The sequence below is a fragment of the Peromyscus eremicus genome, chromosome 16_21, assembly GCF_949786415.1.
Source record: "Peromyscus eremicus chromosome 16_21, PerEre_H2_v1, whole genome shotgun sequence".
Taxonomy (NCBI): domain Eukaryota; kingdom Metazoa; phylum Chordata; class Mammalia; order Rodentia; family Cricetidae; genus Peromyscus; species Peromyscus eremicus.
The window spans coordinates 29,380,239-29,524,417 of record NC_081432.1 but is presented as its reverse complement, the minus strand read 5'-3'; the positions used below and the strand labels follow the sequence as shown (position 1 = coordinate 29,524,417).

The 144,179-nt window shown below is 45.8% G+C and overlaps 2 protein-coding genes across 4 annotated transcripts; one reads left to right on the top strand and one right to left on the bottom strand.

The window, feature by feature from the left end:
- Positions 1-10,724: 10,724 nt before the first annotated feature.
- Ecrg4 (ECRG4 augurin precursor) lies at positions 10,725-24,335 on the top strand. Its single transcript, XM_059282281.1, has 4 exons — positions 10,725-11,148; positions 18,436-18,483; positions 19,795-19,952; positions 23,646-24,335. Exons 1-4 carry the CDS (start codon positions 11,070-11,072, stop codon positions 23,805-23,807), a joined length of 447 nt encoding a protein of 148 aa, XP_059138264.1. The 5' UTR covers positions 10,725-11,069; the 3' UTR covers positions 23,808-24,335.
- A 22,936-nt stretch (positions 24,336-47,271) lies between these two features.
- Positions 47,272-125,576, bottom strand: Uxs1 (UDP-glucuronate decarboxylase 1). 3 transcript variants are annotated; one of them, XM_059281573.1, is made up of 15 exons: positions 125,410-125,576; positions 103,473-103,500; positions 101,727-101,790; positions 101,399-101,442; positions 91,177-91,237; positions 85,060-85,240; positions 77,097-77,201; positions 75,173-75,232; positions 72,308-72,429; positions 64,629-64,748; positions 58,389-58,432; positions 54,971-55,031; positions 53,495-53,552; positions 51,726-51,829; positions 47,272-47,745 (listed from the first exon to the last, which is right to left on the bottom strand). In XM_059281573.1, the coding sequence occupies exons 1-15, from the start codon at positions 125,501-125,503 to the stop codon at positions 47,614-47,616; spliced, it is 1,278 nt and encodes a 425-aa protein (XP_059137556.1). In that variant the 5' UTR covers positions 125,504-125,576; the 3' UTR covers positions 47,272-47,613. The 3 variants fall into 3 exon arrangements, with proteins under 3 accessions (XP_059137556.1, XP_059137557.1, XP_059137558.1); XM_059281574.1 differs by having other exon boundaries at positions 101,727-101,775; XM_059281575.1 differs by lacking the exon at positions 125,410-125,576 and adding an exon at positions 125,024-125,122 and having other exon boundaries at positions 101,727-101,775.
- Between the last annotated feature and the right edge of the window lie 18,603 nt (positions 125,577-144,179).

Below are 144,179 nucleotides of genomic sequence, written 5' to 3'. Positions count from 1 at the left end.
AGTCATCAGAACCCACCCAGATCTCCAACACCACCATCTTCATCTCCACCGTGACATCATTCTTGCCATGCTGTAGCTGCTCTCTCAATGTGGTGCTGAGGCGGGGGGACTTTCCCTTCCTCCATTTTGGCCACATTGAGTCAGGCCAGAAAGAAAATCTAGCCACTATATGTGGAACATGGGATCTGTCTCCCTCTGCACTATTAGTATAATTCAAGTGGATCACAAGCTTCCTATGCTCTCTGATCTATTACCATTCACATATGGTCATCAGTTAATGGTTGCATTAATGGCTGTGTTAGTCAGCTTTCTGTCAGTGTGACTAAAGATCACAAATAAACAACTATAGAGAAGATTGTCCTGGTTGCTTGATCTCAGATGGTTTATGCATGGGACGAGGTGCAGCATCATGGGAGCACATGACAGAGGAAGCTGTTCTCCTCGTAAAGATCAAGGATCAAAGTGAGACAGAAGGGCTGTGTCCATTATCCCTTTCATGGGCATGTCTCTCATGACCTACTTTCCCCACAAAGCCCCATCTCTACCAGGTTTTGACTTCTTCCAGTAGGACCACGGGCTAGTGGCCAAGTGTCCTTGGTGGGGGGACACATCCAAATCACAGCAATTGTTGAAACATAGAAAACAGCAATCAGTATCCTAGCCCCCTGCGGTATTTACTCTTCTCACCACTGTGACAGAAAATGTAAGGGAGGAAGGATTTGTTTGGGCTCATCATTTGGGGGCGCATCAGCTCACCCTGGCACGGAAAGCATGGCTGGCATCTCTGGGCATGAGCTCAGCTTGTGACATGGCTTCTTACTTCTCAAAAAATCATAAATCAAAGGGAAGGGACCAAAACCAAGGCTCAGATATCACCTAAACACTTGCCTCTTAGCCTGCACCCACCAGTTATGCCTGACATCGCCAAACTTCCACAGCATCAAATCAACACCACCAGCTAAGATGTTCAGATTCAACTATCACCCTCCTATGCTTCCCCTACTCTGGAAAAAAAATAGAATTTTTATGGCTTTGTAGCATGTTTTCCTGTAGTCTCCCAAAGTAGAGACATGATAAAATGCATCTAAAATCTAGAATGCACATTTGCTCAGGGCAGGACAGATGACTCATTTATCTTAAGTTCCCTGGCAATGTCCTGAGCATCTACATACCCTATAAATTCTTACAGAATTAAATGGAAAAAAAATGCTCTCGGGCTATTGAGAACACGAAAGCAATGGTGACCCCTTACAGATGCAGCATTCGGGGTAGAAATGGGAACAGATGGTTAAACCCTAGGATAAGTATGTACTGCCACAGAAGGATATTGGTCTGGAGTCACTGTGCCAAGGGACCACAGTGCTCAGGCAGGCCAAAGCTCTGATATGGGGCCATCAGTACAAGACTTTCCAAGCAAATCTGGAGCTGGGAACATGGACCAAACATGAGCAGGAGTAGGGAATGTGTTTGTGGTTTGAATGCTCTGTGGTCCTTGGAATTTCATTGGATTTCTTTGGTTTGAAGTTCTCGTAACATTGCATTAAATTTCTCATTATCACAGAAATAAAACCATATCAAGAGTCTATGAAGACTAGATGATAACTAGGTGGAAGGCAAGTCTGACCCCCAAGGTTGTGTTCTGACCCCCTCACATGTACCCACAATCACACATACAAATGTGTACACACACACACAAATATAAATATACATGACAATTTACCATATCCAGGAAGCTAGAGTCCATTATCATGAGCTGTATAGCTTCACACAAGAAAACTACTGCTACCGTGAGATTCAGATGTAGACCAGTTGTTAAGAGTATGTGCCTGACATGCATAAAGCCCCTGCGTTCCATTCCCAGCACTGTATGAAACAAGAGTGATGGTACAACCTAGAATCCTGTAAGTCAGAAGATAGCAGCAAGAAGTTCAGATGTTTAAGGTCATCCTCAGGTACTTTGTGAGTTTGAAGCTGTGGATAAAGCCTCTGCTGCCAAGCCAGATGACCTAAGGATGACTCCCCAGAACCCAACAGTGGAAGTTAAGAACCAACTCCTGCAAGTTGTCCCCTGACCTTCACACATATCACGGACTGCACCCTCCCTGATCTCCCCAAACAATGAATGTGAAGAAAATTCTACCAACAATACTCATAGACCTCTTTGTTCTGCTACAAGTTGCCATAGAGGTTTGCCTGGATGGACACTTCTGCTTGGTCCATTCCTGCCACACGACTCAAGCAGGCTCAGGCCCTTCATTCCTTGAGCTTCCATCTTCTGATGTTGGTGGGACGTGGTGTGGAGTCTTTAAGATGTAAGACCTGGGGGTGGTCTTCACAGTGATTGGAGTGTGTCCTTGGAAGGATTGCAGTATCCTTGGCTCCCTGTTTGGCAATGTGACCACTCTCTCCTACACATGCTCACATCCATTGCTGTGTGTCAGGTGGTGACAGTTAACCTCAGCACAGCCTGTGCCTGTTTGGACTTTCAGACTCCAAAACTGTAAGCTAATAAATCTGTTTTCTTTACAAAGTTAGCCTGCTTCGGGTAATTTATGATAGTAACGAAAACCAGACTGCTATATTCCCTGTTGCTTTTTCTTCCTTCTGGTTAATTACCTCTCCCCACCCGCACTCATCCTGTGTGCCTTCTTCCTAGGACTCTCCCTCACAAATGTTCCACAGGTGTCCTGAGCCTAGGGCACAGCCTAGTCTCTGGTGGCACTCAGACCAGAAAAGGGTACAGTTCAGGTTACCTCTGGCTGCATAACAAACCACCCTGAAGAGGGGTGTAAACAATGACAGCTCATCATTTCCCACAACTTCCCTGCATTGAGCTGGAAGATTTTCTTGCTGGACTCAGCCCAGTAATGTCCTTAGCCGGGGCTTAGCTGGGGCAGAAGCACCCATGAGACCTCTTTTGCTGTGTGGCGCCCTCTGGAAGGCCCGTGGGACTTTTCACATGGTAGTTTCCTAAGGAGGGAGTAGGCCATTGGTGCTCAGGGCCTGGGCTGGGAGGTCTCAGTGTGTCATTTCTACCGCATCCTGTTCTCCGGGATGGCAGACTTTTTCTGTAATGGCCAGATAGTATTTTAGCTTTGAGAGCCATGTAGCCTCTGTCCTGATACTCGTCAGAACCGAACAGAACTGAAAACAGCCACAGGTGTACAGATGGCAATAATCAAATTCACGAGCCTGGACACTCCAATAAACCTACTTACAGAAACAGGCAATGGGCTGGGTTACTGTGCCGGTCCTACTCTGCGTCAAAGTTGCCCTGAGGGCAGCCGAGAGTTGAGAAGAGAAATGGAGCAAGTGTATCACAAGGATAGGACCTGATTGTGACTGTGTGCGACACAAGCCACAATCTGCCACTCAGGGCTAGAAAAAGGCAGAGGATCAGGCAGAGTCCACCCCAATGCCGGGCCCTCAGAGTCTTGTAGACACACTGTGTTCCTGGAGATGGGGCTGGAAATGAGGGAGAGCTGACTTTATGCACCTTTGGTGTCTTAGCTCCAATAAGGGTGAAGGAGAGGCACCATGTCCAAAAAGAAGCCTTGCCCGTCTCTGAGGCAGCTGTGTCCCCAGCTGCAAATGCCCTAACAACCCTGAGAGCATGTGCATGCTGTAGAGGGAGGGTGAGCCCTGCTCTGAGTGGGGGAGGGTGAGCCCTGCACTGAGGGGGGAGGGTGAGCCCTGCACTGAGGGGGGAGGGTGGGCCCTGCACTGAAGGGGGAGGGTGGGCCCTGCACTGAGGGGGGAGGGTGGGCCCTGCACTGAGTGGGGGAGGGTGGGCCCTGCACTGAGTGGGGGAGGGTGGGCCCTGCACTGAGTGGGGGAGGGTGGGCCCTGCACTGAGTGGGGGAGGGTGGGCCCTGCACTGAGTGGGGGAGGGTGGGCCCTGCACTGAGGGGGGAGGGTGGGCCCTGCACTGAGGGGGGAGGGTGGACCCTGCACTGAGGGGGGAGGGTGGGCCCTGCACTGAGGGGGAGGGTGGGCCCTGCACTGAGGGGGGAGGGTGGGCCCTGCACTGAGTGGGGGAGGGTGGGCCCTGCACTGAGGGGGGAGGGTGGGCCCTGCACTGAGGGGGGGAGGGTGGGCCCTGCACTGAGGGGCTGGACAGATGTGGTTTATGGGGGTTTCTGTACAGCTTCTTTCCTTCTGTGTGTGAACATTCTTGTTTGTGAAGTGCTAAGCCGCCAGGCTCGGGAAGTCAGGGATTCATTGGTTTGCCTGCCCCCTGTGGCTCTCCTGGTAACTATTACTACACATTTATGAATGGATTGATACCGCCCACAACTTCATTACCATTGAAGAGGTTTAAAATGTAGATAAACAAAAACTGCCATGTGATCCTGCTGCCACTGTCTTAGAGATTCACTGAAGAAATGTCTCCACCCAAAGACACGAATACACATATTCACAGCTGCTTTATTCATTAAAACCAAAATACAGGCATTAACTAGTGACTAGATAGACAAATCGTGCTTGTCCATATGGTGCTGTCACCAATAAAACTCATTTAAGAAGAAGGCATGACTGATATAGCATGGAAAAATTTAAGAACATTATATACAAAGATATTAAATTCAAAAGAGGACACAGTGTGGTTCTGTTTGATGGAGTTCCAGAAGACATAAATTATACTGGTATGAAGCAGAAGTGGGGGAAACTACAAAGGGAACCAGGGACCCTTTAGGGGTGATGGAAGCATCTGTCTGCAATTGTGGTGATTGCAGCTGCCAACATTCATTGTGTCACATCGTTTAAGAATGCACAGTTGGTCACACTGCAGTTACACCTCAGTAATGTAACTGGAAAACGTAGATGTGATTAGATAGCGCTTTCAAGCTTCTGACAGTGGAGAAAGTAAGTCTGCATGTAGGTATCTCTTACATGAACAGGGGGACTCTACAGACCCCCTCCAAGGACTTGTGGTTCCCAGACTGGGTTAGTGACCGGTGCTCAGGCTTCATCCTACAAGAAGGAAGAGAGACAGCTGTATGATTGCACAGGGCCATCATGTGGCTGTCATTCTTCCCTTGTTGCAGGGGCTCCTCTGCTCCTTCAAATAGAGATAAGATGATAGAAAGAACCTCCACAGCCACCCCTGTGACACAATCCTCAGCCTCTGGGGTTGGAGCATCCCCAGCAACTGGGGATACCCATCCCTTCCTTCCTCACCAGGCAACTCTCTGTGGATGAGAGAATTAGGAGAGAGCTAGGCAGTAAATAGTGACTTAAGTAATTCAGTGTGTGTATCCCTAGGAGGCAACTCCCATACATGTGACATGAAAAATGACTGCCTCCCTCAGCCCTCAGCATACACAGGGTACAGAAACAGAACAAGGACTAAATCTACTAAAGGCAGTTGCCAAGCCATTTAGAATGATTTAGAAGTCATATGCCATTCTGGACTGAATGGCATTGTAACCACCAACAGGAGAGAGCATTCCTGTGTTAATACCCTGGGTGAGATGCTTGGCAGCGTCTGAGATGGATAAACATGTTTCAGTCTCAGTCCAGACCACGTTACAAGTAATGAAGTCTCTCCAAGATACTTCATAAGCCATCTAAAGGTTTTATAAATCTTTGTCACTCTTGCTTAAAACAATACTAATCTTGCCTTTTGGAGTCCTTAGCATGCACATTCTTGGAAGGCTTTCAAGCAGCTTGCAAAATGTAATCACAAATTTTGTTTATGTATTGATTCCCAGTGGAAGGTCAGTCCCCTAAGGACAGAACTCGATCAGGCACTGGCATCATTGTGTCTGGGTCTGTGGTTCACACAAAAATACCGACTATATTGATAAAGGTTTTCCTAGAAGGTAAAAACACAGGGTGAAAGTCAGCATCTTCAGATGCTGGGAAAACTGAGGAGTGAGAGTCAAGCCTGGACCCTAGGAGTCCCTGTCTATAAAGGGGGCTCTATCTTCCCTGGGGTTTAAACTGGAAATTGTGTTGAACAAACTATTAGCTTTTAGATTTCAGGGACAGTCATGGCATCTTGTGGGTTCTTGAGCAAGTATGGATGCACTTGATGTAAGTGATGTTGCCATTGCCCACCCTCCATGAGTACTGGCGATTATACTAATGCATTAGGAAATTCATGGAAGTATCCTGGGGTTTATCACTCCCCTTTCCTCATTTCAGCCACTCACCATCAACTAAGACTCAAAAATATCACCTGAGAACTTCCAGAAATAAACAATGCATATTAATTGTACGTTGATCTGACGAACTCTTGAGCCATCCTATCCCATCCAGACCAGGATATGAGTCGTCTCTGTCTAGTATATCCAAATTGTATATGATACCCACACTTGTCAGCCATTTGGTAGCTGTCTGGGTGATACATTGACTATTGTGACATCTAAGAGCTTTTTTTAAAACCCTTACTTTACTTAATACAAGCCCTCAAAATACAAAAGTAGCAATGTTGGCAAATCAGAGAAGCTGAAGAAGCCCTGAAGCACGTCCTGTAAGTGATGGAGTTAGCCACAGGTATGCACAGAATATGCAGAGCCCCATGCTCTCTGTCTGATTGGGAGAACCACGTGAGTTTTCCACTGTGTTCCTCCACCTCTTGGAGGGAGGCATCCAGGGAAAACAGGATGGGGCTTCCTGGTGGGGAGAACTCTGCCTCCCATCTGAAAACCCATGTTGATCTGTTTTTGGAACTCTGGTTCAGACGTTGAACATTAAAGTGGAAAAGACTGGAAACTAGCTCCAGTCAGGCTTTCTTATTTCACCAAAGACTCTCGCACAGAAAAGAGCTACTTCTCTGGAGCTTCCTGGCTGTCTCCAGGTCTCCTGGCCCTGGATTCTCACTCACACTCACTAAGGGGCCTGGTCCACTAGTGAGATCTTGGGTACAGACACTAGCTGTACTGCTGGTAGATCCTAGACTCAAACACTAAGGGACCACATTGGTTAGTGAATTCTAGGTTTGAAGACCAAGAGATCATATCTGCCCTTGGATCCCAGGTACAGACACACCCAGGGAAGATGTCTGCCTGTGGGGTCCTGGATACAGACATTAAAAGGCCAGGCCTGCTTGTGGGGTCCTGGGCACCTCTTCATGAGTACCATTCACAGAACCCTTCTGTGTGCCTTCTACAATAAGGACTCTGTGTACTTCGATATTTTTTTAGACTAAAGTGAACTTTCTCTCTCCCCAACTTTGGCTTCAGTTAGCTATTTCAAATGGCAAAAGTTACTCAAAATTCCAGCATGGAAACTGGCTTAATCAACAGGAAAAGGGTTTTGAAGTCCCATCACTAAGCAGAAAGTTTAACACCAAGCTGGAGGATTGGCTTAGCCAGTTGCTAAGGCAGATTTGTGACAGGGCTCCTACCCCAGCTCTTACCCCTCCCCCTCCAGCCCTGGATACAGTGAGATATGATTGTATATCCCATATCCTTTTCTAGTATCAAATGGGTAAAACTGAAAGTGGAGTCATACCAAGTGATCTCATTTATCCAATACCTGAATATTCTTGAACTTATGCACTCTTAGATAACAGGCATTTACTCTTCAGCTAGTCATAGTGTGGCCCTGCACAGTGATTAAAGAGAGGCATTGGGGGGACTCAGGCTTCAAGGGACAAAAGAGAAATAAGACACATAGAGAAATCTACAGTAGAGCACAAAGGGATCAGGGGCCACAGAAGGCTTGCAGGACCAGAAAAGGAAGGATGCTCCAGCCTGAGGGGGAAGGAAGGGAGAGCCTCTTGAGGAGGCAGTACCTGAGTTGGGTCTGGAAGCTTGGTGGGTATCGCAGGTTAAAGGAGGTGTGGCCTCTTTGATACCCTGCTGTTGATAAAGGAGCTCCCTGACTCTTCACTGGACCATCAATCCTGTGGTTCTTAGACTGATAGAACACAATGGAATTGATTTGTGCCTCTTTTTAGGTTAAGATTTACAATCATGGCCGCTTACTTTTCTTGCCCTCTGAAGTACCTGCTCTTGCAATGCTCCTTCTGGGAGCCTAAAGCCACCAGGCTTGAGGTGCCACATGAGGGCACCTCAATGGTGTACAGCTCCATCATGTTACTGGACAGAAGAATGGAGCTGTCCACCTCAGTCCCTCTGCCAACCGAGCAATGTAAGAGACCCCCATCAGCACTTCATGGAACAGGAGAACCAGCTGGTTGAGCCCTACTCTGACTCCTGACCCACAGGACCATGAAGCATAAAGAGTATGATGGTTCTAGATCACCATGTCTGGGGCCATTGTTGAAGCAGTGACAGATGCCAATGGAGTAGGGTTCTGACTAGCAAAGAGGAGGAAAGAATGCCAGACCAAAGAGTGTTGTTGGTACAGGTAGACCTATGAAGCTGCGAAGACACAGAGAGTAGATTTGGTAATTGAGCTGGGGGTTGCATGCAGTTATATATTCCATGGCTATGGAGTAGCATTAAGGTCCTATATTTTAATGAATATTTGTAAATGCATCCCAGAGAAGACTGGTGTCTTGCTCTCTTAGGTCTGGTATAACAGCAGACTTTAAACTGGGTGCCTTACGAGCAATAGAAGTTGATAGCCCACAGTTCTCAATGCCGGCACATCTCAGGCCAAGGCAACAGGAGGCTGAATGTCTACAGAGAACTCAACTTCTAGTTTATAGGTGGCACCTTCTCAAGCTGTCCCATGGTGGTGTGATCTTACTGGAGGCTCTTCTATAAGGACATAACCACCTCATCTCCTATAGATCTACCTCTATCACCCCGGGGACTAGGATTTCAACATATGGCTTTTAGGGGCACACATACATGCAGACTTAGGTCCTAAATTCACATCACAACTGGGGGCTCATGGTGTGTATATTGTTTCTTCACAAAGGAATTATCAATTGTCATTATTTTTATTAAGTATGTTTAAAGATCTATTTTATGTGTATGTATATTTTTATGCACATGCATGCATGTGCACCACAAGTGTGTCTGGTGCCCAAATAGCCAAAAGAGGTCATTGGATCCCCTGGAACTGAACTCACAGGTGGTCATGAGCTGCTCTGCTAGAACTGAACTAGGGTTCCCTGCAAAGGAACAAGTACCCTTAACCTCAGAGCCATCTCTTTAGTCCTTTAAGGATTTTAGGGCAAACCTCATGCATTGTACCATTTTTGCCCACAAATCTGCCAGACTGTTGTTGTAAGGTCTAAGGGCTTTGGAAGGTCACCCCAATACCATTTCCTACAACTTACACAACTGCAAATCTGGAATGGAGCCTATTCCACCATCGCATCTCTCTTGCCATCTTTTGTGATGTGGTATCGGGTCACAGTTGTCCTGTGTCCTGTAGCGCTTCCTTGTGGAGTGCTGGGCTGATGGCACCCCACAGGATAAGGGCATTTCCCCTGCTCCTCTGTCAGCACATCATCTGTGAACCAAAAGTTAAGACAGAGGTCACTGCAGCGTTGTCCTGAAAGACACCTTGCTGGGCAACACTTGTAAAGCCCAGCTGACAATGGCTGTAGGGGTGGACTGGCATCATTCCAGAATGACAGCTCCTGAGAGTCTGGCCTGGGCTGGAAGGGGGTGCAGACCACAGGAGACAAGGCGCTGAGCACAGGACACATAGGCTAGGGAGAGTCTAGGAGATAAGGACGACGATGACCAACGCTTTTGACTGCTCACAGCATACGAGGCTCTCCACATTGAATTCTTACCTCAGTAGGGCAGATGCCATGTCCTCCACTTTACGGGTGCACATGGAGAAAAGCAAGTAAGTTATCTAATGTTTGTGCAGAATGCAGAAAAATGGTGGAATCTAAACCCTGCTCTTCACCGCTGTGCTCAAGTCTACAGAGGGAGAAAAGATTCTCCTCCCTGACCTCAAGGGAAGGCCAAGAAGACAGGTGAGCTTCAGAAGTGGGAGTTTCTCCCTGTGCCCTCTGAGGCACACTCTCAGCATCCCTGAAAGCCTTAACACATTCAGGTTGCTAGGCCTCACCCCAGCTAGATTGGATCACCAGCTGTGCACTAGCAAGCCCATAAGTCTCTTACACCTGCACCATGCCAATCAATGTTTACATAACTCCCGGTTCACCTTTCTCTTCTTTTCCTGTGCTGGCTAAACTTTGATTTTTTTCCCCCTCTGTCTGCTGGAGAAACCCTTCTTCTGCCTGACTAGGCAGCTCCCTAGGTGACCAGGGACTAAGTACCTCTCCTTAGTTTAAAACTGAGAGTCTCTGTGAAGGAACGGAACAGTCTGCCGAGCTCAGGCCAGTCTTACTGGGGAAAGCATCTAAAGGCAATTTTCCAATCATCAGTTAAAAGAGTTTGTCCTTGCTCCCCGAATCTGCTGCTAGGGTTAGAACCCAGGGCCCCTGCATGATGGTCAGGGCTGTACCACTAAGTTCATGGCCAGCTGGTCTTCGCTTTTGTGGAGCACACCGATGGTTTTGTGGCCTCTTTTGATGATCAAGCCTGCTACGGAGACAGTGAGTGTCTTCTGCCTCCTTTTCCAACCGCTCAAATACCCCAGGATGAGAGTGTGCACCATGGACACAGGATCTTTGCTAACAGCTTTGCAAAAAAACACTGGAGTCCTGAAGGCTTCTACACTGGAGCGGTTTAAGTTGAGATGTTTTCCTGGACTGCAGCTCAGAACCCAGATTTTTTTCAAAATATCATAAAACGAGGCTCTGCGGGAGCCAACTTGAACTACAGCTCAGGAATTAAGGACATTCCAAAGACTGCTTTATAAGGCAAGGCCTGAGTCTGGAGCCAAGGGCCTGGGATGTTAAGGGAGAGGAATCGCTCCGTGGGGCGGGGGAGCCAACATTCCTTGTGTGCAGCCTTGTTGGTTTGTGCGTGGCATCTGGCTTGCCCTCGTCCCTTTGGCCACGCGGCTCCCTGCTCTCAGCGTTTCTCCGCAGACCCATAGGACAGTGTGCCTCGGTGGCGCTGAACTGCAGATTGGCTGGCAGCCCACTGGCTTGTTGCCCACCTGGTGGGTCCCGCCCCCGGCACGGATACCCGAAGCTCTCGCCTCGGCGCCTGCTTCGCGGAGCCCGGGTCTCCCGCTCCAGTCGTCCCCCAGCCACTTTGCTGCGCCCTGGCGCCATGGCCACCTCATCTGCGCGGCCTTCGGTCCTGGCCCTGGTCGGGCTGGCGCTGCTCCTTCTGCTGTGCCTGGGTCCAGGTGAGTAGCAGATGCCTGGTGGAGAGTGCTGAGGGTGCTGGGGAAGAAGGTTGGAAATGGGGTGCTGCTTGCCTGTATTTGATCCCTCTCTTAGCCTGGACTGGACCAAGAAGACGTAGAGGAAACAGGTCTAAGATTTTGCACTCGCGTGAGCCGCAAGTGGTGCACTTGGGCAGGCAGTAAGGGTATCAAATCTGAAGGGAGCATTGCAGACTGAGGGGCAACCTTGGACAAAAGGAAGAGGGATTTGAAGGACCTACAAGAAGCGCTAACTCGCCGGGCGGTGGTGGCGCACGCCTTTAATCCCAGCACTTGGGAGGCAGAGCCAGGCGGATCTCTGTGAGTTCGAGGCCAGCCTGGACTACCAAGTGAGTTCCAGGAAAGGCGCAAAGCTACACAGAGAAACCCTGTCTTGAAAAACCAAAAAAAAAAAAAAAAAAAAAAAAAAAAAAAAAAAAAAAAGAAGCGCTAACTCAGGGGTGGTGGAGGCTTGAAGGGAGTGGTCCCCGCAGGCAGGACAAGCTACTCTCTTTCCCCTTCCAGGCAGCCTGGGGCAGCAGAGCTGGTGGTGTTCCAGGCGGCAAAGCAGGGCTGGGGTCTGATGTTTTAGACAGGGCAGGCGCCAGCCTTTAAAGCTGAGTCATGCTTAACTTCTTCTACTACATTTAGCTGAATTAGCTGAAATGTCTGAAAAATCCCCAGTTCTTTTTCCATTAAAAGCACATTCGCAGGGCACCCGAAAGGAACCGCTTTGATGGATGCTCAGGCTTCTCTACCCAGAACTCCACAGACTCTGAAACTGCAAAGGTGTCTTTTTGTGTGACCCTTTAGAGGTCGCAAGTGAGCCCTCCCCTCCCCCCGTCCCCCACCCCCCTTACATAGGAGCACCTTTGAGGTTTATAGTTCTGGGAGGCAGCAGCGTGACCCTAGATTTACTGCCAAGAGAACAGTAGCTGGAAGACTAAATTATTTGCCCAGCACCTTAGACTGGAAGTTTGTCCCAGTAAGAAGGGACATCGTTGGGCATTGCCAAATGCAAATGAAGACACTTGATTTCTCTGTTACTTCAGTTTTGCTTTCTCAGAGCAGGCACGGTAAACCCAACTCCAGGGTGAGTGGAGGTAGGGCACTGCAGGAGGGACCACGAGAATAAAGGGGAGCTTGTTCTAGTTGAAAGATTACTGTTGTGAGAATCTCAGCACGACGCTCTTGTGAGCTAGCCTTGTGAACACGGGCTACAGGCCATTCATTTTCAGCATTCATATTTTACTGAATTAATGCCGAGAAGTGAGTGATTAGAATCAGTTACAGCATCAGAATCGTTGAACTGAAATGTGAACTTTTTACAGTGAAAGATGAAAATACATTGAATCTCAAAGATGACACCCCCACTCCCACCCCCCCTTTATTTTATGTCTGTGCACCTCATGCCTGTAGTGTCTGCGGAGGCCAGAAGGAGGCGTTGTAACCCCTGGACCTGGAGAGACAGAAGGCTACAAGCTGCCCTGTAGATGTAGAAATCAAACCAGGGTCCCTGGGAAGAGCAGCCAGTGTTCTTAACAGAGGAGCCGTCTGTCACAACTCTATGACATCCAAGTACATTTCATGGAGAGACTGATCACAGCCCCCCCTTGATCTGCTTGTTAGGAGTCTTCACCTTTAGAGGGGACATCTTGAGACTCTGAAGGTGCCCAGTCCCCTGTGCATTCGAATTCCGGGTAGCCAGATTTGATACATGCATGGCTGCTTTTCATCACAGCCTGGAAATGACAGCTGGAGATGTAGGAACGGAGCCACGGCTTTTCTTTTGTCCTTTGCTCCTTTCCTCAAGCTGACTTAGTGTGGTGTCCAATTATGTGTATTAATATATAGCCGAGGGCACAGGGGTTGGCGTAACCACAGCATTCATAATTCATGGCATGGGACCTCTCCAAGCCTTTCAGTTTGCACAGCTGAGATTCACCCTGGTGGAGCTTTCGCTCCTGAAGCAGTAATGACTCACGCTTGCAAGAAATTGCAGGCTTGCACTCTCAGCCCAAACCTCATGTTTCTTCTCAGCATCAGCCCACAGTTCATTCATTAATTGTTAAGCACTACTACAGAAGGCACACAGATGGAGGGTGGTGCTTCATTCTGTGTGTGCTGCCCTGTGACTTGTTAAAGACCGATAAATGTTAAGATATTCATGAAGGCTAATGTTCGAGTCAAGAATGTACCTGTGTGCCTTGGCCAGTCCTTGCCTAGATTTCTTCACTGACTTTTCAGGTAGGGGAGGGAAGGACAGCATTCAGCATCAGTCCCACCTTATCTGTTTAGATCATCATCTTTCCAGCAGCCCAGCCAGTTCTCAGTTGTGTTGCTTGACGTTCAGATGCCTCAAGTGGTTCTCAATGGGGGAATCTTCTGCGGCCGCTTGCTCCATCTTCACATGGTGGCCCAGGCACTGGGAATATTATTTGCTATCTCAGTCGCTTTTCTATTGCTGTGATAAATGAGCAAGAGAACTTATAAAATAAAACATCTAGAGCTTACAGTTCCGGAGGGTTAGAGCCAATGGTGGTACATTGAAGGCATGGCTGCCTCAGGAAGAGCTGGGAATGGACATTTCAAACCACAAGCAGGAAGCAGAGGGTTTCCTTGCCCTGGGTTCCCAGTGACCTCCCCCAACTGCAGAGAAGTGGCCTGACCAGAACAGTGATGAAGCAGAGATGGGACAGTTATTTCTTGATAGATGCTGTCTATTAACGCTGCCCTGGACACGGCTGCTGCTTTGAAGCAGTCACGTCACCATAGGCAACCTGCACCCAGACCACAGAGGCCACTCTACTCTGATGCCTGCTACACTAACTCCTTAGCCCCCTGCCCAGTACACACCAGCTCCCTTGAGCAAGATGTTAGGACACTGTGTTATCCTGACATCTGTCCCTCATCCCTTAGAGTGGCCCCTACAGAGTTTTCTCAAGGTGTTTCCACACTATCATTCTCTAAACTTAGGATGGCCATACATTAGCCTCCAAGCTGGGGCACTTCTGAGAATGAAAAGAGGTGTTGTAAACTAAGACTGTCCTAGGACAGCCCAGAAAGTGTTGCCACTATACTCATAAGATCATTGGGGAGGCATTTGAGTAAGTTCTAGCATTTTCTCTACTCCATCCCAGAACATGGGCTAGGCCCTCTAGATAGCGGTTCTCAACCTGTGGGTCATGACCTCATTGGGAGTCTCATATCAGATATCCTGCATACCAGATATTTACATTACGATTCATAACAGAAGAAAAATTACAACTACAAAGTATCAACACAATAATTTTATGGTTGGAGGTCACAACAACATGAGGAACTGTATTAAAGGGTCACAGCATTAGGAAGGTTGAATTGTGCATAGTGTGAGTGAGGTGAATCCAGAAATGAGGTGAGCATTAAAAGCACTAACACATACACACACACAACCACACATACACACACAACCACACACACACACAACCACACACACATACAACCACACACACAACCACACACACAAAACTACACATACATAACCACACACACACACAACCACACACACATAACCACACACACACACACACACACACACACACACACACACACAAGAAATCACATACACGCACACACAATCATAGGTACACCCCAGTAGAATAACCAGGTGCTGACTCTTGGCTTTGAATATTGACTTTTTCCCTCTCCTCGATAACATAGTAAATCATTTATGCAAGAGTTCTTACTAAAAAAGTCTTTTTCCAGCCTTAGTAATGTGTTATTGACAAACACAGTACAGATTTTTAGTTGTTTTGCAGTGCTGAAGATTGATCCCAGACCTCATCACGCTGAATGAATGTTCACTGAGCTGCACTCAGTACCCAAAATAGGCATTCTTCATTTTCTTTTTCCTTTTTAGTATTGAAATTAAATAGAGTAATGGGTTTCATCATGCCCGTTTCTTACATACTTTGGTCCTCTTCTCCTGTTCTTTCCCTACCCCTACCCTATCCTTCCTCTCTGCAGTCAACCCCTCCCTACTTCCTTATCACAAGATACATCTTCTATTACTGTGCTAGTTTGAATGAGAATGACCACCATAGGCTCCTATGTTTGAACGCTTGGTCCCCAGTTGGGGGAACTCTTGGGGGAGGGAGACCAGCTCCCTCTTTTTTTTTTCCCCAGGATACTCTTGAGCAGGGAGAAATGAGGAATATGTAGATAGGAATATAGAGGAGAGAGACAGATAGAAACACAGGATAGCTCGGGAGTGCCTGGATCAAAACCCACCAGCCCCTTCTGTCTCTACTAAAGGTCTTTTAAAGAAATGCCAAGGGGTGGAGCAAAAGACCTCTCCCCAGCACAGCCAAGTGCAGACCATCGCAGACACCTGGTGACCATGCATGTGGTCAAGCCATCCCCTCATGCAGCCCGGCTGTGTAAAGGAAGCTCAGATCTCACTAGAAAACTTTTGTGGGCTCCCACATTTGGGAATGATTAGGAAGTGTGGCCTTGTTGGAGGAGGTGTGTCACTGAGGGTGGGCCTTGAGGTTTCAAAAGCCCAGACTATTCCCGCTAAGCTCTTTTTCTCTGCCTCTTGCTTGTGCATTAGATGTGAGCTCCCAACTGCTGCTCCAGTGCCATGCCTTCCTGCCTGCTGCCATGCTCCCTGCCATGATGGCCACAGACTCACTCTCTGAAACTGTCAGCTCCACCAAATGATTTCGTTTCTAAGTTGCCATGGTCATGGTATTTTGTCACAACAATAGAAAAGTAACTAAGACAAATACCCTTCCACCTTTTAAATTTTCTTCCTTCCCTCTCATGGTCCCCTCTCTAGTTTTATGACTTACATCCATATATATATATATATGTATATGTATAAAAACACACATATAAATTAAAAATCTGAGATGTACATGAGAAAGAGTGTGGTATTTGTCTTTTCAGTGTCCTGGTTAGCACTGTCATTGTGGCACAGCCTAGAATCACTGAAAAAAAAGAGTCTCAATCATCTTTATCAGCTTGCACTGTGATCATGTCTGTGATGTATTATCTTGATTATTAATGAACATAGGAGGGTCCAGTCCATCGTGAGCAGTGACATTTCCTGTGCAGGTGGCCCTGGGTGTATAACAAAGCTAGCTGAGCACAAGCCTGAGTGAGCCAGCCAGAGAGTGAGCCAGCAAACAGTGTTCCTCCATAGTTCCTGCCTTCAGGTTCTTTCCCTGACTGTCTGTGCTGATTTCCCTTAGTGATGAAATGTGAACTAGAAGTGTAAGCCAAATAAAGCCTTTCCTCCCTAAGTTTCTTTTGGACATAGTGTTTTATCATTGCAAAAGGAATCAAACCAGAATACTCAATCTGGCTTATCTTACTTAGCATTAATGATCTCCAGTCTTATCTGAAGATAAGACTTTTTTTTTCTGAAAATGAGGTGATTTAATTTTTCTTTATGGTTGCATAACATTCCATTGTGTTTCTGTACCAGTTTTTCTATCCATTTTCTTGAGATTGGGTATCTAGGCTGGTTCCCTTTCTCAGCTATTGTGAATCATGTAGCAATAAACATGAGTGTGCAAGTATCTTGGTGCATTTCAAAAGTATGTTCAACATCCTTATCCATGAGGGAACTACTAATGAACATGGAAGTAATCCCATCTCACCTCAGTGAGAATGGCTATCATTGAGAGAAGAAATGATAGCGCATGCAGGGCAGGATGTAAGGAAGCAGGAACCTTCATTCGCTGCTAGTGGGAGTGGAAATTGGTACAGCTGCTCTGGAAATCGGTGTGGAAGTTTCTCAGAAAACTAGAAATAGAATTATTACATGACCTAGTTACACCACTCGTGGGTGTATTCTATAAGCGTGTTCTTTCTTATTCTCGTTTGGACCACTTTTGCAGATGTAAGCACAAGTTCATCCTTTTCCCAGAAACCCTAGACTGAGAGGTTAAGAAACTTGCTGGGAAGATATCACTACTACCGTGATGTGCCTTTCTTATGTGCCATCATGAGTCCCCTTGGCAGTTCCAGACTCCTGTAGATGCTCTGTTTCCTACTTAGCACGCTGGGAGTATTTTCCCCTGAGGCTTTGGGTCCACCCTTCATAAGAGCAGGCCTGTGTGCAACTCTTAGGGACATGCTCAGTGAATGGAGGGTGTGTTCTTTCAGGCTAGACACTTCATTTCTTACCAACTTAGCAGGCCAATTAGTTTTACTCTTTTAAGAATGAGTATATTTAACAGTCAGTGTCTTGCCCCCCCCCCCCAATAAAACTTGAATGGAGGACAATCAGAGCAAGTTGCAAAACTGTGCAGCTATTTTCAAGACCCAAGAGTGGCATGTTTCCAAGCTTGCCATACAAGCCTCATCTCTGCCTGGCTCTGTCTCATGGGGCCTTCCAGCCTGTATGTATCGGCATCATGGAATGTAGAGTCTCTCCTGAGTCCAGTGTGAAACCATCTTAAGATTCTTAACAAATCACACTTGCAAAGACTGTCTTAGTTGGAGTTTCTATTGCTGTGAAGATGCACCATGACCACAGCAACTCTTATAAAAGAAAATATTTAATTGGGGTTGGCTTACAGTTCAGAGGTTTAGTCCATTATGATACCATGGTGGGAAAGCATGGCAGCATGCAGTCAGACATGGTGCTGGAGAAGGAGCTGAGATTTTTACATCTAAATTGGCAGACAGCAAGAAAAGAGTACCACACTGGGCCTGGCTTGAGCATCTGAGACCTCAAAGCCCGCCTCCACAGTGGCAAACTTCCTCCAACAAGGCCACACCCACTCCAACTAATGATAATACTCCGTATGGGCCTATGGGGGCCATTTTTATTCAGACCCCTACAAAGACCCTGCATATAAACAAGCTTACTTCCAAAATTCCCAAGGGGTTATTCCCAGGGGATTATGAACACAGGGGCACTATAGGACCTATTACATCATGAGGATAATGTTTGCTGGGCGATGCATGTGATAAGCAGCACCCCTCACAGTAAGGCATCAGGACTATAACTACAATACTGTCTTCAAAAGGAGCAGCTTGAGAAGCATTGCCCCTGTTATCCATGGTCACTGACATCAGTATTAGGCCCAGAGACCTTGCATTGTTTTTCTTGTGTGGCAACTGTTCAAAAATCAATTTAGATACTTTAATACAGATCTGTTAAATCAGTGCAGGAGTCCGCGGTTCTTATTTCCAGCTCTGATTTTTGCACTCAACAAAGTACAAAAATTCCAGGAGTGCTGGGCTCTGAAACCGCTTTCTGCTTTGGTTACATAGGTGGCATAAGTGGAAACAAGCTCAAACGGATGCTCCAGAAACGAGAAGGTGAGTCGGCCTCAGGTGGGTAAAGGGTGGTGTGCTCACGCCTAACTGCAAGGAATGGAACGGCAGTGGCAAATGGGTCCCCGGAGGTCTTGCGCTTGGAATATCAGGAAGTATCTGCTCTGTAAAAGACTTGCAGATCTGAAGGACTTATTCTGTGGGTATGTGGTGTGGCACTCTGCTAGATAAATACTATTGCTGGTAAATGTTTGGCAGTTGTTTTTCAGAAAGCATTCAGTGTGGACTCAGAAACAGTGGGACAGTGTTAATCAAATGCTGATTATTTTAGACTAGTGAAACACATCTGAGCTGCGGACACAAACGCTACCTGGTGGGGTAGTTACAGAGAGGCATTTGGATACTCTGCCTATCCAACCAGCTATTAGGAAAAGGCATTCCCAATGGGGAATCTTTTCTATTACTAACTTCTACTGAAAAAAAAAAAAAGCTCCCAACTTAAGTGATAGACAGCAACAAGGAGACATAGAAGTAGAACATTCTGGAAATCACAAAATGTGGGTGCTCAGTCCACTGTCATCAGTCAGGTCAAATGGATCCATTGTGCTGTTTAGTGAACAGCCTTTCTCCTCTCTTCATCTCCTTCTGTAAAACTGGGTGTCACAGAGATTAGAAAATGTGAGCCACGTTTCCCGTGTGATCATTACTCACATCTGCTTCTCCCTGGTAGCTTACAGTGGAATCTGAAGAGGTAGCAGAGTGGGGATGTTGGATAACGAGCAGGCACAGAGGAGTAAGTTCTACAACGTGCTGCATCACAGCAGGGTGGCTGCAGCTCAGAGCCATCCGCCGCACATTTTATGAACTAGAAACGAGTTGAAAGCTTCCCAGCATGAAGAAATGATAAACATTTAAGGCGGGGAGGGGAAATGCCAGTTAATCCTGTTTGATCCTAGCATGTGTATAACATAAATATGTACAATTACTATGTGTCAACTCAAAACACAGAAGTAGTTAAACCACATTAAAATTCTAATAATAGCTTGGGGCTGGAGAAACGCTCAATAGTTAAGAGCACTGGTTGCTGTTTTAGAGGGTCAGGGTTTGATTCCCACTACCCACGTGGTGGTTCACAACTGTCTACGACTCTAGTTCAGAGGGTCTGGTGCCCTCTTCTGGCCTTTGCTGGCACGGCCTGCACATGGTACACAGACACACATGCAGACAAAACACCCATACACATACAATTAAAAAAAAAATCTTTAAAAACTCAGGAAGAAAAAATTCCAACAGTAAAGAGAATATCACTTTCAAAACAGAAATCATTCTTTGTCTTTTGGACACTAATCTTTTCAGAACCTGCCCCAGCCAAGACTAACGTGGCTGTGTCTGAGCATACAGCAAAGGAGTTCCTGGGTGGCCTGAAGCGTGCCAAGCGGCAACTGTGGGACCGCACCAGGCCTGAGGTGCAGCAGTGGTACCAGCAGTTCCTGTACATGGGTTTTGATGAGGCGGTGGGTACACTTTCCTCCTGGGGGGAGGGGGCAGGCCTGGACGCTACAGGGCGGGCTATGGGGGACAGAGGCCTGGCCTGGGAAGAGGACCTGGGAAGTTAAGCTTTGATTCTTATTTTAGTCTGTTTTCTGTTGCTCTATCAAAACACCCGAGGTGGAGAACTTTTAAGAGTTCATTTTCAGCTTGTGGTTCTGAAGGTCTGAGAGTATGAAGTCACTGTATACTACTGGCTCTAGTGAGAATATCATGGCAAGCAGTGTCACAATAGCAAGAGTATGTGTTAAGAAACAGTCGTATATAAACCAAGAAGGAAGCCTGAATTTTCTTTATTCATTTGTCTGTATTCATTCATTCATTCATGCATGCATTCATTCATTCATTTATTGAGACAGGGTCTCATACAGCCTAGCCTGGCCCCAAACTCACTATGTAGCTAAGGCAGACCTTGAACTCCCAAATGCTGATGTTTATAGGTGTGCACCAGGAAACCCACTGACTTTGCTTTATGATTGCCAACTTTTGAGAAAACTCACCCACTCTGAGAGGCCACAGCCTTAGTCCTTTCAAAAGGTAAAGCCCTCGTGATCTGATTCCTTTGCACCAGGGCCTCATCTCTTAAAGGTCCCAGCTCTCCAGCACTGCCCAATGGGGGCCAAGCTTCTAGCAATGAGCCTTAGGAGCGCACAAACCACAGCCAAGTCACAGCGCTTTTTATTCCTAATGTCTGAGCCCACTCTGCACTGCAGGCTAGCCAGCCATGGGGGAGGAGGAATCCAGGCAATCTGTGAGCCAAAACGCTGCATCTCAGACTCCTGATGAAGCTCCTTTTCCTAGAAATGCCTCCAGCCCTCCTGTCCAGTTCCACCTGGGCATCCTCCAAACAACTCACGTAAACATGGTCATCATTGCCCAGAAATGGCTTAAGCAACAAGATGGGTATATGGACTCAGGAAGATCATGAGAAGAGACTCGACGTGACTTTTACAGAGAGATGGTTCTTGCAGATGTTTAGGGGAAATTTCAGCAGCTCGTGTGGGTGGGGCAGCACCAGTGGGCAACGTTGGTAAGTTAACAGAGGAGACTGTTCAGAGGCACATATTGTCATCTCGGCTACAGGTACAGGTAAGAGGGCAGCAGGACAGGCACTCTAGATTCTACTCTCTGGAGACTGTCTGCAGAGTGGCTGAGGAGTCCAGGGTAGACCACTTAGCCTGCCTCCCAGGGAACATCAGCCACCAGCTAGCTGAACATGTTTTCCCAAACAGACACATTCTGTGCTGGGTAGAAAAGCTTCCTTTCTAACATAGTATAGAACGAAGCACGTGGCTGCATCATTCTTTCCTTCCCATTCCCAGGTTTTGCACATACCTGTCAGTCCCTAAATATATCTTTGTTACTTAAAAATAAGTCTTCTTTGGCTGTGCAAGTAGCTACCTACTTAAGCCAAACTCTGTGTCAGGCATGACTCAAAGTACTTAAACAAATGACTCTATTTAACAATTTCCCCAACTCAAAGGACATTGCTATGTGTCAACTTTCTTAGGTCCATAATCTGCCTGGTGGAGTTACTAGGAAACAGATAAACTCACAGTGAAGGGTCCTTAGGATACTACAGTTACACATCCCCAGAAGTCCGGGGGGGGGGGGGCGTACCCATGTTCTAGAGTCTTTGGCAGCATCTTGTGTTTGGAACATTTGGAACATGCATATATTTTATTTATTTGGTAGATCAAAATATCATATAATCTTTTAGTAGTCTTATCTCTTTGATAACTACCATTAAATAGTTTAAAAAAATTTAACATGGGTAAATGACTAAAATATAATGTCTGGTAACACAACCAATAAAAGATGAGGATTGAGGAAGGCTGTAATGATTAAGCTTGCATAAAAGGACCACAGGAAACTATGTTCAAATGCCACAAAGTGGAGTGGTGGTCTTTGGTACTGGAATAGCATCATCCCTCGTTATCTTGGCCCTGGCTCGTACTCAAATTTGAATATTTAAACCTGAACCTGTCTTATTTTTATACTCATAAAAAGTTCTTAAAACAGATTTAAAATACATATTTGAAGCCAAAACCTCAAACCTTAATAAATAAGAAAACTGAGGCAGTAAGATTATTTTACTCTGACCCCAAAAATGTAGCATTGTGAAAAGTCTAGTCTAAAGATACAGGGAGGCAAAAATGCCTGCCACCTCCTCCTTGAGGCAGAGATTTTGGGGTGGCTCTGAAGATGAGGATCTTGGACAGCAAACAGATGAGGTATCAGTGGCCCAGGGTGAGGGGTACACAGGAGGGGGGCTATCACTAACCCAAAGTGGGTGGCCATTGGGCCCTAGAGCCCCAGTGTATGGTCCAGTCTAGGGTTTCCAGCCTCACAGGGTCCTCAGCCTATGGTAAGTTGGAATCACTACCAACTAAAATGTCTCCAGTAAAACTACCTCCCCACCCTCCTAGCTCAGACACATCGTCAGGGGCCACCTGGGAGCCCCAACTCACTGCAGCATCCCTGGAGGGGCTCATCCCACACAGCACTCGCTTGAGAAAAGATCCAAATCCAGAGTCCACAGTGGTTCCTACTGAATGCACCCTGCCTTCACATTATCCTGATACAAAGACAAAAAAATGCAAGTTGGAATTGGTCCATATTTAGTGTTCCCCAGCCATCCTACTAAAACGAAAATAGATTCCTGAGACCCAACCACTAGAAAAGTCAGCCCAGGAGGCTGGCATGGTGCCAGTGAATCTGCATTTTTTCCCCAGTCTCCGTGGTGCTCTGGTGCAGGGTCTCACAGCCACAGCCTGCAGCCCAGACTGCTCAGCATGCTCCTATTCCCAGTCTGTCTTTGCTATGTCCTCAATGTCACATCCTCACACTAGATCAACGTGTGCAAGTTGTCATCACAATCCATCTTGCACACTCACCATCCCTTCAGGAATATTCTTCTCCCCTGTGAAAAGGCAATCCACAGCAAAGAGTAGTTGCTGGAAGAGGTCCTACTAATCGTTGGTCCTTCTCTTTGTCTTTTTATTTTTATTAACAGTAGCTGTCTCCTTTCATAATTCTCTCCAATAGACTCCCGATTTCCTCTAAGCCCAGACTCCTTATCTTACTTCAGGCCTCCTCTGGTGCCTGCACAAGGCCTGACACCTATTGCCCATTTCACAATCTTACACAGTGAACACTTGTGCCCGTGCACACACAAACCAGGAACACAGCTACGCACACCACCTGGGGTGTCCCAGATGCTATGCCCCAGAGCTTAAGGTGCCAATAGTTGATTTGATTCATATGGTGGGCCAGGCATAGGAACAGGCCAAGAGGATAAGAAGGCATCTGCTGTAATAATGTGGATGATGCCTCAGGGTCAGCCAAGCTCTTACCACACTTGACAGACACATGTTTTATTTACCTTATAAAGAGAAAAAGGCTCAGGGGCATGGTGTATGAAGAATTGGAGTGGTAGCGATTATCACAAGTACAGGCATAGACTCCTTTGTGGGGGTAGCTCACCTGGTATCTAAGGCTGAATTGACCTGTGAACAAAATATTATAATAAGCAGCTGTCATAACACTGGTTGTCAATCACTGAAGAAAAGCCACTTAGGGAAAAGTCATGTTTTCCGTGTGTTTTTAGGGGAGTGTGTGTCTTTAAGTCCGTTCTTCACCATTCTCTTCTCTTCCAGAAATTTGAAGACGATGTCAACTATTGGCTAAACAGAAATCGAAATGGACATGACTACTACGGTGACTACTATCACCGACATTACGATGAAGACGCAGCCATTGGTCCCCGCAGCCCGGAAAGCTTTAGGCATGGAGCCAGTGTCAACTATGACGACTATTGACCTCCCTTGCTGAGGTGGCACAGAGCATGCACATTGCTTCAGTAGGCCTCCTCCACCCACACGGTGTGAACACCAAGGGCTAAAGGAAGGAATATAAGTGCCTTTCACATTTCACGCATGCGCTTAACAATGCCTCGGTTAAAAATAGAAATAAAAGCACTTTTGAAAAAGAGAAGTATCAGAATTCACTTGGGAGAAAATTGAGCCATGACAATTCTAATTGCCTCCGGGTTTGAAGTTGGCACACCATCTGAGGGCCTCTATATTTCCTTCTAGGAATCCTGTCAGCATCCAGGCAGGGCAGGAGTGAAAGCCAGGGGTCTCTGTTTGTCAAAATGCAGTCTGTGCTAAATGCAAAATATTGACTCAGTAGGAAAATCCAGTTGGCAATGGCTTTTAGTTTTGGACACAACTTGAAGAACTCTAATTACCGGACAGGCAGTGGGGGGTGGGGGCTTTCTCTGCTCTGGGCTGCAGGCCAGAGCAAGGCCTTTTCAGCATACCGTGCAGGAAAGAAAAGGACGTAAAATGACCTGAAGTTTAGCAGATCTCAGAATCATGCTCACCTAATTTTTCTAATTTGCTTTATTCAACAAAGAAGGATTTTTTTTTTAAATTACTTCCCCCTGAAACAACCTGAGTGAAGGAAAGAAGTGGTGTTGGGATGAGGAGAGGAGAAGGGGGAAAGAGAAAGATGGAGAAGGAGGCTGGTGACAGGAGCCAGGTGGTCCAGCCTGTGCTACACCCAAAGGCCAATAGGAGATGAGATGTACGGGCAAGGACAGCATGGGAAGAGGCCTCTCAGTTGTATTTTGGTGTATCGCAACACTCTCTGACATCCTAATGAAAATGGGTTACTCTTTTCCTAAAAATTATATGCCATTTTTGCATATCATCTCTGGAGGACTCTGATTCACAAGATCTAGGCAGTAAATTATCTCTACTTAGCAGAGAGTCTTGCCTTCAGGATGTAGTGTTTCTGAGAAGTAACTCATGAAGGCTCTTCTTGGGAAACATGACTTCTGCACATCAAAAGTGTGATAATATGCAGGCCATAAAATTTCCCATTTAAAGCTGAATGTGGTGGCTCATGTCTGTAATCCCAGCACTTGGGAAGCTGAGTAACAAAAATGGCCTGAGTCCAAACAGTGTGAGCAGCTGTCTCAAACAAACAAACAAGTTAACACTCAGCAATTTCTAGGTGTCCATTTCTGTGGGATGAAGTACATGTGCATTGCTGCGTAACCGCCGCCGCCGCCACCACCACCACCACCACCACCACCACCACCTCTAGAACATTTCCATCACCACAAACTCCATCCCAGTTAGACAGCAACTCCCCCATGCCACTTCCCCAGGTCCTGACAAACCCCATCTTTTCTCACTGTAATGGTTTTTAGCTATCATCCACAATGATGGGTTTCTTCACGACCTTTTCAAACCCATCACCTTTTTAACCTCTCCCCAACCTCTGACTCCTTCATCCCCCAAGTTGCCTTCCTCTATTGTCACGTCTCATATATTCCATTGCTAAAGTGAGATCCTGCAAGAAGGAAAACATGTAATGTCTGTCTTCCTTTTACCCCCAGTTCCCTCCCCCTCCCCTCACCCTCTACTCCACAATCTCCTCACAAACAATCCCCCTCCACTTTCATGTCACACATACTTTAAATCTAGATTCCACTCTGAGAAAATACACACAACATTTACCTTTCTGTGTCTGCCTGATTTTATTTGCCATCCAGTCCTATCCATTTTCCTGCAAAAGACATAATTCTGTTCTTTCATATACATGCATACACATGTGTATAGTATGTGTGTGTGCATATACACATGAGGATGTGGAGGCCAGTGATCAATGTTGGGTGTCTTACTTGGTCCATTTCCATCTTGTTTTTGTTGTTGCTGTTTTTTTTTTTAATAAAGTGTCTTAGTTACTTTTCTATTGCTACAATAATATACCACAATCAAGGCAACTTATAGAAGAGTTTATTTGGAGCTTACGGTTTCAGAGAGTTAGAGGCCATGGCCATCATGGCAACAGGCAGGCAGGCAGGCATGATGCTGAAACAGTAGCTAAGAACTTACATCTTGAGACACAAGAACAAGGCAGAGAGAGCTAACTGGGAAAAATAGGAGCTTTTGAAACCTCAAAGTTCATCCCCAGTGACACACCTTCTCTAACAAGGCCACACCTCCTAGACCTTTGCAAATAGTTCCACCAACTTTGGGCTAAGTATTCAAGCATATGAGCCTATGGGGACTATTTTCATTAAAACTACCACACAGGGTCTCCCACTGTAGCTCACCAAGTAGTTAGACTGAGCTTTTTGGGCCCCAGAGATCTGCCTGTCTTGCCTTCACCCCTGTCCCTTCAGCACAAGAGTTACAGACATGCACTGCCACACCAGGCTTTCACATAGGTGTTAGGGATCAGGAAGTCAGGCCCTTATATTTTGTGAAGCAGGCACTTCGTTTACTAAGTCATCCCCCCACACCCCTGATCCTCAATATATCCTACACAAATCTACATTCATAGCAAACTATAGAATAAAAAGAATCTTCTTTTTGGAATAGTCTGACCAAGAGTGAACCCAAATTTGGATTCCCCACTGCCCTCTCTTTGTCTTCTCTCCACATGTAGATTGTGGTCTATGACCTGCCTGTTGTCTTTCTCATGTGTCTGATATCTTTACCCGTTGTCTCTCCCTAACAAATGACTCTGCTCTGTATCCATTGAACAGCATAGGAAATATAGTATAGGAAACAGATGTGGCATTCTTTTCTACAGAAATCTTTAACAAAACTTTACAAGGGAAGAAGTTACTTGACTCACTCAGAACAGCTTAAAAAACCACACACAGATATGATCAGCCTATATCCACATGTTGCTTCCAACAGGTATGGTGGATGTTTGTTTTGTTTAAGGATTCTGTCAAGCTGCTGGCTGTTTTCAGCAAATGATTACCACAACACACACACACACATTGTTCTGGATCAGGGGTATAGAAGAGCACATGGTTTAAGATTAAAGCTATGTATTTGGCTTAGGTTGTAAAAGCCCTCACCCAGGCATGCAAGACTGGTTACACTGTTTTCTTAAAGGCAAGTTAAACTTAAAGCAGGCTGAGTACAATGTAGGGAAACAGATTGAGGATAGTTTCAAATGGTCTCCAGGCAGTGGGCAAGGTCTGCCAAAGTTCAGTTTCTGAAGGCAAGGGGTATTTTCAGAAAAAGACTCCACTGTGTATTTATATAGCATTTTCTTTATCAGTTCATCCACTGAGGGACATTTCAGCTGGTTGTATACCTTGGTCATTGTGTGTAGCATCGCAGTCAACATGAGTGTGTAAGTGTCTCTGTGACATGTTGATGTAAATCCAGAAGTGGTGCATCTGGGTCATGTGAAAGTTTTTTTTTTTTTGTTGTTGTTGTTGTTTGTTTTTTTTGAGGGATCTCCACTGGCTGCGCTAGTTTACATACCTACATGACACTTGTATAGAAGAGTTCAGTGTGTAAGAGACCCCTCACCTCACACCCTCGTCAGCACTTATGGGTGTGCACAGCTCTACTTTCTAAAGTCTTACAGTGTTATGGTTTGAATATAAAATGTTTCCACAGGCTTACGTCATGAATACTTGGTTTGTAGGTGGTGGTGGCATTTGGGAGTTTGTGGTAATTTTAGGAGGTGAGGGTCTACCTGTAGAAATAGGTCTTTAGTGGAGCATGCCCTTGAAGGTTTTATCTGGTTCCCAGTCCCTTCTCCAATGTTCGTGACTGCTATGATGGAACAGCTCTACTCCACCATGACCAGCCCATCACAATAGACTGAACCCTTTGAGACCGTGAGTCCAAATGAACCCTTTCTCCTTTAAGTGGCCTTTGTCAGATATTTGAACTCACAGCAACAGAAAACTGAGTAAGGCACACCAGTATTTGTCTCTCTGCATCCGGCTCAGATCATGTCATAGCATATACCAGTGCTTCCTTCTATGCCAAGGTGGAATAGCATCCCATGTAGTTGATACTGCACTGCTCATCCTTCACCTGCTAATGACACAGAGCCAGGTAACCACCCTTTGGCACTGGTGACTCATGTCACTGTGTTCCTGTTTCAGTTCCCTTGGGGCCTGGTGGAACACATGGTGATTCCCTATTTAATTTTCTTTGAAGACTTGCTATACTCTTTTCTGTAATATAACAGTATTTTACATTCTCACTTTTTCTTTCTCTTTCCTTGACTCATGCTGAACTGGCTCAAACGCCAGTGCAATGTTAAAGAGGAGGGAGGCTGGCTCATTGTGCCAGGAGACATCTTTTGCTTTGTTCCTGATCTCAAAGAGGGTGCTATGTTTCTTCATTAATTATATTTTCTGGTTTTGGCAGACGTCCATGTTAGTTGGGATTCTCTAGAGAGCAGAACCAATAGAATAAAGATATCTATGTAAAATATGAGTCTGTTTAGATTTGCTTACACATTCTCAGTATGTTGTGAGGATGCCTAGCTGCAAGTTGAGGAGCCGGGTAGGCAATGACACCACTGAGTCATGAAGGCTGAAATCTTACAACCAAGGAGGCTGGCCAGACAAACCCCAGTCCTAGACAGAAGGCCCACAGGCCCCTGAGGAGATGCTGGTACAAGCATTGAGTCCAAACAGCCAAAGAACCTGGGTTCTGTTGTCCACACACAGAGGGAAAGCCTGTGGGTAGTCAAGAGGCGTTTTCTCGTTTTGTCTGTCTGTCTTTGCTACCTGGGCTCTCACCCTACCAAACGGTGCTGCACGTGTTCAAGGCCCATCATACCCACTTACTCCACTGATCCACCTGCCAGTCTTTAGAGGAGACGCTGTGGGAAGAACACTCTACCAGTGCTGTCATTGTCCCTCAGGCCGTAAAGACCTCGTTGTGTGCTTTCTCCAGTCAAGAAAATTTCTTGCCGGGCAGTGGTGGCACAAACCTTAAATCCCAGCACTTGGGAGGCAGAGCCAGGCAGATCTTTGTGAGTTTGAGGCCAGCCTGGTCTACAGAGTGAGTTCCAGGAAAGGCTCAAAGCTACACAGAGAAACCCTGTCTCGAAAAATAAAAAAAAAGAAAATTTCTTATAAAATTATACTGAAAGACTTGAACGTTTTAAGTGAAACAATAAAACCTTCTCTTTAAAATAGGTTCATAGGGAGAATTTCATTAATAAGAATTCTAGTACTAATCAAGTAAATTAATCCATCAGTTTAATTTCTGGGATAAATCTAACTTGGCTATGATAAGAGTTTTTGCCCATTGGTGGATCTGTCTTGCGATATCTATTTGGAATCTCTGTGTCCTGTCTCGCTTCTGGTTCCGCTGAATTCAGTTCCAATGTCAAGGTTACAGTGAACTCAAAATCAATCGGGGTGTTTTTCCCGAGACTCTCTGTGTGTGAATAATATGAAGGAAGCTTCTTGATACAGAAAATGGAGACCATCACACAAAACCACAACTGGACACAACACAGAAATTGCTGGACTGTGGGGAGCCACGCCCCAATGGATGCATCTACATCATAGTTCCTGACCTATGTCTCAGGGAACATCACAGAAGGGTAACGCAAAGACTGTAAGAGCCAGAGGACCAGGAAGTCTGCTGTGAAACAGTCTCTCCTAGAAATGGCTGCATAAACAAGACTGGAACAATGACGAGTTGATAGACATTTTAACACAGAAGGGAGAAATTTCACAGGATCCCATCCCTAGACAAAGAACTACAAGCAACTATTTAGTGACTGCCAGGGGAGGGAGAATTAGCTTCTCCCAGGGATGATTCCCCCTTACTGGTTATCCAGTGCAGAGTGGCCAGCCTTGAAACTGTGTACACACCATTCACAAAATGGTTTCAATCATTTTATATATATATATATACACACACACATAATATATATACACATACATATACACATACACATTATATATGTATATATTTGTTCATACATATACATTGTGTATATATGTGTATATATTTGTTCATAATATACATATATCTGTATGTAACAGACATAATCAAATAAAATGAAGCTATCAACTTCAGAGTGATGGGGGATGGGAGAGGTTTGAAGGAGTAGCTGGAAAAGGCTGGAGAGTAGAAAGGGAGGGAGAAGTGACATCATTTTATTTCAATTAAAAAAGAGATGGATATGACAAACTGCAATGATACACATGTATAAAAATACCATAATGAAGCCCATTACTCTGTAATCTAATTAAAACCAAAGATTTTTAACAATTAAAAAAAATAATGGAGCAGCCTGTTCCCCCAGTGTTTGGTAGCATTCGGAATAAAGCTGTTTATGTGCAATAGTTTCTTCATGGGAAAACTCTGGCTGTTGTTTTTGACTACTGCTTTGACTCTGACTTTACAGTTGAAAGGACTGTTCTAATTTTGTTTTTCTTTGAGTCTGTTTGGCTAACTCCTGCCTTTCCAGGAATCTGTTCATGATCCCAGCATTCTGAAGTGTGTCACAACTTCTTAATATCACTTACGGGTTTTTCTCTGAATCTGTGGTTATGTTCTAGTTCATTGTATTTCATCCACACCTTTACAAATGAATCATGTCCTTTGAGATAGGAAGCTTCACTGTGTTGTTCTCTTCTTGTGTGGGTCTGTTTCATGACTATCTCTTCTTTTAATTTTTTTTTAAAGATTTGTTTTTTTATTATGTATACAGAAGAGGGCGCCAGATCTCATTACAGATGGTTGTGAGCCACCATGTGGTTGCTGGGAATTGAACTCAGGACCTCTGGAAGAGCAGTCGGTGCTCTTAACCTCTGAGCCATCTCTCCAGCCCCTAATTTTTTTTTTTTTATACCAGTGTAAACCTCTGGCTTGATTCAATGTCTGCTCCATTCTGAGATTTGTTGTGTACAGGCGAATACTCAATCACCAGGCATCGTTTCCCAACAGTTTGAATGAAAAATTAGATGGTGAAATCTTCTTGTTTCAATTATAATTTGTTTGGACCTAGGCTATGAGTATTGTTAAGTTTCCAAGTGAATAGATTTTTCTAATTGTCATCCTGGCTTTGCGTTTGGGCCTCCCTGCCCCATGGTAAGCAGCACCCTGGGGCAGATCCTTTGACATGCATGGCAGCCAATTGTGTGCTGGAAGGAAAGTTTCTTTCCCACATGTTAGACACAGGCATAATCATAATTCAAACTCCATGGATTTGCAGTTAAATGTATTTTCTTAGTGAGGTTTTTCGTTTATGTTTTTTGTTTATTTGTTTTGATTTTTTGTTTATTTGGTTGGCCAAATTGGGGGGGGGGGGTTGGCCAGTTTTATGTAGCAATCACTAAGAATTGTGTTAAAATGTACTGTTATTATGGCTTGAGTAATGTATCCTTTTAACCTGTTGGCTTGGCTTTGTATATATTATGTGGTAAGACATACATTCAGGTACTACAAACATGTTTAAATGCACACATTTCCCAGTGATTGGAATGATCTTTTTCTTATTTTTGAGTAATGTTTCTGCCAAAACTCTCCTTTGGTGTGAATATTTTAATCCTTGCCTTTAGTTTGTTACTATTTTACTGGGCTGTCATTTCTACTCTGACTTCTGATCTTTCCATGTGCTTTCGGAATGCCTGTTGGAATAAACCCATGACTGGATTTTGTTTCATTTCTAAATTATAACAAGTTCCTCAGATGGAGAATTTAATCAATTTATCCTTGCAGTCATTATTGATGGTTTGTTCTGAAATGAAACCCAGGACCCTGAATGTTGTGAGTGAATCCTACCCCGATCTGCAATTTCAGCCTCTATTCCCAACACCACACTTGGGACCTCTGTCCCATTGTATTTATTTCCCACTTTCTTACTTCATTTGGGCAGTTTTGTTTTCTTTCCTGATTGATTATTTTTAAATTCCTTTGAAGGTCCACATTGGGTCTAGTCTCCTAGCATTTGCTCTATCTAATACAGATAAACAGTTACAGTATGGCTGTACATCCAGGTAGGTGGATGGCTGTTGTCTCTTCCTGGACAGTGCGTGGTCTTACATCCTGCCTACTCCTTACCTAATGCTAGTGTGACTTGGTAGTTCAAGGGTTGCCTGCTTTAGTTTCCCCACAGATTGTCTGCCAGGTCATCTCCAGCACTTTGAATCACATCCCTCAGAAACTGTCTAGTGAGGGTCCCTTATGAGAAAGTCTCAAGGTTGGCACTTCTCTGTATGTTTAGCATAAAATTCTTATAGAATTATTCAGTTGGCACTTTTGAAATATTGCTATGGTGTCTACTGCCGATGCTAATTATAAATTTCACCCTTGCCTAATTATCATTAGACACTGATGCTGGCCTCCCCAACAGACTTCTATTGGCTCATCTTTCTCATTGTGCCAACGGGTTTGCCCGTATCTGCTAATATTGCCTGGTTGAGCTTCCTAATCTGAAGATCTATGTCTTCAAAGGTTTAGAAAATTCTCACCCATTATTTCTTGAAATGTCATTTATTTCTGGAGGATTGTCTTCAAGTGTGTTTCAGCATTTTCTTTCTTTTCCAAACGTGCTTGGCTATGTTTCCTGTTCCCTGGCTGGGTTTCCAAGCTCCTCTTTTATTTCTTTAAAAGCATATTATACTTTTATATTTTTGTCATTTTGTGGCTCTGAGTTCACATGTGTCATGTCACATCAACTTGATTTTACATCTTTATTAAAGTGTTGAGATTAAATTTTGTTTAGATTTATTTATTATTTCATACATATGGGTGTTTTGCTTCAGTGTGTGAATTTGCACTACATGTGTGTCTGGTACCTGTGGAGCTCAGAAGCACTGGAGCTATGCGTGGTGGCACAAGCCTTTAATTTCAGCACTTCAGAGGCAGGGGCAGAGACCGGGGATCTCTGTGAGTTCCAGGCCAGGCTGATTGGATCCCCTGGGAAATGGAGTTACAGATGACAGTGAGCCTCCTTGTGGGTGCTTGGAATTGAACCCAGGTCCTCTGCAAGGATAGCTATTTCTTAACTGCTGAGCCAACTCTCCAGCCCAGATTTTACGTAGCAATAGCCCCAATCCATTTACTTACTTTGAAGCCCGAGTTAATTCCTCCAGAAGGTACCTGAATTTCCTTTCACTGGCGGCTCAGGTGCCATAGGGTCCACCATACTGCAACCCCTTCAGATTCTGTACTTGTGAGTAGGAAGACAGTTCAGGGACCTTGTGCCCCTTCTACGCCCACCCTTCCTTGGACATGGCAAGTTTGAAAAGAAGCATCCACACTGCCCCCTGCTGGGAGATGCAGTGATTTCCCATTGGCTGCTGCATCCAAACACAGATTCTTAGCTTGGTTTTCTGATTTTCTCCACAACAGACAGTCTGACTGGCTCTGCCCGAAGCCCTGTGCAGACCTCAAAGAGCTGGGGCTCCGTAGGATTTGTTAGAGTCCGGGAGGCAAGGGTTGGTCGATTTGGTTTTGCAGATTCCTTATTTTTCTTCACCATTGGAGGGATGTACCCAAAAGATGTTAACAACATCTAAAACTTGTTGCTTGTCAGAGGAAATGTACTATGTAGCCAGGCTGACCTGAAACGGAAGACCCTCCAGCTTTGGTCCCTTGAGTGTTAGTGTACCTTGTTGCCTATATTTATAGTTGAGAGGACCACTAAGCTTGTGTTGTGGGAATCCCTTCCGTCCAGCCAATGGCGTTGAGGTACATAGCCCTAGGGCATGACCTTTGGCTGCGTATGTGACCACTTAAGAGCAGAAGGAGAGGTCGTGTGCTCTCTTGGGTGGCAAGGACCAGGTTCAAGCAGCGTGGAGCAGCTTGAAGTCGGTCCCCATCGCCTCTGAGGCAGAAGGACGGGAGAGTGGCAGCTGGACCAGCAGGACCAGCAGCGGTGTCTTCCTTCTTCTGTATTAGTGAGTCTGCATTTCCATTGCACCCCATAATAAATTATTAAATAGACTTTTGTGGGTTCACACTTCAAGCCTGAGTTAGGAATTTATAGAAATGTGTATGTTTGATCCCCATCCCCCCATTAATGAAATCCCTTCTTTGAAAGACCTCATGGTTTAATGTATCCTCGCAAGTTCCTGTGTTGCAAAGGCATTTGGAGGTGGCAGGTGATTCACTCCTGTTCTTATGAGTGTGTTGATGCCATCGGAAGAGTGGCTTTGCCCCCTTCTTTGTTCTCATAATCTCCTGCTCCTCTGTCTTCTGCCACAGGATGCGGAAGCAAGAAGGCCCTTGGGAGAAGCCAGCTCCTTGAGCTTGGACCTCCCAAATTCCCCAGAACTGTAACAAGCAGATCTGTTCTTTCTGATTTATCTATCTCTGGACTGAGACAAGGGACATCTGGTCTAATTCCTGGAATATATTTAGAGCGGGTACTTGTAGTCATTCTCAGGATAAAGATGCTGTGTGCTCTTGCTCGTCTCCAGCTCCCCCATTTTCTCCATTCTTTACTTTGTATTACAGCCATCTCAGCTGTTCAGTGTCTCAACATGCCATGCTAGTGTTAGCTTCTGGAAGGTTCCTATGCGCCTAGCCAGCTTCCAAACTTGTTTAGCACTCCCTGTTGTCAACGTGTCTCCCCGGTTCATCTTGCCTTGAGAAAGCCACGTGTCATTAATGTCACCAGCGTCTCTCACCATGCTATATGGAGACCTTCCCGACAGGGTTCACACCCAGCTGCTCACTGCTAAGTCCTCAGATTCCAGCTCTCTTTAGTATGTGCAGAATGGCTTGTGGCTACATACAGAGAGGAAGAATTGTTAGTCTCGTTGTTACACATGAAAATTTTGGCCAGAGAGAAAAAACAGCAGAAAGCTCCTGGGCTATCAAATGAGTTAGAAATAAAACAGCCGCTTTCCCCTACAATCTCATTTCCTCCCCTCCCATCAGGCCACGTGGGCCATGCCAGTCCATCTATTCCTCTCATTGCTGAGCTCCAATCCTCCTCCTAAAGCGTATTATTAATCCTCAGCTCTCAGCTTCCAGCTCCAGTCACCATTCCTACCTGTGGTCATACTTTTCCCAGCATGATGGTGATGGACTCATATCCCTCTGGAACCATCAGGCCGAGGAAACCCTCTTTCTCTTGCCAATGGCATGGGAGGAGAGCAGCGTATTGCTGCCCTGTTCTGAAGCTTCTAGCAGTTAGTGCAAAGAAGCAGACATGGCAGCTTTTAAGAAGACGTGGAAACTCCCCTGCTACAAAGGACATGCCCCTCCAGTGTGACTTGGAGCCCTGCTGCTGCTGCTGCTGCTCTTTCTGAATTGAGCTTGCCTGTCCTACCACTGTGATTTTCAGCTCCTTTCTTCTTGCTGAGAAACAAACTTTATAAAGTAGGAGACAGGATATTCTAAATACCACTTGTGGAAGGGGCCCCACTGCCTACTCAAGATGCTCCGGCAGGAGAGTGACCTGAGCCCATGGGTTTGAAGCCACTCTGGACAACCCAGTCATACCCATATGAACAACAACAAAGAAAAAAAAAAGATTACAAGGAAGAATACCAAGATGCTGAGAGGAATCCTGCTGAACTCAGCTGCACTACACTGGCAACAGATGAATTTTAGCTTAGGCCATCTGATAGAGAAGGTGGAAAAGAAATCTGATGAACTGTCAAATCATGAACGTCTGGTGGGCCAGCTGACTCGGGAGCAGTTCTGCTCTGGGAAGTAATGAAGAGACACACCATGGCCATCATTTCTCTCCACTGGCATCTTGTGAAGTGGGAAAGCTTGGTGTCAGTCACCTTTCGTCATTTTTAGTTTGGGTCTTTGTACTGGCTAGTTTTATGCCAACTTGACACAAGCTAAAGTCATCTGAGAGGAGGAAACATCAGTTAAGAAAGTGCCTCCATAAGATCGGGCTGTACACAAGCCTACAGGGCATTTTCTTAATTAGTGATTGATGGGGGAGGGCCCAGCACATTGTTGGTGGTGCCATCCCTGGGCTGGTGGTCCTGGGTTCTATAAGAAAGCAGGCTGAGCAAGCCATGGGAAGCAAGCCAGTAAGCAGCACCCCTCCATGGCCGCTGCATCAGCTTCTATCTCCAGGTTCCTGCCCTCACTGCTTTTGATGATGAACTGTTCATATGGAACTGTGAGCAACATAAGCCCATTCCTCCCCAATTGCTTTTGGTCATGCCGTTACATCACAGCAATAGTAACCTTCAATAAGACAATCTTCAATGTCTTACGTCATAACCTGGGGATGAGTTAGTTCTAGTGAGTATTCTTATTCCTACACTCTCAGTGCCTATTAAATTTCCCCCTTTGTTTAAAAACTATATTTCAAATTCGAGTTTCATCAGAAGGATGGCATATCACACACATCACAGGTAATACAGATGGAGTATTCGACATGATTGATTCTTCAGCATCTGCAAGGATCATGATGAGGCTTTTTTCTTTAGCCTGTTAAGATTGGATATTGCATTGTTAAAGGCTTTCAATACTGAATCAGTCCTACATCCCTAGAACAGACCCCACTTGGTGATATCATATAATTCTTTACTTTTATTTTGCACCTGCATCTGCCTTGATGTGTGTGTGCTCACACCATGGCCTGAGTGCAGAAGGCAGGGATAACTTGCAGGAATCAGTTCTCTCCTCCGATTTTGTGGGTTCCGTGGACCAGACTTGGTGGCTGCTTTTACCTGCTGAGCCATTTCACAGCCCATCCTGTAATTCTTTTTATATATTACTTTATTCCAGGGGTTCTCAAACTTCCTAATGCTGCCACCCTTTAACACAGTTTCTCATCCTATGGTGACCCCCCACCACCACCACAAAATTATTTTTGTTGTTCCTTCATAATTGCCATTTTGCTGGTATGAATAATATAATGTCTGTGTTTTCAGATGGTCTTAGGTAACACCACCCCCCCCCCCCCCGTGAAAGGGTCCTTTGACTCCCATGACCCACAGGTTGAGAACCACTGCTTAATTCAATTTGCTGTCTTAATCTCCTTTCCTGTTGCAGTGATAAAAATGTCCTGATGAGAGAACTTAAAGGAGAGTTAGTTTTGGCTCAGTTCAAGTCCATCATGGCAGAAAATCAATGACAGTGACCGGAAATGAAGCACTTGGTCACATGGCAACCACCGTCCCGGAGAGAGGAATGGATACCTGTGCCCGGCTTGCTTTCTCTGCTTTAGGAAGTCCCGGATCCCTGCCCTGGGAACAGTTCTACCCACAGTTAAAACAGATTTTCCCACATGAATGAACAAAATCAAGAAAAATCTCTAAATGAGATTCTCAGCAGTTGACCTAGATCTAGATAATCCCTCATGGATGGACCAGAGGCCTGTCTCCCAGGTGATTCTGGAGTCCTTCACGTCGGTAATTAACATTACTTATCACACCAGTACTTCACTAAAACTTTGGCATCTAAATTATTGGCTTGCAGTTCTTTTCTTTGTTTGTTTGTTCCTATATTGCCTTTGGCTTTAGGGTAACGCTGGGTTTATAACGCTGGAAGAATTGTATAGGATTGGTATAAATTCCTTTCACGTTGTGGGATATTTTGAATGTTACAGTTATCACACTGTAACACTTCAGACTGTCAATAAAGTTTACCTTGAATCAGGGACGTGGAGCCAACAACTAGCTGACCAGAATTAGCCATAGAGAAGCCAGCAATTTGGATAGAGAAGACACATGGGAAGGGAAGGGCAGGGGATAGAGTTTGAGCTTTCTTTTTGGTTCTGGGACAAGGGGAAGGATACATCTCTTGCGGTGTCTTGGGCCAAAACGCGAGGTCAGCTAGTTGCATCTGGGCTTCTCTGAGCTAGCAGGTTTTCACCCCCACATCCAACTCCTGAGTGAGTTTTTGTTGGTAAATAGAATGATAGAAACTTAATTTAAACCTACATATCAAGGCATCAGGGACCGGAAGCCCCGCCATGCTGTGGCTACAGTGGGCACTGTCAGTGGGGCTGTGGGGCCCTAGATGATAATGAAAGTATCATCAGTAGGATCAATCGCAGCTGCTAAGCTGACAGAAAACCATCATTTTTGTATCTAGTAAAATTCTTCAGTGAATCTTTCTGGGCCTGGAACTTTCTTTTCCACTGGGTTTTAAATGACAAACCCAGTTTCTAGTGACTATTCAAATTGTGAGTTCCATTTTGAGTGAATTGTATAGTTTGTACTTTTCCAAAAATCAGTGCAATTTGTCTAAGCTGTCAAGTTTATGTAAATAGAACTGTTAGGGGGATCATCATTTTTGTGTTGGAGAAGTGACATCCCTTGGTTTGCTTTCTGTTTTCTGTCGTCTGGGTCAGCCTCCACAGAAGTGTGTGAAACTGGCTGACATTTGAGAAGAGCCTGCTGGTCCTTGTTTTCTGTGGTGAGCTTCCCTCCACTTCCTGTTGGGCTCACACTTTGAGTTTCTGGTGCTGAGAGCTCCAGGTACTGATTTAATGTTGCTTGTTTTTTTCCCCCCTGACTTAAGCATTTCAGTTCTATAGCTTTTCCTTCTAACACATCTTTGACTATATCCCACAAAGGTTGATGCATTTTCACTTTCAGGGAACTTGGTATCTTTTAAAATGTTCATTCTTTTTTTTTTTTTTTAAACAACATATTTTTATTCATTATTTGGGAATTTCACACAATGCACCCTGATCATACTTGTTTACCATTCCTCCCAGGTCCACCTTCCCATCCTTATGCCCCCACTCTAAAATACACCAAGTACAATTTGTGTTGCCCATATACTCTTTAGAGCATGATGGTCAAATTCGCAGTGACCAGCCTCTTAAAGGTAACCATCCCCCATCCCCCAGCCAGAAGCCATCACCTGTGAACAGCTACACTTTAACATCTTTATTACAGCTTTTAAAGACTCCCTTCAATGCCTTCCTGTCTAGACTGTTCCTTTTTTCTTTTAGTTTTCTTTTTTTGGGGATGGGGGTGAGGGAGAGGTTGTTGCAGAAGCCTTGAATGTCTCTCATTCTCAATTATGAGTCTGGAGTCATTGATACCACTGCAATTGATGCTCCCTTGTCCATAACAGACATCAGCCGCTCAGATCATGGACTTCCACATGGTTTCTTGAGGCTGCACAGACCATGGACATCCACATGGCCTGTGGCTGCACCATGGAAGATGGACCTCAACATGGGCCCCTTAGCAGCACAAACGTTCGGACATCAACACTGCCCCCAGCCACAGCATGGATCACAGACATCAGCATGGGCTCCTGTGGCAGTCCTGATCACAGACATCAGCATGGTCTCTGGTTGGCAGCACAGACCACAGATATCCACATGGCCTCCAGTGGTAACACTGCAGACATTAAATGATAATTCTTGAGATGCCCTCTCTGGCCCATGGGGGAATAAACTGTGATATCTTCCTGTTATCATTCTCTTGAGGATTTCTAGCTTGTTCTCATTATAGTCCTATTTGTCACATTCATGTTCTGAGTTTTGTTTTACAACCCAGTGTATGTCTGCAGTATTCTAACGAGAGGAGTGTGCTATAGGTACCAACTGAGGACTGTCAATGGATGGTGTTTTGAGTTCATCTTTACCTCACTCATTTCCTATCTAGGTGTGCTATCATTGAGAAGGATGCTGCTTTTAACTACAGCTGTGGACCTATGCAGTTTTCTTCTCAGGTCTTTGTTCTCATTTTGTACAGTTTGAAGCCATGTTACTTGGCGCACATGCATTCAGGAATGCTGTGTCTTCTTGGTGGTCTGACTCTTCTATGCCAATGCACTCTCTCTGACTGGCAACTGCTTTTAACTCAGAAGTCTACCCAATTTGATGCGAATGCAGTCAATTTTTACAATCTTACTTTGCATAATTCTTCCATTCTTCTTCCCACCTTCATATATTGCCCTATTTAAGTGCATTTTTAAAGTTCCTTGTAGCATATAACTAACCCCTAAAAAACCTGTATCCACCTGTTTCTTAGTTTCCGTCATTAGACATTTACATTTTTTTTCTGCTTATGTTAAACTTCAATCTGCTACTTTGCTTTTTGTTATGCTCTTTCCTGTCTTCCTGTGGCTAAAAGCTTTTCGTTGCCGTTTCTGAATTCTATATATATTCATGAGACTGTTCACTCCTATAGCGCCCTCCCCACAACAGCCACAGGTGCATCCAAGGCCCCCAACAGATGCCAGATAACATGGATAGGGCAGATCCTTGTACACTCTGATTCTACAGCATGTCTTGATAAAGCTGAATTTAAAGACTTGGTAGAATAAGAGCTTACCAAGTAGGGAGGACACTTGTATACACTATGATAAATCATAACTGTAGTCTCTCCCAGGCCTCATTGCTCTATACTCCTTCTCATGATAGACACAATGCCTATTTGATGGGATGAAGAGAGGGAGGGCACGTGCCCTGTGATGCAGCAGGAGGCTTCTGGTGGATACTCAGAATCAAGCCAGGACACCAGTACATAGTAGGGAATGAATTTCAAATCAACACAGATCATGCACAGGGAATGCTTTGGGTGACCCCTTTAGGTCATAAACATACAGTTTATCAAAATCTAATGGCTCCACCTTTACAGTCTGAGTTAAGTACGGAGCCTTTACCTCCTTCAATCTGGAATTTATAATATACTCGTCTACATCCTCTTCACATCACATGAATAGTAACATTGTTATTTTATTTTATGACATCCAAGAGAATAAGAAGAACTGTTGCATTCATCAGTGTTGGGCTTCTGTCTTCCTATTGCTGTTTTCAGAGGACTAGTTTGAGTAAATTTTACTTTAGGAAGATTATTGATGAACACATCTTTATCTAGCAGTTTGGAGACAGGTGTGGTAGCTATTCTTTTTATCAACTTGACTACATCTGCTACATCTGAAATTAACTCAAACCCAAATGGCTGGGCACAACTATGATGGATTTTCTTCTTTTTTCTTAATTAAATCATTTGAATCCACTTTAATCCAGATCTTTTGAGGTGGCCAGATTCACCTTTAATCTGGGCCACATCTTCTGCTGGCTGTCTCTATAAAAGACATGAAAAAAGGAAGCTCTTCTCTTTGCTTGCTCTATCTATCTATCTATCTATCTATCTATCTATCTATCTATCTATCTAGATCTTTCTAGCAAGTCTATTACTTAACTGGCATTAGTCCTACTTCTTTGGGATTCTGGCATTATATTGAAGGCTAGCTGAGACATCTAGCCTCATACTGAACAACTACTGGATTGATTCTTGGACCTTCCATTGGTAGACAGCCATTGTTGGACTAGCTGGACCATAGCCTGCAAGCCATTCTAATAAATCACACACACACACACACACACACACACACACACACTAACACACACACACACATATGTATGTATACACACACACATATGTATGGAATACACACACCCATGTAGTGGTATTGTGTTCCCCAAAATATTGTGTATGCTAATAAACTTATCTGGGGTCACAGAATAGAGCAGCCACAATATTAAACATGAGGATAGGCAGTGGAGCACACTCTTTTAATCCTAGCATTCCAGAGGCAGAAATACATGTGTTCAAGGATACAGCCAAGCATGGTGACTCATGCCTTTAATCCCCGAAAGCAAACCTTTAATCCCAGGGAGTGGTAGTAGAAAGCAGAAAGGTATGTAAGGCGTGAGGACCAGAAAGGACTAGAAGCATTTGGCTGGTTAAGCTTTTAGGTTTTGAGCAGCACAAGTTCAGCTGAGATTCATTCTGGATGAGGACTCAGAGGCTTCCAGTCTGAGGAAACGGGATTAGCTGAGGAACTGGTGAGGTGAGGAAGCTGTGGCTTGTTCTGCTTCTCTGATCTTCCAGCATTCACCCCAATAACTGGCCCCAGGTTTGTTTTTATTAATAAGGCCTGTTAAGATTCATGCTACACACCCACACACATTTTGTGCTACAAGTTCTGTTCCTCTGCAGAATCCTGACATACACAGGGTCTCATTTTACCCTGGCTGGCCAGGGACTCTGTCAACTCAGCTGGCCCTAGACTCACAGAGATCCTGCAGGACATTTTTGAAGGCTACAGACAGAACTCTAGATTAATAGTTCTTTTTTGTTTCACACTAGAAACTACAGCCATTCTAATAGCTTTGCCTCTGGGGGTCATGTGCCATTCCTCTGGGCTGTTTAGGGTTTATCTCCATCCTCTACTTGGTTCTAGGCCTAGCTTGACAGTAAAGTGGTAGGTATGTATTTCTCGGTAGTGCTTTGCTTAGCATTTTTATTCCATTGGCTGCTTTGCCTCTCTAAATGTGGAAACTTGCCAGAACTTTTGAGTTGTCTTCAGCTCTGTCTTCTTTCTGGGGCTCTGAAAACATGGCATGTCTGTTCTGAGAGTTGCATGTTGAACCCACCAGCAATTTTTGATTTGGTTACGTTTTCAATTAAAAAATTTCCATTTTTTTTAAAGATGTGTTTTAACTTTTCCTTCTTTTAAGTATGCTTGTGTATCAGTTATTTTTTGCTACTGTGATAAAACCCCATGGCCAAGGCAACTTATAGGATGGCTTATTTTGTCTTACGGTTCCAGAGGGCTGAGTCCATCATGGTTGGGAGGCATGGCAGTAGGTAGGCAGGGTGCAGGAGAGGAAACCTGAGAGCTTACATCTTCAAATGCAAGCATGATGCAGAGGGAGCAAGCAGGAAGCAGGGCAAAGCTGTGAACTCCCTCACAGAGGCATCTACCTAACCCCTCACCCCCACCCCAACAGTATCACCAACTGGGAACCAAGTGTTCAAATGCCCAAGGCTATAGGGAACACGGCTCATTCAAACTACCACAGCTTGTAACTCTGGTGGCTTTTAGACTGTAGTCAGTTCTGGCAATGGAGGCCCTCTGTGCCACATGTGCTCTCTTGTCATTTAGTCTGGGATCTTCTTATGGCTTGGCAGTGACTTCTCATTGAAACCGATGTTGTAAGACCCTGGGTGTGGTCTGAACACTGGCTTCAGCAGCTTCCTCTGACGGCTCCAGGGTTGGGGTAGAAGTCCCGACTCCCCCAGGCCTCATTGGTGACATTCATTTGGGAGGGGTAGATGCCTCTTCACTGTTCCCCTGGCTTCCATGGGTTCCCTGTTGGGATGACAGCCCAAGCACCTATACAGCCACCTTGAGACACCGCTCTAATGGGAAGAGAAGGACCCCCCAATGAAAGTCTAGGGTCCCATGATCTCTCTGATAGCATGTAGTTATTACCAGCCAGCAGAGACACAGGTCCGATCTCATGTCTAACTAACCTTGCTTCAAGGCCCAATACAACATGGTGGAGAGTTGGAGGGGTTGAAGACCACACCCCAGATGAGCAAGGGTCACCAGGACTTGCTTGGTCCTGCCCCAGTATGGGAGGGGTGAATCGCATTTTAAGCACTATTTCATTCTAGCAGAACCACTGCAGTGAAAGCTCTGTTCTCCCAGGCTGCATCCTTCTGGCACAGTGGCCATAGAGAACAGGTTTTTGTTGCTGCCCTCCACCCACCCACCCCGCCTTTTAAACTGCCTTGTTACAATCCTGGCTTGTGGGTTTCTCCAGTTTCAAGTCTTGGATTCCCAAGACAAAAAAGAAAGCCCAGGGAACTTCCCGAGAATGCTACCTTGTTAGGGTGGCTATAGATATTGTAGGTGGCTTAAATAACAGTAATTTTCTTGCAAATCTGGAGGATGGAAACTCAAGATAGGCATAGGCAGGTACCAGGCATAGTAACGGCTGTAACCCGACATTCAAGAGGCTGAGGGAAGAGGGTCATGAGTATGAGTGAGATTCTGTCTTTAGAATAAAAAGAAAACTGCCAGCAGGCTATTTTCTTGACATTCCCTCCCCTTGCCCCACCCTTGCTTGGGTTTACCCATGGTGGCTTTGCTGTGTTTTCACAGGGCCTTTGTGTGTGCCGATGTGTGGTGTTTAACCTTCCCTTCGCAAGGTCACCAGTCAGACTGGATTAGGGCCCACCCTGAAGACTTCATCACAACTTAATCAACTTTATAGAATCTATTTCTAAATTCTGGGGTCCTGGAGTAGACGGGAAAGTTTAGGTCACAACGTGAACCTGGGACAACGAAATACAGCCCCTAACACCAGTATGTCTTTCACCAAGACATACTGAGGTCCCTGGGCAGGCTACCATTTCTATTCACATAGTCTGATACTTGTCTCATAGTCAATGTCCAAAATGGCTTACTGTACTTAGTTGGAAGCATATGTGGAGTATACTTACCTTGATCTCTTGCAAATGTTTCTTCCTCACATTTTAAACATTTTAAATGGTGAAGAGTCAGGTATTTGGATTTTTATCCTGGGTCTTTATATCACACTAGCTTAACTTCAAACAAATGTACATAAATCAAAAAACACAGAATCCAGCAAGTACCCAAACAAGACTTTTAAAAACACTGACGTTTGTATGAGTCTTTTGTTACTAAACCAAAACAAAAACCTGAAGCAGGTATACATTTTCTTTATTGATGTTTTATGCTGTTAAAATACTACAGGCTTGGGTACCTTTGAAAGAAAAGACGTTTATTTGGACCCATTCCAGTTGTCATAAGTGGCTACAGCTTCTCAAGTGCAGTGGTCCATGGCTTCAAATGGTGACAGGGAACATACGCGTCTTCTGCTGTCTCCTCTTGGTCCCTGGAACTCAGGCATGGGGCGGCGTTCTGATGACTGACCAAACCCTAATGAACCCTGGATGACACCACCTTGGGGTACCACCTTAGGCCTGTGCTCCTAGCCCTCTCAGTCCTCACGAAAGGGAGCTGAAGTTTTATCACACGAACCAGAGAGCTACATTCCAGCTCCACCCACAGCCCAGCTCAAGTTTCCTGATAAAAATCGGTATCTTCCTTCTTGCAACACAGCTGTGAACGAAAATGCAAACAGGACACAATCAAGAAAGCATGTGGGCTAACCTCGGAGATGAGAACGGCAAAGCCGTGCTGCCTCCGGATACTGTGGTATCCAATTCTCAGAATAACAGAATTCTCTAACACCCCCGTATCAAAGGTCCGGATCAACCACCAAAAAAAGGGTAGGTCAACTAAACCAGCTCTTTTGATAGCTACATGGAAAAGTTAACTCACAAGTTTTGTTTCAGAAGAATCATTTTGAAGAACCTCCAAATCCCCCACAACCTTACTAGACAGAACAGACAGCAACCACAGGAGTAATACTCCACTCACCCCAGCGGCTGTCGAGGTCACGTGACTGAGGACCACCATCCAGGACCAGGGTCATAATCAAAGACAATGCTCTGAGGTTCCCCCTGGCTGGTGGGCTGGGCTCAGTACTCAACTCCACAGCTGCAACCCAGTTCAGACTGTGTCTTCCTTGCTCAAGCTCTCTTGACTGTCACTAAATGAACAAGAGAACTGTAGCAATCTCTCCCCGAAGAGGCCACAGCAGGGACACCTCAACAGGGGACCACTTCCAAAAGGCAGGGTCAGGTTGCTCTAACAAAATGCTACAGATTCGGTAGTTAATAAAGAGTAGGAAATCATTGCTCCGAGTTCCCAGGGCTCCAAAGTCCAAGATCAAGGTGCTGAGAAACTTTGGTGTCTGGCGAGGGCCCCTTTCTAGTTCACAGACAAGTGCCTTCTCAGAGTAACAGTAAAAGCCAAGCAAAAGCCACTGGCACTCCTCCAGGAAAGGTCCCCTTCTGACCTCATCACTCTACACAGACACCTCATCTCTTAACACTACTGCACTGAAGAGTAGGTACCTAAACCTGTAGATCCAGAGGGGCCGAAACATGTGGACCTCAGCAGACATCACCTATCCATCCCTCAACTTCATTTCCCTCTTGGCTCAAGATACTATCATGCTTAATTCAAAGCTCATGTTTTCCTGGATGCATGACCTCTTTAAGGGAAATTGTACACATCTGTTTCTCTTCTACTACTTGGAAAATATTCTATGGATACCCAGAAGAGTCAGTCTTATGAAGGAATTTCAGATATTAGCTTATTAGTAAAAAGCTAAGAGAATTCTTGGTCCTCGGGCTACTGGATACTCCCAGATTATACTGGCTAGCTTAGCAACACAAATAGCTCCGAGCTATTTCTGTCCACATTCTTCTTTGGTCCAAATGCACCATCATTAATTTCCAAGCAAGCTTCCACTTGCCCACCCCACCTCTCTAAATGATGTATCACTTAGTTCAGTCCAAAATAATGGGAACTAAAAATAAGAGGCTGGGGGGTGTAGTCAGTGACCGATTAACCGCATGCGGGTATGTGTGTGTGTAGGTTATTTTTGATCTTACATCATGTTCAGTCTTAGCCCCAGTTCCAGAATCTTCTGGTAAATTTATCATGACAGAGTCACAGCACCTTTGGCTGGATTCCAGGGCCTTTCATTCAAAAAACATATCCTATTTTTAAAAAAAGCCCAACGTGGTTTTGAAGGACAGACATAGCTCAGCTATCACTGGTGTTCCTGATTGTAGATACTTCTACCACCGCTTGGGCATCTGTTCGGGTTTCTGCTGCTACCATGCAGGGCCAATCTGCTTGGAGATAGGCTGCTTTTGCGCACTGTGCTGTTCTTCCATTTATTTTAAAGGGCAAAATTAAATCCTAGCACAGACTTTGGGAGAGTTCTTAATGAAAACGTTAACTCCTGAAGTTTTCATTTCACTCAGCAAAACTTGCTTGAATTCTACACCAGAAAAATGAAGAAAGCTTTTGTTTCATCGGGTTTGTGCTGCTACAGGATGCAAAACCTATCCTAACCCAGGCTGAGCTTTGAGAACTTCACACCATAGTTAACAGAGCCTGAGTGCCCCTAAACTCCAAATCCCCAGTGCTGAAAGGACACTCGGATTTCAGACTTCAGAACAATTCAGGTTTGGGATTTATGATGCCCAAACTATACTCTAGGAAACTATTCCCAAGTTAAACAAAATAAATTATGAAATTTGGAACCCTTGATCCCAAGCATTTCAGATAAAGACACATGCAGTGTGTACCATATACACAGATTCAGCCCAAGTAGCACACAGATGATTCTAATGGCCACACATGGAGTTAAGTATGGTCTAAACCAGATGTTCTCAGAATTTCCTCAAACTAAGATCTCCAGTATTATTCTCAGCAACCCAATATCTGATGCAAAGCCAAAAGCCAACCTTTGTAGCTCAAAGTCCATGACCAGCGAGTTTCAATATTTTATTAAAATAGCATATTTAACCATGGTTAACCAAGAATACGTTAACGTTGTTCCCCGACCCCCCCCACCCCAATATGCAGCACAACACAGTAGTGATTTCAAATATCCTTGATCAAGAACCAACAGAGATGTTTCAAAGTCAAGTTTGCAACTAAAAACCAGATCTTCAGAAAATTCTAAATTAAAAAGGAAACAAACTTCCCAACAGTTTTCATTTATCCCCAAATAAACGCTGGTGTGCTGCCCCCCTGACAATACCACTAGGGTTTTTATTCCTTATGCATAGTGTAACGTCTCATTTATAAGTACCCACTTTTATAAATAAAATTGGCATTTTCCACCCCATTTAATGTTTCTTTTCAGCTTCACAAAGAAACCAGTAAATAAAACTGTCAACGACAGTTACAGCATACACTCTAACAGCAAGATAAAAAACCTGAAAATAGCAGAGATGCATCTAGGCTGTTGTACATAAAAAGACAGATTTCAAAAGTGCAAGGCAAAGTCTGCAGGTTTTGAGGGAGCTTTTAGGCACATCCATGTCTTTAAAGCAAGCTTCAGAATGAAATTCCAGTTTGTTCTTCATGACACCTGTTTAAGTCTTTAAAAAAAAAAAAATCCCACAAAAGTCCATTTCATTAAGTGTAAAACGGAGTCTCATGTCCTAAGGCTAACTCAGCTGTGGCGCGTCCGGCCCTTCTTCACTCTGGCGGGCTTAGGTTTGGGGATGTACTGGTTATTGGCCTGGTACTCTAGCTCCTTCCGGAAGTAGTGGATGGCTTTGTTCAACCCTTCCTCTAATGGGACCTGTTGGAGAGAGTGAGGAAAAGGGACAAGGTCCAATCAACAGAAAGGCGAACAGCAAAGTGCCCTGGAGATGAGAGCATGCAGTCAGCTGCCCACTTCATGAGGACAGTCAAGGCCTGTGACACTCCGGCCGGGAGTCTATCAAGGCCACTTTGGAGATGCCTGAAGTTCTTTAGAGCTACTTTTGCACACTCTGCAAGTTAGCAAGTGACACTGACTATCAGTGACCTCAAGTTCCCAAGGCTCCTGAGTCCCCTCTTGCAGGCATGCCTACTAAAGTCAGTTGCAGAGACCAGTTCTGAAATGCATGTGGGCCCACTCTTTTGAGGAAACCCTTCACGAACTGGAAGGAAGATGCTCTGAGGAGGTGGTCTCCATCTGCCTCACTGGGCCTCCCCCACGACACACTTGCACTCACACTGACAGAATAGGTAGGGAAGAACCCACGGACTGTGACGACTTTTAAAGCAATCTTAACCTGGAGCTGGAAACAGGAACCAGAAGTCAATTAGCTGCTGCGTCACACAGGCTAAAGAGAAAGCTGTGGAAGGAGGCATTGCCAAGAACTACAGTCAATTTGCTGGTATTTGTCTGTCCTGATGACGGTGATAGTGTAGGTGTCAGAATACAACAAAATACACCCTATTATATGTTTTAAGTATGAGCATTTCACTACATACGCATTACATGAGACCCCGAAAGCAGAGGAAACAATCAGACAAATTGAATAAACTAGAAAGCTTCTCTCAGTAAAATAAAAAGCAGGCAGAGAGAACCTACCGAATGGAAGAAAATACTTGTCAACTACATATCTGATAAGGAGTTAATAGTAAAAACATATAAGGACCACAATTTTAAAAAACAGATTTAAGTAGGCATTTTTTTCAAGGGAAGGCACAGAAACAGACAATAGATTTATGAAAATGCTTAGGATCACCAAATATTAGGGGAATGCACATAAAAACACCTCTTCACCAAGTTAAGATGCTTTCTCTACCTTAGTAAGTTGCCCGCACTCACATGCATACACAACAATTATGTTTGAGATGTCTAGGTGTCTTTGGACGAGACTCATATATTTCCTATCAATTAAGACTCCTATTACAAAAAATCCAATGGCAAATGTTCTGTATCTCCGTGTCTTTCTGATGATGTCTGATAAGATACAAGTTCTAAGCACATATCCTGGCTGTACATACACCTCTAAAACCAAGAGTGTGTATTTAGTAAATATACATTGAATATTTTCCTAAAACATTTTGTTTAAAACACATGCTTTGGGGACAAAAGGACAAATGACAAATTCTTGCCAAAAGTCAGAGAACCTGGAGCTGCAGAGACGGCTGAGCTGTTGAGGCCATTTGTTGCTCCTGCAGAGGACCTGAGTTCAGCTCCCAGCACCTACACTGTAGCTCACACCCATCTGTAACTCCAGTAGCAAAGGGGCTGATGCCCTCGGTGGGCCCTGCATGCACGTGGCACACATGTATACAGGCAGGCAAAACACTTACAAATATAAAATAAATGAATAAAAACAACAAAACTCAGAGACCCCGGACCCCTGCTTCCACAATTTGCTCTGTTCAGATGGGATTCCTAGATTTTTAAGTCTGAGCATATTCATTTTTATTTACTAATTTTCTGTCCTTTAGAGGATCTCTCAGACTCAAGGTTCTGTACAGCAGCACGGGAGTTGGACTAAAATCCTAACATTCCCTCAGAATTCATCACTTTAGAGTCTACTTCCTCACATTGACCATGCCATGCCTTTTCAACAGTTAAGCTGAGCTTGGGGGAGCACTCTGCCTCCTGGTGGGTCCTCTACTGCTCTCACAGTGAGGCAGCCCCACCTGCCCATGTTTACCTTCCACCCGATACGGTTTTGCTTCTGCAACAGCTGTTGGGATGGCTGCCATGCTATGAGGCCACATGCTCTACCCAGGGAAGGTCACTTCCAGAGGAGCGCAGCAAAGAGCGAACGGCCAGACACAGTAGATGCAAAGAGGCATCTCCCTCCTGCAGCCTGGTGGGCCAGGAGAATATTCTATAAGGAGGTGAGCCTGTAAAGCATAGACACTTGAGGGGCGACTGTGGTGATATTGTGTCCCCCCAATATACTGTGTACCCTAATAAACTTATCTGGGCTCAGCGAACAGAATAGCCACTAGATAGACATAGAGGGCAGAAAATGGTGGCACACACACCTTTAATCCTACCACTTGGGAGGCAGAGATTCATCCGGATCTCTGTGAGTTCAAGGCCACACTGGAAACCACCAGGCCTGGTGACACACACCTTTAATCTCAGGAAATAATGTCAGGAAGCAGAAAGGTATATTAGGTGTGAGGACCAGGAACTAGGCCCCATTAAGCTTTTATGCTTTTAACAGCAGTTCAGCTGAGATCCATTTGGATGAGGACACAGAGGCTTCCAGTTTGAAACAAGATCAGCTGAGGAATTGGTGAGATGAGGTTAGCTGTGGCTTGCTCTGTTTCTCTGATCTTTCAGCGTTCACCCCAATACCTGGCTCCAGGTTTGTTTTTATTAGTGGTATCTTTTAAGATTTGTGCTATAGGCTACATACAGCCCTGGGATACTGGTATTCATGGACAGGGGAGGAGCTTTCCACCAAAGGGACTAGGGGTTCAGAGTGTAAATACAGCCTAGCAGTGAGGAGAGGAGGCTGGATAGAGTTCAGTGTTTAGTTCAGTGGTTCTCAAACTTCTTAATGCCGCGATCCTTCAATAAAGTTCTTCATGTTATAACTGTGATGCAACTATCTGAGATGCAACCCCAAAGGGGTCATGACCCACAGGTTGAGAACCACTGGCCTAGTAGGTCAGCCTGTGGAGAGCCTGACAGTCTAGGGGCCCCAGGAAGGAAGTTCACCTTCCTCTGCATCTTTCCATCTTCACACTCTCTAGCTGGGGTTCGATCAGCACAGGGACCACTAGATCACCTCCGCTCACATGAAACCTTGCCCAGTCTAGCCCAGGACACCAGGGCCCTGCAGAGATGCTGCTGTCATCCTCTGATGCTCTGAACTTGAAATGTCACTCAGCTCACGGCACTATTTCAAGGGCGGTGGAGCCCTTGGGAGGTGTGACCTTGCCAGCATAGTAAGTGCTATGGCGGGCCTTTGGAGGGTACACCTACCTGTTCTTTACTTCCTGTCCCTGCATTGCAAGAAACCACTGCCATGGACTCTGCAGCTCTGGCTGCCACACCTTCCCTGCCACGAACTGAAACACCGCCCCCCCCCCCCCCATACTGGGAACCAAAATAAACCTTCCCTCCCTTCTCAGTTACTTTTGTAAGGTTTTTTGTTACAGCAATGAAAAAACAACTAACACTCCCCCACTTAATGCTGCCTTTAGAGACTGATGTAGGTCAGAGTTAACAGGAACCTTCAACCCGACAGACTAGAACTACCTAGTAAAGCATCTCAATGCAGTTACTGTCTTTACCAGGCTGATCTATGGACATGTCGGTGAGATACTGCCTTGGTTGTCTTAACTGCTATAGGACAGTCCAGCCCACTGAGGATGATGCCGTTTCCTAGGTAGGTTATTACGGGATGTATAGGAAAGCTAGCTAAGCATGAACCAGTGAGCGGCACTCTTCCATGGTACCTGAATCCAGGTCCCTGCCCTGACTTCCCTCACTGATAGACTATGACCTGGAAGTGTAAGCCAAATAACCCCCTTTTCCTCCTCACGGTGCTTTTGGTCAGTGTTTTATCAGAGCAACAGAATGAAATGAGAACATGTTAACGTACTCTCTTGAAAACAGCTCATAGGAGGCCTGAGTCATTTTTACTAACAGAGGATGAGATACCACTGATTGGAGAAAACCTTGGACCTGCCTGGACACTCAGGCTCATCCTACTTCCCTCCAAAGAAGGGCCAAAAGCTTGGGAGGAGAAGGACACGGGCGGTGGATGCCTTTCCCCTGAGGCCGGGGACCTCCCTCATACTCACCACAGGTTCCCACCCCAGCATCAGCTTTGCTTTTTTGATGTCTGGTTTTCTTTTCTGTGGGTCATCCTGGGCTTCAGAGAGAAACTGAATTTCACTTCCACTACCTGAGTTTTTGAAAAAGGAAAAAAAAAAAAAAAAAAAAAGGTAAGGCCATGTGAATCCCTTATCACTAGGGGGCACTGTTTTCCTATCTATGGCAGGATAAAAATCATACCTATGCTAGAACAGGAGCAAGGACCCTACACAAGCAGCTCTGACAAAGCCATAGCACAGTCCTCACAAACCTAGGCATGCGCCTGCATGGCCATTACTAAGCAGTGATGTGCAGGATGGTTTTGGTCCCACAAGATCCTCCCAGGAAAATAAAAGGACTTGTGCCAAGGACAAACCTACATGCCAGGTAACAAATGCAGATGTGCCTATGGGGCACAACCCCATAAACACAAATATACAAATGTGGGTGGAACCACCGTGAAGATGGATGCTCCCAGTGGGCCAGCTTGGGTATCCGGAACCTAGGAATGCCCTCCCCTGGAGATCAGGTAGTCTACACCCTTCTTAACCAACAGCATGCAATGGTAACTTAGAGCCTATGATGACCTGATGCTCTAGCGAGAGCAAGCCCAGAACCAACATGTAAGATGTCAGCTCTGCTGCTGGATGAGGCATGTGGAGGGCAGAAAAGCCTGGCCAAACACCCTGAGGTGGGGTGCTAGACTCTAGTGACCACCATGCAGACCTGGGTAAGTGTGGCACACAGTCACACGGTAGCAGGTGGGGATCCTGTGTCCTCTTCAGTTTGCAGGTCTGGGTTTCCTAGACTGTGAAGTGCACATGGATCACTGGTGCACCCTTATCTGGAAGCCAGAGCTCACATCTCCAGTGCCATTATACCAAAGCCTCCGGCCCATGGTTTCTATCTGCACAGCAAAGGCTTCAAAGGCAGGGTGACCGGAGGGGCATGGTGACTGCAGCAGACCCTGTCTCACCAGTGGGCATGCACGGCTGGGAAGCGAGTCTCAAGGGGACTGCTGGAACCACACAGCACTGGGCTTAGGTGGCAGAAAGACTTCTGTCTCCACTATCACACAGAACAGGATTCCAGCTGTCCACAGCTGCTCACCACAACCCTGATCCAGGAATGTCAACATGGAGGAGCCCATTCAGCCAAGGGGGCAGCAGGGTCAAATCAGAGCAGCCTGCAGCACACATATATCGTGGTCCAGGCCAGATCGGCATGTCCTGAACTCAAGTTTCTGGACTGGAGACCAGACTTCCTAGAGCTCCAGCAAGCCTGGGAATGAAGCCGGGGCTACCTCCTTGGCACTTGTAACCCAAGGGCTGGGCCAGACCCAGGAACATCTGCTGCTTGATGGGAATACTACTCCAATGTCACACAGCCAAATCCAGCCTGGAAAGAACTAATGCCACTCTTTCCTTGCTCCTGCAATTTGGTCTCAATGGGAGTAGTGCTCGGAATCAGTAATGGTCACCCCTGCAGGATACGCTAAACTAACCGTGTCATACCTGGAGGGCAAATCTCTGCCCCACACTCCACCCAGACCTGCAACAAGACCTGGGAGCCAAATGCATCTCACTCCATCCGCTCTCTGATCCCCAACTCAGAAGAGCTGGAAATGTTCCTCATAAACAATGCTACTCTGATTCAATCAGTCAGCTTGTACTAATTCCCTACTCTCTAGGGCAAGTACTACTACCAGACAGGGTAAATGCAGATTGCTTCAGTCAGAGTGATCTAGCATACTTACCAACAAGGTTTTTAATTAACTGAGCGAATTCCAGGATTGTGTGTTCTTCTGGGTTCCCCTAAGGAAGAAATGGATTCTCCCATAAGCATCATGGCAATGGCAGAACTCCCCTACGTGGGCCACACATACGACTTCAGAGACATTTGCTGCAGGAATCATCAACAGCCCTCAGACTAGCCTGCCTCCAAGTAACTTCACCCCAGCCTCTTGTGCCACTGGAGCATTCTGGGATGGTTTCCATCCTGGCCAGGTACAAACCTATACTGCCTTAGACCTTTATCTATTCCAAAGAATAGCCTTCAGGTAGGACAAGGTCATTTAAAGTGGGATCACCCACACTGTGTGAACTTCCAGGACAAGCAACTTTTTAATCTACTACCTTTTCTGTCCCTTTAGTGTTACTCTGCATGTTTGGCCTCATGTTACTGGCTCTCCTAGGACAACATAATTCCGCTATGAGAACTGTGCCAACCTCTCACAGTGCAGGACCGAAGATCCTATAGAGAAAGCTGCGGCAGCAATGGACCAGTGTTCTGGGAAAGCCACAGGGACAGTCTCCGTGGGCTTGATGACATCAGCTGACTGGGGTGGAGTTGCTAAGCAAACCCTTTCCTTCCATCACATTTTCTAACAGTCGCCGCCTTCATTTCTGCAGTGCCGGGGACGGCACTCAGGACCCTGCTCATGCTAGGAGGTCCCTCACCACTGCTCTAACCTATTACCCTTGCTCCACGAGTACCACAGCACAGACCACGGAAGAGCCTGGCAGCTGTGCATTCTAAATCCCTCCAGCTCCCTACTTCCGAGACTATCCTGGACCCAGAGAACAAAGTGTCCGGAAGGCTGGGGCTTAACTGTAGGCACACAGAAAGACCCCGAGCGGCGGAGCAGAGTGATGGGAGGAAGATGGGAGAAGGGGCTATGGAGGTCTTTGCAGACACTTCTCTGACTTGTGGGAAGACGTATTTCTAAACAGATACAGTTCCTAAACGCTCTTATGCAAAAGCTTCCTAAAAAGAGTAAAGGAATAAAAGAACTTTCGGGCATAAACAACAGAGCAAGGGCCTTTTATCACAAGCCTTTATCCATTCAGAGCTTCCATCCGCCTTTTTTTTTTTTTTTTTTCCCCCTGAGACGGGGTTTCTCTGTGCAGCTTTGCTCCTGTCCTGGAACTCACTCTGTAGCCCAGGCTGGCCTCGAACTCACAGAGATCCGCCTGGCTCTGCCTCCCGACTGCTGGGATTACCACCCGGCCTTCACCCACCTTCTAAGTGTGATCTTCACACAAAGCCCTACAGGCAGAGGGAGTTCACTACACTGCTCATGCATGCCTCGCAAGGGTTGTCGTTCAGTGTCTTCCTCTGTTTTGTTTCCCTTGAGTACTGAGCAGACCCCACAGAAGCCAGTCAGGAGCAAGCAGAGCCCTCCACGAAAGACCCTCCAGCTGCTGCAGAGGAGAGGCGGAATGGTACTCACCAAGTTGACAGGGCTGCTGACATTGCTGTTCATGAGTGCTACCAGGCCATTCACCAGATCACTGGAAAAGAGGGAGAGCTGGGTCAGGCAATGCCCACCATAGAGCGGGGATGCTGAGGGCACGCACCAAACCTCCCCAGACCAAAAAAAAAAAAAAAAAACCCAAATGGAAAACTGAATGTGGAAATAAAACCCTGTAAATTAAGATGGTGTTTGTAATGCTAGCATGTTCATGGATGAAATGAATCCTGTAACACTGAGATTTGCTTTTGGTGGGTGTGGTGGGGTGGTGAACAGGGTGGAGAGGATGGGCTAAATCTACCCTTTCTGCGCATTTCTGAAAACAATCAAGGACCACAAGTTAAAGTAGGTATACACCCCCAAAGCCCCATGTTTAACGTAATCCCCGTGAGTCGGCCAAAACAAAAGTTAACAATTGTTAATAAAATAAGCTCCACAGAAATGAATGGACTTCAGTATGCAAACTCCATACTGGCAAATCACAGCGAAAGCCAAACCAACTGAGCACTGCAATCAATGAGCGCTGCCGCCCCCTCCCCCAGCCTCCAGCCCACCCTCGGCACATCCTCTGACGCTGGCTGGCTGTCGGGGGCAGCTGGATGTTTCAGATGGAGTGTGATCGGCTGAGCCATGAAGGTGAAGAGAAGTAAGCAAACTTCCGCTTACCAAGGTTTGGTTCTTAGTTTCAGAAGCGTTAAAGTGTGGCTCTGTTAAAGAAAAGTTACTTCGTAAAAATGACACCTCACTGGGAATCTAAGCGCTTGCTCTACGCCCATGGTCAGCAGCTACAGTTCTGAATGAATCCACTTGGGAACCTCTCCCTCTGCCTCCAGCTTTCCCACAAGGCACAGGCCACTATGGGCCATGACTGGCTTCCGAAAGAAAACCCAAGAAAGATTTGTCCTTCTTTTAATTGGAAAAAAAAATTTTTTTTTTTTGTGTGTGTGTGTCATTTAATAAGGTTATTTCTGCTTTTCCGGTTCCAACAATGGGAATTTTATATGATAACATTATATGTTTAATGTTCTGTTCTTACAGATCAAGTGCAAATGCAAACCACTATTGACCTTGAATGATTTCTTTACTAAGAGAAACTGGCAAAAAAGTCACTTCATCACCACGGCAGTAGTCACTACATCCACCACGCATTCTTACGGCCCCCATCTGTGTGTGTAAGGAGACATTAAAAGCTGCCATCAGCAGTGTCCACAACGGCTCTTAACCATGACAGTAAGGGTGGGGTCATCTGGAGGTGGAAGATGGCTGGTTCTTAGGCAGTCATCCTCTTCGGGAGAGGACGGAGGGAGGGAGGGCCACGCACCTTGTACGTAACAGGCTGGCAAATTTTAAAGTCAAAATTGTGTTAAGTCATACTCATTCAGCCTGAAGCTCTTTAAAAGTGTCATTTTGACAAAGTGACTTTTAAGAACTACATCACATGCCTTTGTTATGTGAATGAGGACACAACCCAACCATGAGAGTATCAGACACGTCATGCCAGATGTCAATGCGGATGACCATGTAGGCCTTGGGTCCCCGCAGCGCTGCGGAGGCAACTGTGGCTCTGGGGACAGTTAACCAAGGACTGGAACTACAGATTCAAACACTGTACAAAGTAAGAGAGTTTCCGTTTCTTAAAGGGGTGGGGGTGGGGTGTATGTGTTAAAAATAGCAAGCCTCGGTCAGTTCTCTGCGGAGACTTGAATCAGCCCTGCTGGTCTGAGCACCACAGTGGCAGCATTATAGAAGGAGGCTCCACTGAAAGGGCCCACTCTTGTGAACAGGGAAATGACTTACACCCTCTTTCCAAGGTGTCAGGTGGTCTGGGAGGTAACCACGTGCAGGTCACAGCAACGAGATGTGTGAGCTGTGGCCATGACAGGCCTGGTGCCATGAGTGTGTTTTGTTCTAGCTGGGTTAGCACACACAGCACAGGCACTGCTGAATTCTTCAAGTATTTTAATCAACTACCTCTTTGCTCCCCACCAAATATATCTGAGGCTGATGCCACTGAGGCAGGGTGATAGAAAGGAGGCAGGTTTCTAACCGGTGCCCTTTGTATTACATCAAGTCTTATGATGGTGGACGATGAGAAAGTCTGGGGCCCTGATTATGTAGTTCAAGGATGAATTTGTGTACCTGAAGACATTAAGACCTCCTTGGAAGTCTGTGACTGGGGCGGTGAGGGGTGAAGGGGGATGGAATGAGAACGCATTGTTATTATTATGAAGAGATGGTTCAGTACATGGTGGTCTGTATAGCTAGTCCAATCCAGCTACAGAAATCTGCCCCAACACATTTCTCCAAGCACACAGACTGAGTTCCACACTCTAAAACAGAAACTGTCCTGGGATGGGGACGCCACTTGTCCTCTGGTGAAACTGTTTCTTGGAATAAGCTAACCTATTTGGACAACACATGGCCACCTTGTTTGACAAGCTATGCATGGGTAAGAAGAAACAAACACTGACTGTGGTACGTGTTTATTCACGGCTTCTTTTGGATCACATGTAAGAATGTATATACTTGCAGGTAAAAAATTATACTGGCTATTTTATCTTTTGGGAAAAAATTAAAGCAGCATTCCCATTTTTCTAAGTGACTTCCACTGAGCTTCTCAGCTACTGAGACATGGTTGCTCGGGCTGAGGCTAGGGGCGACTCAGACCTGCACCCCAAAGCTAACATCTTACCCTACATTACCACTGGATGGCTCTAAGATGCCTGGGACAGCATTTCCTGGTCAAGAGTCATTCGAAGTATTTGCATTTAAGAGCAAAAGTATATGGTGTCAAAATATAGACGTGGGTTTTACAATGATCGAGGGTGTTTGAAACTTCCATGGAATTTTTAATCACTACGAATAGGTAGAAGACACTTCAGTGTAGTAATTGTTTATTATTACCAACTGCGTTGACCAACCAAACTCTAGGTGGGTTTCCAAAGACAACAATACAAGTCACCAAGTGACACTATTCTCAAGGACATGAGTCTGCCTGAGCTTCAACACAAGGTCACCATTAAGAAACTCTTATCACATATTCTTACAGACTCTCTCCATGCTAGAAGGCCAAGATGTGAAAAAACCGGCTGGACAACTGAGTCTGCAGGTTTGATGGGTGGTTAACTGCCCTGCAGCACTGATTATCCACGCTACCTTCACAGTGCTAGATAACTTCATCTGTGCAATACTAGGTGGCGGTGGAAGATTAGCCAGGAGTCACAGAAACGGTGGATGAAAACCAACTTGAACAGAGGAAAGCAAGAGGTTCCTCATCAAACACTAAAATGAACTTACTCCACAGCTGAGCTGTGGAAATAACCAGCATGGACAATATATACTCAACTGTTACTGTATTTCCTCTACTCAGAAGCAAGGTTGAGGACCAGCGCCTTACCTGACATACTGGAAGGCCCTTGTCTGAGACCCCGATCCATATACCTGGAAGGAAACCAAGAGTTAGACCTGAGAAAAACTACCCTGACACTATTAGTGGGGCTCCTTGGAATTCTGCGGGTCTGACTTCAGAACCGATCCCTGGAGAGGCACTGACATGGGCTTACAGCATACTGAAGTTCATGAACCTGTTTGCCTGATCCACGTAACTGTCACCCACATCAAGGAAGTCTCTCTGCAGCAGACAGAGACCATCCCAGAAAACCACAACTGGTCAAAATACAGAGAACTAACTGATCATGGGATGCTCAGTTCAACCTACAATATAACTCCTGCACCGAGGTTCAGGGAACATTATGGAAAAGGGGGTGGAAAGACTTGGAGAGCCAAGGGAACAGAAAACCTGCTGTGAGATCAGATGGTGTCCCCTAGAAATGACAAGGAAGATACATCCACAATACTGCAATGATAGGGATGCTGAACAGGACTCAAACACTGTCAACACTTATAAACACATTAACAAGGCCCCAGCCCTAGAAAAAGAATTACAGGCAACTAAAAACTACTGAGAGAGGGAAAATCAGTCTTCCCCAAGGATGGGCCCCTGAACTGGTTATACAACACCAAGTGGTCAGCCATGAAATCATATACACGTAAGCAACACTGAACGGACTCAGCAGGTGTATTTATACATGTATGCGTCTGTGTTTAAGTGTGTAACAATAATAATCAAAGGAAAAGAGGTCATCAATTTGAAAGGGAGTAAAGAGGAAAATGAGAAATGTTGGAGGTAAAGGAACAGGAGGGTTGAGGGAAGAAGAGGGGAGAAAATGAGACAATTATATTTTAATTAAAATAAATTATTACGGAAAACAAAAACATCTTGAGCCACATCTCATACTCTGTACTTCAGCACTGACACTTAAGATGAGCATGTATGTACATATACATCAAGTTTTTCCTCGGAAGACAATGTCCAGTAACCGGCTTCTATCCATGTCTTAGAGTGTGTCTGGAGCCACGTAAGACTCTAGGACTGCATCCTGGAGGCTAGTCGTGTGGAAAGCACTAACGTGAAGACTATTCGGTCAGGGCTCCACACACACACACACACACACACACACACACACAAACACACAAATGAGAACAATATTCAGTGGGGGCTCTACACATATATACACACACATAGACACTAATGTGAACAATATTCGGGTGGAGGGGGGCTCTACACCCTGGATGCATTACAAATGATAGACTTCTGCCTAGACAGGCAGTAAACTATGGGGCAGGCTTGTTCATAGCTGTATAGCTGGCTCCTAGGGAATTCTAACATGTGGCTAAGGCCAAATTGAGACCCTCTAAAAGATTGAGAGGATTCAGAGGTACAGGTTTGGAACACCCTTAGTCCTCTGAGCCAAGAACTGAGTTAGAGGACCTGAGTGCTCATAAAAAGCCTACTGTGACAGAACTCAGCAGTTAAAATCAATTAACAGTGGGAACCAGGAGGTCCTGGCTGGTGGGATAAACTATTTCACCTGAGGCTGCCAACCCTTGTTATCCGACTAGGTCTGTACAGTTGTATTCCCACTCCCCTAAAAGTAATGCCCAAGTACCAGCCACAGCTGAAATTAGTTTCTGTGAGGGAGACCAAGCTTTATATATATTCCTCAAGCTCATGGAAGACTCTTAAGGTACAGCTCAGGTCAGAACCCCTTAGCACACATCCAGAGGGGTTCAGTCTTACTAAAACATGTTTCACTTCTGATCTGTAAGATCTTGGGGGCTGAGCCTCAGAATTCACCTTTCTGAGACTTCTGATGTGTGATGTTGATGTTTCTGGGTTCACGATCTGAGAACCTTTGCACTAAAGGACATGCATGCTTACAAAAACTCCATAATGACAGGAATGTGGCTGGCTACACTACCAATGTTTGTCTTGATTTTTACATACACAAGCAAATACAAGCAAATGCTGTCCCAGGCATCTTAGGGCCATCGAGGGCACTATAGGGTGAGGTGGTGGCTCTAAGGATATAGGCTATACAGATCTGGGCAGCCCTCAGCCTACCTCAGTTGGAACAACTATGGAGCTTTATTCTGATTTAGGTAAGGGGCCTGGTAGAAGTCCCTCAGAAAAACAAAAATGATATTTAAAAAATTCAAAAATTCTAACAACCACTATAGATTTTCTGGAAAGTAGGGAAAAGCATAGTTGATGTGCCTAGACTGTCATGCTAACATTTGCCACACATGTCGAGTTCAGGGATCGGTGCTTTCAGAGTCTGCTCAAGGATGGAGGGCCCGTGGGACAAAGGTGAACAATGCTGTATACGGAGTCGTCTGTCGACAGGATATAAGAACTACAGGAGCAAATCTCAGCAGAGCAACGAGGACAGAGGCTTGGGAAGCCCCATTGTCTTGCTGGTTCAGAGTGAACGTGTCCTCCCGGCTCATTGCCACACCCGCCTGGGGACTGGAGGCTCCTCCTTGTCCACAGGCCAGGCAGAGAGGGTACACAGCCACACTCATGAGTCTGTACAGCCCCACACTCTGGTATCCACGTGAGCCCTCTGGCTTCACGTCACAGGACAAGAGAGACTCAGGGAGATTCTGGGGACTCCAAACTGCTCTCAGGGGACTAAGTGCTGTCTGTGTTCAGGTCACAGCAGTACGGTGACTTGGGAGTCACCAAGATGATTAGGGGTGGTAAGAACAGCAAAGGGAGCTGTCACAGCACCATCCTCTGCCATGTGTACTAGGTACTTTAGCTCTGAGAATCTCCGCTGAGCTGAACAAGTTCCAGAGTCTCCAACTGTCTAGGCCAAGCTGGGCACTTCCCAGACTGTGTTAACAGAAGCCCTGCTTAGTGAATCCAGCCCTCATAATTGCCTGGGCTTCTCATCTCTCCCCAATCCCCCAAGCTGTGAAGCTGCCTGGCCTCCTTTAGCAAGAATCTGGGAGGTCAGTGTGGTCAGGACCCCTTTCCCCAAATGCTTCTTCCTCTTTCTTTTTCTCGCCACAGACTCACTGTGTTCCTTGGCTGTGAGCTCCCAGCATCTCTCCCCCACTCTACCCTGCTCACTTCTACACAGAACCACCTGACAAGGGGAAGAAATGGTATCCCAATCCAATAGAAAAGCATGGACAGTTAGTTCATCAGGTTCATGATGGGCACAGAATTCTGTGGAACAACAACAACAACAACAAAACCCCAGAACACTCAAATGCCTCCTCAGGCCTTCTGCCTGGGTGGCTAGGGAAGAAGGAAGTGTGGCAGGCTCTGGATTAATGGTATTCGGATGGCGCCAGTGATCTCTCCCCACATCTCTGGCACTGAGTCATGCGGGGCCTGAAGACAACCCATGAGATATGACCTCTGCCAACAATGTGTGCATTCTTAAGGCTGCCAGAGGACTTGATTTCCTCCTTAGCATGGGGCCCTTGAAGCCGCCAAGGAGGCAATAAACTGGAAAGCTGTTTCCCTGAAGGCTCCTAGCAGTTTCCTCTGCAAACGAAGCCGCTCCGACTGTGTGCAAGCCACTGTGTATGGTGGATGGAAAGGCATCGGGATGTCGTTGTCTTTCTCAATAGAGATCATCTGAACCCCAAATATAATTGTCCCCCAGCTTCCATGGAGATTGGTTCCAAAACACTCCATAGATATATATCAAAATCCAGGATGGCCAAGTCCCTTTTGTGAAATGGTTTAGAATTTGCATATAAACTATGTACATTCTCCATAAAGGAAAACAACATCTGTCCGTGTTATCACAGACATCATATTTTCTAACACTTTGACTTGCAGCTGGCTGAATCTGCAGCTGGGAAACCTTTGGAGAGAAGCCAGATGCTACAAGGGGGGATATGGAAGACAGGTTCACCTAGCAGTTACAGCTGCAAACTGCTGGTTTCTGTGGCTAACCACTGAGCGGCTTTCCACTCATTGCAATACAAAGCAGCCATCACACACCTGATCATTAACTCAATCGACATTTGTCTTATACTGCCTGTGTGCTAGGGCCAGGGACCCAACTGTAAATGGAAGGAACAAAGGTCCTGGTTCCCAGAGCTAACACTGTGCTAGGGGCCTGGAAATGTAGTGTTTCACACTTGGTAGCAGGTACAATGGAAACCAGACCATGACGACTAAAAGCCAAATGGTACATTCATGTAGTGGTCCAGTCGGCACTGTCTACAGAGAATGGGGGAGAATGCCCAGGAAACACTCCCAGAACAGTCAAGACAGGAGCTGAGCAAGTCAGTGTGAGGAGTGGGAAGTGGGGAGGGTAGGAGCCATGGGAAAGGTCTGTGGCATACGCTGTTCCTGAGATGAGGGATCTTTGGGTCTCTCCTCTTCAGAAGGCTGGCTCTAGGCTAGGCTGAGAGAACATGACCGGAGAACAAGGATGGGACACTGTGATGGCAGGGCGGATCCAGAGCCAGGCCACCGGGATGAGTGGCGGAGCCCATAAATGGTATGGAAAGAGAAGCCAGGTGTGACCACAGAACCTCCATCAAGGGGCAGCAAGGTGTCATTTAGGGAGAGGAGAAGAGTGAGCTTGGGCCATTAGAGCTGGAGCTGAGAGGTCTAGAATTACCTCTTTTCTGGGAGGTACTCATCAAAACCCACCAACATAGTGTGCCTGTCTTGAGGGACCACCCACTATGGACAGGGAGGCTCTGCCCTACACTGGTAGCAGAGCTACCACATATGAAGGACACAAAACAGACAACAGGGATTCAGAGGAGAGGCCCCAGACCCATGTCGTCACAGGCTACAGAAGCTCAGGCACTTTGATCTCTGTACTCCAGTCTCCTCACATGGAAAACCAGGGTCAGAGGCACCTGTAGCCCTGCTCTGAGTATTAATGAGTCAGCAGAAATGGAGACCACACAACAGAGAACAGTCCTCTAACTCTGTTGATCAGTCCACTAGTGGGGACACACATGGACACACAGTTCCTGAAACATCAACTTACAGTGGGCTCACCTGTGTGAAACCCCCGCATGAGTCAAGGCCCAAGTAGACCCAGAATGGTCTGACATAAAATTGTCTGACTTTTCAGTGGGTCTATCAGGAGGGAACCTGTGGAATGTGGATAAGTATGTGAATGGTCAAAAGAGCGTTTCCCCTGAGAGATAAGCAGTAAGTAAAGCTAGAGAGACGGCTTACAGGGTAGGGTGCTTACCATACAAATGTAAGGACCTGAACTCAGGTGCCCAGAGCTCACACTGAAATCCATGTGTGGCAGTGTGCACTTGTAATTCTAGCCCTAGGGAGGTGAAGACAGGAGGGTTCTAGGGGATTGTAGAGGATTCTGGCAGCCAGTCTAGCCAACTGCTTAGTTCCATGAGTTCAATGAGAGACAATGCATCAGAAAATAAGGTGGAGAGCAATGGTCAACATCTGGACTCCATATATATGCATATGCACACATGCGTGCAAGTACACACATCACACACACACACACACACACACACAAAATCATTTTCAAAAGGAGAAGAATTTTAAAAATCTGTAAACTATTATTCAGAACTTCAGAGAAAAAGGGATTTTTAACTTCTACAGAACAGCAGAGCAAAGATGTGAAAGCAGACCACCAAGGATAGAATTGGGAAGGCCAGAAGAGAAGAGAAGAGCAGAGATGGAGAGAGCCTGGGGACTCATCAAATAAGGGAGCTTAAAGCAAGTTGTGCGTAGGCCAGGGGTGCAGCTTCCCCGGGCAGGTGAGGGCTGTGGATGGGTGTGGGGTGCTTAGCCCTGCTGTCTAGATGATACCCTGGACTGACGGGTTAGGAGCAGCACGTGTTCAGACTACTAAGCTTGGACCACGGGAGCTGCACTGGGCTCTTAGGAATGACCTGAGCAGTTTTCATCCTTGCTTGTAAAAGAGTGAAGACCTTACAAAGACATGGCTCACCTTCCTTCCCACGCTGACCTGCACCTTCCTAGATCCACATCCATTCATATCCCTGGCCTTCACTAAGAGAACAGTGGAGGCAGTTTAAGCAGGCCAGTGGGCACAGGTGGAGTCCGGGAGTCCAGGGTGAATGCAGCAGGCACCCGGGCTCACTGGAAGGCATTCCTGGTCTGTGTTCCACCCACGTGTTTCTGTTCCTCTCATATGGGTAGCAGAGATACACAAGAACATGAAATCTCAACTCTGGAAACCTAAGTCCCGGAATCAAGTCACTCTTGCTTCACTCCATGCGTCCCCCGGGCCCAGAGGGCAGTACCCACCGTCAGCGGCTCCCCCTGGAGTGCTTGCAGGATGAAGTTGCTGACGACCCGCCCGTCATTCATGTGCATTCGTGGCCCGAAGGTGTTGAAGATCCTTGCCACCCGTACTTCCACACCTTCCTGGAACAGAGAGAAAGGCTGTGAGGCATGCCTCTCTGCAGTGCGCAGCACTCTTCTGCATCTTTACTGCCTCGCACTGATGGAGAACAGGCTGCTTTTCGCTTCCCAAAGACAAGATCTCTTCTGTCTTGTTTCTATAATGTGCTCATCATAAAGCCACTGGGCTTTGCAGAGCTATATCAAAGCCCAAGCTGCCTCAGATTTCACTGCGGAAAGGCCAGTAGTCTGGGCCCTCTGGTGGGGAAGCTATGAGACAGTTGTGTGAGGGTAAACTGTTTATAAAACCGTTCTCCAACAGGTGCTGATTTTCCCGGGGGGGGTCATGCCCTAAAAGTTATTAAGGATTCTTCTGTCTGTAAAACCGATGACAGAAAACAGACGTATGTTTGTTATGCACTTCAAGTTACAGCCATGGTGCATGCCAAATGTCTGGTTAGGATGGAAATGGCATTAAATTACACAGCGCAGACTAATGTGTGGTTATGGGAATCCACCACAGATCTTAGAGCCTATCCCCCGGGGATGGCAGGGATAATGTACTAAAGAGTGGAGGAGCGGAAGAAGCAGGGATGCTGCTCTCATCACAGGATAGCTCAAAAGTGTCCACTTGCATTTAACTGATGAGACTAGGGAAGAACCAGAAGAGGATGATCAGAACATGGCGTTATTCTCTGCAGAGACTGGAAAACCTCAGCGGTATTACAATACTCAAACAGGCATGCAGCGGAGGGGAGCTCAAATCAGATGCTCTTGCCCTCTACCTACTCTCCCTTTTCAGGAACAAGCATCCAAAGCATGGCCTTATGAACTGACCTCTGCAAACAGTTACTGCCCAACACATAAACAGCAGGCTTGCTGATTTTTCCATCTGGACCTGAAATCATTAGACAAGCTAACAGGAATCAGCTAAAGATTCTTAAGGGCTCACATGAAACACCAAATAGCTGTAGCCACTGTTGCTACCTCTCCCCACAGCAGCTTCATGGTTTTTCAAATGGACACTCTTAAGCCTGGAGTTCACACCTATATTAGCTACACTGAAGGAGATAAACCTGAAGCTCCTTTCAGTTGAGATCTGTTCTCTCCCGGACACCGGCATCTTCTGGAATTAGTATGCCCAGCTCTTTCTTCATAGTGTCAGCACACCTTTGCCTTGACACAAAGGTAACCCGTGCACAGTTCACCTGACACTCATCCTCTACCCTCTCAGTGGGATACTGACCTATACCTAATAGGTCAGCAGGTTGTTTAGGTAGCAGCTGTGCTGGTGCCCACAGAGCTTGGAGAGAAACAGGCTGAAAACTGGGGAAGGTTCACCAGGGCAGTATGTCATTGAAGGCAGAGTCAATCTCTGAAGGATCAATGGGCAAGCACATCCTTGTGTTCCAGATCATATGACATCAATCTGCAAAGCCAAGCCCTGCCACCTATTATACTTGTGAGTTTCCATCACGCTGTGGTGCAGGGACTCAGCCTGTACAAGGCCAACATTCACAGAACTAGCTACTAATTCATTCTTAGCCAGTGCTTCATGCCACTGTGTACTCTGTCCTTTATGGGGAGCCATGCGCCATGGACCCAAGACTCTGAACATTGAGGACAAGAACATCAGCAAGTATGAGTTAGATCAGCATAAAACCAATGGCAAGTTAAGACGAGACAGACTTGTGTAAAGCCCCACGCAGAGAGCACCAGCCTGAAGACATGGCCACCGAGCACAAGCACGTGGACATAGAGAGAACACTCCAGGTTTGCCCCGGCATTCTCCAGCTATATTTAATTTTCTAAGACTTATGATCCTGATGTTTGAAGTGGGAACAACAATGTCCATTCTGCTACGTCACAAGGATTACAAAACAGTGATGCTTCTTTAAAAACTGGCAATGTCACAGTTCTGAGCCCAAGACAGATGGATGTTTTTTGGTATCCAGTATCCTTCCCTCGGACAGAAAAACCTGATGATCTTCAAGCTCCGAATAGGATTTGCACAAAACCTTCACAATCACACAAGTCAGCTCTGGAAGACTTCAATATCTAGTGTGATGTGAGTGCCCTGCACAAAGCTGTATACTGTACCGCTCCAGGGAAGAGTGTATACAAATTCAGCACACGTACCATTTTCCCTATGCTTTCACTTCATGACTGATACAGATCCATAATTACTTATGAAGGAGAGATGCCTGCGTTTGTACCTGCCCTTTGTCTCCGTCTCCTGATCTTGTTTACTTACCTTGAACTGGTAACCACCAGCCCAGCTACAAAACCTGAGATCTACAGTGGTGACCTGCCAGCACAACATGTCAGTGCAACAGTAACACAAACTGTGTGGTAACAACCAATACTGGATTTACAGCCCCACACAGAGGTGAAACCCACACTGGATAATGCTTGGATAACCAAGAACCTGAGACTGGATAGGCTACGGGTCTAGGGTCCAACCAAACACTATTACTGATCTGCTAAGGAACACAGCAATAAAATGACTCCTCATGACATACTGCTGTGGCCACAGATCAGTGCCTTCCTCAGCCCACATCAGTGAAGCTGCTTCTTGCAGTAGATGTCATTAACACAGAGACCCACAAGTGGACCATGTGCAGAGACGGAGAGACCTTGGAACACTCAGTCCTAAATGGGATGTCTTCATCAAGCCCCTCCCCTCAGGGATTAAGGAGCTACATGGAAGTGGAGGTGGGAAGATTGTAAAAACCAGAGGGGCTAGACGACACCAAGGAATCAGTGTCCTTCAGACACAACAGGACTGACATATGTGTGAGCCCATAGACTGTGGCAGCATGCACAGAGTCTGCACAGGGTCAAGCCCAATGAGGCTCTGGCACTCAGAGGGCAAAGGGACACAAGCGCCCACCCCTAACCAAGAGGTTATCTCCAAGCGACATCTGCTTGCAAAGGAAAAATTAGTTCTCCATTGGAGTCTCACTAGGTATATTAACCACACTTAAGGGTAGGCCCCATGCCCAGCAGCAAACAGCCAACACAAAATGGACTTGGTATTTTTGTAGACTTTTGTCTCACATTGCTTTACTTAGGCGTTTTTTCTGTCTTACTGGCCTTCCGCTTGTGTGTTATAGTTTCCCATTGTGTGTGTGTGTGTGTGTGTGTGTGTGTGTGTGTGTGTGTCTTGTGCTTTCACGTTGTTACTTTTCCTTTTCAAAAATCTGGTTTGCTTTTTTTGTTTGTGTTTTCTAAAGAGAAAAAGAAGGTGAGTTGGGTGGGTGGGTAGGACCTGGGAAGAGTTGGGAGAGAGGGAACCATGATCAGAATGTATTGTTTAAAAAATTACTTTCAATGAAAAAGAAGTGATCATGTACAATGTTTCCCAGGTACCCCACCAGGATGACAGGACTACACTGTGGAATCCCACAGCACCCAGGGAGGATTAATCACAGGCTTGGGGAAGAGCAACTGGATGGGACCAGTGTGCCATCCCCCAATGGTAGGCTGGCATCAGCCATGGCACTGTTCATTTACAGTATGGAGGTATGGAGTCAAATGGCTCTCCCTCAAGTCTGCTCTTCAATGTAAGCCATGTCTTGAAGAGTGTTCTGTCAAGCTACGGATGCTGTAGTAGGATCGCTGTTCAATGATGGAAAGTCCTCAAAGGGCAGAGGAGTACTGCACAGGCTGGGGAATGGGTCTACCCAGAAGTGTCACCCTCCACTATACAAAGACCTGTCCTGCAGGAGAAGCCTGGGGTCGACTGACCTGAAAGCTATAATAGTGCTCCCAGGAAGGGCATCCCTACTCTGCCATGTTTCCTCAGTCTTCCTCAAACCCTGCACATGTGTGAAGCGATGAAGGCAAGAGGCTGAATCATCTTATTCTCTGCTGCCGCTCACATCTGTACCTAAGGACAAGGTCTAGGCCACTGTGGAATGCAGCTCACCAGGCTGGGTGACTCTCACATTCACTCTAGAGGGTGGCAGAAGGCCACCTAGGCTGGGGGATGCCAGATGTGTGCCTTCAGTTGCCTGACAATCCTCTTCAATGGACTACTTTAGTGCACTGGATCCATTATCCTATGCCTAACTCATATATTAAGTTTTATCATAGTTGTACAGGTCCAGAAAAAGCTTAACATGTATAGACTCTTGAACTTTCAGCTTCAGATACCCGCTGGTATATCTCCTTCAAACATAACGTGACTACTACACTAACAAGTGGACCCTCTTATGGTTGCTATGCATCAGGTTATACTGAGACCACTAGCGAATACCACGCTGCAGATGCCTATGTGGGGCAACAGGATGCGGCAGCGGGCAACCTGGGAACCAAGCCAGGGCCAGCAAACACAGCAAGCCCTCTAGGGCAAGTTTTACCCATGGAACACTGGGCTTGTTAGGCTGCTTATTTTTTTTTCAATTTAAGTGTAATATACATAGCAACTATGTTTTTTTAAAGTATGCCAATGCCAAAATGTAAATGAAAGCCATGCCCTCAAGGTTATTGCCCCAGATGACTTCTGACTTCTGAGTTCTCTTTCTGCTCTGTTGGTCTGTGGTTTTATGAATGGTGGCCTGTTAGGCAGACTCAGCTCAGAGAGTGGGTGGGCCATGACTTCAGAAGCAGACTCACAGGGGGCTAGGAGTATAAATGTACCCTGAGCTCTGACCACAGCCCGAGGGGGAGCCCCCACATTATAAAATCTCCAACCCACAGGCACACAGAAGCAACAACCTAGTTCCTCCCTGACAAGTTCAAACTATTCATGAAGGACGCTCTGCTCTGTCCTTTGATCTCCATAAAAGATGTGCAAAGAAATAAAACTTTACATTGAATAAATCAGGGTATTCCACTAACTACGAGAATCTTGGAAGAAACTCCTTAAGAAAAGGCAAAGTTTTATCTAATAAAAAAGGTTATTCAGACTTTGATTTATCTTGTTTACACTTTCATTCCTTACATTAGATTTATTTACACACCATGTAGAGCCCTGAAAAAAGACACTTATTAACAAAAAGGGATACATTCTTGTGTGTAAAAAACTATAGCTATTAAAATAACCCAATCTACAATATTCTAATGTATATCCAACTTAGACTTTCTAACAGCATAAATTCTAACAACTGAAATGCTTTTCTCTAAAACTACCAGAAAAGGCTGTGTATTTAGAACTCAAAACTGATGGTGATGCATGTGCTAAGCTCCAGTTGGGAAGTGACTGGTACCTAGAGTATCACCACATGGGCTGCTGTTCTGGGTGTCGCCTGTGACTGTGCTTATTGCCCTAGAGTTGATGCCCGTGGATTCAGAGCTGCGTCATCTTCTCACTCAGCGATACCTCCTTATCCACAGCAACCTGTCAAGACAGCAGACAGAGCATGCTGTACAGGTAGGCAGCCATAGGCTCAAGCTCCACTTAGGAGCCAGGGGCCTGGGAGCAAGTGTGGAGCGCACTCTCTTATCTGAACAGCAGGTAACCCATACTCACTTCAAGAATGCTTGGTGGAAAGCAGGAAGATTAAACAGATCTGGACACAGCCGAAGCGTGTTGCTGGCACTCTAGCCCCAGCTCCTGATCCTTTGGGCACTCACTCTAGTCACGCAGTGTAACCCTAGGTACCATGTCATCTCTAGATAGTGGCACGTCTGACAGGCAGGACACCATGGTACCCAGCAGGGCAGTGGGGTCGGTAATCAGGATCTATGGGTTATGTTCTCTGAAGTGAGAAGTGAAGACCAGCAAATCCTCAGTCACAGACAGGGACTGCCACCATACCTACAGCCTGGGCCCTGAAGGAGTGCAGTACGTGTTCCTGAAGACATCTTACCCAGAGGGCAAACCTACACAGGCTCACAGGTACCTGACTCAAGTTGCTGGTTCCTAACGTGAAAGCCAGAGCTACAGGACACTTTCTGTGTCTTGGATGCTCTGTTGCTGTCACAATGGTAGTGGTTGTCTCATTTATTTTCCCTCTGGTATCTGTCTCTAGACGGCACTACGAGCAGCCATTTTGCTTCTGTTTATCCTTGTCTTCTGACATTTCTACAACCCACAGAACATCCTGCTATACCCAGAGCAGTCTCAGATGCATGGTGTCTGTTCTTTCTCACAGGGTAAGAGGAAAGACAGGGTTTTTCTCTTTCCTTAGCACCTACTCAGACCCAGAGGAACAGGTGCCAGGGTGCATCTCTGAGTTGGCTGGAGCCATGGTCCAGACTAGTGGCTCTCCCCGTGTAGGAGCCCTCTATTTACAACACAGGGAATAGGGACAGAAAGCTGGAAGCTCACCTCATGGTTTACGTTACATCCATGAGAATCTTGGCCTACCCATGGCAGATAAACAAAGCAGAGCTCTAGAACCTGATACGTTGCACAAGTTATCTTAGCATTAAAAAGCAGAGGAAGCTGAGTGTTCCAGGCCCATCATTAAAGAGGTAGCTTTAGCTTCATGCTGTACTGTCATCCATGTAACAGAACGACTGATAGTCTCCAGAAAGTAGACGGGACCTAGGACTCCTCCAGAGCCTTGTTTCCACATCCTGGTACCAGGTACTCCCATATTGCCTTCCTCTCTTGCCCACTGGCTAGATGTGGTGGACAGCACATCTATACACAGCTGTCCTGAAACTATATTCCATACTCCTGGTTATTTCCCATCATGTCCTGCTTCAATAGAAAACAAGTTGCTGAGGACCAGAGAGTGTTGGCCCAAGCACAGCAGAAACTCAGTGAGAAAATACATGGAACAGCACAGGACCTCACCTGGCCATACAACATGCCTTCTGCTGCTCTGCCCAACCCTATAGGGCAAAGCCACAAGCTCATATCAAAGATCAGAGTGCCCAGCCATCTCCAACTCATGCTACGGTAGAGCCAGTGAGGGAACCTTGGCCTCTTGGTCTGTGAGTGAGATGAAACACCCATGCTGGAAGCACCCAGTGTAACCATGAATAATCAAGCATGTAGGAGAGACAGTGAAATAGAACCTCCTAGAGGTCCATATTAAAGCAACCAGCAATTCCATTCTACACTAAAAGATGACCAAAAGGATGATTTAAAGCCTCTACCATGGCTGGGGAGCTGGCTCAGGGAGCGAAGTGCATGCTGTACGAGGATGAAGGCCAGAGGCCCAGGGCCAACATAAAAGCCAGTTTCCTCCCAACACACACAGGATTCCTGGTGCAAGCTGGCTAGCAAGACCAGGTGATCTGCAAGTTCCTGCTACCTCCACAAAAGTGCACATGCATGCACAGGCACCCACACACAAGAACGTAAATACACACATAATAAATAACTATTAAAAATAAACCACATCAACCTGGAGGCCTTGGAAAGAGGCAGATGTTAGCTGCTGACGGGCAAGGGACACTAGGGAAGCATGCTGTTCCCAGCCCTCTCACAGTACTAGAAACGAGTTCATCTCATTTTGAAAACAAGGAGATGTATAGAAACAGTTGGTAACGCCATTCATCTGTAACAGTAGACACCAAGCCTTCCCAATACCCACTCTCAGATGTCATCAGCCCTGGGGTTTATCCCGTCCACAGAGTGCTTCACATGTGTCCAAAGCAGCAGCACGAGTCTGGACCAATACCTGCTTCATGTAGGCATAGCACATGGTCTCTGCGACACGTTTGCCTTCGTCGTAGCAGGCCCGGGGTCCTATGGGATTCACATGGCCCCAGTAGTCCTCACTTTGAGGGTGGACCTCGGGATCTATGAGGAAGCATGAGAAAATGAGACTTCATTTTTGGTCCCTACCCAGATCCCAGTCCATTATAGGAACAATGTCTGTTTACGACGAGCCTAGGTAAACATTTGAAAACAGAGAAGTGCATGAGGGCAGCTCAGTGTTCTGTGCCTCTCTCTCCTCAGTTTCAGGGTGCCTGGTATCCCCCCTGCCTCAGCGAGTCACAACAGCAGTTCACAGGTTAAAAAGCAGAAGGCCAAAGCCTCTTAATTGTGTCTTCCCTCTATTCCTGAAATGATTCTTAATGTTCATGGAAGACACATGGCTTGGTTTCATAAAGTATGTAGTTAGAATAAAGCAGACACTCATAGAAAGGGTCTAAAACAGCCTTTCTGTGGAGCACACTGGCCTTCTGTCCAACAATTTGAGGCCCAGGATGAAGACAATCCTGGGGCCCTGTGTAGGGCAGGTGCTGGGCCACAGCATCCACAGGTAGACAGAATTCCCAATCCTTGCTTTGCTACTGCATATATAAATCAACACTTAAAGACGTATTCAAGGAATAAACTATTAAAAACAACTGAATGACAAAGTCTTTATTTAACTCAAGTGTATTTGTAAAACAGGAATGAATACCTATTATATCTAGGGCACCAAGACCTTCCTACATATACATCTGCATCCAACCATGCTATAAAATGCTATAAGTCTCTTCCAAGAAATCTAGACAAAACCATAAGCAACTCTGTGCTATAAATCCACAGCTGACGTATTTTGCACATGGCTTGACCCCAGACTTGTCAGAAGTAAGAGAGGAGAATATATGGGTGGAGCCCTGGCACATGGCTCTGAGTCAGCCAAGCCTTCAGGAAGCAGCTATGACTCTGCAGTCCTGTACAGTGCAGCGAGGCTTGATTCTGTGAGTGAAAATCCCCCCAGCAAGAGGCAAGGTACACAGGAGAGAAGAGGTCGAAGGCAAAGACTCCCTGAAAAAAGAAAACTAATGACTTGACTTATGTTCACAAAGATATGACCAAGACCAGGCTTTTTCCTAGCGTCTGACAAGCCAGACCCCTGAGGAGGTGCTCATACATTTCTGGCATGGGAGGAAGCCAGGCATTAGCCATTCAGTCTTGGCACCATTCTGGGCTGGAACGTTCAGGGCGTCAAGCTTCTCAAAAAGCTCCTTCACAAAGTTACCTCAGGACACCATGGGGGCAGGGCAGGAGTGGTAGAGGTAAAGGGCTGGGGCTGGGACTGTGACTCACTAAAGTACTTCCTTTGCAAGCACAAGGTCCCAAGTTCTAGCCCCAGAACCCACTAAAAAAGACAAAAAGGCTGGGCATAGTAGTACCGACTTTGTAATCTCAGCATGGAGGAGGCAGAGAGAGGCAGACTCCTGGGGTCTGTGGCCAGGCACACCACCCTACTGGGTGATCTCTAGACTAGGTGAACAACACTAAGGAACCAGACTCCCAAGTGGTCTCTGCCCTTCACAAACGCATGTGCACCTGCATGCACACGGAATACCTCCATGTGCTCACGCTCCTATCAGCGAGTATATGTACGTGAGCATGCACATAAAGGGTTAGTAAAAACGATTCCCCAAAGCCACTGGGGTGTGGCAGTGAGTGCCGATCATCTTGGCACAAGTGGAAGCCAGCCTAGGCTACAGCAAACTGGAGCCCAGCCTGGGCTGCGTTCTGTTTCAAAAGGCAAAACAAGGGAAAGCTTTCTGATCCTTGCCCTCCTCACCCCATTTTGTGAGGTTGCCAGGGTAGGCAGACGCTGCACTAGGAGCACCGGAAGAGAAAGTGCCAAACCACAGGAATCACACCACCCTCATTACTTAAGACTCCCCAAGACAAACGTGCAAATAAATGCTGGTGAGGAAGGCAGGGGGCCGCTGTGCCTTTTAGACACAGATGGGGTGAGGCTGGGGCACCTATTTTGCCCTTCAATTGCCCAGGACTTCAAAAAAGAGGAGGATGTGTTACCCTTCCATGGCAGTTACAACTGATTTCTGTAGAATTTTCCTATTGCTATGTTGTTTCTCTACCTGGCAAACTTACTTCAAAGATGGTCTCTTCTCATTTTACACCTTAACACCCTCATTTCCCTTGTCCAGAAGAATAACGTAAAAAGAGAAAAAAAATACATGTATGTACATAAAATGTCGGGGTCTGGTGTCATCACGCTGTACCAGGTGAAGGTTCTTCCACACCCTGCAGCCACCTGGCTTTGGACTGGGTAGGAACCAACATGAATTGAAAATGCGCCCCCTCCCCATTCCTGACGTAAGTTCCTGGGTGTGGATAGCTCAGGGGAGACCATGAAGGCGGTGGGTGGGTTCAACGTGACCTGGAGTTTACTGGCACTGTCTACTAAGGTTCTTCCGCAACCTTCCTGTAACAGGTGAGGTGGTGAGCATGTGTCCCGCACCAGGCAGCTCTCAGGTCGCCCTGCAGCCTCTCGGTGGCCAGCCAGCCAGCACTCACTGCTGTCACGGAAGAGTAATGTGCCAGCAAAAGGTGAAAAGTGACTTCATGTTGGTAATCTCTGAGATGTTTTCAGAGCAGAATGGAAAACCTCCACCTCATCCTCACTGGACAGCTCACCTGACCTCACAGAGTAGACACCAAAGAGAGGTTGTTGTCAACTGCTTGAGCTTTCTAAATGGAATCCTGGACTTTGATTCCATCTTACCTAAGACAGGATGCAAACAGCCCCATGGGTTAGAGGGCATCTTTCAGGGGCCCCATCACTCACCTCCATATACCTCAGACGTGGAGGCCAGGAGCAGACGGGCACCCACGCGCTTTGCCAGTCCTGCAGAAAGTGTGCATGTCATCAGAAGAACTATCAGCTCATACAGGCAGGCGTGTGTGCGCGCGCGCGCGTGTGTGTGTGTGTGTGTGTGTGTGTGTGTGTGTGTGTGTGTGACCAATGTAAGCGATGTTTTAGTCCTGCACATGCCTGAGCGTCCACCAAATTATTTACTCCTAGTGCATCTGCCATGGAACCACAATGAAAAAAAAATAGCAAGAAGAAAAATGCAAATGGACCCTTTAAGACAGCAGCATTTAGGTTAAAAGTGGGAGCTACAAGCTTGGCCAGATCCAGACTCTGATGAGTACAATGTGGGTCCAGGGGCTTTGCACAGACTTCTATGCTCCAAAAATTGCTATCTCACACCATTGTTTTTGTTTTTTTTAACTGAAAAACAATTTTTATTCATGGAAGATATTCTGATCGTGGTTTCCCCTCCCCCAACTCCCCCCCCCCCCCAGCTCCTCTCCACCTTTCCATCCACCCAAGTCTTTTTCTCTCTCTATAAAACAAATAGGCAGCCGGGCGGTGGTGGCGCACGCCTTTAATCCCAGCACTCGGGAGGCAGAGCCAGGCGGATCTCTGTGAGTTTGAGGCCAGCCTGGGCTACCAAGTGAGTTCCAGAAAAGGCGCAAAGCTACACAGAGAAACCCTGTCTCGAAAAACCAAAAAAAAAAAAAAAAAAAAAAAAAAACCCAAATAGGCAAACGAAAAAGCAAACAAACCAAATTTAAAAAAGAAAAAGCACAAGAAACACACACACACAGAGATTTGCTCAAAAACAAAACCTACGCAAACACAAAATTGGAAACCATAATACCTAAGCTATACAAATACAAAATTGGAAACCATAATACATAAGCAAAAGATGTGTAAGACATAAAATGCCCAAACAAAGCATTATGAGAATCTACAAAAAAACCACTGTGTTCGTTTTGTGTTGACCATCACTGGGCTTTGGGCCAACCTTTAAAGTGTGGTTACTATATCCAGTGAGACTCCATTGGAGAAAAGTAATTTTTCCTTTGCAAGCAGATGCCAACTGGAGATAGCTTCCTGGTTAGGGGTGGGGGCTGTGTCTACTGGGTCCTGTCAGTGCTGGGAGCCTGTCTGGCTTGAACCTGTGCAGGTCCTGCGTGTGCTGCCACAGTCTCTGTGAGTTCACATGTCCATCAGTCCTGTAGTGTCTGCAAGACTGTTTCCTCTGCATCGTCTTTTGTGGCTACCCTGTATTTTACTAAGTAACCACCCTGGCAGGTTACATAGCAAGACAAGATGCTTCTCATCCTACCTCCCCAAATGGCACATCCATCACCTCTTCTGCATACCCTACCTGGGCAACTATGTGTATTCTGATGCTGTCTTCCAGGCTCCACATACAGGTACCTTCTAGAATGTAGCCACCACAATCGTCAGGCCTGCCCCAAACCGCTTTCCTACACTCGGCACCCACATAAGAACAACTAGACCACCACTAAGTGTAGGGTCAAGCAAACACGGAGAGTCCTTCACACTTGTCCCAGACTCCCACCATATGGTTGAAAAGCCCATCACCTTCTCCTAACCCTGATGCTTCCCACCCCCATGCTGAGGGTGAAAAGATCTATGCTAAGAATGAATCTTCTATTGGAGTAGTTGTGAAGAAAAAAAGAAACATGTTCTAGCTTTGCTGGTGTAAAAGCTAAGTACACATGGCTCATGTGCTGACTCAAAAGACACTAAGTTGCAGGATTTGGTACAATCTAAGTTTGAGCAATCACAGGGGTCTTGGAATACACATTATGGATGGAAGTCTCACCACTGTGCACGTTTGGAATTGCTTAAACTATTCCCAGAAAGGAAGAAAGAAAGGCAACTTACTGACCCAACATGTTTAGCGTTCCAATTGTATTAGTCTTCAGTGTCTTAATGGGGTTGTACATGTAGTTCGGAGGGGAGGCTGGAGATGCCAGATGGTAAATCTGGTCAACTAAAGGAGGCAAAAGAGAAGGGTATTATTTCTAAGAAAAATGACATTGTTTCTAAATCATGAACAACAGTGCCAGTTTGTCTTATGCTGAAATTCTACTTACTAATATATTGTTCCATATAGATACCAATTACATTCTCAACAACTTCAAACAAAGCAAACGCTAATAATAAATCACAAAGAAATTGACTTTAGAATAATTCTTTAGTATGTGTATAATTACAGCATTTATTGAAGATGAAAGCAAATCTACACTAAAGAGACGGATGTGGTTTTTATTTTACATAGAGAATCATCAGATCCCGCTTGAACACTGCTACTGCAGGGCAGAAGCACCTTTAATGCTTTTCGGAACTGATGGAGATTCTGACTTCAGAATCCTCAACTCTGAGAACATCACTTCCGGTAAGTGTGCAGTACCAACAGTAGAGTGGGCTTAGGACAGTTCAGGTTTGGAATCTCGGGCTGTTTCCAAGTCAGCCACCACATAGTATTTTTTAAAATCAAATATCAACCTACAATACAACCTATAATATTCAATAATTCTATGCTGGGGATAGGAAAACTATGATGCCTTTGGTAAAAGCAGCACTGTGGTGGTATTGTGTTCCCCAAAATATTGTGTACCCTAATAAACTTATCTGGGGTCAGAGAACAGAAAAGCCACAAGATACTTAGGATAGGCAGTGGTAGCACACGCCTTTAATCCTAGCATTCCAGAGGCAGAAATCCATGTGTTCAAGGATACAGCCAAGCATGGTGACACACGCCTTTAATCCCAGAAAGCGAGCCTTTAATCCCAGGGGGTGATGGTAGAAAGCAGAAAGGTATATAAGGCGTGAGGACCAGAAACTAGAAGCATTTGGCTGGTTAAGCTTTTAGGTTTTGAGCAGCACAGTTCAGCTGAGATTCATTCTGGATGAGGACACAGAGGCTTCCAGTCTGAGGAAACAAGATCAGCTGAGAAGTTGGCCAGGTGAGGTTAGCTGTGGCTTGTTCTGGTTCTCTGACCTTCCATCTTCACCCCAATACCTGGCTTGGGTTTGATTTTATTAATAAGACTCTTTAAGATTCCTGCTACACAGCACAGTTCATATTGTACAATAGTCTCACACCAGAGCACTGGCTGGCATGCACAGCACTGCACTGCAGGAACTGCATTGTACATCCAGTGCCATGTGCATGCCGTGTGTTCAGATCAAGGCTACAGTGAGGTCACACAATGAACCATGGCCAAGCACTGCCAGAAATACCTCGGATTCAGCACAAACTTGCAGTTTCACTTGTTTCTTTGTTTTTCTTTCTTTTCTGACAGCCTCATGTAGCCTAGGACCTTGAACTTCTGATCCCCTTGCCTCTAACTCCCAAGTGCCTGGATTCCCAGTGTGTACCTTAGCTACAGAACAAGTCCAAGTCAGCCCAGGCTATAAAGAGCCCTGTCCTAAGAGGGCGGAGCCCGGAGAACTAAGAGGGCGAGTGTATCCTGTGAGTCCACTGCACTTCCCTGACATTGAACAGAAGCCATGGAGCTGTAAGCTGCCCTCCTTCCCATCACTCCAGCCCAGCCTTCTGGGCTCACCCTGATGCCGTTTTGTATGGGAAACGTCTTGCTGCCCTAGTCAGACCTCATCCCTCTGGGGCTAGCCACTCATGCTGCTAGCCTGTGACTTCAACTGTCAAGTGATCTGCCCAGCAACCAACAAGCTCCTTGGGCACTGTTCTCCCACCTTTACTCAGCAATGACCTCAAACCCCAAATGCAGAGTCCCAAGCCCATTACTGCTATCAGGACCTCTTGGTGGACCTGAAACAGTCGATGGAAAACAAAGAGCCCTCCCCAGTACTTCAGCCCAGAGCCCTGGAAACAGCCCAAGTTAAGAGAGTAGTGATCTAAGACATGAACTAGGTCTTTTCCACTCCCTCTCCCTCCGGAGCTACTCTATCTGGTTTGTTTTTCTGCCATGTGACACGTTGACCCTCCTGATTTTCCCGGAAAGATGAGGGGTGTCCTGCACAGTTACAGCAGGACCTCTACTCAGGTCCCGTGGTCCAGTTGAGGAGAACCGGAACACTGCATCAAAATCCAGGCTCTATACAGCCCACTTCTCTGCAAATGTGTTCCCCTTGTAACACTGCCCGCAATACCCCTGCTCCTGTCCTAAAAAGGACAGCCACACGGACTGTTGACTTAATTAATCTGCCGGGGATTTATGAAGAGGAAAGGGACACTTCGGAGCAGGGGCAAACAAGTGCAAAGGGGAGCTGCCTCAAGCCGTATTAATAGCTGGCTCTGGAATGCAAATAAAGCTACAAGGTTAATAACACTCAACAGCCGGAGAAAAAGCCTGAGAACATGTCAGCTGTGAGTTCAAAGCACAGGAAAATGAGCCTGACACTCAGGCTGGAAGTGGAGAGAGGCTGCCAACGCACCCACTGCATCCACTGCTCTGTGGTGTCTCAGGATGTGGGCTGCCAGTGCTGCCGCCTGACCCGATTGCATTTGCAAGGCTATGAGCTGTGGTCTTAGCTAGGAAAAAGAACCTGGAGAAAAATCCTTGAGAGACTTCCCTCTGATCATCAGGCATGCCTCCCAAAGTCAGGCACTTGCCTGTATGCTGGAGGGTGGGGCAGGAGGGCACTGAGGTTGCCAGGGGAGGGGAAAACTGGCACCAGAAAGGGGCTTCCTGCATGCCCTGCAGATGGAAGACTCCTGAGAGAACCCAGAGCCATTTTCAGAAGGCACCAGAGAATCAGGAGTTGTCTTTCTCTAGACACAGACCCTTATGCAGTCAACTGCAGAATAACATGCTCTCCTGATGTCTCAGGTGGCACTAAGGTTCCTCTGGGATGGGGCCCATGCTATAAACAGCACTGCTACACACCAGCTAAGGACTGTACCATGACACGGAAGACTGAAATCACTAGGTATCTCTCTGTGAAAGTGTGTATCAAGAGAGCTTCTGTAAGACCCTCTTTTCTATACTCCACGTCAAAGACTTGGCAGAAATGCAGTCAGCCCCATTTTCAAAGGATCTACATCCACAAATGAGACCAACTACAGATCAAAACTCCCCCCAGGACTGCATCTCCACTGAGCACATGCAGCCTTTCCCTGTCATGATTCCACTATAGCCACTGCTTTGCAGCAACCAGGGTGCATATGATACACTAAGTGCCGGGTAGGTGTGCGGAGCTTCTGTGTGGGACCTGAGCATCTCTGGATGTTGTGCCCATGGGAATCTGGGACCATCCTCCACTGTCTTACCTGGGTTTCTATAGCTGTGATAAAACACTACGCCCAAAAACAACTTGGGGGGCGGGGGGCGTTATTTCATCTTACACTTCCACATCATAGTTCATCATCAAAGGAAGTCAGGGCAGGAATTCAAGACAGGAAGGAATTCCTCTTCTCAAACCTCTCTATCTGTGTCAAGCTGGCAATGAACCAGCTAGCATAGGTACTTAGGGAGGACTGTCTGGATGCGCTCCTAACATGGGGTTCCACAGACTGCCCCAGCCTCAGCCTTGACAGCAGCATTTACAGTGAGAAGCAGGATTCCAGGACATGTACAACTCTGCATACTCCTCTCGGCTCAATGGAAGAGTGGGACTGGGCCCTGATTCCTCTCAAACAGAACTTTATATGAAGGCTGCACATGCCAAAGGCCTGGCTCAGCCTGGGGCTGTGTGGTGATATTTTATCTGTGTACCCCAATAAAGCTTATCTGAGGATCAGAGGGAAAAGCCAGCCACTATTGTAAACATAGAGGTCAGGCAATGGCAGCACACACCTCTAATCCTAGCATTCGGGAGGCAGAGATCCATCCAATCTCTGTGAGTTCAAGGCCACACTGGGAACAGAGCCAGGCATGGTGACACACAGCTTTAATTCCAACACTAGTTAACCATAGAGGTCTGGAGGTCTGTACAGACAGGCAAGAAGTGACAGAGCTGGGCAGAAAGAGGAAGTGATGTAGCTGGGTGGAGAGAGGAAGTAAGATGGCAGGGACAGAAAGGCATATAGGTGTGGGTATACAGGAAGTAGCTCTCTTTGAAGGCTGAGGAGTCTGTAAGGTGAGGTTGCCTGTGGCTTGTCCTATTCTTCTGATCTCTCGGTTTTCACCCCAATATCTGGCTCTAGGTTTTTTATTAATAAGACCATTTAGCAATTTGTCTGGGGTGTTTCAGGGCTCTCTTCTTGTGTGTCCACATGCTCTGCACAAAGCCCTCTGTTGTAAATTAAACAGAAAGGACCTCTGAGACCTACCACCTCCTTCAGTATGTATTTATACTTGGGTGTAAAATCAAAATTGAGACATTAATTCATAAATTACAGTAAACTAAAATATTCTCGTGAGCACAATAGGCCCTTAATGCTTACGTCACCAAGGACCCAAGCCCCTTTGCAAATGCACTTTCTCAAGCCTGCTTTTTACCTGGGTGCCCATGAGAGGGAGGCACCCCGGCATCTCTTACTTCCCTTCCCTGGCATCCTTTCCCATGGCTTCTCTCAGCACTGAAGCATTTGCTAAGGGGCTGCTGTGGCGTGGTGTAACGAGGGTAACTCCCGCTGCCGCACGAGCACAGGGAAGGCCGAGCTTGCCAAGCCGACAGCGTTGGTGTTAAGTGCTGCTGATCACTCTCGCCCCTTCTCCCCTGGGCTCCTTCCTGGGTTCCGCTGCTGTCTGAGCACTGCAGAGCTGCTCTCCACATCTGTGTTTACGCAGATGCTGGGAAGCCAACGTGGAAGGAAGGGCTCCCAGCAACGTGCAGACTCTCTGCCTCAGGAGCCTGAACAAGAGTCCTAGGATGACCACTCCAGAGGTCATTCCGTAGGATGGCTTTTGCAGCGTGTTTCTGACAGCTTCAACACCAACAATCTAACGCCCAACAAGAGAATAAGACCACACTATGTTTGTACGTAGACTGTCTCACACGGGTGTGTATTTTGCACGGTTGGTGCACGGCCTTGGAGGCAGCCACAGAAGCCTGCTAGTAGTGTCCTGCTGCACCCCGGGCTGAGTTCTAGGAAGCAACTTCAGAACCCCTACTGCTAGCACGTAGCAAGCATTTCCTCAGCTGACCCAGAGGCACCCACAAGGATGTCCAGGGGAGGGGAGGTCACCTGATCCACTCTGTATGAACTACAGCCCGGTCCCCAGATGAGCCACACAGGCCAGTTAAACAAGTTAAGTGCTTTAAAAGGACACTGGGTGGGGGTGGGGAGGAACCTGACAAAGAACACCATGGCTGTGTTTGAAAACACTGCAGATCACATAACCTTGTCATCTTGAGATGTCACATGCTGGCCTCCATGTTTCCTCAACCCATTGCACAATTTAAAGTCCATGTTAGCATCGCAGCATCCTGGCTCTTTTCACGTCCCCTCCCTTAAGCTCCTCCAGCACAAAGGTATACATCGCCCCCACCCCAACTATGAATTCTCCTTAACCCTGCTATTTTAGCTATGCCCTCTCTCTGTCTCCCTGCTCTCCCCTCTTCCTGTCTCCCCACCCCCAACTCTCACCCCTTCTCTGTCCCCTGCTTCTCTCATGACCAGGTCCAGTCTGCTGGCCATATTTAGCCCGCTACTTTTTCTGCTCTGGACTCTTCTAGGTGCCTCTGGCTATTCTCTCTCTCATATCTACAATAAAAACCTTCCCCTTCCCCATACCATGGAGCAGTCATGTTGTCAGTTTATACATGAAGGAGATGCAGTATCATTTGTATGACTCCTATTTAGACTGTTGTACTGAGGGATGAAATTCCAGTAATGGCATTTCTGGAAAAGCACACAGGAGGGCCTTACATAAGATTACATAAATGCTGTACAGCCTCAGCACACTCCTTCACAGGCAGCAATGGGAAGGCAGAAGCTTGCACGGTACCTTCAGTGGTGGTTGGAGTGGTGGCGGGAGCGGGTGTGGCTACAGAAGCCTTGGACTACAACAACCCAAGCAGGACTCTGCCGACTATAAAAGGCTCCAGTTACCCTGGGGTTTCTGTATGGTTAAGGGAGGTGGAGTGTGACAGCATTTAGCTCCTGCACTACTGTCAGATTAACAAGAGCATGCATGATGCTAGGTCCCCAGATGGCAGCTCTCACCAGCACACGGTGGAGGACTTCAGAGGAATGTTATCTCAGGCCCCTGAACTCACTTCCTTTGATAGATGTGACTGATACAATACAACCAAGGGATGAAACACCAGATGTGTACCTTCATACAGTTCTAGAAACCAGATGTCTGACAGCAGTTCCAGCTGTCCATGCACAAAGGCTCCAAGGGCAAACTTCCTTTTCAGGTATGGGGCTGTACAACGGCACTCAGCCTGGATCTGCACAGGCCCTTCTCCCCGAGTGTCTGTGTCCTTCCTGATTTCCACTTAGGTCTTTAGGGTCCTCTCTTGGCCCCGCCTTATAGGCAAGACAGTTACCGAAGCCTCAATGGGGGTTGGAACTTCCAGATCAAAGCTGGAATGGCTACCCACTACAGACAGCCTCCACTAAAACTGAAAGCCAGACTGTGATTCTCAATCACCTATGCAAAGACCCACTGTCCCTAGAAATGCTCACTGACAACTTCTGCAGGTTACAACATTTGCAGAGCCACCATCCACCCACTATTGCCCCAACCACAATCTTATAAAGTGGCCAGGTTCCCCGAAGGCTTTATACATTTAAAACTGAGATCTCATTATTCAAAAGCTGCAATAACAGCATTCTGGCCAGGCAGTGATGATGCATGCCTTTAATCTGGGAGGCAGAGGCAGAGGCAGATAAATCTCTGTGAGTTCTGAGTTTGAGGTCAGCCAAGTCTACAGAGTAAGTTTCTGGACAGTTGGGACTACACAGATACCCTGTCGCAAAACAAAACAAAACAAAACCCCCCAAACCCCCAAAATAACAGCAACAACAACAACAACAACAACAACAAAAAAAACACAGCATTTTATACCAAAGATAATTAACTTATAAGAAAAAGAGGTTATTTTTGGCTGACAATTCAAGAGGCTATAATCTAAAATCGGATAGCTTCATGATTTGAGGACCTTTGGAAGAAGCCACATCATGGCACAAGTGTATGATGGAACAACATATTTTTATCATCAACCCTGAGGCAGAGAAAGAGAATGGGCTAAGACCCATAATCCTCTTTAAGAGTATACTCATGACAACCTAAGGTAGTCTACATGCCACCCATCCCAAAGGTCCACAATACTTGCTAATAAAACCATCCAATAAAACCAAAGCTTTATAGATGGATCTTTGGTCCATTTTATAATAGCCAACTTCCTATAAGGTACTAAAAGTAACAACATGTAAGCATCAAGCATCAGCCTTATCAGAGAGCAGGGATGTTGTCTTAGTTCACTTATCCCACTATAATGAAATGCCATATGCTGCTGGCATGTAAACAGAAGAAATCCATTTCTACACTGGAGGCTGGGAAGTAAAAGACAGCGGTGCTTGAAGACATGGAGTCTGTGGAGGACTAACTTCTTGATTTATAAATGGTATATTCTCATTGTGTCGCACTGTGTTAAGGGTGAGGGAGTGCTTTTAACATTTTTAAGGGCACTAATCCCGACAGGAGGGAACCATCCCCATGAGCTGACCATCCTCCAAAGGCCCCACTTCCCAGCACCATTACCCTAGGAATTAGAACCTCAATATGAAACACTTAGACCATAAATGTTGTGCACCACACAGGCTACATCCACAGACCAATCTGAAGACTTGGGAAGCCACAGGACAGTGGAGAGGCATTCACCTGGCGATAACCACCCTTCTTATGAAAGTTAAGACTACATCTTACATAGGATAAAAACATCAAAAAATGATATGTGATAACAATCACCTTCAATGTAGAGGGGCTCCACCACATCATGGTTAATCAGCTCGAAGTTCTCATGGCCAATCCAGTGTTCCACATTTCTCTTCCTGCCTGTGAAGAAGTTGTCCACCACGGTCACCTCATGGCCATCCATCATAAGTTTGTCAGTGAGATGGGAGCCCACAAAGCCCGCACCTCCAGTGATCTGTATTGGGACACCCCCAGAAAAAATAGTGATGACATGGAGACACAGCTTTGGCGTACAACTGAAAGTCTGGCAGCGGGTAAGTCACAACCATGAAAGGCTTTATGGCAGCATCTTGACATACTCACTCCAGAGCAAAGAAGCCTTACTACCTGAACATTGCTCAGCTATCTTCAACTATTAGACAATATTCAAGGAATAGCACAAAAAAACCCCAGCTACTCAGTTACTTGGTTCAAACGCTCTCCATCAGCAGAGTTGCACAATACAAAAACATGTATTACAACAGATGAAATATTGACTACTCCAACAGATGACCTTCCCATATCTTCAGGTCCACACCCATTGATTCAAGGGATCTGGACTGGAACTGTAGTGTGGTCTATGATGGCTGTATCTGAACCAAATACACACAGGTGATTATCTTGGCATCGTTCCCTGAATGATATGATATCACACATAATTGAGTGTAATTTACATTGTATGAGGTACAGCCATCTACAGATAATTTAAAGCACAGAAGGGGAGGTGCATGTTCTGTACAAATACCAACCCAGGCTACATAAAAAGGCACCCTCAGATTCTGTTACCCACGAGGGCCTGGAAGCCATGGCCTGGAAGCCATCCTTACGGGTACTGAAGGATGATGGTTCACAGCTCTAAAACCACTACTGCCAATGTTTAGAATCACTTTAGCAAAGTGTCAGCAAAGCGCAGAGGACTTGGCTAACTACCAAAAAAGTACATATTTCAGTTATACTTAAAAAAGCTGTCATGCAAAACTAGCATCTTTCCAATTAGTTCTAAGAACAAGTGAGAACCATCGATGTTCTAGAGGAAAGCCGTAAGTACTGCTCCCCTGCCTGGTTACATCTGAGTGGGAACAGAAACACGAGGGCTGCAGCTCTCCAGAGCCAAGGAGGCAGCAAAGGGACTAGCATTGGAGGGCAAGAGGCAACATCTTTCCTAAATCCTAACTAATCACCACAGATGTGCCATGCTAATTGTGTTTAAAAATATTCTGAAAATGAAAAGAAGAATTCACTCAAACTGAATGTTACCATGGGGTGTGGGGTGAGGAAAAGATGGCTTCCTTCCAGCAGAGAATGGAAGATGGAAATGCAATGCACCAGCTCAGGAGGCAGATAATGATGGCAGCCATTATCTTGTCCTGTTCTTTCTCCACTTGGACTAGGTTAACTGATGTTCTAATTCCCCTACAATACTAGTACGGGGTAGGGTGAGGCAGGAGAATTAAAAGTGCCCACCTTCAAGTATTTTGTTATATCAGTACACTTATATTCTACTGACATGGAATACAGTATCTATAATAAAATGGTTTTCTGGGAAAATATCTGATCCAAATGTGACACTCTCTAGTACCTGACTCAGGGGACGAGAGCTCACTTCATTTAATCTCTCATTTCTGGGGGTTCTGGGGGTTGAATCCAGGGCCTCACACACGCTAAGCAAATGTTCTTCCCCAGAGCTGTGCACATCCAGATCCCTGGTTTTCTTTTCACTTTTGAGACAGGGTCTTGCTAAGATGCCTGAACTCACTTTGTAGTCCAGAGAAGCCTTGATTTAATGATTTTCTTGCTTCAGCCTTCTGAGTAGCTAGGACTGCAAGCCAAAGGTACCACCAGTTCCAGCAAATTTTCATTGGCTTCACCCAGTTACGCTTCCCAAGAGGTCCATGATTACAAATTAAAAACTCTCACTGTTTTGACTGACACTCCACCTATCCCTGTGCAAATGCTTCTGAGGTGAGCTCCTCTGTGGTGCTCTAGTGTCTCTGCAGCCAGAAGACCTGCAGACATCCACAGGAGCAGAAATGCAGCTGCCTAACTACACATGCCTGCTCCTAACATTCCCACACCCTCAGCAGGCAACTCCTGGAGGCATCTTGTGCAACATGGACTAAGGTACACTAGATTCCTTTTGTTTCCTTTGTAATCAATTCCTTTCTAGAGAAAATAATGGAGGGTTTTCATAACGTACCTATGTAGTTATAATGTTCTAACTGTAAATTTTATCCTATCAGACAACTATTTCAAATGGAAACAACCCCAGGAAGACCAACGGTGAACCCTGACACGGCACAGCTCTGAACTTACCAGCTCGTGTCAACGCCCATGTATTTCTTGCTCTTCGGGGTACTAATGGATAGCTCAAATAGCCTTGTTTAAGGTGAGCATTTAATTTACGCTGCCCTGCAAATCGACAAAAATAAATTTCCAGACAAACCTCCATGTCTAAAGCTTCGACCACTATGCAAATGTCTTAGGTTTTAGCAACAATATGCCAGACTCAGGTACCAAATGATGCTGAAATGTCCTTACCCTACAAGATGGCAGATGAACCAGAAATTCTAAGCGCATCTGTAGCAGTAAGGTATAAAGAGAAAGAAAACCTGCAAGAAAGCCTTGGCAAGACCACGATAGGTATTTACCTACCAGTGTGCCTATGCTTTGAGTCCATCAAAGTCCCCTCGTCAGAAAGTCACTTCGTGAGGCAACATGGGAGGTGGAGCCTAAGGTCATTAGGGGTCTGCCCTCCTGGGTTCATCAGTGCCTTCACTGTGGGATTGGGGTCCTTATAAAAGCAAAGGCTCCGCCTCTGTCTTCCCCTGCCAATGGGTGACGTGGTAACAGCGTCAGATGCAGGACCCCAGTCTCCAGAACCACGGGCCAAGACATTTCTCATCAACAGAAGCTACTGACTCTGCACCGTGGAAATTACGGCAACACAAATACAAATGCAGACCTTCAGATCTGCGGTCAGTCGGACACAGGGCAACACAGACTAGAACAGACTGCTACCGGTACCCTGAAGAAGACCAGAACCGCAGAAAGACAGCCACGGTCCTACCAAGAGTAATACAGTCTAATGTGAAGACAGCGAGATGGTCCAAAGTGAGCTACAGATTTAACAGTCTCTACCAGAACCTGGGAAAACCTGACAAGCTGATCCTCAAATTTTTAAGGAATTTCAAAGGGACCCAGAATAGTCAAACCATCTTGGAGAAACACACACACATACACACATGCAAGTATGCACACGTGAACAAATACACACATACACACACACACACACACACACACACACACACACACACACACGGAGGTGGGGAGCAGTAACAAAGTATATGACATGCCACTTAACTTCAAAACCTACTACAAAACCATAATAATCAATACTGATCTATAAGTCAGTGGACACAACAGTCCAGATATAAATACTCATATTCAGATGATTTTCCACTTCCAGCAAAGATACCAGGACAGACTGTAAAGGACAAATGAAGCAAAAGAATGAAGATCCCTCCCCTAACACTATATTCAGAAATTAACTACAAATATAATTGTCAGGTCCAAAAGAAATTCAGGACAAATGGCTAACTGTAGCTCCTAGCAGCATACCAAAGTGTTTGCTGGACTCCAGGCTCACTGGGTACCTGTGGCTCTTCTCAGTTCTTCTACTCCACCCTCTACCCTAAACTTCTCAGCTCATGGGCTCCCTTCCCCTCGCTTCTCATTCCTACACAACCCTGCCATTCTGGCCATGTGCCCTCTTGGTCCTTTCAGCCCCCCACTTCGTTCTTCCTCTCTTGTTCTGCCCTCCACCTCTCCTCTCACGGCCTGGTTCAGTCTACTGGCCGTGTCTAGTCTACTACTTCCTCTCCCTGTTCTGGACTCTTCCAGATGCCTCTGGCTGTTCTCTCCCTCATCCACAATAAAAACCTTCCCCTCAACCATACCGTGGAGCAGTCATGTTCTCACGTTTTATAATAATACAGACCTAAATTTAAGTTCCAATCTAGAAAACCCTTAGAAAAGGACACGACAAGTCTTTGTGACTTTAGATTGGACAATAACTTCTGAACTGTACCACTGAAACACAAACATCAAAAGTTAAAAAAAAATAAGCAAAAATAGACCACCTGAAGTAGAGGTGATAGGGATACAGAAACACACACACACACACACACACACACACACACACACACACACACACGTGTACACATACACACATACTTTCATGTGCATCTCATTATGATAGTTTAGTAGAAGTCTAAGTTTTATTGGTGTGCTGACTTCCACCTGCTGGCTAATGCCCCAACTCCTTTATCTGGGGAATCAAACACTTGCCAGAGACTGCCTGGAGGACAGATGCCCTCTCTCTTCTCTTGTGTCCAGCTATCTGAACAAAAGTCATATTGTGGGTCCACTGGCTGAGAAAGGCATACTTTTATTGCTACCTGTCAAGTCTGTGTGCCTTTACTGCTGCTTACAATTTTTTTTGTGTGTGTGTGTACATTTATTACTACCTTTAAAACACTGACCAGCAAAACACCTGTTCCTGCCATTTCTGCACCTGTAAACATGCTCAACTGTGAGGAAAATTCCTTTTGGTGGTCAGGGGACGCAGGGACCACCGTTGGGTGACCACACTGTCACCTGACCTATTAAGGCGGGTGCTGGACTTCTCCAAAGCATTAGCTTGAGTCACAGTCCATGCAAAAAGAGGAGTTCTCCCATCTCTCCAAGTGCATGCTGACTCTTTGATGGTTAGAATTTTCACAAAATGGGAAAACAACTTACAAACAAAAATGTGGTAATAACCTGCAAAAATATAAAAAATCTCTATTATGATCCAGTAATAACAAGGAAAAGTCACCTCAAAAAAAAGTATCCAAAGATACAAAAATGGCCAATGAGCCCATGAATAGTCCCAGTTCATCATGGATGAACCTTAGAAACATGCTAAGTAAAAGGAGCCATCACAGACAAACAAATGTGGTGTCACCCTATCTGTTATGATGAAGCTGAGTGGTAGACTTATATAGATTGAGAGGTAAGCAGTTGCCTAGGGTTACCATATGGTGGTTCTGGGGCATTACGACTACGGTAAACTGGATTTGGTGAGGGCTATGCTACTCTGGGATTACAAAAGAAACTAACCCAACGAATTATACTTTAAACAGTGAATTGCATGTTATGTGTATGGTGCCTCAAAAAAGATGTAACTTAAAAAAAAACCACAACAGTAAAATCTCTTTGTAGCATCCCACAAAATAATAAGATATAATTTTTCTCCTGGAGAGCTTGCATTAATATTAAACAAGGAGACTCTTAGTCAGGGAAGCCCCTAGGGTAGTCACCACTGAGGTCCAAGAAACAGAGAAGGTTAAAAGTTGCATGTACGGAGCTTCAAGGATTTCCACATAGACTGTATCCTTCAGCTCAGAACCCTTTGGTTAGTTCTAGCAATTCTATTTAGGAGGATTCTTTATATTATAAATACAAACATGTTGTCTCTGACTATAGACAGTTTAATTCTGGCCTTTTCAATGTAGATTTCCTTTATCTCTGAGTACAAAGAAAGAAGCCACACACCTACACAACATCACCTACTTTCACAGCAACAGGATTCATAGCAGCTTCAGAGTAGAACCTGCTCGTGTCCATCAACTGAGAAATGGACAAACAAGATATGGCACATATCTATAAAACAGAACATTGTTCACCCATGAAAAGGAAGGTAGTGGGACAACACTGGAAACATTAAGTCAAAGAAGCCAGACATAAGAAGGCACAGTGCATCATTTCATCACATGAGACACTCGAACTGGGCAAAGCCCTGGGGATAGAGAGCAGCTTTAGTGGATGCTGGGAGCCAAAAAGGAAAAGTAGCTGCTAATGGTACAAGGTTCCTTGTCCGTATGTGATGCCATTAAAACAATGCAAACGAAATATAAAACATCAAATGGGATATAAATATACATATACATTATCTATATTTATGCCCAAAATTTATATTTTTATCTAAAAATATAAAACCTCAAATGAGGAGGTAGAATTTAATAGCGCAAAAATCTCAACATAGAGCAAATTTCTTAATGATATAAATGTGAATCTGGTGTGTAAACTTACCAAAATCCTTTTCCGGTCCTTTTCTGATAAAAACTTTACTGGTGGGTATTTCTGGGTGAAACTATAATACGAAGAGATTAAAAGGGAAAGTCAGTCCAATGTGGTTCCCGGGTCACTCCCCAGGCTTTGCATAGATGGTATGGGGAGCACTCTCAGAACCCTGTGGACAAAGCCTGGCTTGGCAATCCATGCAGGAAACAGCAACACTCCACTGAGGTGTAAGCCAGCCCTACAGGTTTTACGACAAATAGCTCTGAACCTTTTTCGGTACTGATAAAGGAATGCCTGGTTTAAAGTATATATACATGTATATCTTTTTGTTGAAGTAAACCATCTCAGGTGAGTTTTTTTTTTTTTTCCATCTGCTCTCAGAGCATGGCTTTTCATCGCTCCTTTCTCCTCCAGAGGGGAACAGAGGGGACATTGGCTAGTTCCGGTTTGAGACATTCCTTAATATCCCTGGTTGGCTCCAGCTGGAGACTCAGGCTGAGTTAAGGTTAAGGAAGCTGTTGATAGTAGCAGCAGCAGCAGAGGAGAAGCACTTCCTGTACTCAGCCAGGTAAGATCGTAGAATGCACTAGACGTGGTAGTGCCTGCCACACACATTAATCCTCAGCCTGGGGAGCAGAGGCAGGAGGATCAACAGTTCCAGGCCAGCCTGAGCAACACAGTGAGACTCTGCCTTTCCCCACAACTGTAGTAAAAAGAGCTGAGGATGTAACAGTGATAAGACATGGGAGGACCTTGGCTTCAATCCTCAGTGTACACACACACACACACACACACACACACACACACACACACACACTGGCAGCACTGTGGGGGTACTGCATCAGATAAAGCACAAGAGCAATGTGAAGTCACAGGTCCATGGGGAAGACTGATTCTCAAGACAGCAAAGACACAGAATAAAACTCTCCTGCTCTAGAAGTTTCTGCCAGACTCCCTGGCAGCGCTCTAGATGAATCTGTGTGCAGCTTTGCAGTTACTGTTGTAACTGGAGAAGAGTGAGGCTGTCTGCAACCTCCCGTCCCCAGCGTGCACAGAGCTGGTACAGAGAGCATGTGTTAATGGTCACTGAACTGAATGGAAACACCACACTCATGATACAGGGGCTGTTCCCTGAGAAGAGGCAATCAGAGACCTTTCCTTTGCAGAATTTCCCTAGGAAGAGCTTTCCTGTTCTCAAAATGACAAGCTTCCTTGCACACTGTAAGCACAGGCAGACAGAAGCACAATTGAAGGGGGGGGGTGGGTGGGGGGGGGGCAACCCTGGGCTCTCAGCTCTGTGGCCTCCAAGCAACTCAGCACTTCCTGCTTCACCCAGGGCCCACGGTGGCCATCCCAGTCACAGACTGTCTTTGCTATATGCTGCTTAGAGCCAGCAAATGTGGAATGTTCTCCGTGCTGTGGAGAGCAGACAGAGGCCTCTGGCTATGTTGGAAGACCTGGGAAAGCTGGAAAGATACCCTACTTGCCAAATGATTCTCTGCTATACCATCTCTTTCATTTAGGCATGTGGGGGCTGGTGAATAAAGGCAGTTGGTCCAGACATAACCGCTCCAGCGTCTCAGTTGGGTCCCAGGTCACTTTCTTTTCCCATTCTACAGGCTGAGAGGTAGTGATGAAAGAAGCCACCCGCTAGCAGCAACAGAGAGCAGAGACATGACCTCTACTAGGCCAGGAAAAACGCAGAAAGAACTGGACACGGTGGTGGTTCCTTCCCTCCCTGCGGCTTCCTCTTCAAGACTCTCTCTATTCTGTTGTTGTTTTCGAATAGAGCTGGGTATCAAACTGAGGGCTGCTAACATCTTAGTCAAGCTCTCTGTACTGCTAACTACAGTGCCAACCCGGGAGTTTCACTCTCTGTGTCTCAGGGGAGTGAGCTGGCAGGTACACACTGCAAAAAAACAAAGGGGTAAAAGGGAGACATGGTTCAGAGAGGACCAATGTACAAGACTGCCAAGCGAATGCCAGGAGCGAGCGTATCCATCAGCCACAGAACAAACCAATCCAAGTTATTAGCTCTGAACGCAGTATCACCCCTCAGCATTCTCAGGGGTTAGCTCTAAGATACCAGAGGATTCTAATAGAGGAGGATGCTCAAGTCTCTTACACACACACACACACACACACACACACACACACACACACACACACCGGTATGCTTTTGAGACTAGGAATTAGAGCAATCCCAGACAGGCAGATATGGAAGGGTCACAAATGGATAACAAAGATGTCAAACTTCCAGCTTCTTCCTGAAACTCACGACCTGAGACAAAGGCCTGAAGGCCTGGTGAGATTCACACCCCCAACAGTCATCCATCCCTCCTAGTAGGATCCTCCTGCAGTAGACTTGTTTGGTAAGTTCAAGGTTAACTCGGGGGACTGTGGGTCTGTCAACTCCCTGACATTATTCAAGCTGACCAACCCCAAATTAGGGAAGGAAGGCCCCTCAAAGACCCTTAAAACCCCCAACTGTGGAGGACAGACTGGATTTCAGGCACCTGAACCCTCACCTCTCACGCACCCCTGACCTCCACACACCCTGCTCTAGTTAAACATGGAGAAGGCCAGGGGCTCAAAGTCCTCCCTCAAAGGGTCTTCCTCTCTGTGTGCTTGCTGTGGGCATTCCCTTGCCTCTAATAAAAGCCAGCTGATTGGTCTGCAGTGTCTGCAATCTCTCTGCTGCAACTGTGTGCTGCACTCAAGATTTTCCCTGCCTTTAAAGCCTTTCATTGGAAGAACGAACGAACCTGGTCCAGACCTGACAGTAACGCGTTGAATGCCTCTCATGTGGCATCCGACACCAACCCAAGGTTACATCAACAGTCACTATGCCGTAGTTCAGGGAGTAACCAAAACTTCAGCTCATGCTCACTACAGAGGCAATATCCCCCCAAATATTTTCTAACTATAGTTGGCTGAAAGTGATGTGGAACCTGAGAACATCGAAGGCCAACTACAGCCCCTTAGCAAACTTGGTGTGTTATTTATCCCAGGAAGAAAATGGTAAGTAGTTTTCTCAGGGAGTATACTTTAAAACTAAAGCCGATGGTGTGCATCCCTGCTATCAAAGTAACACATAGTACCTCAGTAGAAAACAACTAGGACCCAGTTATCACTTTATCAATTATTTAAAGTCATTCTAGACTTCAGCCTTAAGTTTTTAGGACACTCAGAAGACCAGGAAGCACCTCATTAGGACTCTCCTAAGTCACCACTTGGTTAAGAATGCAGCATAGGAGCAGAGTGCTTACTGTGCACGCAGAGGCCCTGGGTTCTAAACCCCACACCACAATAAAGGAAAATCAAATCATCATCATTACAAAGTATATTCAAAGGACATTGAGAGAAATGGAAATGAATTAAAGCAACACATGCAACAGGCTTTTTGAGTTCAACCAACTGTAGATGAGAAATGCTTTCAGTGTGTGGAGTAAGTGGATACTTTTCCCTTGTCATTACTTTCCCCTTGTCACGACATGCTCACTGACCAAAGCACATCATTAGAGATGATTTAAGTGCGCAGGTTATGTCACCTTATGTAAGGAAGATCTGAGGATTTACTTTTCTGTGGAAGGTACTAGAACCACACCAAACACCAAGAATGACTGCAAAATCAGTATTAACAAATGGGAATCAATGTGGAGGCTCAAGACAACGTGAGCTACAGTTCGAGACTGTCTGCAGAGAGGAGGAGAGAGAATGGGAGCTATGTGGGGAGAGAATGGGGGAGAGGAGGAGAAGGGAAGGGCAGAAATGGTTAAGATAAGAAGGCCACATATAACTCCTGCTCAGGCTTGTACAGAACACTGTCCTCACGTATTTCCCTATACGTATTGTCAACCACCTCGTTTCTTGTAGACCACTTTGTACAAAGTAACAAGCACATAAAAAACAAAACAAAAAGCACATTATTTCTAGAAGCATTCCTATCTTGTCAAGAGGATGCTTCAGTTGAGAAAGTGAAACCAGGGGTCCAGTGAATTCCAGCACAAAGCCTCCTGAGTCACACCTGAGATGGTCTCAGGGAAGGAAGCACTCCAGCTCTTCCCCCAGGCCTCACTCATCAAGGAAAGCCGGGCTGTTTTAGCAAGAAATCAATATGGAGACCCAGAGGCCAAGCCCTGCCTCTTTCTTAAGGCAGCTCTGTCTCAGATTGACAAAACTGCATTTGTGGAAATGCTCCCACGTCTCCTCTAGTTTAAAAGCACAAAGAACATCACAAAGGTGTCAATGGGAGCCACACCACCGTTGCCTTCTGAGGGATTCTGTTTGCAAACCGTTGCCTCGGGGAAGCTGCCTGCCTCGCTGAGTTTTCTGTAAGTTAACCAGTGAGTCTGTTTAAAGAAATTAAACCCTGTAATGGGTTGTTTCTTCCCATGAACAATTTATCTGTTAAAAATCTTGATTAAAATATTAAAATATCCTAAATTGCCAGGTGGTGGTGGCGCACGCCTTTAATCCCAGCACTCGGGAGGCAGAGTGAGGCGGATCTCTGTGAGTTCGAGGCCAGCCTGGTCTATAGAGCGAGATCCAGGACAGGCACCAAAACTAACAGAGAAACCCTGTCTCAACAACAACAAAACAAAAACAAACAAAAAAATCCTAAATTATGCAGTCTTATTGGAGAAAATGTTTCTGGCTTCTAGCCAATGAAAATATAGACAGCAACAGAATTTCTGCACAAATCAAGGTAAGGAGATTTTTAAACTACAAATAACATTGTATTAATTGGCTGAGGACAGGGCCTTACTCTGTACTTCCTCTGCCTCTGCTTCGTTCCACTGTGTTCTTCAGGGAACTTGTTGACAATGACCTCTCCTTCATTGAGAGTTGGAGGTAAGAGTCTGCCTGACTGCTGAGCTGAAGATGAGAGGAAAAGGAGTGAACATGCTTGCTGGGTCTTTCTCCATTCCTATGCCCATTAGTCATTTAGACATTTTAAAATCAAAGAGAAATGACTCTCCATTTCCTCCTCCTTGCTCTGGACTTGATAAGGGGATTACAGAATGCTAAGACAAATAACTAAAACACCCAGGAAAGAAAACCTTTGTACTAGTTTTCCTTTTTTAAATTTCTGAGGACTCAATCATTACTTTTTTATGATGTATTTTATTTTTTACACAAAATTAGTACGTGTGTATTAGTGTGTGGATATATGTATATTAGAGTGCGTTTCTCTATAGTATCCAGAAGAGGGCATTGGATCCCTTGAACTGGAGGTACAGGTGGTTGTGAGCAGCCCAAACTCGGTGCTGGGAATTGAACCTGGGTCCTCTTCAAAAGTAGCATGTGACCTTAAGTGCTGAGCCACCTCTCTAGGCCCTCAACTGTTACTCTTGCCACAAAATTGTCACCTAACACAGAAGGAATAAGTCCTGGTGCCTGAGATGTGACTGACTTAGAATTGCAAGTGATAAAGAGTAATTGCTTGTATGACAGACTTGTGCACTCAGGGGAGATACCCCCAAGTCCAAGTGATAAGGAGAACATTTGCTGGAGCCTGATCTGCTTGGAAGCCTCTGCTGTTCAATTCTTCCCTCCCAGCCACTTGACCAGAACTAAGTTCTGACAATCTGAGCAACTTTGTGGCAAGGGCAGATGGATGATCACAGACTCCACACAGCACTTTATTTTAGGCCCTCTGGATGACTCTCTTGTTCTGAAACTTTCTAGGAGACCACCCTGCACAAGTGCAAGCAGGGAACGATTAGCCTCAATCTATGTGCACTGAGAATTTAGGAATTCACATAGCTTGGATAAGGAAAACTTCAACACACCTACATTTTTCTTCCAGTGTTTTACAGAGATACTATACTTAATTGGAGGAAAGAAACAAAAATGTTTGTATGGACATGTATTTAGATTGTCATAGTTTATAAAAATCAAGATGAATTTAGAAGGAGTGTGTGTGTGTGTGTGTGTGTGTGTGTGTGTGTGTGTGTGTGTGTATGCATGCACATGTGTGAGTAGGTGTAGAGGCCCAAAGCTGATGCTGTGTGTCTCCAATGGCTTTCCATTTTGTTTACTGAGACAAGGTCTCTCACTGATTCTACCGAGTACAGCCAGCCAGCTTGTCAGAAGGTATCCCACTTCGGCCTCTCAAGTGCTGGTAATGGGGGGGAAAGGCCCCAACTACACAGGTTGGCAGTCAAGGCTCTAAGTACCAAGCGGCTACGCCCTGCTTTCTGCAATTGCACAATAACATCAATGGATGAGCCAGACTGGAAATCCTCCTTGTTTTGGCCTGCTTTGTTTTCATTTCCCAGGCTGACAAGCTCTTTCCTGATTGGTCCTTATTCTATACCTCCTCTGCATACACCCACTTGAACCTATATAAAGCTATGGCCCATATAGACTTTTTAAACAGGCTGGCTTTTAGCCAGTTGCCCTGGGGTTTTTGAAATACAACTGAAGACTTCAGTGTTAAGAGTGCTCCTCTAAGAAGACTAGCCTAGGTTTGAAGCCAGTGGAAGATGGAAAGACCTCCCATGCATATGGATTTGCAAGATTAATGCTGTGAACACAGCTATTCTACCAAAAGCAATCTATAGATCCCATGCATTATCAAAAGCCTAATGATACTCTTTACAGGGGGGCTCTTAAAATTTACATGGAAGCAAAGACCCAGATAGCCAAAGGAATCCTGACTGAAAAGAGTACTACTAGGGTATTACCATAACAGATTTTAGGTTACTCCACAGAGCCACAGTAATAAAAGCAGCATGGTACTGGTACAAAAACAGACACATGGACCAATGGAACAGAATCAGACAGAATTGAGGACCCTGACACAAGGCCAGAAGTGTACAGCCACCTGATTTTTAACAAAGATGTCAAAAAATGCAAACTAGAGAAAAGAGAGCATCTTCAACAAACAGACCTAGGAAAGGTGGATATCTACATGCAGAAGAATGAAACTGGATCCTTAACTCACCCTATACAAAAATCAACCCAAGGCCATTAATTAGGTGCTTGAAAGACTGTAGTGCTGAGAGAGCCACACAGACTGTGGAGGCCCAGGTCAAGAGCCTTCAAAGAAGGAGAATATTAATACCTAGATTAAAGATTGTTTTTGTGATATTGTGGCCAAAAATGTGACGGCTTTCTGTCCTTGTCCTAAGAACTTGCTCATGGTAAATTTAAAAGTGATGGACTCACTTCTTTGGCAGAGAAGATTTTAAGAGAGCCCAATATAGATCCCGTGGCACGGTTATTAGTAATCACTCTTAAGTGGGTCTACAAAAAATAAAAAAAAAGGCAACTGGGGCAGAAAAGAAAACAAACTGCATAGTCTGCAGAGAACTGGGACACTACTGAAAAGCTGGAAACAGTGCAGCCAAAGCTTGGTGGAAAAGAGGCTGCAACTGTTAAAGAGATGAACGCCTTAAAGGAAAGGCTTGATCTGAACTGGAACAATGGGAAGGGCGAGATCTCTAAGCTTCCACCTTAGGAAAAAAAAAAGCATAAAGTGTTTTCTGCTCCCGAAAGGCAACTGCGATCAAAAGCTGCTGCTAACGTGGTTCCAGGGACGAGGGCTATCCCAGGCTGGCAGCCAAACTTGACAGTGTTGTCCGTATGGTGCTATCTTTAGAGGCATCAAGTCTGAAAGAGTGAAGGGGCTATAGAATCACCTCCCGCAGTTTCAGAGAGCCTCCGAGCCAATCAACATGTCTTGGGGAGTCCCATTGTAAAAGCCCTGAGAAGTCACTGTGTGAAGCTGCAAAAGCAAAACCTGGGTTGTGTCGGAGACCACAGACTTTAGATATGCCAGAGCCAAGGCGACTGGCATACAAAAATTTGAACCCACCCATGAGAGGTGTCAAAGCTGGAGGGGCAGAGCCATCTAAGCCCTTTAAAATTGAAGTCCCAAATATCAGACACGGAGCTACAGAATATGGAGTTTGAGTTTTGCTTACTCCAGTATTTCCTCACTGTGTCTTCATTCCTCCATTTTAAATGGTAATGTGTCTTCTGTGCCATTACATGTTAGGAGTACGTAACTCACTTTTTGATTTTACAGGAGGTCGCAAGTAAGATACTGCATGGAATCTCAGAAGAGACTGGCCTTGTACACAGTGTTGGAACTATAAAAGACTACAGGGACCTTTGAAGTTTGACAAAATGCATTTTGCATTACAGAGGCCAGGGAGCAGAACATGATGCTTTGAATGAGAAATGCCCCACATGTTCCCGGCATTTGAATTCTTGTTTCTAGTTGTTGGTGCTGTTTGTGCAGGCTAAGGAGGCGTGGCCTTGCTGGAGGAGATATGTCACTAGAGAGAAGCTTTGAGAGTTAAGAGACTCACACCATTTCTAGTTCACTTTCTCTCTCTGCTTCCTGCTTGAGGTTTAAGGTGTAAAGCTCTCAGCTTCTGCTCCTGCCACCATGTCTGCCACTTCTTGCCATCGTGGACTCATCCCTCTGGAACCATAAGCCCAAATATACCCTTCCTTTTCTAAGTTGCCGTGGTAATGGTGTTTTATCATAGCCACCACTATAATACAGGTGCCCTGCATGGATGGACAATCATGCTCCTAGAAGACACAGAGTATTTAATTAAAATCTCGGTGCCTATGTATTATCGATGAGGAAGGCCTCATAGCACCCAAAATAATACAAGCTGCCACCACCGTGCCATAACCAGGTGCCAAGACTCTGTCACTGAAGATATAAGACACTTTGGTTACTGAGCACTGAGGAATAAAGCTAGAACTGGCCTGAGAACCTCTCCCTGGCTGGCTAGCCTTTGCAGAGCCAAATGGTACTGTGCCAGCCACTGGGGAAGAAAGTCAACCGGGAGAGCCAGAATGCCACAGTACCAACCACCAGTAAGATATACCCACTAGTGCCATAGTGGTATAAAGGTTACAGGATAGCTAACTGCTTCCAGATTGGACTGAAGCACAGGAAGGAACTCAAGCCTGGTACTGTAAACCTGGTTAAAAGGCTGTCGCTGGGGAGATGCCAGGCCTCAGGCAGGTACACACAACTGTTGCTTTACTTTAATATAGACATAATGTCAAACGACCTCATGGACACACTGATGTATATATATCCTTAGATTAGCGCTTATCTTAACCTTGGTCAGAGTCACCTTTGTTAAGAGTTGGTAGTAGTTAATGCACAGACTCCTAACTTGTCAGGGTGCTGAGAACAAGTGACTGTTAGTGCTCAGCATTAAGTGTCAGCCCACGTCCCTACCCCAAGGCTCATCCACACCGTAGAAATGGTAGAAAGAAGCAAAGAGCCAAAGGATAGGAAGGAATGCCATAAAATACTATCTGGGGACATGACATGGCCACTGTCCCCATGAACCCACAGCAGGTATGGTGACCTGCACAAGGCCAGTCAACATGGCAGCAGGCATCACTAACTGGACTCAGTACATTACCGAAAAACAACAGCAAAAAAGTGAGAGGGGGTGGGGTGGGACAGGAAGGTGTGGGGGAGGGGCAACCATGGGGTGGGGGGTGGGGGAAGTAGTCCCCCCCCTCAAAAAAAAAGAACTAGGCAGGAAAATCAACAGTCCCACAGCACTGCAGGAGCTACACATCTATGGAACTTTCATGTGGGATTTGGGGTACCTAACTCCAGCCTTCAGTCTTACAGGGTAAACGCTTTATCCACTAAAGTATCCCCCCAATCCTGATTTTAGAAGGATTTTTTTTTTCCAAGTTTAGGATCCCTTGTTAAAGCTTCAGCAAAACCACAGTAAAAATTAACTTCAAACAAATTGCAAACAAACAAACAAAATCTCCCTTTTTGTTTTCTTAAAGGACCTCTATGGTTTTCATAGGAAATAGTCCTTAATGATAAAGGGTTTTAGAAGACCACATCCAGGACCTGGTGTGGTAGTACTGGCTTAAAATTCCAGCATTCATTCAGAGGACAAGGCGGGAGGGCTGTGAGCTCGAGGCCAGTAAGGATACAGTGGGCTCCAGGAGTCTGCACATCACAGACAGACTGTCTCTAAACAAGCATGGCTACATTCCAACTTTAAACACCCAGCTTCTTGCGGGGGGGTGGGGGGGGTGGGGGGGTGGTCCTCTCTTGAGAATGACTTAATATTTTATATTCTCTAAGTTCATATGTAATTTCTTATATAATGAACTCAACTGAGATGAACATTCTAAACACTGATATTTCCTGTCGCCTATCTAAGACATTTTCTTAAAGCCAAAACAAACAAACAACAAAAAAAAGTGTGCATACCTTTTTTCCAAATCTCTGATTTTCTCTCTTAATGGTTCAACAATCTGGAACAAGAACAAAAATCAGTTTTAGAGCAAACAGGCCTTCCATTCTTTGGCCCCAGCTTAGCACGGGAGGGTCACACATAAAGCAAAACTGATTTTAACATGGCAAACGGTCTACAGACTGACCAGCAGAGAGTCCCCATACGGAAGAGGATGACGCTTCAGTTGCAGAAGCACTGAATACATCAAGCTGCCATGAAGCCCCCACCCCGCCCCGCTCCCCCAGGAAGGGGAGATTGATACTCAAATGAAACAGGAACAAAGTGGAAGGAGGGCAGACTAACCTCTTCAATCTTGCTTTCGAACTTTAGTTCACCGTTTTCCTGGATAGACCTGTTGAGCAGAAAGCTGCAGAACTGAGATCAGTTAAAAGACTTCGTGTCTTCAAGATTCGTTTCTGAACCAATCACCCCAAAGCAAATCCTACTTAGGGACCCTCTGCCCAGCTTGCTCAAGTACTGATTGCCACTTCCAGCTCTCCCCAGCAGGGGGCACAGAAGAGAAAAACGGGACAGTGTGAGGGAATCTCCTCAGGTCTATGAACAAGTGGCGTTTTTTTTTTTCCCCCCAGCAGATTGTGTCAACTAAACTAAATAATCTTACTTCTATGTTACACCCAATAAGAAAATTTAAGACGCAGGGTGTAGCATGTCTATAGAGGTCTGTGTTTGTCTATTGGGCTTTCTCAGGGATTTAACACAAAATGGAGTTATTCCAAGTAAAAACAGAGTACCTTTAAAGGAGACCAGAGCACCCCACCTATCCACACACAGCCACCTTTGTTAGGGGACACACACTGGCAGTGGGATCAGATCAACCCAGCCCCACCAGCCTCGCACAACCAATTCCACAAGGGGAGGCTGCTGGGGGTGGGGAAGCCAGCTTGCTTCTTGTGCTCAGCTTTAAGCTTCCAATGCCAACTTCCCCATCATAACAGCAGCGCTAGTCTTCCATGCCCTGATACCAGGAGATAGCAGAGTGGAGCAAAAGTCTTTTTATACAGACAACTGCACTACTGTAGCAAATCCGCTTGTAAAATGAATGCTTGTTACTCTGCAGCTGATTTCTTAAGTTTTGTTTTTAAACTTGGTTCAAAATTTAGAAAGCCAGTTTGGTAATGAATGGCTATTAATTCTAGCACTCGGGAGGCTGAGGCAGGAGGATTCAAAGGTAGCCTGTGCTATATGGTAATACTCTGTCCCAAAACAAACAAAACAAAACAAAACATGCATGCTCAAACTAGAGGGTCCCACAAGCCTTAACCCCAGACAGGAAGGAGGTATAGACAACCACATCTAGTACTGACCAAACAACCCTAACCTGAAAATCCAAACATCTAAAACCCAAAATACCCTGAAATCTGAAACAAGGTGGGCACCAACAAAAAATTCCACAGCTGACCTCAAGGGACAGGTCAGGGTTAAAACACAGGCTCACCGAAAGTACCTATAAAGTCACCTTCGGGCTATGTATAGTGTAAGAAATACAAGTGAATTTCATGTTTAAACACGGGTCCTATCCCACACAGTTTCATTCTACATGCAAAAATATCCCAAAAATGTAAAAGAAAACAAACAACCACCCTCTAAAATCTAAGTGCTTCTGGTCCCAAGCATTTTGGAGATAGGGAAGGCTCAAGCTGTAGTTGGCTCCCTGAGGCAAGAAGGCAACCCTGACTTCTAAGACATCTTCCTTGTGAAGAGCTGTGCACAAGGCCCTCTGTTCCCACTCTAGCCACCCAGAATGCACTTCACACGTGAGTGGTAAAGGCGAGTGTCAACTGTGTGTATCTACAGGAGGAGGGGACGGAGACAGGTAACACACTGGCCATCGTCTCCATATGAACTTCACCGGGATAAACTCTAAAATCAGTTGCATCCCTTGAGAACACCCATAGGAGAAATGAAACACCCAGATGTGTGAACAGCATAGCAGCTCATCAAAAATATTCAATTAACTCATGAGCCAACTGAGTTACAACTGACTCTATAAAACCCAACCATAATGCCCAAGTAATGAAAAACAATTACCTCATGTTAACAAAGTTGCCCCAAACAGCTGCAAGAGAAAGAAAAAGAAAAAAAAAAAAATCAGTATTTAAACCTATAATATTCAGGGATTCCAATTGATCAAATTTTAATTTTTATACGCTTTTTAAAGTTCACTGAAAAAAAAAAAACAATTCACAAAGACAGTAAAACGTATACTCTGTTTTCAGGAAAATCAAGACTATAAGAAGTGGAAAATAAGATTCCTATGTACTCCTGCAGTTCTGGCATTTGGAAACTCAAGGATGTGCTTTGAAAAACATTTTGTCCTCAATAGTCTGTTTAAGAAAGATTCATTCCTAGAAAAAAAAAAAAGTCAAAGAATTGCATACCTCAAAGAAGCTAGGGTCCAGTCCAAGCTCTCCCTATGCGTGTCGATACAGTCAGAGCCCAGAGCGGCTCACCGGGCCCGAGGTGCTGGCCCGCTGTTCACTGCAGCACTTCCCCACCTCCTTCCACAGCGGGCACTTGCCAGTCCTCTCCCAGTCTGGTTACAGGCACCTGACCAGCGGGTTATCTACCAGGTGTCTGAGCACAGTGACCTCTAGTTAACTCTGCAGAATTAGTCCCGACCCAACAGTGACATCTTATCATAGATATCTAAACACATAAAAATGTTGAGAACCCCTAAATCCGGTATCTGAAATGTGCCCAAATCTGATTCTGAGCCTTGGCTCAGAGCTACTACAATCAGGAAATTCCATGCCGTGAAATTCAGTTTCATGCTCAAAATTTCTTAGAATATTGTGTAAAATTATCTTTAGGCTGCAAGTATAAGAAACAAATTGACTTTGTGTTTAGAGTCAGTTCCCTTCTCAAGACAACTCAAGGACATGCAAATACTCTTTTAAAAAAAAAAAAAATCTCTGGAGGGGCTGGAGAGATGACTCATCAGTTGAGAGCACTGGCTGCTCATCCAGAGGACCCAGGTTCAATTTCCAGCAGCCACATGGCAGCTCACAACTGTTTGTAACTTCAGTTCCTGGGGATTTGATACCCTCACCCCAATGCACATAAAATAAAATTAAATAAATTATTTTAAAAAAATAAAAAACCTCTGAAAATCTGAAACACGTCTGGCCCCCATTTTTTTGGATAAGGGATAGGGAACCTACTAGATTATGCAAAATCACTTTAAATTACTGTGCAGAGGACTATTTCATAGACACTTTTGCTGTCAATGCTCAGTCCTGACATTCTGCCCACATTCCTCTCTGTCTTCTTTCCTGTCAGGTATGGGGAATTCACACACAATGTGGACAAAGGTCTTTGCTGACAGGGCTGGCCACTGTGTGAGCTTGGGAAGACCTTGAAGTTAGTATGCAATGGGCCCAGGCATCTTCTTGTTGCCATTAGATCTGACTAGGATCAGTATCCAAAGCATCCCACACACACACACAAAAATCTCATTGTCAAGAAGGGGAACGTAGCTGACACAGAAAAGACACCTCTCTCAAGGAGAGGAGGAAAGTACTAGGGGGAGGGAGGGCCCTGAACTAGCTCACCAGTGGGAAGCAAGAAATGGGAGAAATTAAGAGAGACAAACTAAGTAGAGTATTTCTAAAATTTCTGTTATTGCCTGTTTTCTCATTCAGCCTCATTACGCAGACCTGACTGGCCTTACTAAGTAGACCAGGCTGGCCCCAGACTCACGGATCCACCTGTACTGGGATGAAAAGTGTGCACCACCACACTCTACTCTGCTTGATTGGTTTTTTAAAATAGGGTCTAATTCTATAGCCCAGGCCGATGAGAACCTGTGGCAATCCTCCTAGCTCAAACTCTTTCGAGTGTTGAGATTACTGGTGTAAGCTACCAGCACCTAGACTGCATCCATCTAAAAACTTTCTCAGAGAAGAATGGCACTGTACTCATTTGCAAAACTGTCCTCTAAGCTGATCCCCAACCCTGATGCCATGCGGCAAATGTTCCACAGTGATACCAACCTCAGAGAAGTGCTTGGTGGACAGTAACCTGCTCCCCTATCAAGGACTCGCAGCAGTTCAGGAAAATGACCAGCTATTGTCACCACCCGTTGCTCTAGCCCAGAACACTTTAATTTAGAAAATATTCAAAATAGAAATCGTACAAACAGAAGGCTCCCTGAGCACATTTCAAGTATAATTGGCAAAGAAAGTTCCAGCACAATGTTGCTGCACTCATTCTGCTATTAGACAGATGAGTGCTTGCCTCTAGCTCTTCTGAGTGTGTTTAGTGAACCAAAATGCTTCATCTGACCTACAGCTCTATCAGCTAAGTGCTCCTGGCAAAGCTCTATGGTGTCACTGTGTTTTTACACAAAGGGACTGTCTTAGTCACTGTTCTATCTCTGTGACAAAGCACCAAGACCAACGCAACTGTTTTAGTCACTGTTCTGCTGCTGTGACTGGACGCCATGACCAAGACAACTCTTATAAAGAAAGCATGTAACTGGGGGCTTGCTTAGTTAGCTTCAGTGGTTTAATCCATTATCATCATGGTGGGGAGCACAGCACCAAGCATGGTGCTGGGCAGTAGATGAGTTACATCCTAATCCACAAGCAGAGAGAGTGAGCAAGACGGCATGGCATGGGCTTTTGAAACCTCAAAGCTCCCCCTCAGTGACACACCTCCTCCAACAAGGCCACACCCCTAATCCTCCCCAAACAGGTCCACCAACTGGGGACTAAGTATTCAAACACATGATCCTGTGGGGGCCACTCTCATTCAAACTACTACAAGGACTCCAAGATTACACTTGTTGCCCTGCCAGCAGGGCTTCAACGGGTTCTCGACTACCCTAAGGACGGAATGATAGGGACAGGAGATACAAGGAAATACACCAAGTCTAGATTCTGATCAAGGTGCAACTTTATTTTTCTCCAAGAGGGTTTATATAGTTCCTGCAGGGTGGGGGGAGCAAGAAGCTGTCATCTGCATAAGGTGGGGCAAGCTAACAGGATGTTTGTATAGGATGTTTACAGGGTGAAAGGGTCAAGGGCTCTGCCTCAATGTCCTGTTGCTAGGCAACCTGACTGTAAGATGATCTAGTTCCCTGTCTTATCAGGGGTCGGTATTTTTCCACTAACTGGAGATTCTGTCCTTGTCTCTGACAACTTGTAATACTTGTCGCAAGGGTGGGTGGCTCTATGTCCCTCTCTGAACTCCATGGGCTTTGTGCTGCTTTGACCACAGGGAGATCAGAGGTGACTACTGAAGGTGGGCACAGTCAGCCTGGTGGCCCTGCATCACCGTGGAAGAAGGCTGGATGGGGAGTATTGTGGACACACTGACAGCCAGAGCTGAGTGTACTGCTCCTGGGCTAGCCAAGAAGCCATGCGCTGGTGAGTCTTCCCAGTGGCTGTCTGATTTAACTCTAGCCAAAGTCCCAGACATTAGAAAACATGAAAGACTCATTCCCCTTGAGAATTCCCAACCACAAAGGCCATGATACAATGTAATGGTAGTTAAGTGGTCAAACAGCCTGAATCAGAGCAGAGCTCAGTTCATCATTCCCTTTAACTCACAGATGTCAGACATCAATTCCAGCCCTCAAACAGAAGCAGGTATGAGGTGCGTTCCAACCAGCCCACCTATAGCATTTCCCTCAGCAGAAGCAGGTATGAGGTGCATTCCAACCAGCCCACCTGTAGCATTTCCCTCAGCAGAAGCAACCAATTCACAGGAACAGACTGTCTTTAGACACAGGAGTGTATAGGGTACAGTTCTGAGGAGGTCCTCACCACCCAGTGACTGAGGCTGTTCCCCCAATGAAACGTCAGCTGCTCCTGGGGAAGATGGGCCTTGCAAACCTTCAAAATCCCAACAAGGCAAAAACTATGGATGGAGTAAACATGTGACTAACCCTGGATGGGCTCTGAGGTGGCCTCGTTAAAATCCTCTCCCCCAGTAGACGAGAACATCCATCATTCTTGTGGTAAGAGCAACAGTGAACTTCTGGTCTAACTAGCCAAAAAGTTCAAATGAGAAGATGCTGGTTTTCATCCTTCCAATTCAAAAGGGAAGCTTCAATTTCCCACTTCCCACTGCAGACAGAGCTGAGGTGCTACAAGCCAGGCAACAGGAACCTCACTGAAGGGGCTGCCACACTCTAACTGCAGCTTCTCCATCCTCACAGGACAGGTCTTGTGTGTATGTGCTAAGAGATCACCCTGGATGGAAGCCAGTCCCCATGACAATGGTGACTGAACGCCGTGAGCCTCAGGCACAGCAAGACTTATCAGACCTCCCTGTGGCCCTAGCCTTGCCCTGTAGCTCCCAACCCCTAACCAGCCCCTGCTGATAGGTCCTGAACCCCAGTTACAAAACCCTTATCAGAGGCTCACACCGCCCAGGCTTACGTCATAAAGTCCTGCTGCTCTACTGCTACGGTTTGACTGTCCCTCCAACATTCATGCTGTAATTTAATTACCATTGCAGCAAGCAGCCTCCCTGACCCGGAGTACCTTCTGATTTCTTCCATCACACTTGCGCATCCTGTCCTCAAACAATCCGTGTCTCAACACAAATCGGTCTCTCTGATGGAAAGCAGGAAGATGCTGAGGCAGCTCGCTCTGACCATCCCCAAGTGCTGCTGTGCAGGATTCTAGGGCAGCTGGTTGGTGAAAGTTCCACCCTCCACTCAGCACAGCAAAGTCCGGCATGATGACCACAGTCCAGCACCATGACCAAGGCAACTAACTTATAAAACAAGGGTTCATTTGGGATTATAGTTCCAGAAGGGTAAGAGCTCCATCATGGTAGGGAAGAGGTAAGCATGTTCTCATGCTATGTCAAGAGCTCATGTCCTTTACTGTAAGCACCAAGCAGAGAAAGCAAAGTACAAGTGGCACACGACTTTCCAGTGACATACTTCTTCTAACAGGTTACACACCCTAAATTCCCCAAACACAATTCCAACTGGAGACCAAGTGTTCAAATGCCCCAGACTATGGGGGGCATTCTTACCACAGAAGTGAACCCCAGAATGGCCTTGTCCCATACTCCTGAGCAGGATGCTGGAAGAACCCTCTATAATGAGACTCTGCTACCACTTTTCTGGCCTAGGGATCACACAACACCGAATACTCTCTTTACAAAGGGCCATCAATCCTTTCTTCCCCTGCCTCTGACCTTCCCAGATTCTGACAGCTAGCCCCCCAGATGTTCCTCTGGGTCCTTCCTCTGCTCCACTGCAGAGCCCTCACCTACACAGGACAGGGACATGTCCTCCCTAACTACCTGCACATACACAATGTAGATTCCACTAGCAAAGAATGAACTTGCTGTGATGGCTGCTTTTAAATGTCAACTTCCCACAAGTTTGAATCACCTGGCAGAGTGTCAATTGAGGAATTGTCTTGATTACCCTTCACTGATGATGCGGGAAGGCCCACCCCAAACTTGGGTAGCACCTTCAGGTAGCAGCCTAGGTAAAGAGACCATGGAAAAGAGAAAAATCATTTGCCTTTTGCTTAGTTGGCCTTGCCTCTTGCTACCAAATCAATTTACTTTGTTGCTGCTGCTGATTCTTTCTCAGATATTAGAACCAACATTTCCTGCCTTCACTGGGCGGAGGACCAGTGGCTCTCCAGGAATCCTCCAGGAATCCTCCAGGTTTTTGGCATCAGACATGGACTGCTGAGGCACCAGCCTTGCAAACTAAGCAAATACTAGACTCTTGGTCTTTTCTGGTGTGATGCAACCTATTACTATTTCCAGAGTATTGTTTAAGCTGATCCAGTACATTCTAATAAATGTGCGTGTGCGTGTGTCTGTGTGTGCGTGTGCGTGTGTGTGTGCGTGCGTGTGTGTGTGTGTGTGTGTGTGTGTGTGCTGTATGTACATTCCTTTTGAGAACCCTAGCTAGTACAGATGGCAGGAGGAACTTTAAAACAGCTGACCTTGGAACCCTAAGGCAGGCATTAAGCTACAGTTCTATTACTAGTCCTGGATGCTGTAAGAACCAGTTTGCAGGAGCAGAACACTCATGCTGAAGCTCCTCATGCAAAGGCTTTCCAGCTAAATGAGGATACAGTAGGATGTCTATGCACATCATCTGTGCAACCATCAGATGAATGAGATGTGCCCTGCACAGAAAGCTTTCTTCCATAGAAATGAAGGTACATCACAGAAAAACTGACGGTCTAAAGCCACCAGCACACTAAAGATGTCTAAGTGTTGTTTAGAGACACAGGATGCAAAGAAAGCTATTTAGATGACCCATATACATACACCTGTGGGGAGGGCAACTGGATTACCTAGAAGGGGAAGAGACTCTCTAAGTGTCTTGGGTTATTTGAATGTTGACTTGTGAACTAAAACTAAACCTCAGGAGGATATGTAAATTTCCATAAGCCCAGAACCTTTCTGTCCAACTGTAAATTGCCCTTAACCCTAGGAACCTGGTGCTCCGCAGTAACAGGACTGCAGAGAAAAAGTTTGCTGGGAATGGGCATTAATAACAGTGGTGTGGCTAATTCTTAGAGCTGGAACTGGGCATTCTGTCTCCAAATCTCTGCCACAGAGCCACACCATTCCTGCCATCTGCAGCAGGACATGTGTGGGTCTTGTGTCACACTCAAAGTCCTAGTCTTTGGAATCTCCTCTTAACACAAACATATCCCAATCTTTACAACTGAAAGTCTGGAGAGCAACATCGAATTTGGTAAAGACATCAGGAAGAAACGGAAAGAAATACACCTAACAACTTTTCATCTTCAAATAGCAAAACTTCTTTGAAGAGCCAGGCATGGTGGACCATGCATATAATCAGAGCTCTTAAGGAGGCTGGGACAAGAGGACCATGAGTGTGTGGACAGCCAGGCTGCACAGCAAATGTCTAGGATCCAGGGTGAGACTCATTCTAAAACAAACAACAGTGACTTTACAACCATCAAGAGACAGAGTTACATGATAAGGAGTGTAAACTCTCCTTTACCCTCTCCAAGGAACCTCAGACACCAACAGAGACCTGGGTGGTTCAGAAAACGCAACCACACCGTTTTTCTGGTTTGCTTGTTAAACAGATGTAGGATGACCCTCAGGACAGTGTGGCAATATTTTTTTCTCAAGGAATGGAAATATACCTCCCCTGATGCTACTAAAGGAGTGTTACCTCTTTAGCCTTTCTTATGAAAATAGAATTGTTAAAAAGAGAGCAACAAAGGGAGAAAGTTCTCCCCAGTCCCCTGGCATCAGACAAGGTCTGTGGGGAAAGTTGTTAAGGTGTCACTCTCCCCACTGCTCTGGTACCCACAAAGCTCAGGTGCCACCAGGCCGCGTCATTCAAGGGTGCAAACTAAAGAGGTAGAGGCAGAAGGCAGTACCTGGGGGCCCAGCACAGAGCAAGCGACTCCAGCCCGTCTGTCCGGCTGCTGATGTAGAAAACTGACAGACACCAGTGTGCCGCAAACACTGTTCTCCACCTGCATCTCCATCCCACCACAGACAGGGCTGGAGAACAACCTCAAAGATTCAGTCTTAGAATCACTGATACAAAGAAAGTAGTGATGGGGGAAGGGCACTAGTCACGAGGAAAAGTAAATTCAGCTGTCCCTTCCTCATATAAAGGGGTGCTGTCACCCAACCAGACCCAGAACACTCAGAACAACATGGACACTGGTATTTAAGAATAACATGGGGGAGTGGGGTGTGATGGTGCACGCCTTTAATCCCAGAACTCGGGAGGCAGAGGCAGGTGAATCTCTGTGAGTTCGAGGCCAGCCTGGTCTACAGATTTGATTAAGTTCCAAGACAGCCAGGGCTGTTACACAGAAAAACCCTGTCTCGAAAAACAAAAAACAAAACAAACAAATAAACAACAACAACAACAAAAGAATAACATGGGGGAACATACATATACTGAGGATTACTGCAGAAGGAAAGGTGAACTTTTTTTTTTTAATGAATTAGGCCTTGGAGCTAATGCTCCTGCTCACTGTTGAAAGTATACATCAGAATTGCTGCTGGAACTTTTGGAGGAATGCGAAGAGACTCACTGGAAATAAACTACTTTTAAAAAAATAATAAAGCAGACATCTATGTGAAAGAAATTACAAAAACTTTCCAGAGAGCCAAGGCAGAGACCTGCTTAGATGCAGAACTCTACAATTTCTGGATGGGAAGACATTCTCTAGGCATCACTTATGAGCACGGTGACCCTCGCCCTATCTGTATTTCCTACTCCATCTTTCCCACTCTGGGCACTTATTTTTCTATTTGCAGATTTCCCTGAAAACTTAGAACAGAGCCTTAAAGTTCTGAATGGTTGAGTCAGTCTTTTCATTTTGAGTTCATGGGGGCAAAGGGCCAGAATGTGGGGGAGGGGGTCTGGAATGATAACCTCTAAGCCAAATGCCCACAATTTGCATCTGTTCCTCTGTCCACAAACATGACCCTCAGTGGGCTGTACCCTAACTGAGGAAGCACGCTGGGCTCATTTTCTACAGGGGTAGCCATCAAAGTGGGCAGATCCCATGTGACACAGTTGTCCCAGGAGATGAAGCTAACGATGTGCCCTGGGGTGGGGTATGGCAGGCAGAGTCAAGTATGTGTGGAAATAGGCGTCTTGCAAGAGAAGGGGTGAGACCAAGAGTAAGGAGCAGAGGAGAGAGGAGGGGAGGGATGTGAGTAGTGGGAGAGGTGGGCTGCAGGTGGGGGACTCTGAGAGTGGAGGGGGACTGCAATCGTGGGGCAGGACAAAGGAGGCAGGAACGGGGAGGTGTCTCTGGAGGAGCCAGTCATGGTAAAATGCAGCAGGTGCATGTGTATAGCAGGGCAGGCATATACAGTAGATTTAATACATCTCTTTACAAAGCAGATTCATTGCCACCATGCTTAGAATAACTGAGGGCCCCGCAGACACAGTGCACAGAAAGAGACCATCATTGTTTGGTTAGAAGAATGTGTCATCCCATTACCTAAGCTCAGGGAACGAGTCTATGGAGGACTTGGTCTAGACAAAGTCACAACAGACCACCTAGGAGCATAGAGTGCAGCCCTCTCCTCTTTAGCCACATCACATGTCCAGTGGAAGAAGACAGGAGGCTGCTGATCACTCACCAATAAAAAACAGCAGGTGGAAAGGAAAATTACCCCAATTCAATCCAACCAAACCCAGTTCTCCCCGGTATCCATGCTGCCAAGGCTCCAGGACTCCTCTCAGGAATGAAATATTGTGAATATACTTAGCATTACTGAACCATATACTTGGAAATGGTTAAAATACAAGCTGGGCCAGAAATAGTGATGCAGCACATATCAGCATACTCAGACACACACACACACACACACACACACACACAAGGGGGGGGGCACTAAAGTGGTAAATTTTATCTTTTATGTGTACTTTATCATAATTTTAAAACAAAGAATAAACCTACCTAAAAGCTAACAAATGTCATGGAAATTTTTTTGGTCCTTATATGATACAACACAGCTCACTGCCAGACTAAACCAGGGCAAAATATATAACTGCCGCGTACTTCAGTTTCCCCATCTATAAAACAGAGCACATCCCCAGTTCGACTGCTCACTGTAGGACAGCCAGGTGACTGACCCAGCGGGCCACCACTCTGGCTCCAGCACCCATGGCTGCAGCTGTACTAGGGGGTGGGGACAGGGGTAGAGAACACAACAAGTGAGGGCCTGAAGAGGGCATAGACTGCCTCACTGTGTGTGTGGTGGTGGTGGTGGGTTTCCTGCACCACATTAAGAACCTGGGAGAGTCACCGTGGTCTTTTTAATCACTAAGGTGCACTGGAGTAAAGGGAACAGGGCATTATAAATAAACTACACAATCGCAAAGGAAACTAAGAGGAAAAAAGATCCTAACTTGGCAGAGTCTCCTTTAGAGAACACTTAGAGTTCATGGCCATCCCACAAGAACTGCCCACCACTAGGTCCCACCAGCATCCCAGGTATCAGATTCTTTTTCTTGATTAGAGCCGAGACGCCCCCACACCTCCACTCTGCCTAGTCTGCTGCTGCTGATACAACCCAGCTGCCTGCTCCCTTCTTTAAAACAAAAACAAATGAAATCCAGGCACCTACAGTATTTATGTCAACGAGAATTGGCGTGTTCTGTTTGCAATTTCTGAAAAGGCCATAAAAATGCTCCAAGATACTAAGAATAGCACTGCAGGATCTCAGCACCCTGACAACACTGTTTTTCTTCTCTAGCACGTTCAGACTCCCTCTGAAAAGAAGGCTGCTTGAAGAAGGCCAAGTGTTTTCTGCTGTTGCTCCACTTTACTTATCTATTTTGGTTAAAGAAACTCAAAATAGCTAACCAGCAAGGAAACAAAACAAAACTGGTCAATAAACCTAAGAGTCACTCTGAGCAGAACCTCCGCTGCCCTTATGGCCCACAAGTCCCTTCATGTGAAGCACCCACACCAGAAGTTTGTTTCCATGGTTTTTACACACACCGGCCTTTCCGCCCAGTAGGTTTTAGTATTTATTTATCCCTGAAAAGCACAGTGCATAGATGTTTTATTTTCTAAGGGAAATAGGAAGGCTTGTCCCAAGTTACAGTTTCCTGAAGAAGGACAGAGGATATCACTCTTTCCAAAAAGAGAGACAGCCCTGGGTGACTGTTCCTTGCCTTGACGCTCATCCGCTCTCTTGGGTGTTCTTAAAACCGTCACATTTGCAGACTACAAAGACTCTTTTAACAGGCCAAAGTGGCACGGATGTGGGTCGGGTGCACACAGAGAATCTGGTGACTAGTCTCCTCAGCTAGATGCTTCTCCATGAGAGCCACGAGACTCCACAGCCAACATTCCTGGGTTTGTGTAAGTCAACTCAGACAGCTGTGACCAAGTTCCAGACTCCATGACTTATAAGCAGCCTAACTGTGCTTCACCCAGTTCTGAAGCTAAGAGCTGTGAGAACAAACAGGCTCCTGTCTTATGAGAGCTCACAGGTTTGTAGATGACACGATGACATGATGACACGTTCCTAACAAGTGGTTACATGGCAGACTCACAAACCAGCCCTCCAGGGCATTAATATTCATGAGACCTCCAAACACCATGACCCAATCACTTCCCAGGGCTCCACTTTCTCAACATTTGAATTCCAGGCCCTGGTCAGTCCACAGCGCTGGCATGGAGAGTATATGCCAGGGCTAATACCCACCAGCAGGTCTAACACCAACATGCAGCACCCACGAGACACAGAGAGGCAACGTCCAGGGCAGAGAATCTAAAGTGAGGTTCTGCTCCAAGCCCACTCACTCTCTTCCATGTTCTGCTTTGCTGGCTTCAGCACTCAGGCTCCCGTGCCCTGCCTCCTGCCGGTTTGGCTCAGGTTCCCCTTCCCCTTCAACTCCAACACCCAAATGGTGTCTATCAGCTGAACGCTGCCCTTGCACTGAGAATGCCCTGTTCCTTCCGATTCTGATGGCCTGTTTCTTCAGGCGCTTGGCACTCTATCTTGACCAAGTTCTAAAGAACGACACGAGAATCAGGGAACCGTTGACAATGGAGATCACGGATCCAAAGCCCTGCTTCTGACACCAAACGTGTGGACTTTCCCCACACCAGGAGCCCACTCACCCACTCTCTAAATGCCAATGTGAGTTCCCAACAAATGCATTCATTCTGCCACCAAGACCTTACAGGAGAAGTTAGGCCGTGGAGCTGTTCCCAGCTGAGAGACCATCTGTGGCTCCATCTGACCAGCTGCACAGCAGGAGTCCCTGTGCCCCCCCCCCCCGCCCCTCCCCTGCTAGAGTAGCTACAGAACTCAACTCCAGGGCACTCTGCTTATAATTGCTAGTTTGCCTGTTTGTTTAGAAAGGATGTAACCGGAAACAGTCGAACAAAGCATCAGCATACGCCAAGGTCAGAACTGGGGTAGTAGCCACGCCCTCTCCAATGCACTTCAGAGAGCTTCACTGACCCAATGAGGAAACTCAAACTAACTGTACCAAGGTCTGTGGCCAGCACCCCCAAGTGCAGTGAGTGGGGCTGACGCTTCCAGCTCAATGGCAGTCTTCCTTGTGACCAGCTTGTTTTGGGGTACTTGGGGCCCTGGCTAACCCAATTTGCACAAACTGGAGTATTTTAAGAAGGGGCAGAAGACATTCCCATCACTCAGTAGATTCCAAGGGTTTTGGACAACTGTGCCAAGATCCCAGAGCAAAAACAAATACATCCTTGTATTCTATCACACCAGGCTTGAGACACTGTCATTTACAACATAAAGGGTGGCTAGCACCCCAATACCTACTCCCAACAAATGAGAAGAAAGTAGACTAAAAACTCACTAGGAAAAGGCATACCAACAGCTTTCAAACATCTGAAAGATGTACAGCCACTCCAAAAGAGCGGTGGAGAAGGACAGATTAAAACTACAGGCATAGTGTTAAGTGGTGACTTAATTACCGATCTACTGCTATGAAGAGATACCATGACCAAGGCAACTTATGAAAGGAGTAATTTAATGGGGAGCTTACGGTTTCAAAGGGTGAATCCATGATCATCATGTTGGGGAGCACTGCGGCAGACAGGCAGACACGGCACTGAGGCAGTAGCTGCTAAGAGCTTACACCTGATCCCCAAGTTGGAGAGAGAGAACAAGAGACTGGGAATGGCTGGGGCTTTGGAAACCTCAAAGCCTACCATCAGTGAAACACCCTCTGCAACATGGCCACACCTCCTAATCCTTCTCAGAACAGTTCCACCATCTAGAGATCGAGCATTCAAATATATGAGCCTATGGGGGCCACTCTCATTCAAACCCCCAAAGGTGGCTAGACCAGCATGGGCATAGCATTCCTGAAGGCCAACAGGAGCCAACAGAAGGAAGTCTGAACCCTACCTCTGACTCTTTGTAGAGACATGGCCTTCCAAACTGCCCCCAAATTATCCATCACAAAAACATTGCTGCTTTCTTTCTCAAGAGTTCATTCAAATGGGCCCGTCGATCACCTGACATGCCTTCCTTCATGAAAGCTGACAATAACTAACCCTTTAATGAGATATATGTACACATAACATCCCAGAGCACGTCCCTCCATGTAGATGCTCACCCAGCCTCACTGCTGTGCCCTCCAATCCAGCCAGCTTGTCTGAGTTCTACATTAAGTGCAACTTGTCTTCCCGTCTCTGATTTTTAGATGCTGGCCCAAACCCTAAGCCTGCCAACCCGGACACTCTGGGCATTCTCACTGTCTCTAAAGAACCCACCCCTGCCCCCTCGCTCTCCCAAGCTGCTTCACTGCTTCCCGCAATCTAACTAATAAACTCTAACCTTCTTTCTTTCCACGGCCCTCTGCTGCTGAGCCTACCTCTCTACCTCTTCCCAGCAGCCCTGGGGATTTACAGCTTGCCTGCTCTGTTGTTTTCCTCTCTCTGATAAGATGGTCCTCGAGCTTCTTTGCGGTCTGTTTTTAAGTAGTCTTGTCAATGAATCTAAGAATCCACAAAAGGGAACCCCAACTTCCCTTTTCACACATGTGTAAAAAATAAACATTTGCAAATACATTCTTGGGGGGGGGGGCACTTCTCATGAAGCTGGTGGAAGCCTGTACAGAAGTCTATCCATTGCACGAGTATTAAGAAACCACGTCCCCTCTCCATAGGATACTGGTCCAGAACAATAGAGCGCTGCTCACAGGATTACTACACATCAATAAAAAGGGATGGCATCCACAAATCCTCACGCTTCTTAACAAGATGACATGCATGCATACACACACGTGTGCCTATATTATCAAAATCCAACAGAGGACAGATGACCAAGCTAATGATGGGAACTACACCGTGAGGCAGCAGAAAGAGACAGTTCTGATGGTCTTGTTCTATACCGTGTACATGGCTTACACACTGTAAACACTCATCACAAACTGAAAACGCCTGTGCATGCTGGCTGAGCAGCACAGCACCTTATCTACCATGAGCAGCTTCCCCTCAGGACCCAGACTGTGGGTGCTACAGGGCTCTGCTTTTCTTAGCCACTGCCCAACAACCCTCAAGGGCTATACTGCATATTGCTAGCCTGGAAAAAGACCCAAATTCAAAAATCTGAACTCTGGTTTCTACTGAATTTGAACGTTTTTAGCAACACTATAAAACTGAAAATTTATGTGAAGTATTTTACCTGTAGACAGAACAAATAAGTAAACACATTGGAAATGGCACTGTGAAATAGGGGAGGGAGGGAGGGAGGGAAGAAGCCAGCCACACTGAAATTTATATTGGAAGTATTACCAAAAACTCACAGAAAAAATAGCTGCATTTCCCAGCTATGCACAGTGGTAGACTGAGGGCAATGACACCCATCAGTGATGCACAGCGTTAGGGCTCCGCTGCGAGGAGCAGGGATGGGTCATCCCGGGTTCAGGGTACAGAAGAACAAGATGAGGCTGGAGCATGGAGAAGTCACAAATGTTCAAAGACAGTGCATGAGTACACAGTGCCGTTTTTTTTTTTTTTTTTTTTTAGAAGACCATAATAAAGACTACTGAAAGAAAGAGCTCACAAAATGTATCTTGGTCTGACTGTGAGAACTTGAATAAACTTATTACAGATGCGATTACGCATCTCAAGACAAAACAATCATTCGGGATTATCTAGGTGTGTCCTAGAACCAGTGACAAATGCCCTCTGAAAAAACACCATGAAGATTCTACAGCTGGAGGATGAGGAAGCCATGTGACCACAGAGGCAGAGACTGGAGTTATACAGACACAAGCCAGGGAGGGGCACCTGGAGCCCTGAGAGCCTGAGGAGGAAGCTCAGGCTTGACAACTCTGACGTCAGAAGACACTTCTCTTGTTCTAAAGCCAACTAACTTGGGCAACAGCAGTCACACACACACACACACACACACACACACCCCCGCCCCGGAAACTAATACAGAGAATGAGACAAGGGAAGGATGGAAAGTCTGTGCAGATGGATTAACTAAATTAGAAAAAGCACCACCTGCAAACCCCCTTCCCCAATATAAATACAGCACCAGGCAGGAGAACCAGATACTCACAGCCTCAAGAATCACTCTAAAGCGATGCTTTGGACATGCACTTGTAAGTGAAGCAATACGACAGCTAGCCCTTCCAGTCCATCAGGTTCGGCATCACCAGCAGAAGAGCCAACTTAACACGACTTGTCTCCTAATGTGATATCACTTAGCAAGCACTAAGTATGAAAATCGCTTTTGGTACTCGACAACCACAATGCCTCGGAACTATATCCCAAGTCTGTACTAAAATGTACACCCAAATTTAATAACAATGAAGCAACCAGATAAATCCAAAAATGAGAGTGTCGTGTGAGACAACTGATGTGGGCTTTAAATTTCAAAATGGTAAATATCATGAGAAACGTGTGTGTGTGTGTGTGTGTGTGTGTGTGTGTGTGTGTGTGTGTGAATAAGGCTACTCATTTAAGAAATTTATGAGACATGGCAACCAAATGAAACGCAACACATATATCTTTACTGGATTCTAAATTTAAAAAATAAAATAAGACTGAGGCCATGGCTCAATGGGTATTGCCACACAGAAGCATGAAGGCCTGAGTTTGGACCCCTAGCCCCATGTAAAAGAGCTTGCAGAGCAGTGCAGGTCTGTAAAATCCCAACACCAGGGAGAGAGAGACTGGAGGATCCGTGGGCTGGTTGGCCAGCCAGCTGAGCCATATTGGTGAGCTCCAGGTTCAGTGAGACACCAGTCTCAAAATCAAGACGGAGAGAAAGTCTTAACCATGGCTAATTGCCAAAGGAAGAGAAATGAACAGCAACAAATTAGCTTGTTTTCACATCAGAACTCTAGCCCAAAGGTGAGGGATCAGTACGCCTGTTCTGTCCTGGGCAGGCTGTGAACACCATTATTCAAGGCCACCAAGCAAAGAGAAAGTGCTACCAGAGAAGAGAGAGTAGCCCGGAAACAGTGGCTACCCGGGGCACAGTGCAGAACCTGACATTTTCCGGAAACATGAGAACTGGCTTCATGCTTCTCAAACAACACTAGAAGTTGGGAAGGAATGGAAAATGCTGCCAAACCCTGAAAAGATGCTTTTCCGAAATTCTACCTTCATTCAGTCCCTAAATACGAACACAGAAAGGGCACCGTGCACAGTGTCAAAGTGCCCGACTGTGGGCAGAGCCAGGCAGATGGGAGTACTGAGGCTGCCAGCCTATCCCCAGCCACATCTCTGGAAGGCGCCAATACAAGGATGCTCTGATACACAAGCAGCCTAGACAAAGACAACTGGCAAAAAAAGAAAAAAAAAATCGCATTGCATCAGTCACAATACAGAGAGAGAAAACACATTTAAAAGGGGGCAGGGGAGACAGCCAAGAACAAAAACACAGGGCATGGCTCCCATCCAGCAGCATTTAGTCACGCATGTAAACACCAAATGATCTCAAATATAATACCGTGTGGACATGGGGATGGGGTCAGCAAGAGCATGGGGGAGGGGGAAAGAAAGCGAACACCTGATCACTTTCCAAAGAACGAAGTCACAAGCTACAGCTCCATCTGAAAAATCAAGAAACGTAAGACTCAGACCCAAACCATCAAAACCATGAGCCAGAAGTGGGGTGCCTGGTGCTAAGTGCTGGGGGAATGGTGGCAGAGGAGACTGCTGACCGCAGACCTTGCAAAGACTCATCGGCTCTTCTTCAGTTCTACCCAAGTTGAAAACCAACAGCGCTATTGGTGAGCATTTTGAACCTCTGCCAGCTACATGGAAGGTTGTGGTGAATTTCAACTCATTCCCTTGGGCTCTCTCAGTGGGCACTGCCTTAAGCACCACATGGACTGATGCAAAGGCTGGGGAACTTCACGCAGACAGAAACATCTATCTGCATGAAAAAGAACTCGAGTGCAACATTGAGTTAGCCTCGGGTAACACATGCCTGCTGCCCTGACACAGAAGGTACGTGACAGCAGCAAGGACAGCAGTGGGCCCCAGCAGGCGCCAAGGCTGGGAGAAAGACAAGGGCTCAGAAAATGTGTGCTCTGCTGGCAGAACAGAAAGAACACTTCCAGAGAGCGGACTGAAGGGGAAGGTGCCACAATTAGGAGTATTTGTATATCATCACACAGAGGTGACAGTGATGTTCTATTGTAACAGGAAGGCGGGATTATTAATAAAAGAAACAGAGATTAGCAATCACGGGCATTACCAGAACTAGACGATAAAGCTTCTTTCACTGCTGAAGACAACACACTGTGGCTGCAGGACGTAGAGACATCAAGCTGGAACCAGTATGAAAACATCCTCCCTGCTGCCTAGCTTGCATTGTGGCAAAAAGTGTTACACAGGGGTGTATGTGTGTGTGTGTGTGTGTGTGTGTGTGTGGAGGGGGAGAAATCATTGATGGTATCCTTGCAGGCAACTCTCAGGCTATAACAGCAACCTTCCTGGCAAGATGAGCCCAGTGTTGCAATGACGTCACAAAAGTGATAGAGGGCAACCAATCGCTTGGGATTGGTCTGAAGCCTGACACACAAGAGTGAATTCAGACCTAGTGCTATAAAGCTGGTATGCTGGAGAGGATGTGGAGCTAGGGGAACTCTCCTCCACTGCTGGTGGGAATGCAAGCTTGTACAACCACTTTGGAAATCAATATGGCGATTTCTTAGAAAATTGGGAATCCATCTCCTCCAAGATCCAGCTATACCACTCTTGGGCATATACCCAAGGAATGCTCAACCACACCACAAGAGCACTTGTTCAGCTATGTTCATATCAGCATTGTTTGTAATAGCCAGAACATGGAAACAACCTAGATGCCCTTCAACTGAAGAATGGATAAACAAAATGTGGTACATATACACAATGGAATACTACTCAGCAGAGAAAAACAATGACATCATGAGGTTTGCAGACAAATGGATGGATCTAGAAAAAAATCATCCTGAGTGAGGTATCCCAGACTCAGAAAGACAAACATGGTATGTACTCACTCATAACAGGATACTAGATGTGGAACAAGGATGACTGGACTGCTACTCACATCACCAGGCAGGCTACCTGGAAAACAGGACCCCAAGAAAGACACAGGGATCGCCCAATGACAGAGAAATGGAATGAGATCTACATGAACAGCCTGGACATGAGTGGGGGTAGTGAAGGGCGAGGGTCGAGGGAAAGAGAGCTTGGGTGAGTGGGAGATCCCAGCTGGATCAACAACACAGAGGGAGAACAAGGAATAGGAGACCATGGTCAATGAAGACCACATGAGAATAGGAAGAAACAAAGTGCTAGAGAGGCCCACAGAAATCCACAAAGATACCCCCACAACAGACTGCTGGCAATGGTCGAGAGACAGTCCGAACTGACCTACTCTGGTGATGGGATGGCCAAACACCTTAATTGTCGTGCTAGAAACCTCATCCAACTACTGAGGGATCTGGATGCAGAGATCCATGACTAGGCCCCAGGTGGATCTCTGGGAGTCCAATTAGCGAGAATGAGGAGGGTTTATATGAGCGAGAATTGTTGAGACCAAGGTCGGAAAAAGCACAGAGACAAATAGCCAAACAAACGGAAACACATGAAATATGAACCAATGGCTGAGGGGTCACCAACTGGATCAGGCCCTCTGAGTGGGTGAGACAGTTGATTGGCCTGATCTGTTTGGGAGGCATCCAGGCAGTGGCACCGGGTCCTGTGCTCATTGCATGAGTCGGCTGTTTGAAACCTGGGGCCTATGCAGGGTCCCTTGGCTCGGCCTGGGAGGAGGGGACTGGACCTACCTGGACTGAGTCCACCAGGTTGATCTCAGTCTGTGGGGAAGGCTTTGCCCTGGAGGAGATTAGAATGGGGGGCGGGCTGGGGGGAAGGTGAGGGGGGCGGGAGGGGGGAGAACAAGGGAATCTGTGGCTGATATGTAGAACTGAATTGTATTGCAAAATAAAAATTTAAAAAAAAAAAAAAAAAAAAAGCCCTCGGCTCAGGTCACCGGCTCCAGGGCCTGCTAAAGGACATGTTGTCCAACTGCTTCTAAATATGTATGCTCAGGCCCACAGATCAGTGTTGCCCTCAGCCTTGGCCAGAGAAGCTTCTCTCTGCGAGTTAATAAAAAGATCTGGTCAAAGTGCTGACATTAATGTTTATCTTGTGCTAAGTCCTAAACAAGGCATCTCTATCGCCCCTCCCCCAACACTCAGGGAACATCTTAGAAAACAGGAGGAAAGAACAAACCAAAGAGCTGGAAGATGGGAAGGAGTGCTGTGAAATGCTGTCTTTAGGACGACACAGCCACCGCAGCCACGGACTCACTGCAGCTATGGCTACCCACGCAAGATCAAGTCACCAGGATGGGTCACCGTTCCAACAGGCAGCACTGACTGGACGTAGTGAGTTACTAACAACAAAAAAGAAGACATTACGGGGTTGGGGGTATCTAGGGGAGAGGGGGGGTGTATGATCAGGATACATTGCTTCCATGTGTGAAATTGCCAAAGAACAAACAAGCAGTATTCTATTTAAAAAGACATCACAGGTGCTGCCACACAGACTACACGTCCAGCATCCTCTGATATGACCAATCAGAAGCCCTGTAACGTTTTCGTGGCAAAGCAACTCAGACTTACCATTACTTCTCATTATTAATACTGTCTCCAACCTAGCCTTTAAATCCTCATAGCTACACTGAGTACCCATTCTCTGAGCTGAGCCAAGACCTCCTGGCCTGCCAAATCTAGTCCTTGCCTGCCTGTCTGGGTAGCTTCATCACTGTGCTGGGATTCCACACTCCCAGAACACTGCTCTCCCTTGCATTACTAGACCACTGTTTGCCCTTCAGTGCCACAGGACCTCTGCAAGCGCTGCTTTTTCTGCAAAGCATACCCTCCTGTTAACTCCTCCATATCCTTCATTCTCAGCTCACATCCTGGTTTCTTAGGGAAACCAACATCCTTGACTGCTCCAACTTGGGAGTCCCTGCCGTAAACACTGAACATTCCCCCCTGTCACATCAGTTTGCGAGCTTAACCTTATTTGCAGGAGTACTGGATCCGTGCCCTTCTCTTTCCTGGCAAATGGTTTTTGCAAAGCAGCATCTCCCTCAGAAGGACTTCTGCATTACTGAGAATCTAAGGCCACCCTGGACTACAGGATGAAACAAACCAAAAAAAAAAAAATCTCTAAACCACAACAAAAGCATCTTAGGAGAAGCTATATTAGAAACGGAAAGTTTTCAGGCCATATCCCCCCGACCTGCTGAATATAAAACAAAGTGTTTTTAAAAAGCCACTGGGTGACTCTGATGCACTGAAGTGTGAGAACCCTGTGCCGAACTACTGGGTCTAGGTTCTGTACCACCAAAGCGAAAGACTGATGTTTCTGCACTCGTGCTGTGCCTGGCTGCCACATTCAACAACTGACAATGTTGAAAACTGAGTGAAATGCGCTGGTGGAATGAACCACTGGCGAAAACGCTTGCCATGACTCCAAAAATCCCCCCACTTCCTAATTCTAAACACTGATGCCTCACCTTAGAAGCCCTCGGTAAGTAAATCAACATTGAAACTGCCGTCCAGGGACCTGAGTTCTTGCCCCAGCTCACGGCCTTTCTGAGGCCAGAATGAATCTGGGCTCAGGATAATAAAGGTGCTAATCTCTCGTGCTCTTAATTTTCTCACCCATAAAATGGTAATAATAATCATATTACTCACATCTTCAGGTATGTGAAGTAATCAAGTGCGGCCGTATAGGAATCCTACCTACACATACAGTTAAGCACTCAGCTAACTTAGGCATTACTATTATTATCACAGTAATAATTACACGGTTGTAAGGGGTCTTGTTTCTTGAATGTGGGCTCTTAACACAGATCACACTTGAGGCTAGTTCTTCCTTTTCTGCAGAAACCAATCATTTCTAGCAAGCAATCCAGACCTAAAACTTCTCCTAGCAACCAGAAGCCTTTCCAGAGCGTCCTGGCTCCTCCTCCTGGATCAGCTGAGCTGTAGCAGGCAGGCTGCATCTTACCAGCGCCTACAACCCATCAGCTAAACTCACTTTCCGAAGTACCTACTCACCTGGGAATCAGAGCCTTGGAAACTCAATCATTTAGCAGGTCTCATCTGAGTATGTCTGCCAGCGTGGCCAGGATTTAGAAGCAGCTCACTCTGGGAGCTATTTTTAGCCCAATTTTGGTATTTGGTAAAGTATTAATAGCAGCTATTATATCCCCACTGCAAAGCTCAAAGACAACAACAAAATAAAATAGGACTTTGCCTCCTCTGAGAAGCTGAGGGTCCCTCACCTGCCTGCGCAGTGGCTTTACCCTCTCTCCAGATAGCCAGGTTGTAAGGACGCAAATGACATCCTCCCCGCCCGGTCCCCTATGTTGTGCCTCCTTCCTGGGCTTGGCCCTAGTCCCGCCACGCCTGAGGAGTACCTGGCGCGGAATGGGGGGCGGGGAGCCTGGATACCGGAGCATGGCAACACAGGACATTCACGGGGGATGGCAACACTCGGCTCCCCCCAGAGTTAAATGCTGAGTAATTTTCCTGCGGAGCAAACAGTCAGAGCGGGGTCCCTGCCAATGGCTACAGTATTTATATCCTACTTAACCAGCACCTTCTCGAAGGGTGTCCCCGAGCGGCACTCTCCAGGATCGCTAACCCGGACCGAGCGGGCTCCCCGGACGCCATGGACACCGTAGCCGCTCAGGCCAGTAAGAGCTGCCGGGGACAACGAGGTCGGTCGGGTCCGCAGTGCCTACGGTTCGGGGAACGTGACCACCGCGTCCGGGGCAAAGGCCCCTCCACCGGTCACCGGGTCCGACGCCGGGCCTACGCGGGGGCGGGCTGCAAGCAAAGCAACCACCGGCTCCACTGCACAAGTGCAGCCTCGTGGAAGCCGGGACCCGGCTCCCGGCCCTGCACAGCCCGCCGCCCGGCCGCAGCGCCCGCTCCCCGCCGCGCGGGAATGAATGGGCTCCCGCCCACCGCGCGCGCACTCACAGGCGGCGTAGGCGAGCAGCGCGATGCCCAGCAGCAGCTTCATCCTCCTGCGGTTGACTGAAGAGATCAGGCGCAGCAGCCCCTTGCTCACCATGCCCGGGAACCACACGGGTCCAGGGCCTGCCGCGCCGGCCAGCCGCTGCACAATGCGCGGCGGCCCGAGCCCCGCCCCCGCGCGCCCGCCCCGCCCCCGCGCGCTCCGCTTCCTGCCCGCTGAGCCACTGCGCTCGCGCGGCTCCTTCCCGGCCTCCTGCTCCGCCCACAACCGCGCCCCGCCCTCCGCCTCCTCCTTTCCCGCAGGCGCAGTGTGGCGCCTGAGTTTTCTGAGACAGTGTCACTCAAGAAGCGAAGGGCGGGCGTAGTGGGCAGCGCGGAGCGCGCATGCCCAGACGGGTGTGTTTGCAAGCTCTGGCGGGGCGAGCCAGCGTTAGACGGTTGGCACTGGTCGCGGAGGGGCGACTGCAGCCCCCAGGGCGCTTGCGCGTCCCTATCCCTGTGTCGCGGGCGACGCTGAAGTTGGTGGGTCTGTCAATGAACAGTTGCATTTCTGTGAATGCAGCGCTCAGGAAGTTGCCCGGCCTTCCGAGCTGTTGGTTTTGCTTAAGTTGCAACAGGGCAGGAAAGTGATAAATCCCAAACACTGCCAGCGAATCGGCATCTGTTTCTTAGCACCAACAGCAGTTTCTTCCTTTTAAAGATAAAGCGCATATTATCTATCATAAAGATGTTACTAATTATAGGAGTTTAGGACAAACCATGGTCAAAGGTGACATGGAGGCAAAAGAGGGACCATTGGTTTGGAGGGAGTAGATAGCGGATGACTATGATCGAAGTATACCGTATGCATGTATGAACATGCCACAATGAAAGCTACTGCGATTATTATGTGCCAATAAAATTTCCTAGATAAAGGAAGAAAGGGGTAAATAAAATTGAGCGATTTGCCAGAGGAAAAAAAAACAAATGATCTTTGTTGTGTGGATTGTGATGCTGTGCAGACTGCCTGTGAAATAACTGAATTCTTGTCTTTGCTCTATTTATGTGAGGTGGTGTCTCGTTGTAATCCAGTACTGAGAATCCTGCTTCAGACTCCGATGTGCTGGGATGATAGGTGTGCATCTCAGCCCTCTAGCCTGGATTAATTTCTTAGATAAATATTTATTGAATGCCTCCCGCAAACAAATGGGTCATAGAGTCCACGAGTATCAAGCTGGCCACAGGATCCAAAGAGAAGTTTGACTGTGTTATTTATGCTCACCTTCCTTCCAAAGGGATTGGGAGCTGCTGATCTTCAGCCCTCCCTAAGTCTCAGGCTGGAGGGAGCAGAGTCTCTGACCTCTTACAACTATTTCTGCTAAACTCAGTCATTGAGCACTGTACTTTGGCTTTATTAAAATCCCCCAAAGACAACCCTTGGGCGTCCAGAAGCACGCCTTTAATCCCAGTACTCAGGAAGCAGAGGCAAGCGGATCTTTGTGAGTTCGAGGTCAGCCTGGTCTACAAAGCAAGTTCCAGAACAGCCAGGGCTGTTACACAGCAAAACTCAGTTTCAAAAAAAGAAAATCCCCATGACAAACATCCCAACAGGCAATAAAGCAAACGATAGTATATTCCATCATTTAAACTAATTAACTCAAATATCTTTCCCTCATGGTCCCTCCCTATAACTCATTCATAATCTTTAAGAGACCCATGGATCAGTGTCCCAAAGGACAGTCATCTGTTGTTATCCTTATCTGCTTCTTGCAAGCCTAACAACCTGCCCCTGAGGTAACAAAGGATTACGCCTGATGACAAAATGCCTGGCATGGGAGCCTACTCCTGGGTTCCCAGGGAGGCCATTCCCCAGAGCAGACATGTATGGGGCAATCACTTTTTTCCAGTATTACTTTCCTCATTGACATTTAGAGTTTGGATTGAATCTTTGGATTAAATATATGTGTATATATGTGTGTGTGTGTTTTAATAGATAGCAAAACTGTACCCAACCTCACAGTGTTATTACAAAATGAAATGTAACAGGTGAGGTCTTAGTATCCTTAGGACACTGTTAAACTTTAATAAAAAAATTTAAAGCCCCTCAGGCTTTTTTCCTCTTAGGAAAGGAGCCATATTATGATTCATTTTTTTGAAAATTAGTCTAAGTGCCAAGAACACTGTCTTATGACTACTAATTGCTTGAAAATATTGTGGACACATCTGTTAGAAGAATGAAGGGGTTGATTGCAAGGGCAAGGTGGGGCTGGGACAGGAGCCCCAGACCTGTTGGGGAAGTGAGATGTGGTGGGTGAGGAAAGGAAGGTGAGGGGTGTAGTAGGAGCTGCCAGGGTCAAGGCTTTGCAGAAAAGCTCCAGGACCTCTTTGTATCTTCCTGTCCTCAGGTCTTCTTACCTCCACTGGGCACACACTGAGTGCCACCAGGGTCTTAGGACACCAACACCTTCTGGTTGGCAGTGAGGACGACAGTATCAACTTTAGTGATGGTGATGTTAACAGTATTTCCATGCACTTCGTCCAAGCTGCTGGAGGTTGGCAATAGTGCCCGGCAGTAAGAAAAATACTCAATGAGAAGGGCTAGACTTAAGGAGGTCCATATAAAAGTTTCTGGTCTATTCAGATTGATACATATCTACCAAGTAAACCCCACTCACAACTGAATAAATTTGAAATCTTCCTGGGGCACATAGCAACAAACTCCTTTTCTCCTTTGTCTGCTCACCTCTAATCTATAAACATAGGACCCTAATAGAGTGGGAAGATCTCTAACCCCCACTGCTTTCTGAAAAAAAAAAAAAAAGGTATAGATTTGGGGCTGGAGAGATGGCTTAGTGGTAAAATGAGCTTGCCACTCTTGCAGACGACTGGAGTTTGGTTTCCACACCTGATGCCCTCTTCCATTTTCTACTGGCACATGCATACAATGACACACAGGCATCTGTTACCTTAGGCAAAGGCTTAAAGAGTCTTCTGCTCTCCTAGGAATCCACAAGGATGACCCCACCTTAGACTACTGGCAATAGTCAAGAGGGGGCCTGAACTGGCCTACTCCAGTGATCAGATGGCTGAATACTCTAATTGTTATCATAGAGCCCTCATCCAGTGACTGATGGAAGCAGATGCAGAGATTCACAGCTAAGCACCAGGCCAAGCTCCAGGAGTCCAATCGATGAGAGAGAGGAGAGATTCTATGAGCAAGAGACATTGAGGTTATGATGGGAAAATGTACAGAGACGGCCAGCCAAACTAGAGGAAACGCATGAACTGTGGACCAATAACTGAAGAGCCCCCATGGTACTGGACTAGGCCCTCTGGATAAGCGAGACAGTTGTTTAGCTTGAACTGTTTAGGGGGCCCCCAGGCAGTGGTATCGGGATACGTGCTTGGTGCATGAGCTGGCTTTTTGGAGCCCAGTGCCTATAGTGGGACACTTTGCACAGCCTTGGTGCAGGGAGGAGGGGCTTGGACCTGCCTCAACTGAGTGTACCAGGCTCTGCTGACTCCCAGGGGAGACCTTGCCTTGGAGGAGGGGTGGGAATGGGGGATGGGTTGAGGGGAAAGGCTGGGGGGCGGGATGAGGGAAGAGAGGGGAATCTGTGGTTGGTATGTAAAATGAATAGAAAAATCTCATAATAATAGTAATAGTAATAATAATAATAAAGTCTTCTGCTCCCAGAAAGCAACTGCAAACAAAAGTTGCCTCTAATGTGGTTCAGAGGGGCCAGAATCCATCCCAAGCTGACAGCCAAACTTGGCAATATTATCCACCGATTTGGCAGGTCATCCATGTGGTGCTGGTTTCAGAGGCATGCATGATGCAAAAGTAAAGAGGTCATGGATTCTTTTTCCACCGTTTGAGAGCCACTGAGACCATGCACTGTGTGTGGTAGGGTAGTTGCTGCATGCAGTCTCTGAGAAGTCATTGCATTAAGCCGTGGAAACAAAGCCTAGGTTGTGGTTGAGATCCCAAGAGGCTGGAGATGCCAGAGCTGTGGGATATTTGCTAAGGAGAGCTGCATACAGGAAGTGAAAGCAAGCCAAGAGAAATGTGTAGCATGCAGCAGTGCTGGAGGGGTGAAGCCAATAAGCCCCTTGACATCTGACATTGAGCTACAGGATTTGGATCTTGTCCTACTGGGTTTCTGTCTTACTTCAGTCTGTGATTTCTTTATTATGTCCTCATTCTTCCCTTTTGGAATGGTAATGTTTATTCTATGCTTTTATATGTTGGAAGTCTGTCATTTAATTTTTGATTTTATGTGGTGTTACAATTAAGATATTACCTTGAGTCTCAGAAGAGACTTTGGACTTTTAAACAGGGTCATGACTGAGAAAGACTGTGGGGATTTTTGAAGTTGTACTAAGAGCATTTTGAGTTATGATATGGCCGATGAGACTATGGAGACCAGGGAGTGGAATGTAGTAGTCTGAATGAGAAATATCCACCATGTTCTTAGGCATTTGAACACTTGGTCCCCAGTTGGTGGCATGGCACTGTTTGGGAGGTTTAGGAGGTGTGGCCTTGCTGGAGAAAAACATATCACTGAGGACAGACTTGGAGATTAAAAACCCACACCTACTTCCAGCTTTCTCTCTCTACTCCATGCTTGTGGGAGAGGATGTGAGCTCTCAGCTTCTTGCTCTGGGTATGATCCCTGCCTGCTGCCAAGCCTACCCACTGTGATGAGCCTTTATCCTCTTAGAACCATACATCAAAATAAACTTCTTGTGTAAGTTGCCTTGGTCATGGTGTTTTATTGCAACAACAGGAAAGTAATAAATACAGAGAGAATGGCAAAAAGAGTGCTGAGGATGGACAGGCTTATAGATGACATACCTGAGAATCTTTCTTACAGAGATGAAGGAAATGTTGGGATACAGTTGGGTAGGAAATCAGTCAATCAAGTTGGGGGAAAAAAGATCCCCAAAGGTCCATGGGTCGGTACAAACCGGGCACCCATCATGCCTTAGCAAGGCTAGCTTTCTGCCATCTAGGCTTCCATTTCACTTCTGAATCCTGCTCTGAACTCTGACTGGACTGGGCACATGCATCCCGGACCTTTTGGCTTTCTCTGAGGTTCTGCCAAGGAGACACTTGGGTTGCAAGTCAGTGGGTAGAAGAGAGGTGCTTCTGCCTCTGGCCTTTGGCAAGTTACTGCTAAGCTTAGGTGACGGCTGCCATTTTCTCCAGCAGCACTTGGAGTGGGGGGATTCTGGTCAGCAGCAACCACTAGGGAAACTTCATTCTCAAACCTGTCATCTTGGCCGGGCGGTGGTGGCACACGCTTTTAATCCCAGCATTCAGGAGGCAGAGTCAGGCAGATCTCTGTGAGTTTGAGGCCAGCCTGGTCTACAGAGCGAGATCCAGGACAGGCACCAAAACTACACAGAGAAACCCTGTCTCGAAAAAAACAAGAAAAAAAAAAGAAAGAAAGAAAACCTGTCATCTTGGCTGATCAGAACTGACCACCCACAGGCCTTCACGTCTTCTGGTCTCAGGATCAGTCCTTCTTGTTTGCTCCTACACAATACCTCGCCTTCCTTTTCTTCATCCTACCAACACCTTTAGATCTAAACCATGTGTGTTACTTTTCCAGGTCACATGGGAGAAAACATCTATTCATCCTAGATAGGGTACCAGTAACATATCCAAAAATGATCCTACGTAAATCCACAACAGACCAAAAAAGTAATCCCTAGTGAATCAATGAGTTGACTAGAGTTACTTAAAGGAGATTAAGTGAGGGGTTTCTTATAAGAATATGAGGACTTATCAGTCACAGTAAAGCACACCCAAGCATAGATAATGACGCAGAAAAGCTGTGTCCTTTACCTTTTCCAGAGCCTCTTCTCCACAGCAATTGCTGCTTTGTATGTAACCTTGGGGAGAAACCTTGTGGATCTTGTACCTTTCTGAGACTCCAAAATTTCATAAGTCTTCCTGAAGCTTTTAATAAAGTTTCATGGAATGCCTGAATTTTAAGTCTCCCTCCTCCTCCTCTCCCCTTCCTCCTCCCTTCTCTTTCCTCCCTCCTTCCTCCCCCCTCCAGGAAAGATTTTTTTCAGCACAAAAGAAATTGCTACCCAAACACCCCTACATTAAATCCTTCCCATTTGGAATATTTATAGTATTTCCCTTGACAAGGCCTCTCTGGTGCATTGCCCTCTAGGAAATTTGAGATCCAAGACTTGGTCCAGGCCTTTCTTGAGTTATATCACTGAAAAGAGCCATGACACCGTGCAAGCTCTGCCCTGGCCATGGCTATTTCATGCTGGTAGATGAGCACAGTGTCTGTATGACAGTCCTTTCTGGAGAATGGTACTCACTTTCCATGATTCTCAACCAAGGGGTAGATGGAGAAGTTGGGTCCTCTGCCCTGTAGCTTTCCTACCTGACCATCATCCCTACCTGACCATTTCCTACCTGACTATCATCCCAGAATAAGTATGGATGCTTTATCTTCTTGGAGGTTTGGATCACTCTGAGCACTGTACCCAACAGAAACAATTAAGGGTCTAAAGGACTCATTTTGGCTTAATCATGGTTTTAGTCTATTGTGGGAGGAAAGGGATGGTGTGATGAAGCTTCTCAGCCTGAGAGCTCCCATTTCCACCCACATGCAGGAGGCAGAGAACACACGGGATGGAAGGAGGCTCTGGCAGCCTCAAAGCCCACTCCCAGTGACACACCTCCTCCAACCACGTCACACCTCCTAATCCTTCCCAAACAGTTCCACCAAATGGGGCCAAGTATTCAAACATATGAGCTTATGTGGGCCATATTCATTCAAACTGCCATATAACCCATGCCCATTTCCCTATACCTTGCATTCATATGAGATTTTGTTAGTTCATATCAAGGCTTCAGGCTATCCCCATACTTTACAAGATAGTGTTAATCAGATTTCTCTACTGTGAGGACACTCTGCTGTGGGAGCCCATTTTCAGGTTCCTCATGGTTTTACCCAGCAGGTCTGCATAGAGAGGATGGTTAGGACCATGGGCATGAGTGCTGGTGTCTGAGATGGTCTGCACTTGGCTGTGCTGGAGGGAGGTCTTTTTTTCCACCCCTTGGCGTCTCTATAAATACCCTGGGGCAGAGACAGTCAGGGCTTGTTGGAATAGGTTCCAGGCCCTCTTTAGGTTATCCTTTATTTTCTATCTGTTTATCTCCACAATCTAAATCCTTCTATCTAATATTTTCTGCTGCTCACACTCAAGAAAACTGGGGAACTGTGGGTTTGGTGGGTAAATGCCCCACACTCTGCCCATAGGCTGCACTTTTTTGGAAGAAGCCACTCGTACAGCCTGTGGGGGAGGAGACACTTTCTCCTTGAGGCCTGGGAATCTACATAAATTATTTGGAAGTCACTGGAATTATCTCTTTTCTCCCTTTTTAAATTTATTCTATCATTCATTTATGCTAGTATTGACTCATATGTTTATTTTATACTCTGACTCAAAGTATACTCCCTTGTTTATTGTACTGCTCAGATTGTTCTAGATTATGTCACAGGGAACACCATCAGTTGGTTCCTGTGCCCTTTTAATTACCTCCTATCATTATGGACTCCCCCTGCCACCAGAAGACTTTCTTTCAATTCCCTGCCTTGGTCATAGCCATGTTTGAAGGATGTGGAAATAATTTCAGAAATGGCCCAGTAGAAGCTCGGTTGACTGGAGAGATCAAGGGGAGGTCAAGTTAATCAGTAACTTCTCCAAGGATGCCTCCTTCCTTTTGTTGAGAAATGGTACTAGAAACCATGAACTGCGGCTATGTGTGCTGCTAGCAATGGAGTGATTGCTTCTAGGCTCCTCTTAATTAACTGTGTGAAGACATGTGCATGTGTGTCTATACCTGCACATGCATTTGCATATGTGTGTGTGTGTGTGTGTGTGTGTGTGTGTGTGTGTGTGTATGTCTGTTCTATCCTGCATGGATACATACATCACTAAATATCTCTACAGATAACTTGTGGTCCTATAAATGAGATTTTCTGCTGATGGTCTCAGATGCTAATCTCTTGCCACAGGGATCATTCTGCCCCGCTCTGGCTTGTCTGTAGTTTCTCATTCCCAAAGTAAGCAACCCACTCCTGCCGTCTGTGTTCCATGTATCAAATGTTTCGGTTCCAATTCACAGGTATAACCGCGTCGCTTTGGCTGGCTCACTACAGTTCCATCACTCATCCTGTCTCTCTCCTGTCCCCTCTCCACTGTAGACCCCCTACCCCACCCTAGTTTCATTACTCCTCCTGCTTTTCTCCCATTATCCCTCCCCCACTCCACTTGGTCCCCTCACACCAATGCTGGAATTCTTGACTCCTTGTTTGCTGCAATCCCAATGGCAGTTTCTTTTACTATTCTTGCTAGTAAAACCATCTTTCTATGTAAATCATGTTCCCTCCCTTGTTTCTCATCCTTAAAATCACATCATAGGTTTGATCGGGAAAAGAGTCTGCTTTCTCTTCTACAGACCTTGGTATATGACTGTCAGTCACTTGCTGGCTTCTCCTTGTCCAGGAAGACTGTGCTGGGATAAAAGGTGTGTGCCACCCTGCTGCAGAGGGGAATGCAAGAATGAGCAGGAATCGTGGTACAAAGTGTGTGGGAATAATTTTAGAACAATAGACACTTTGCCTGATCATAGTTATCAAAAGGGGAGACAGATTGCCCAAACAGGACTCTTGTGTCATAGTCTGGGCATGGCTTCTCCTGGGGCATAGCTCAATGAGACCAAAGGTACTTTTCCTCTCGGGTGCTTGAATATAAATGAGGTTTAGTGGTGGCAGAGAGACTCACATGATGACAGCCCCGATAGAAGATAGAAACATGAGGACTGTTTGGGGATCATGGACAAAGGGTTGCTATCCTCCAGATGGTGGGAGTGTGCTGTGATATTGGGATGTCTGCATGTTTGAGAAGTGTTGTGGCTTGAAAGAAAATGGCCCCCAAAGGGAGTGGCACTATTAGGAGGTGTGGACTTGTTGGAGGAAATGTGTCTCTGTGGGGGTGGGCTTTGAGGTCTCTTTTGCTCAAGCTTCACTCAGTGTGACCCTCAGTCTACTTCCTCTTACCTCTGTATCAACAAGTAGCAGCTCCCTCTCTCGTACTATGTCTGCCTGCATGCTGCTGTGCTCCCTGTCATGATGATAATGGACTAAACCTCTGGAACTGTAAGCCAGCCCCTAGTAAATGTTTTCCTTTATAAGAGTTGCTGTGGTCCTGCTGTCTCTTCACAGCAATAGAAACCTTAACTAAGACAAGGAAGAAGGGACATGGACAGGAGACTGTGACTCTTTCTGGGCTTTTAAATCTCCACCTGTAATTTCTCTCCAGTTCAGGAATAAAAGGATAATTTTGAGCAAAAGTTCCACATCCCACGACATAGGAAAACTCTTTCTTGTCTGGTTGATAGCCAGTTAAAAGTAACTATGGAATGATGTAGAGCTCAGAGGTCCCTAAAACTGACCCATGGCTTTGCTCTAAGCAGTAGTGATAGGAAATGGGAGTTCACTGTTGACTGTATCAGTCAGTACTACACTGTATCTGTCAGACCGTATATCTAAAAAGAACACATACAAAGGGGTTCAGAAGCCCAGGTCCTGCTAGACTTTGGGGTATTAGATAAGAATCAGAGAAGGCCCCCTCTGCCTTCCTTAAGACACCTTACACGCCTCTACCAGGGAACTGTCATAATAAATATATACTCTATTGTCTATGACTCTGAGCAGACATACAAGTGTACATCATAAGTGTGTCCAGGACTTTTTTTTTTTCATACAACCAAGGACTCTCTGCCCAGAGGTGGCATTGCCCACCATTTGTTGGGCTTTCCCACATCAATGACCAATCAAGAAAATGCCCAAGAGATTTGCCTACAGGCCAGTCTGGTGGAGGCCTTTTCTCAATTGAGGGTTCTGCTTCTAAGAGGAACCTAGCTTGTATCAAGCTGACAAATAAAACAACAACAGCAAAACCAACAAACAACAAAAACCAACCAGCACACTGCTTTCCTGACATTTCCTGTATTTCACTTCCCCTGGAGAGAACGGAGCACAAACGCTTCTGAATCACGTTGGGCTATTCACACTAATGCATTTACACACTTTTCTCCCATTTAATTTATCTTCGTCATTTTATTCCAGCAAACCTTCAGAGGGCAGAGGGGAAATTCCATTCATCCTTATCATATTCTACCCTTCTCCGCTGCACATCGGATCCGTGGCTTACCAATGGCAAAGTTTTACTGCAGGTTTTTTGTTTTGTTTTAGCTCAGGGGTACAGTGTGTCTGAACAAAAGAACTGCACCAAGTCCATTATTAAACACTGAATAGCTCTGGGAATTACCTTTTTCACAGGCTTAATGATGTTTCTTAATGAATCTATCCTAAAATTACAGGGTAAAACAATACTTGCATTCAAAACTCAACCAGTTGGGAAAGCCAGTCAATAACCACTAATGTTTCATTCACAGTTTGCCAAGCTGCTTATGCACGTCTCATGCTGCCATGTTTAAAAGAAGAAACAATGTCTCTATTTCCATGAAAGTGGTGGTGCATGCGTTTTTCATTTTTGAACTGAAGTTCTAGTGTTCGCTGTATGCATGAGACTTCAAGGCAAGGGAAAAAGAGACTCACACATTTCAAACTCTTTTTAATAATGCACCTAAGGAGCTTTAGGGCTAAGCTGAAATTTGATATGCAAAGTAGCATATTTCAAGAAAATAATCTGATAGGCTTCGGTGGGTGGCTCCTGAGCAACGGGTGATCTCAGTGAAGTCATGTGCTCATGGATTTATGTCAGCATTTTGCAGTACCTGTCTGCATAAAAATGTTTTAGTGATAAAGTGTGTGTTACTATCAGATAAGCATTTGCAACTGAGTCTGTTTGGTTGTAAAGTAAGCCAAAGAACTCTATTATTCTCCTTAAGAAGCCTGTTGTGATAAGGAGTGTTTCGTCAGGGACAGCAAGATGGTTCAGCAGGTAAAGCCACTTGCCACCAAGTCTGATGACCTGAGTTCAACTCCTGGGACACATATGGTGGAAAGAGAGGACCAAGTCCATCAAGCTGTCTTCTGGTCTCCACATGCACCTCTGAGGCTTATACACACCCTTACACATGTATGCACACATAGATAAATGTGATTAAAATGCAGTGTAGAGCTATAGAAATATGAAATGAGTCACAAAACACCTAAAAGGAGGAAAATCCAACACATGGATAAAGAGGTGCAGAAGAAGAGAATCGCAAGAGGTGAGTAAGAGCAACGTTTGAAGAAGCCATGGCTTAATATTTCAGAGTGAAAACAAATGGTGAGTCATATATATATATAAACAAAAGTAAAATTTAAAAAAGTCAGATGGGCGGTGGTGACACACGCCTTTCATCCCAGCACTCGGGAGGCAGAGGCAGGTGGATCTCTGTGACTTCGAGGCTAGCCTGGTCTACAGAGCGAGTTCCAGGACAGCCAGAGCTACACAGAGAAGCCTTGCCTCAAAAAACCAAAATAAATAAATAAGTCTAGAATGAGCTGCTTTTTATCATAGAAGTCACAAAACATCAAATTCAAAGAGAAACTTCCAGAATAGGGGGGAAAAGATAAACACTGGGCTCCAAGTAAGTATATCCATTACAAAACATGGAAAGCAGAAGCTAATGGGACCCCTAAGGGGAAAATAACAACCAACCTAAATTCATTCACTGGTGGGCAGTCTTTGTTTCTGTCTTTCCCCTTTTTAACCCCTGTATCCCCATTCTTTTTTTTTTTTCTGTCCACCATATTTTTAGGAGTGTTTTCATTTTACCTTGCTCTGCAAGATTTTGTTCAGTTTCCTTTTATTATTATTATTTTTAAAAACCCACCTTTCAGGGCTGGAGAAATGGCTAAGCAGTTAAGGGCAGTTGCTGATCTTCCAGGGCACCTGCATTCTGTTCCCAGCACCCAAGTTGGGAAACTCAACAGTTTGTCCTTGCAATGATCAGCAGTGAACTACATCCTGTGGCCCCCACCAGAAGATAGCCTCTTTCCCCTCTCCTGAAGTTTCCTCCTTAGGAAGAATCATCTAATGTCAAGTTGGTGGTGGTTGTTTTTTTTTACTCTTTGCTCTTTTATGGGGCCCACCACCCAGCTTCCAAATAAATCACACGCGGAGGCTTATTCTTAATTATGAATGCCTTAACTTGACCTGTTTCTTGCCAGCTTTTCTTAACTTTAAATTATCCCATCTACCTTTTCCTGTCAGCTAGTTGCTGATTCAGCCTCCTGACTGTAGGTTAACTCTATTTAATCAAACAAATGAAACAAAAGCAGTAGGGAAAAAATGTAACATGCCTTAAAATAATATTCTATAACATTAAGTCACCACAAAGATTCATAGCATAGAATGTGATTCCAATTAATTTGGTTTAGACAACATTTAACTTCGCAAAGGCCTTCATTAATGTCAGTTTAGGGTGCTAATTGAGGCCACCCGAGAAACCATTAAAAAAGAAAACAACTAAGGAAATCCACTTGTGAAAGGTTAATGATCAGTATAAGTGTCTCCCATTGGAACTGTTGAAAATCACTGTACACAGACTTTAAATATCAATTGAGAAAGGGGTAGTTATTCAAATTCTGAAGATTCTGACAAGATGAACGAAAAAAATCATCTTTCTTTGTCGATCATGAGGTAGAAGCTTGTGATTTGAGTTCATTCTCCAGTCAACAGAAGCTTGTGGTTTGAACTTCTTTCCTGGTTGGCATATCTCATGGAGGCAGAGTGTCACACTCTCTGTAGGCCCGAACCAGAATTCATGTACCTTAGAAGGCTTATAAGAGGCTCAGCATTGACTATAGGCATTATAAAAATACCTGTAGCCAAGAGTCGCATGAAGAGTTAAATAAAACTGGAAATAAAAGTAGAAAAATTAACATTTTGAATGAATATAGTATTGCATGTGCTATGTGATGCAGTGTAGCTAAATCAATAAATATATTTATTAATATTATTGAGTTAAACATTACAAAGTCAAGTCACTTTAAAATATTTATTTGCTCATGTGTATGGATATGTCTACTTGCACACATGTGTGTGGACCAGAGTGAACATGTAGAAATAAGAAGATGTTATGCCCACATCATGAGCCCCCCAGAGATCACCAGGAGTCTGAGTTCGTATGCAAAAGCAAAGAACTTTTATTGCAAGATTGAGCTTGGGCTTCCTGTCTGGTATGACACAGCAGTTGGACAAGGGAGAGCATTATTGTGGCTGCTCCTATAGTCCTCTTAGATTTGGAGTGGGGGTAGACAGGGCTAATTCCATCTGAGTTTCTTCATGGTATTTTATGTTGGGGAAGAGCTCGACCATCACACAGTATCCCTTTCTTGTATTTAGAACTGTGTGACAATGAATGCATGGGGTCAACTCAATGTTGCAGCCAGCCATCCGGGTTCAGAATTTATCCCTGGGCATTCTGGCTATTAGAACTACACCCTGTATAAAAATTATTTTGCGCTGTCCTGTTTTATTAAAAAGCTGCCTCTGAAATTAGGCAATGGCTCACCGTTTTTCAGACTCAGACTTGCTTTTAAAGTCTCTATGTCTGAGGTTAAAAATTGGCAGACAAAAAGAACAAGAGCAGAGCAACCAAGAAATTATTGGTTTATACATTTATTGGTCATAGTTAAAATCTATAATATTTGTAACAAAAAGATTAACTCAAAACTTTAACACAGGGTTAATAATCAGAAGGCTACATAGGTAGTCTTAAAACAAAGATCTAGTTCATCAATGCCTATAGTTCTGGGTAAATATGCAAATGTGCTAACCTTGCTTTTAACCCCTTTAGTTCTGCTTCTGGCTAACTGTTTTTGTCAACTGAAATATGTCAACCCCAAAACATGGTTTTTATGTTTAAAGGTTTTCCTGATTCAACTGCTGTGTCAGAATGGATGGAAAGCCCAAGCTCAATCTTGCAATAAAGGCTCTTTGCTTTTGCATATGAACTCAGACTCCTGGTGATCTCTGGGGGGTTGATGATGGGTGAATCACAAGGACAACACGTAGAAGTTAGTTTTCTCCTTCCACAATACATATTCTGGGGCTAGAACTCAGGCCATCAACCCACTGAACCATCTCACTGGCCCTAAAAAATTGTTTAAATCTGTATTTATATCTCTCCATATTTCTATACTCAAGTTGCCTAGAAAACAAAACAAAGATACTGAATACCTTGGTTCAATTTTTGTAATTATCACAACATGCCAGAGACTGGATATATTTTAAAGAAAAGAAGTTTGTTTGGCTCATGGCTGTGGAGGCCGGGAAATTCAAGAACACAAAAACAGTGTTTGATGAGGGCCCACTTGCTACATCGTGACATGATGGGGCATGACAGGCGAGCCATAGCAAATATGCTGACTAAGGCTTCTCTACTTGTCCTTGTAAACCCACTTGTGCCATCATATGAATTCTACTTATGACCACATCTAAACTCAGTTACTGGGCAGGTGTGGAACACCCTGAGCAAAAGCTGATTCTCAGCACACAGCAATAGATGTTTGCTTGCTTTGACTAGAAGAATTCTTGGCTTCATCAGACCACACATAACCTGGCCTTGAAAAGCAGGAAAACTGGATCCCACCTTCTTTCCTGTGTCCTCCCCTGCAAAGGACTACTGTGCCTGTGATTAATGGTTACTTATTGTGCGCAGAAGGGGAAGGAGTGCTCAGGGTTTTGGTTATGTCAGATGCTGTTTAATGTGCCTCCTGCAGGTGGCCCTCCCAGTAGATATCTTTAGGAAGAAGTTAAAAAACAGAGAGAAATGAAGGTCATTATCTCTGGGTTTTCTCTTCTTTTTTCTCTGGACAACTTTTGTCAGAGCAGAGACCAGATCAAAGACAAGATGGGGGGGGGGGGGTCATCTTGGTGACCACTGTTTGACTCTGTGCTACCTTCCCCACACTGACCCTGTCTAACCATACATCGGCCAGACTAATGGATTAATGAGTTGTCCCCTAGATTCTGATCATAACCTTGACAGCTTCCATAGGAGGAGTTAACAGTCAACATACAGGCAGTCCTCTGTATCCATGGGATTTTGGTTTCAGGCCCCTTCATCACTATCACATCTAGGGATGTCCAGGCCTCCTATATAAAACTGTAGTATGAGCATAGAATCCAGTCACATCTTCCTTATACCATAAATCAATTTAGATGTCTTACAGCCTCCAATACAATGTTGATACTATGCAAACACATTGGGCTATTAGGAAATCATGACAAGAAAATAGATCTCTATCAGGGACTATGGGGGTCCAGCCCCTCGATAGTCCCCTCCCAGGGTCTGGGAAGAATCTACAACCAGCTGATAATTAATCTTTGATGAGAAGAAATGAATCTATGTACACAAAACTCCTTAGTCCATATACTTTATTATTCTGTGTCAGTTACAGTCTTATATTCTGCTCTCATATTTAGCTCATTTCTAGCCTGATTTCTCTCTACACTTGTCTGAGGTCCCCTCTAGGTTCTATCTTAATTCCTTCATCTAGTTCTGCCCCTTCTAGGTTCTCATCCATCTTGTTCCTTCCCATATCATCTCCTCTCCCATCTCCTTCTCTCGCCTCATCTCGTTCTTCCCCATCTGGCTCTTCCTCATCTTCCATCTCGTTCCTCTAGTCCTCTCTTCTAGCCCTTCAATCTACTTCTTCCCCATCTCAGTTTGTTCCTCTCAAGTTCTTACCAATCTAGTTCATCCATTCTCTTTTCTCTTCTCTGTCCTCCTTGTGCCCTGGAAGTCCTGGTATATGTACACTTACAAGCAGTAATCCCTTAGCAGTGCAAAGCCAGGCTTCCAGGGTCAAACGGAGGGGTGATAAGAATCACATAGAGAGGCAATAACCGTTAATTATCATTTGCAACCCCAAAGGGAAGTGACCAATGGGGAAATGAATTAACTGAAGGCTAAATTCAGGTAATATCTAAGAAGAGGGCTCTTTTATATTATATGCTCAACTATAATCTTAAACGTAGAAAATGTTAAGAATCTCTAAGTTGCTAGGTCAATGGGAGAAAATAAAACTGTCTTCTTTTTTCCTGTGACTCATATCAGTCCAAGCTATCTGCCATTTTTCTGCAGGGTGGGGGAAAGTGTGCTCAGTCGCTAGGCAACCTGTACAGCTGGATGCCTCTGGTGATAGTTAAAGGGAGATCTGGAACTAGAGGTAAGGTTTGGGAAAGGAGGAAGTAAAGCTTAATTGGCACATCCGCCAGGCCTTCTCAAACAGGTAGCCCCGGATGCTTAAGTCTGTTCTTAGAGAGTACAGAGGTATCTCTGAAAAACTACTTTCCTCCATCTGGGGATGGACCTGGCCGGATGCTGCCAATGATGATAATTACAAGGAGGCTTGAACTAGGGTTCTGACTGAGCATAGCTGTCAGTGCAGAAGGTTATCCAAATATTCCTAGAAGTGGTTAGATAAGGAGTTAGAGGTCTATACAGTAAGTAAGGCTGTAAGAAAGGAGGGTCCGAGCTAAATTGTGTAAAGCTATTACTGAACATCCACCTGACCTAGGCGGTGTCTCCTTGTGGAATTTGTCTTAAATCAGGAGACTTGCATGTGGACTGTTATTACTGCTAGTCCTTGAAAGTGGCCAAGGGAGATATCTGATTCCAGAGAAAGCCTTTCCTGAGGCAGTTCTCCAAATACCTGGAATGTGTATGCCCAGAGAGTGATCAGTCCACACTGTTAGCCTTTCTTAGGGAAAAGTCAATTGGGAAAACTATGAAGGCACACATGATTTTCATAACAGAATACAGCTGATATATAACAAGCCAAGTAACACCAAAAACTCCTTGGGATTTGGCTTCCTCTGGAGGAATTCCCTGATTTCTTCAGGTAGTGACTTTGCCATAACCAGCTGAGTTCTTATGATATATTCCTGTGGCCTGCAGCAGATCTCTGCATGTTCAGTACAGAAATAACATCTTCTTAAACAGTCTCTTCTTTCTTCTCCTCTCTCCTTTTGTTTCCTGTCACCTCTCTCCCTCTACATCCTCTTTTCTTTTTCTTTTTTTCTTTCTTTTTCTTACATGAGGTTGGGTATATAAAGATAGGAATCTCACATGTATCCCAGGCTAGTCTTGAATTGAAGCTCCTCCTGCCTCTACCTCCTAAGGGATGAGATTATGTGTGTAGACAATGCCCAGGTTTTTCAAGCTGAATCCTCAGGTGTGGAACCTTGAGCTATAGGCTGACTGTCAAAACTTTGGGAAATTTCTGAAGCAGGGACAATATTGAGGGATCAACTTGGCGAGTTCAGCTATACCTCGACTGCTGTTGGCTCCCGGAAGTCCAGTACTATGGGGATATGGAATAAGCCTAGGCATTTGTTTTAAAGCAGTCTATTCCACTTGAGGCAATAAGAGGCACCAAATGACTAAAGGACCAAGTGAGACTAGAGCATAACGCACAGCAGAGGCCCTCTCAAACCAGATGAAAACTCCAGGGGCTGATCTGACAGGGTCGATGATCCTTGGACAAAACCGTTGTGTTAGGAGGTGTAAGAAGGTGTTCCAGGGTGCTTACTTCTAGCATCTGATAGTGCTTATTTTATGTAAAAAACACAGGCACATATTGGATAGGGTAGAGACAAGGATCTTCAATACTCATATGGCAGTCTTTCTAGACCATCCTCCCTGTTCACCTCCCGGCCATCCAACAAAGCATCAGAACACAGAATTTGCTGCTGATACATTGAATCAATTCCAGAAAGAACACTGTTGTGTGATGAGTGGGTTTTCAAAATGATTAATTCCAAACTTCTTCATTTGGAATATTTGCAGGAAGAACACACAGTAGCCCGAGTACCTTTGGCTGTGTTAGTGATGGACAGGGAAAGAAAAGTCCTTCAGGTTTTCCTTAAAGCTTTCCCTCCTGTGGTCTTCTACATCATGCAAAGCATGAACTGTGATTAGTCTCTGAGGTCTTGCATTGTCTCTCATTGGTAGGATGTTGTCTGATGAGCAGGCAATGGATTCTGGTCTTTACTGTGCATGCCCTGTTGTTGTGGCTGCTCAGTATTACTTATTGGCCACCTGACTCCCAGGAAGCACATTATACAGGGAAACCAACTTTTCAACTGGTTATTTCATGAAGTTTGCACTGGCAAACATTAAATTAAAGAGTGTGATGTCTCTGGAGTGTGTGCAGCAATTAATTTTGCATCAGCCAATTAGGAGGGCAGCCTCCAGATACACATGTTCACTGTTCACAGTTTGCTTTTGAAAGCCGGTGTCAAGGGCATGCACATTGTTCCTTCTTGTCATTTTGACCTGCTGTGAATCTGTTCATTACCAGAACCCAACTCATTTTAAGCGCATTAACTAAATCATGGACACAGTGGTACTGGACAATTGTATTAAGAGTGAAAACTCAAAACCCTTGCCAAAAAAAAAAGTGCTAATAGACCATCTTGGGAGTTCTTGTCGTCTTCCCTAGGAAGGAAGGTGAAATTTATTTGAGCTAGCAAAGGCTCCAAAGCTGTTTGGAGAAGATGGTGTTTTACCTGGAGGCTTTAATTAGCACCTAAGCTACAGATCAGAATATTCCCCTTCATGTGAGAGGACCGCCGTGTATAATTCATGTGGTTGAGCAAATTCGCACATCCAGTTTTTTTTAGCTAGTGTACTCATCACATCAGGAATGGGCTACTGAAATTGTGCTCTGAAGATTTGCTCATCTGGAAACGATTTTTATTTTTATTTTTCCTTTTCTTTCTTTTTT

What these genes read in the sequence shown, in the direction of transcription:
- Ecrg4 (XM_059282281.1), top strand. Translation starts at nt 11,070, where the DNA reads ATGGCCACCTCATCTGCGCGGCCTTCGGTCCTGGCCCTGGTCGGGCTG. An exon ending in TCTGCTGTGCCTGGGTCCAG is followed by an intron (nt 11,149 to 18,435) that starts GTGAGTAGCAGA and finishes TTGGTTACATAG; the next exon opens with GTGGCATAAGTGGAAACAAG. An exon ending in GATGCTCCAGAAACGAGAAG is followed by an intron (nt 18,484 to 19,794) that starts GTGAGTCGGCCT and finishes TAATCTTTTCAG; the next exon opens with AACCTGCCCCAGCCAAGACT.
- Uxs1 (XM_059281573.1), bottom strand. Translation starts at nt 125,503, where the DNA reads ATGGTGAGCAAGGGGCTGCTGCGCCTGATCTCTTCAGTCAACCGCAGG. An exon ending in AGGACCGGAAAAGGATTTTG is followed by an intron (nt 85,241 to 91,176) that starts GTAAGTTTACAC and finishes GTCCCAATACAG; the next exon opens with ATCACTGGAGGTGCGGGCTT. An exon ending in TGCTGGGGTGGGAACCTGTG is followed by an intron (nt 47,746 to 51,725) that starts GTGAGTATGAGG and finishes TCTCTCCAACAG; the next exon opens with GTCCCATTAGAGGAAGGGTT.